Source organism: Nomascus leucogenys, chromosome 18 (assembly GCF_006542625.1).
Source record: "Nomascus leucogenys isolate Asia chromosome 18, Asia_NLE_v1, whole genome shotgun sequence".
Classification (NCBI taxonomy): domain Eukaryota; kingdom Metazoa; phylum Chordata; class Mammalia; order Primates; family Hylobatidae; genus Nomascus; species Nomascus leucogenys.
Window position 1 is genome coordinate 100,889,247 of NC_044398.1, and position 129,051 is coordinate 101,018,297.

Here is a 129,051-nt window from a genome sequence, read left to right on the forward strand (position 1 = left end):
TGCCAAAGACCCTGAACTTTTCCATTCACTTCCAGAAATATTGTGACACTCGGCCCCAGTGGGCCACGGTGGAAGTCACTTCACCAGAGACCCTCAGGTTGGGGCGTCAGGTTGGGGAGCTGACTCCCAGCCCCTCCCCTCCTTCGGCCAGGCTGCCCATACCACTGCTCCCCCTCGGGACACGGGGCCCAAGGCTTCCACAGAGAACTATGAATGCCCAGAACAGTGAAGTCAGGATATTCACAACAGAGAGGCACAGGAAGGGGTCTAGGAAGGGAGAGGCCCAAAGAGAAGGAATGAGGAAGAGGGAGACTCCTCACTTGGCGAGGGCTAGGGGGCCTGTGTGTGCCCAGGAAGGGGTCTGAGGGGTAGTGAGAAAGGTGGGCAGACAGGCTGGGCGGCATGAAATTCCTGAGCAAACGAGCAGCCCCTCACCCCCAAGAGCAGGGTGGGCTCTGCCAGGCCCCTGCCCCTGGACTCCAGACTCAACCCCAGCTGAGCACTCTGGCCTGGCTCAAGACAACCATATCTTGACAGCAGGACCCCAGTGGGGACTAGGAGACGATGGCCTAGCCTCCCTCTCTCCTGCTTCCCCAGTGAACTCCAAAGTCTGTGGTCCACACACCGTTAGAAAGCTCTTTACTGGACCTAGATCGGACCGCCTCTCCAGCGCTTCCTCAACCCCAAGTCATTTGCCAACACAATAACCCCCGCCCCACCCCCGCCATGCAGCCTGTGAACCTGGTCCGGCCTCATCAACTTCACCTCTCCACTTGCCAGTGCTTGCTGGGGTGTGTCAGGCCCCTTCTCACCCCAGGCCTATGTACATCTGGCTCCCTCTGCTTGGAATGCTCCTCCTGCATGTCCTGGGACTGGCTGCTTCTCCATCAGGCCTTTGGCTAACGGTAGCGCCGCCCCTACCCCCGGCAGTACTCACTTTTTCAGCACCCTCTTTCTTTCTTTCACAGCACATACCGCCGCTCCCCATGATTTTAACTATCTATTGTCAATCCCACCACCCCGTCTGTCTAGATCGGGGATGGGGGGGTTGTTCCGCAGGAGATATTTGCCAATGCATGGAGACATTTGTTATCGCAATTGAGGAAGGGGTGGTGTTTACTGGTATCTAGCGGCCAGGAGCCAGGCAGGCTGCTCCACATCCTACAATGTACAGGGGAGCCCCTCGCAGCAAAGAGCGACCCGGGCCGCGTGGTCGATGGTGCGGAGGTTGGGGAACCCTGCAGCAGACGCCGAGCACAGAACTGGGACCGTGTTCTCCGCAGTCTCCCGGCGCCCAGAACAGTGCCTGGCACCCGGGAGTCTCGGGGAATGCAGGAAGAAGGAATGAGTAAATAACGCGCGAGAACACGACGGAGCGAAGGACGCACTACTGACAGGCGGACGGACAGCGACGCGGACCCCGACCCCGACCGTCTCAGCCCCGCGGACCCCGACCCCGACCGTCTCAGCCCCGCCCCCTCCGCCCCGGCCCGACCCCTCGCCTCGCCTCGCCTCGATCGCGACGCGCCCGATCCCGCCCCACCGCGCGGTCCCGAGGCGCGAGCCCCCGGCCGGGCGCGCCGCGGGGACACTCACCCGCCCGCGGCCGCCCGGGAGCGGCAGGGCCGCCAGACCTCTTCATGATGCCCCCTCGGCCGCCGGCCGGGAAAGGGACTAGACGCGCGAGCCGGAAGCGCTAGGCCGCTGCGCCCGCCGGGACGTGTAGTTCCCCGCCTCTCGGGGCCCTGGCGGCTGCCTCACGCGCGGCATTTCCGAAACTACGACTTCCGGCGGCCTCGTCGTCGCGGGGCGGGATTGGCAGCTTCAGAATCACTCTATGTTGCAGATCGAAGTCTGATTGGTTTTGTTCGTCCGTCACTCACCGTTAGGCTTCACGGACTCTGCATAAGGGAGGAGCTTCGGGTCTGGGTCCGAGAGACCGCCTCCAAAAGAAATGCCACGGTACGATTGGTGGAAACAACGCGGCAGGGAGCGGAGCGTACCAGCGGCAAGGGAAGGCGGGCACTTCCGCCAGGATAGCCCAATGACAGAGGTGGGACAGTTTCTATAAAAGCTTGAGCCTCGCCCTCCCCTGTCTCTTTGGGGTCGAGTCCGAAGCGGAAGAGGCTTGTTAGTGCAATTGCCATGTGCTACAATCCTGGGACGAACTGGGCCACGAGCGTGGCTTTGAGGGCGGTCCGAACGCTGCAGGCCGGCCAGGTCCCCGGCCGTCCAGGCCTGGCCTACGCTGCACTTTGTCCCTTAGCGTTTAAACGTTTCTTCCCGAATCTCAGGCCCTCAGCTACCTGCAGGTAAGACTCGGCCGGGCCTGGGTTCCCTTACTCTCCCAGTCTGTGATGAATTGCTTTGACTTCTGACACCTCGTATGAAAACTGCACGTGCAGTCTGATTATTTTGCAAGACTGAGGCTTGACGGTGCGCACTCCTGACGGGAGGCCGAGAGTGGAAACAGGTGTTGCCCGAAACGAAGGAGTGGGGACTTAACGTCTACATTTTGGCGCTGCCTTTCAGGTTTCGTCGCGAGCCGGCTGCAAATTTTGAACCTAAGTAAACCTCAATCCGGAGGGCCTAGCGGTAAGGTGGGCGCTGTGTCTATTGAAGTGCTTAGCAATAAAGCAAAGGTAGTGAGTTGATTCGGTTTACTCTCAAGCGTCTTTATTTTTCTATTCTCCTGGCACCCCAGAGGTCTGGCTGATCCACAGGCAATCTTGGAAAAGGGTAGAGACATGAAAACGGAAGCTCGTTACCAGTGACTTTACATCTCTTGGGATTGCCTTCTCCATTTCTGCCCGTAATTTTTTTTTTTTTTTTTTTTTTCTAGACGGGAGTTTTGCTCGTTTCCCAGGCTGGAGTGCGATGGCACAACCTCCGCCTCAAGCGATTTTCCTGCCTGAGCCTCCCAAGTAGCTGGGATTACAGACGCCCACCACCACGCCCAGCTAATTTTGTATTTTTAGTAGAGACGGGGTTTCTCCGTGTTAGGCTGGTCTCAAACTCCTGACCTCAGGTGATCTGCCCACCTCAGCCTCCCAAAGTGCTGGGATTACAGGTGTGAGCCACCACGCCCAGCCAAATACTGTTTTTCATGCCTTTTAGCCCAGGGTGAGTCCAAAAAGGCCTTTGAGATTTGTGGAGGGAAGTTGACACCACCTAGGGGTCCCATGTGCCTCCCCAGGGAGGCGGCCGAGAAATGGTACCCACACACCTGCTGAGGGTTCTGGGCCTTGCTGAGTCTCAAACTCCAGCATCCTGCTCTAGAAGTGGATTTTTTTCAACAGATGAGACAGACGCTCCAGAAAACAACTTTATTCACTAGGACTGAAAACAAAGGCTTGCAATCGAAAGGCCAAATTGAGTGCAAGGTGGAGCGTGCTCGTAAATCACAGACCTCAGCTGTGGCCAGGCCGGGCTGGCAGTTGTTTCTGGTGTTTCTGTGATTTCCCACATTTTATCACAAGGCCACAGGCATCCTCCAGGGTCACCGAGGAAGACCCTATTGCTGTTTGAGCCAGAGCCTCCTAGAGGGTGGGCCGGGAGCAGGCAGCTCCCAGGACACGCAGATGCACGATGGGCAGGCGTCCTCCCTTAGCTGCCTGAGCAGCATGTGCGGCTGAAGACATGGCTTTTCTAGGGTTAGGCACTGGGCGAGGTGCCAGCCCCAGCGGTCCCTCACCTGGGCGTGCCCAGGAGGGGGCAGCAGAGCACCGTGGCAGTCTGTCCACTTGCCGCTCCCCCTCCCGTGCGGAAGACTGCTTTTCCGCGGCGGCCAGTGTGCGGCCACGGGCTCTCAGAAGCCTGCTTGTTGGGACTGTTGCTGGGAGGAGGAAGGGACAAGGCTTGACCTGGGGCTCCTGAAAACAGACACTCTGGCGTTGGCCACTGGGCAACAAAGTCAGAAGGACCTGGATACCCTCTGTCCAGCCTTCTGGGGGCTGGGCGGCTTCCTCCAGAGGACTGAGCTCAGCCAGGTTCAAGGGCGGCAGCAGGAGGCCCCGCGACCCTCCCTCTTAACGTAATCGTGCAGCCGGAAGCGCGGCTCGCTGGGAGCCTTCATGGAGCGCTGCTTCAACTCCCTGCGGAGTGGGGGTGACAAGGGGACACGATGGCCTGGACTCTAGTAAGAGGGTTCAGGCCCTGGGCTGGGGGAGTCCTGGTGACTGGCAAGACTTACTTTGCTATGGCTGTGAAAGCCAAGTCCACGTTGAGGCCCGTCTTGGCGCTGGTCTCCATGAAGGGCAGTCCATACTCCTGTAAACAGCTGCTGCCAGCCAGGTGGTGGCCTGGCGGGGACAGCCCAGGCTCGCAGCCTCCAGGGGCACCCCCGCACCACCCCCCTGCCCTGACTCACCTTGGCCAGCTTCTCCCCGTCCTCCCTCTTCACCGCACGCTCATGGGCAGAGTCCACCTGGCCCAGGCACAGGGTCTTGGTGACAGCTGGCCCGTGGTTGGCCCCTGCCCCCTTACCTGCCCTGCCCTGTGGCCCAGGTGAGGACAGCCGGGCCTCTCACCTTGTTCCCCAGCAGCATGAGCGCCACGTCGTGCTGGGCGTACTCGTGGATCTCGGTCAGCCACGCCTGTGGGAGGCGGCAGACCAGGCTGGGGCTCCCTGCATGGCTTGCCCCATGCCCCAGAACTTTGGCCCTCCAGGTCACACTGTAGAGGGCACCTGTCTTTATCTTATTTATTTGTTTTTATTTTTTTGAGACAGAGTCTCACCCTGTTTCCCAGGCTGGAGTGCAATGGCTTGATCTCGCCTCACTGCAACCTCCATCTCCTGGGTTCAAGCTATTCTCCTGGGGTTCAGAGAACCTTGGGAGGGTTCAGCCTCCCAAGTAGCTGGGATTACAGGTACACGCCACCACACCCAGCTAATTTTTTGTATCTTTAGTAGAGAGGGTTTCACCATGTTGACCAGGCTGGTCTCCCAACTCCTGACCTCGTGATCCGCCCACATCAGCCTCCCAAGGTTGTGGGATTGCAGGTGTGAGCCACCACGCCCAGCCCATTTTATTTTTTTGAGACAGAGTTTTGCTCTATTGTCCAGGCTGGAGTGCCGTGGCAGTCTTGGCTCACTGCAACCTCAGCCTCCTGAGTAGCTGGGATTACAGGTGTGTGCCACCACGCCTGGCTAATTTTTGTATTTTTAGTAGAGATGGGGTTTCACCATGTTGGCCAGGCTGGTCTCGAACTCCTGACCTCAGGTGAGCCGCCATGCCTGGCCAGGATACCTGTCTTTAGAAGTGATAATCCCCCGTGTACCACATAGGGAAGCCCACCTTACAGGTCCATTACGCAAAGGGTCCTGTTGAGGGAGCTGGAATGGCACTCAGGTCTGCTTGGCCCACCTCCAGCCCAGAAGGCTGTTATTTCCCCCTCCCCGCTCTCAGCGGGGTCCTTTGGAACCCTGATGCCATCTACCAGAAGGAGGTTGGGGTGGGTCAGGCCCTATCAGGGCCCTTTCACCCCACCAGGAAAGCTACTGACCTGGATGTTGTCAAAGGAGGCCTTGTTGGTGACATCGTAGAGCAGCAGCAGAGCTGGGGACAGAGGGCAGTGAGGACATCCACCGTCACCTGCACCCTCAGGTGCTCAGACCCCTGCCCCCCCTCTCCCCCGCCAGCCAGCCCAGGTACCCAGGAGCTCACCATGAGCGTCCCGGTAGTAGGCGTGGGTAACGCTGCGGAACCGCTCCTGACCGGCTGTGTCCCACATCTGCAGCGACAGGCACTGGTCAGGCTTCCAGCCCCTCCCTGGTGTCCCCTGTCCCCCAACTTGCCCTCTGCCAGTCACCTTACCTGCAGCTTCACCTTCACGCCATCCACGTCCAGAACTTTGTTCTGAAACAGACAGAACCAGGCAGCTCTGGCAAGGGCCCAGCCCAGCCTCTGGCCCCACTAGCTTCACTGCCTTCCAGTCTCCTGAGACTCCCAGGTCCAGCCCAGCCCCTGCAGCCTCTGCACTATTCCTGCTTAGGGCCTCTTATGCTGACTTATTTGAACTCATGACCCCACCAGGCCTCTTACTGACACTGCCTCGGTTTCCCCATCTGCAAATGGGTGCAGTAACCAACGAGCTGCAATGCCTCAGCCTCCCCAGTAGCTCTTTTTGCTAATTTGAAAGACTCTCAGGATGGCTTGAACCCAGAAGTTGGAGGTTGCAGTCCACCATGATCACTGCTGCACTCCAGCCTGGGCAACAGAGTGAGACCCTGCCTCAAAAGAATAAAAAAATTAAAGCCACCCCTTGCTGGGATTGTCAGGGCTGGGCCTGGGCCTGTCTGACCCAAGGCAGTAACCACAGATCCCAGAACTGCCTGGCAGCGTCTCCAGCCTGGCCCTCCCAGTTAACAACTAGACATAAGGCAGGGAGTGGTCTAGCCCCAGTCCCATCAGCTGGGGTGGGGGTGGGGGACTTCAGCCGCAGCCTGAGGCCCTGGGCAGCTGGAACCTGTGCCACGTCCCTCAGCCTGAGCTCCTGCTGTCAGAGTGCTTCTGGGTCTCCCGGGAACCAGGCAGGGCCATCTGCTGGGCTGGGGAGGACGCCACCTTCCCTGGCACCCTGAACAAGAGTATGAACCAAATGGCCTCACCTCTTACCGCCCGCCCGAGAGCCAAGAGGGAGGTGGGGAAGTGGGGACCAGACAGGACTGGCCTGCCCCCCTCGGGCACTTCAGTCCTCACTCCATCCCAGAGGACTTGAGGGGACTTGGAACCCCCAGACGGGGTAGAGAACAGCTCCCCAGACTGGAGGGAGCCCCTTTTCCTGTCCCTGGAACAGCCCTTCCTCCATCCTCCCTCTAACTGGCTCTAATTAAAGGGTGAGAAAAATGCAAATTTAAGATTTGCTGAGGACATGCCAGCACCTCAGCATGAGGAATTCCAGCTGGTGGTGGTGGGGTTGTGGGGGCACTCTTCACCCAAGGGCAGGGTCCTCTCCCCTAGGCAAGCCCAGGAAACCCTCGCTCAGGCTGTACAGGGAGCACGTGTTCCTAGGGCCCAGCAAGGCCTCTGTACCAAGGCAGCACTGCTGGCCCCAAGTGGACGTGGCCCTTGACTTCCTCTGACCCACCACCCTGTGGGCAACAGTGTCCGCCTCCCCCAAGGCACAGGATATGGTCCCTGGGTAATGCCAGCCCCTGGCACAGGGCAACTAACTATGCTTGTCGGGTGCAGCCGCCGCCCAGGTGTTGGAAGGTCAAGGCGGGCAGCTTGGTGGCTAAGGCGTTCCACCTGGGGTCCAGGCCTCTTGAACCTGTCGGTACCGTGGGGATCACAGAGAACGTGCTGCTCAGGGGTACTGGCAGGACTCGGTGGGCTGATGTGGGGCCAGGCCCGGGCCTCCACTCACCCGGAAGTCGATGCCTACGGTGGAGATGAAGGTCCCCGCCAGGAAAGCGCCGTCCTTGAATCGCACCAGCAGACAGGTCTTCCCCACGCCCGAGTCCCCCACCAGCATGACCTAGGACAAGCAGGAGGGTGGGGGGAGTCTGGTCTGCCCTGAGCTGGCCTGGTCAGAAGGGGGCTGCAGGTGAGGAGCAGGAGTGGAGGGAGGCAGCCCAAGCCTGCAGGCTCAGCAGGGCCAGGGACCCCGATGGGCTGGACACCCAGCCTCTGCCTCTGAAAGGCTCGGGCCGCTCTGTCCTGCACAGTGGCCATCTTAGTCGGTGGGGAATGAGGGAAGCCACCTCCATCCCAGACCCTCCCTAACGTCCATACCCCCACACGGTGGACAGCATGCTTCCTCTGGGAGGGGAGCAGGTGGGGTGGCAGCTGGGTACCTCATAAGAGACTTGGGGAGGCCTCTGCCCGGGGCTTCTGCACATCCCAGTAGGGACATGACCCCAGCAAGGCTCAAGAGGAATTTGCCCCATTAGGATCAGATCTCCATCTGAGGAGGGACCTGGGCCAAGTCTGACGTTGGGGGGGAGGTGCAGGTGGGGGGCAGTCAGGCCTTCTCCCCGAAACCTGTGCTACCAACCCGAAACCTGTGCTACCAAACCCAAAGATGGTCCTCCCAGCCCCCTGCCAAGTCCACACAGCCTCTGCCTTGGTCTGGAGCCCCAGGGTTCCCCATCCATCTGGCAAACCTCTTCCCCCCAGCAAAAAAAAAAAAAGCCCACAGCCGCTGGGTTGACGGAGGGCAGCATATGGGAGATGGTAAGACCCAGGCGGGGGCCAGGGCATTGGGGTGCGGGACGCAGGCACTGATGGTCGCTGGACCCTTATGCCACCTGGGGGTGGGGGGCAGGCCCTGCCAGCTGTTGGATACCCCACACCTGGGGTGGACAGCTGTGTGTGTGCACGATGCACCGTGCAAGCCCCACGGGGTTCCTCCCGCGTCGGCTCCGCGCCCTGGGGCCGCGGGCCCTGAACCCCCTCTCCGACCCCCCAACCATTGGCTCAGGCCGGGCGCCACCTGCTGCACTGGCCTGGGGGGGCGGGTGCCTGGCTCACCTTGAAGGCGACGTCGTAGAAGTCGCCACCGCCGCCAAGCGAGGGCCGACCGGCCTGCAAGGGCCCGTTGGGCGGCGCGTCGGGGCCAGAACGCGCAGTCCCGGAGCGCGCCGGTCGGGCCCCGTTGGCGGCGGGCAGCGTGGAGGCAGCGGGGGTGCTGGCCCCTTTGCTCTTGGGGGTCTTCTTCCTGGACATGGCGGGCGGGCGCTCAGTGTGCTCCCGCTGCAGCCGCAGTGCCCCGGGCCGTCCCGCTCCCCGCGCCCGCCGAGCCCGACCCAGACCCGAACCCTTTCCCCGGCGGCGGCCGCGGCATCATCCCGGGCGCCCGGCTCGCGCCCCGCCCCCGCCGCTCCACGGGCGCGCAGCCACTCAGGCCCGGCCTCCCGCCGCCGCCGCCAATGCCGTGCGCGGGGCGGGGACATGCAAATACACCCCCGCTCGGGGCGGGGTCAGGAGGTCTGGGGGCCCCGTCCCGCCCACTACCACGACCCCTGCCCGGGACTGCCTCGGGGCCTGGAGCCAGCTGTGGGGTGGCGGGCCTGGGCCAGGAGTCACCCCAGGATCCTGAATCCCCTCTGCTGGCTGCACACCACCCCAGCCTAGTGACCCCCAAACTGGACCGCCAGACCTGGGAGGAGGGAGTGTCCTGAGATGTGGGTGCTGGGGCAGAGGGCCCGCATGGACGGGCACCGCGGGCTTCTGTCTCCTTAGCCCCAGATGCCTAGCGTTTGGCCCGCTGCCCTTCACTGCTCTGTCCCCTCCAGGGTAGGCGGGTCCAGGAAGCTCCAGCCCTGGCTTGGCAAACACACCAGGCTGCTGGGGCAGGCGCCCTGGGCTCAGGTGACAGCTGGTCACCGGGAGGACACAGCGGGCGAGGCCATCTCCCCCACAGCTTCTGCCTGCTGCCCACACCTGGGGATCTGCGGGAAGGAGGAAGTCGTTGTTGCCGCCAGCCCCCGGCCCCCTGAGGGTCCCCTCCTACAGGACTCTGCCCTCAGGGTCTGAAAGGTGGAAGGCAGAGGCCCCTGCCCAGGCTGCGTGGCTGGCCCCTTGTCCTTCCCCTCCAGGTTCGGACCTTCAGGTGGCCAGGGCTGATTCTCCAAATGCTAAGGTGGTCCCTGGCAGACCCACCTCCCCAACCTGGGCTGCACTGGAGCTCTGTCACCCCCTCTCACAGAGAAGATGGGACTGCAGTGGTCAGAGCTGGGGCACAGAGGTGCAGAGGGTTGGTGTCCTTGGCATGTCGGGGCTTCTTGGTGTTTCTCTGGGAGCTGGAGAGATGACCTGGCTGTCCCCGGAGACCTGACAGCTGTCACCAGGACCTTGGGCCCTTCAGAGGCCTGAGCCCTCCCAGCTGGCAGTGCCCAGAGTCCAAACAATTGGCTGCCTCTCGGGTCAGAGGCCTGAGAAAACACAGATGGAGGGGCAGTGCCCAGCAGAGTGATTCCTCGAGAGGGCCTGGCAGAGGCCGTGGAAGCCTGCCCTGCAGCAAGCACTGTTGTGTGCCAGGCACATGACCTCTTCAAAGTTATCCTGCAAGGTGGGTACTGCCCTCAGTGTCCAGATGGGGAAACTGAGGCCCAGAAAGGCAAGGAGGGCTGTGCAAGGTCAGCAGGCTGGGAAGGGCAGAGCTAGGATTTCTTCCTGGGAACTCCAGCTCCAGAGAACATAAACTGTCCCGTGGCAGAAATCCCTGCAGACTTAATCGCCAGGAACCTGGCAGAGCTAGGGGGCAAACCAGGAAGCCCTCTCAGAACCCTTCCTTGTCTCACTCCTCTGGCCCCCCACCTCTTCCAGACCAACCCCCAGTGTGTGTGCACTGGGCCTGGGCAGAGGCATTTAGCTTCTGCAGCTGCAGCCCTGGGGACTCCAGGTGTCCACCCGCTGCAAGGCCTCTTTCAGGATGGCTGGCCTAGGGTCTGAGCTGGGGGCCTCAGCAGCTGCTGTGCACTGGCCCCAGGGTCCTGGGCAGTGGACTCCCAGTCCAGTGGACCCCGTCCTGCCAGCTGCCGCTCAGGTACCCCCAGGGCATCGGCAGCAGGAGGAGTTGGGTGCAAGTAGGGCATCCTGCAGGGGGAGGAGTGCAGATGGGGCCCCCAGCAAGAGAAGGAGGCAGGCATGCCGGAGAAAGTGGGAGGCCAGGCGGGGAGGGGAGCCTTGAGAGAGCAGAGGAAACGGGCTGGCGCTGGCAACCTTTAAAATTAGGAGAGTTTACGTAAAAATGCACGTCTCTGGTTTCTCCTGAAAATGGGGAGCTCTGGGTGCCTGCATCACAGACCCCTCTCTCGGCTTCCAGCAGACCTTGGAATCTTTGATCATGACGTCTCTTGGTTGCTGTGTTTGCCATCTGTTTCACTTTCTGGAGTGTAAGCTCTCTGGGCACAGGAAGCAGCTTGTCTTGGTCACTGCTGTACCCAGCAGCCAGCTCTGGGCCTCCATAAGCAGTTATTAAATTGGTGAAAGAGGCCAGGTGTGGTGGCTCATGCCTGTAATCCCAGCACTTTGGGAGGCTGAACAGGCAGATCACTTGAGGCCAGGAGTTTGAGACCAGCCTGGCCAACATGGTGAAACCCCGTCTCTACTAAAAATACAAAAATTAGCCGGGCATGGTGGCATACGCCTGTAATCCCAGCTACTCAGGAGGCTGAGGCAGGAGAATCGCTTGAACCCAGGAGGAGGAGGTTGCAGTGAGCTGAGATTGTTCTGTTGCATTCCAGCCTGGGTGACAGAGCGAGACTCTGGGGAAAAAAAAAAAGAAGGAAAAGAAAAAGAAATGTGACTTAGAAACACAGGCCTCACTTCAGGAGGACATGTCCTTGCTAACAAAGATTTAAGACAAGTGTGATCCGTAGTGAGGGCAAGGCTTTTGGAGGAGGGAGGGTTTGCACTGGGCTTTGAGGATTGAGCTAGAGTCTGACATAAGAGACAAAGACAGTCGCCAGGTGGAGGGAGTGAACATGCATAGGCTGAGAGCACTAGGAGGTGGGCACTTTGCGCCAAGGTGGCCAAAGTGTGGCCCAGTTCCCTGGAGGAGACGGGAGGTAATCAAGCTGGTAAGGTAGGATGGGGTCAGCTGGGAAGGGAAACCTGAGTGTTATTCCTAGGAGCCTGGAAATGGTACAGCGGGAAGTAGAGAGCTGTGCATGGCTTTTGAGCAGAACAACAGAGGACGCTGTGCTACAGGAATATTGGGGACTGGCAGGAGGGGATGGACGGTGGAGCCTGTAGGCCTGGAGATGAGATTGATGGGGGTTGCAGCCACCCGGGGGAGGGGTAATAGGAACAGAGAGGACCTTCAGAAAAGAAGCTGGAGGCCTGGAGGCAGGGAAGGGAGGGTCAGAGTCCATGCCCATGGGCAGAGACCAGTGGGATACTGCGGTGAATTAAAGATGGATTAAACCCCAGCAATTTGGGAGGCCGAGGCAGGCGGATCACCTGAGGTTGGGAGTTCGAGACCAGCCTGGCCAACATGGAGAAACCCCGTCTCTACTAAAGATACAAAATTAGGCAGGTGTGGTGGCTGGCGCCTGTAGTCCCAGCTACTTGGGAGGCTAAGGCAGGAGAATCGCTTGAACCCAGGAGGCGGAGGTTGTGGTGAGCCAAGATCGCGCCATTGTACTCCAGCCTGGGCAACAAGAGCGAAACTTGGTCTCCAAAAAAAAAAAAAAAAAAATGCCGGGCGCGGTGGCTCATGCCTGTAATCTGAGCACTTTGGGAGGCCGAGGCGGGCAGATCATGAGGTCAGGAGATCGAGACCATCCTGGCTAACATGGTGAAACCCTGTCTCTACTAAAAATAAAAAAAAATTAGCCGGGCATGGTGACGGGCGTCTGTAGTCCCAGCTACTCGGGAGGCTGGGGCAGAAGAATGGTGTGAACCTGGGAGGTGGAACTTGCAGTGAGCTGAGATCGCACCATTGCACTCCAGCCTGGGTGACGGAACAAGACTCCATCTCAAACAACAACAACAACAACAACAAATAAAACTAGAGCAGGCGGCCAGCGAGGGCAAGGCGGGGGCCAACGAAGGCAAGGCGGGGGCCAGCGAGGGCAAGGCGGGGGCCAGCATCGTGGGAAAGTTCAGCAGGGAGGCTTTGGGATGTCCAGATTCTTGGCATCTTCAGACCTGGAGGAGAGAGGAGTCCTGTGGGCCAGGGCAGGTCCCTGAGACAGGGTCCAAGGTTGAGATGGGCCCTGGGAGCTGGGGGTGGAGAGTGAGGCCCGTGTTCCCTTGGGAGGGGTGCTACAGCCCTCCACCCTTCTGGTGCAGAGCTGGCTCTGCCAGGGAGGGGAAGGTCTCCTCGGGTTCCTGTCCTCGAGGGGAGAGAGCGCCCTGGGTCTCCTTGGGGCCTTGCTCTGGGACTTTTTGCTCCTGTTACCCTCTGACGGCCCGGCCTGCTGGCACCCTCACACCGTGCCCTCTAACTCCTGCCAGTTACTTCTGACTGTCCTGGGTGTCTGGAGGGATGTGTGCTGTGAGCCCCCAGCCAGAACAACCCCTGGGACCCATGGATCAGGACAGTCTCTTTCTGGCCCCTATTTTCCAGCCTCTTCCCTACACTCTGCCCCCAGAGTGGGGCCCTCAGGCTGGTCCTTGTGTGCCAGGAGAGGGGGTGCAGGCACGAGTGAGGCTTCCTCAGGCTTCCAGACTCTGCCTGGAGCCCCACCCTCAAGGGAGCCTGCCCTGGCTCCTCCTGCCCCACTTCTGGCTCCCTGGATGCTCTCCAGCCCTTCCCCAGTGGCTGCATGGCCGCTGTACCAGCCTGTGGGCCTCCTGAGGACCGGGACCTGTCCTGCCTACTCCTGTTCCCGCCAGGCACTCCAGGGAGAGCTCTGTGGCTGAGCAGCAGAGAGCTGGGCTGGACTTCAAGGAGCTCTTAGCAAGCCAGGGAGTGGCAAAGCCGCCACAGCCTGTGCCCCCAGGGCACCTCCCAGGACCATCCTCTGGGGCTCAGCGGCCTGTGCCCTCCGCGGGGTCCCCGGCTTGCTATGTGCCCCTGGGCATGTGGCATTCCCTGTCTGGGCCTGCTCCCCTCTGCATGAAATGAGGGGGCAGGAGGAGCCGATCTCTGAGGTCCCTTCCAGCTCAAACACCTTATGTTCTATGAAATCCGTGTGAACGTTGCCATGGAGACGTCGGAGGAACTGCGGCAGCACTGAACGCGACTTCCACCCGAGAGAGGAGCACTGAGTCACCCCAGCACGTGGGTGACATCACAGGTAAGGTCTCCCCGGTGTCCAGGTGTGCAGCAGTCTGGTGTCCTCCTGAGAGGTCACCCCCCTTCAGCCTGCTCACCATGGTGGCCCTGAGGCCCTACCCGACAGGTCGTGACAAACAGGTGTCCATCCCTGCCCAAATGGGGACCCTTTGTCTGTTGCTTGCAGATGTGACCACAGTGATTCAGGTGCTCCCAGACGGGAAGGCGGCAGAGGTGATCTGCCACACAGAAGATGAGCTAACGGGGGAGTCATGTGCACCTCTGTGGCTGTCAGAGCAGTATCCTTGCTCCTACAGAGCCAGTTGCCTGCTCTCAACAGGCTGGATTCCTGTGCCTGAGCTCAGTGAGGGCGTCCGCTTAGCCATTGGAGGAGGCAGCATCAGGGCTCCTGGCTGTAGGCTCTCCCGGCAGCCTCAGAGTGACACACATCGCCTCACAGCAGGTGCAGGGATCCCTGTCGATGAACAAAACAGACCCCTGCGTAACCATAACAATCACTGACTACCCCGCACTGCGCCAAGTGCTTTCCTTGCAATGTTTCTCTCTTTTTTTTTTTTTGAGACGGAGTCTTGCTCTGTCATTCAGGCTGGAGTGCAATGGTGCAATCTCGATCTCGGCTCACTACAACCTCTGCCTACCAGGTTCAAGCAATTCGCCTCAGCCTCCCGAGTAGCTGGGACTACAGGTGCCCGCCACCACACCCAGCTAACGTTTGTTTTTGTATTTTTAGTAGAGACAGGGTTTCACCGTGTTAGCCAGGATGGTCTGGATCTCCTGACCTCGTGATTCACCTGCCTCAGCTTCCCAAAGTGCTGGGATTACAGGCATGAGCCACTGCACCCTGCGTTTTTTTTTTTTTTTTTTTTTTTGAGATAGGGTCTCACTCTGTTACCCAGACTGGAGTGCAGTAGTGCGGTCCGACTCATTGTAGCCTCGAACTCTTGGGTTCAAGCAATCTTCCCACTTTAGTCTCCCAGCAATTTTTTAGTTTTTTTATAGAGATGAGGGACTCACTATTGTCCAGGCTGGTCTTGAACTCCTGGGCTCAAGGGATCCTCCCGCCTTAGCCTCCCAAGATGTTGGGATTACAGGCGTCAGCCACCACGCCCAGCCTTGTTTTCTAAGAGTCTAAATTAAATTACAATTATCAGATTCTTCCACATTTGTTAGAAGTTGTCCACAAAAAATGTGGATTAAGTGTCTTTTCCTGACATGGCTTTTGATATGTTTTCAATGTGTTCTTTTGTTATTGGTCTATTTGGGCTTTTAATTTTTTCTAGAATTGGTTTTTACAGTTTGTAACATATAAGCATCTCATACAGATTTCAAAAATATAGGCAAACAATTGCACATAATTTTCTTTTATAATTTTTTAACTTTTTTCATCTCTGTGAATAAACCTTCATTCTTCATCTGAATGTCCCATATTTTCTTTTTCTCTCTTCTTTTCTCTCTTTCAGTCACACTTACCAGAATTTTTTCCTAGAGAAATCTTAGCAACTATATCTATTAAATAGCTCGATTTTATTCATCAATTCTACTCTTTCTTTTAAAGTAACTAATTTCTGCTCCTTACTTTCTAATTTCCTTCCATCTTTTTTGGGTGGGTTTGTTTTACAGGTGTTTTTCTAGAATGTTGAAATAAATACTTAATTTATATATTGGTTTGATTCTTCATGCTGACTAACAAAAACAAGTGATGTTATCCGTTTCTCTCCGTGTATAACTTTGACTGCATCCCCACAGATTCTCTATGATGTGTGCTCATTACTATTCATTTCCTTTTTTTTTTTTCTTTATTGAGACAGAGTCTCGCTCTGTCGCCCAGGCTGGAGTGCAGTGGTGTGATCTTGGCTCACTGCAACTTCCACCTCAAGGGTTCAAGTAATTCTCCTGCCACAACCTCCCTAGAAGCTGGGATTACAGGCATGTGCCCCCACGCTCTGCTAATTTTTGTATTTTTAGTAGAGACAGGGTCTCACCATGTTGGCCAGGTTGGTCTTGAACTCCTGACCTCTGGTGATCCGCCTGGCTTGGCCTCCCAAAGTGCTAGGATTACAGGCATGAGCCACCCCACCCGGCCTATTCATTTCTATATGCTCTAATTTTTATTTATTTATTTTTTGAGACAGAGTCTCACTCTGTTGCCCAGGTTGGAGTGCAGTGGCGTGATCTCAGCATGCTGCAACCTCCACATCCCGGGTTCACGTGATTGTCCTGCCTTAGCCTCCCAAGTAGCTGGGATTACAGGTGTGTACCCCCACACCCAGCTAATTTTTGTATTTTTAGTAGAGATGGGGTTTTGCGATGTTGGCCAGGCTGGTCTCGAACTCCTTACCTCAAGTGATCCCCCCACCTCGGCCTCCTGCAGTGCTGGGATTACAGGCGTGAGCCACCATACCCAGGCATTTATTTTATTTTTTGAGGGGGTAGACAGGATCTCTCTGTGTCTGTCACCAGGCTGGAGTGAATGGCACATATTTAAAGTCTAGAATTGGGTAAGTATTGACGTATCTCTACATCCATAAAACCACTGTGGGTGTATGTCAATCAAGATAAGGTACACATCATCACTTCCCTTTTTTCGTTTATTTATATATTTTTTGAGACAGTATCTCACCCTGTTCCCCAGGCTGGAGTGCAATGGTGTGATCATGGCTCACTGCAGCCTCAACCTCCTGGGCTCAAGCAGTCCCCACGCCTCAGCCTCCCAAGTAGCTGAGACTACAGGCGCGTGGCACCATGCCCGACTAATTTTTCTGTTTGTTGTACAGATGGCGGTCTCACTATGCTGCCCAGGCTGGTCTCCCAGTCCTGAGTTCAAGTGATCTTCCCACCTGGGCCTCCCAAAGTGCTGGGATTACAGGCATGAGCCACCGCGCCCAGCCATGATTTCCATCTTTACCTTTCAGTGATCTGGGCTGTCAGGGTGTCCAGCTGTCCTGTAACCCTCTGCGGATGGTTCTTCAGGCCTCTACTCAGGTGGGAGTCCCTGAATTAGGGTGTGCTTGTGGGAGCTACAGTTGTGATCTGGTTTCAAGATTTGATGCAGTGAGCAAGTGAAAGTACCCAAGAGAGCCTCTAGGGGGCGGTGGTGTTTAAGGCCACGTTCTTTTTTTTTCTTTTCTTTCTTTCTTTTTCTTTTTCTTTTTTTTTTTTTTGAGATGGAGTCTAGCTTTGTCGCCAGGCTGGAGGGCAGTGGCGCTATCTTGGCTCACTGCAACCTCTGCCTCCTGGGTTCAAGCTGTTCTCCTGCCTCAGCCTCCCGAGTAGCTGGGATTACAGGCACACACCGCCACACTCAGCTAATTTTTGTATTTTTAGTAGAGACGGGGTTTCACCATGTTGGCCAGGCTGGTCTCCTGACGTCATGATCCACTTGCCTCGGCCTCTCAAAGTGCTGGGATTACAGGCATGAGCCACTGCATCCGGCCAAAGGCCACGTTCTTATCTAAGCTTTTCCTCTGACCCTGCCTAACACCTGTAATGCCAAAATAGTTAACAAGCCCTATTTTGTGTACAATACAGCTTATTAACTGTGCTACTCAAAGTCTCTATATCTTTACTGACTTAGAAAAATTGTCTTTTTGGCTGGGCACGGTGGCTCACGCTTGTAATCCCAGCACTTCGGAAGGCCGAGGCAGGTGGATCACTTGAAGCCAGGAGTTAGAGACCAACCTGGCCAGCATGGTGAAATCCTGTCTCTACTAAAATTACAAAAATTAGCCAGGTGTGGTGGTGCATGCCTGTAATCTCAGCTACTCAGGAGGCTGAGGCACAAGAATCACTTGAACCTGGGAGGCAGAGGTTGTGGTGAGCTGAGATCATGCCACTGCACTCCAACATCCTGGGCAACAGAGCGAGACTCCGTTTCAAAAGAAAAAAAAATTGTCTCTCTCTCTCTTTTTTTTTTTTTTAGATAGGATCTCACTCTTGTCATGCAGGCTGGAGTGCAGTGGTGCGATCGTGGCTTACTGCAGCCTTGACCTTCTGGGCTCAAGTGAGCCTCCCACCTCATCCTCCCAAGTAACTGGGACCACAGGCGAGCTCCACTATGCCTGGCTAGTTTTTTGTTTGTATTTTTTGTAGAGATGGGGTCTCTCTCTGTTGTCCAGGCTGGCCTCAGTGAACCTCCTTCCTTGGCCTCCCAAAGTTCTGGGATTACAGGCATGAACCACTGTACCCGGACAAAAATTGATCTGTAAACTTTCTGAGACAGCATCTCACCCTGTTCCCCAGGCTGGAGTGCAGTTAGCTTCGTGGGCTGATGTTCTATTTTGTTTTTGTGTATTTGTTTTTTTTTTTTTTTTGAGACACAGTCTTGCTCTTGTTGCCCAGGCTGGAGTGCAATGGTGTGATCTTGGCTCACTACAACTTCCACCTCCTAGGTTCAAGAGATTCTCCTGCCTCAGCCTTCTGTGTAGCTAGGATTACAGGCGCCACCACCACACCCCGCTAATTTTGTATTTTTAATAGAGATGGGGTTTCTCCATATTGGTCAAGCTGGCCTCAAACTCCTGACCTCAGGTGATCCGCCCGCCTCGGCCTCCCAAAGTGCTGGGATTACGGGCGTGAGTCACTGCACCCAGCCAATGTTCTATTTTTGAGAACACAATGGTTCATAATATATTCTACATAGACTATACCTGTTATGTGTAGAAAAACAGACTTTTTTCCCATTTAACACCTTTTGCCTTAGGTTTATTTTTCTGGTATCAATACTGGCACACTTACTTTGTGTTTGCAGTTTCCTGTCTTTTTTTTTTTTTTTGAGACAGAGTCTCACTCTGGCTGTGAGTGAAGTGGCGGGATCTTGGCTCACTGCAACCTCCACCTCCTGGGTTCATGCGATTCTCCTGCCTCAGCTTCCCGAGTAGCTGAGACCTCAAGTGTGTGCAACCATGCCCAGCCAATTTTTGTAGTTTTAGTAGAGACGGGGTTTCACCATGTTGGTTAGGCTAGTCGCGAACTTCTGACCTCGTGATCCGCCTACCTAAGCCTCCCAAAGTGCTGGGATTACAGGCATGAGCCACCATGCCCGGCCCAATTTTTGTATTTTTGGTAGAGACGGGGTTTCCCCATATTGGCCAGGCTGGTCTCAAACTCCTGACCTTGTGATCTGCCCACCTTGGCCTCCCAAAGTGCTGGGATTACAGGCATGAGCCACCGCACCTGGCCTACATGGTTTTTCAAATAGTTTAGAATTTCATTTCCAGGTAATTAATTTGCTTCTTTAAACATATCTTTTTTATTTAAGAAGTCCTTTCTAAACAATTGCATTTTATTCCACAACCGCCTTCAAACAATCACTGAGACTTGGTTAATCTGTTTCGCTCATTTGGCAGCAGTTTCTTGTGGCTGTTTCTTCCCTCCACTGGAGTCCTTGAATCTTACGTCTGTCATTTGACTGCAATTAAAAGCTGGATTTGGAATACAATTGCAGCCTTACCTCCCACCTGCTGTGTGAGAAAAGAAATTTCTTTTCTTTCTTTTTTTTTTTTTTTTTTTTTTTTGAGATGGAGTCTTGCTCTGTTGCCCAGGCTGGAGTGCAGTGGTGCAACCTCGGCTCACTGCAACCTCTGCCTCCCAGGTTCAAGTGATTCTATTGCCTCAGGCTCCCGAGTAGCTGGGATTACAGGTGCCTGCCACCATGCCCGGCTGATTTTTGTATTTTTAGTAGAGATGGGGTTTCACCATGTTGGCTAGGCTAGTCTCGAACTTCTGATCTTGTGATCCGCCCGCCTCGGCCTCCCAAAGTGCTGAGATTACAGGCATGAGCCACCACTCCCAGCCAGTTATTTTTTTCTTTTTTCCTTTTTTTTTTTTTGAGACAGGGTCTTACTCTGTTGCCCAGGCTGGAGTGCAGTGGCACAATCACGGCTCAGTGCAGCCACTGCCTCCTGGGCTCAGGCGCTCCTCCGGCCTCAGCCTCTCGAGTACCTGGAACTACAAGCATGAGCTAGTCTGGCTAATTTTGGCTAATTTTTGTAGAAACGTGGTCTTGCCATGTTGGCCAGGCTGGTCTCTAACTCCTGGGCGCAAGGGATCCACCTTCCTCGGCCTCTCAAAGTTCTGGGATTACCGGAGTGAGCCACTGTGGCCTGCTGGCAAATTTCTTAAACTGTCTGTGCCTCAGTGACCTCATTTAAGAAAGGGAATAACTGTAGCACCCTTTTCCTAGAGCTGTGAAGATTCAATGGAATAAATAAGGCAATAAATGAATGGATAGGGAATGAAGGATGTGGGTTTCCTCCCTCTTACCTTTCAATAAGCTCTCACCATCAACCTCCCATTGCCTGTTCTCTCTCTTCCCCCTCTCTCCCTCTGTCTCTCTCTTAGCCGGGCAACCTGGGGCAGGGAGGCTTGGAGCCAGCGGGTGCATCGGGAGGCTGTGGGCACTGACTGGGGGACACGCATGGAGATTGAGCCGCGGGAGAAGGATCAGGGTGTGGCCTGTGGCTGCTGCAGGAGGAGGAGGAGCCCGCGGCCCGGCCCACACCACAGAAGGGCGGAGCCAGATGGCGCCCTGCCCACCGCTTCCCGCCCACGCACTTTAGCCTGCAGTGGGGCGGAGCGTGAAAAATACCTCGTGCGCCTCGGCCGACTCTGCAGTGCGACGGGCGGAGCTTCCGGACGCCCCGCCTCCCGCTCCGCCCCACGTCGCATGCGACCCGGGAACGCGTGGGGCGGAGCTTCCGGACGCCCCGCCCTGCTGCCGGCCCTGTGGAGCGGAGGGTGAAGCCTCCGGATGCCCGTCCCCCGTCGCTGGGCCAGTGGCGCTGTGGAGAAGGGGGCGGAGCCTGCACCCGCCCCGCCCCCCTCGCCCCGCCCGCCCCGCGCCGCGCGGGGAGGAGGAGGAGGAGCCGCGGCGCGGCCCGCACTGCAGCGCCAGCGTCCGAGCGGGCGGCCGAGCTCCCGGAGCGGCCTGGCCCCGAGCCCCGAGCGGGCGTCGCTCAGCAGCAGGTCGCGTCCGCAGCCCCATCCAGCCCCGCGCCCGCCATGCCGTCCGCGGGCCCCGCCTGAGCCGCGGCCTCCGCGCGCGGGCGGGCCTGGGGACGGCGGGGCCATGCGCGCGCTGCCCTAACGATGCCGCCCGCCGCGCCCGCCCGCCTGGCGCTGGCCCTGGGCCTGGGCCTGGGCCTGTGGCTCGGGGCGCTGGCGGGGGGCCCCGGGCGCGGCTGCGGGCCCTGCGAGCCCCCTTGCCTCTGCGGCCCTGCGCCCGGCGTCGCCTGCCGCGTCAACTGCTCGGGCCGCGGGCTGCGGACGCTCAGTCCCGCGCTGCGCATCCCCGCGGACGCCACAGCGCTGTGAGTAGCGGGCCCAGCGGGACCCGGGAGAGGCCGCGGGGCGGGCGGGCGTGGGCGCGTTCCCTGGCCCGGGACGGGAAGCAGGACGCGGGCCAGGACGCTCCCAGGGCGAGGCTCCGGCGCGGGACGGCGGCCCTGCTAAATAAGGAACTCCTGGAGCCGCGGTTGGCACGGCCCCGGGGAGCCGAAAAACCCCGGGTCTGGAGACAGGCGTCCCACCCGGGGGCTCTGCAGACGCCAGCGGGGGCGGGGCGCGGAGGCCGCGCTCAGCTGGGAGGACAAACAGTCCCTAATTGGAGAGGAATTGGGATGCGGCCTGTGGCTGCGTGGTACCCAGAGAGGTGGGGATGGCTGTAGGCGGCGGCAGGGAAGAGTTCCAGGAGGTGTCTGGACAAGGATTTGATGGATGTGCAAGAATTGGCCTGAGGCTTAGGAAGGGGCGATGAGGTGGGTCCAGAAGAAGGGGGGTGAACGGTGTGAGCAAAGACCGTGAGGCTGGAGGCTGGCCACGGGAGGTGTGAAGGGTAGGGGCAGGGTGGGAGGTGGGCTCGCGGGTGGGCTGGGGTCATGAAGGGCCTCAGGCGCTCTACTATTGGGTTCCAAGGCTATTCTGAGAACGGGTGAGGGGGGATTGCCGTGGGGGGTTAAAGTCTTGTCATGTTCGCTTTCTGGAGATAAAACAACAGGTGGCCTTTATGGAGACGCTGCCCAGAGCCAGGTCTGTGCCAGGCTCCTGTTGGGGGTCGTCATGCGGAATCCTGACTCTGACCGTCCGAGGCATAGGGACCGTGGACATTTGCATTTCACAGATGAGGAAACAGGTTTGGAGAGGTGACATGACCTGTCCCAGGCATCACAGCCAGGACAGGACCTGTCGCAGGCATCACAGCCGGGGTGTGCATAGCAGGGGTTTGGAATTGTGAGGTGCCCAGGACCCAGGGTTGGATTGAAAAGGGTGCAGGGGACTAAGATAAGCACACAGTTGTCCCCAGCGTTGGGGAGAGTCTCGGGGCCAGTCTGATGCCTTGTATTTCCCAGGCTCCAGGCTCCTCGCCGGGACACTGTGTCTCCTTGGGTGTGTGCTGGATCCCTGGGGAACGTGGCACATCCCCAGGCTTGCTAAACATTGGGTGGGTCCTAGCATTTGGTTTTGTAACGTTTCTGGGTCACTCCCGCCTGTGGCCACCCTTCCTTAGGGGAGCCGTGTGTCCTTGGTGCTTTGCTGGGTGGTCTCAAGGGTGGAAGAAGAATGGGTTCTCCTGGACCAGTGGAGGCCGTGCCCCTCGGGGCCACATTGCTCCTGCGCTCCCTGACTGTGGAAGCGTGTGTCTCGCGGCTGTCTCTGTGGAGATGGCCTCCTCCTGCCTGGCAACAGCGCCCACAGAATTGCATCAGACCTACCCCACCCGTTGTTTCTGATGCTGTAGCTGAGGGCTCCTCTGTCTGCCAGGCCGGTCACTGGGGGCTCTGTCCGGGTCCTGGTGGTTCCTGCTTCCCAGCACCTGATGATGTCCATGCGAGCAGCCCCTCAGGAGCTGTCCAGGAGAGAAGGGCGCTGGTGGCTGCTGAGCGGAGAACAAGGCCCGGGCTCTCCAGGTCCTCGGCACAGCAGTGGAGCCCCTGCCCCTGCCTTGTCCCCTTAGGCTCTGGTCCTGGAGTTTGGAGGAGGGGTACCCTTGGAGTTGGTGGCCTGTCCCAGTGTGAGCTGGCAAGATTCCGAATGCCAGGCCCCTCAAGTGTGCAGCAGGGCACAGGGTGACCTCATGTGGGCAGGTGGGTGCTGTTCTGTACACACCTGGAGCCGCCGCTGGGGGAGTTCTGGAAGGTGGGGTGAGGGGACCCATGGGAAACTAGGGCCTTAGGAAGCATGTTAAGGCCCTGGCTGGCCCCCCAGGCCACCCTCTGTGCTGTGGGGGCTGCCCAGCCATTTTGCTGTCTACCCTGCAAACTTCTCCTTGGGGAGACTGCTGGGTTTTCTCCAGGGAAGAGGGGTCAAGCTGGGAGAGGTGAAGGACACAGATCACAGCTGCTGGCGGGTGTTTAAGGGCCCAGGAGCGTTGCTGTCTGGGTGTCACCAGCAGCCTTCCTGGGACGCTCATGCAGGTGCCCCTCCACTTGTGGCTCCCCGGCTGGTGAGGCTCAGCAGGGACAGCTGTGTCCAGTCCCAGGTGGAGGATGGCCGGGGCTTCTGAGTCCACAGCCTTCCCGGGGTTAATGATGCTGCCTGAGAGGTGGTGGTTTTTGGAAAAGATGGTGTACTGCAAAACGTGCTGCTCCGTGTGGCTCGAAGCTTCGTGGGGAGACGTGGGCAGAGCCGTGGCTGACTCCCAGACCCCCCCACCCCAGAGCCTGCCCTGTCGTCCCTGCCCCGACCCTTCTCCCTCCTGACCCATGTTTTGAACCAAATTTCAGCCACCCTTTTATCTGCAAGCCTTTTGGAGGGCATCGCAATACCGCAGACCCACCTAACACAACAAACAATTCCTTCATGCCGCCGAAGAAGGCCTGGTGTGTTCAGATTTTTGGTTTAATAGTTTGAATTAGGAGCCAAATAAGGTCCACACAGTGCGATTAGTTGATGTCTTTTTTTGTTTTTTTTTTTTTTTTTTTTTTTTGAGACGGAGTCTTGCTCTGTCTCCAGGCCGGAGTGCAGGGGCACGATCTCAGCTCACTGCAACCTCCGACTCCCTGGTTCAAGCGATTCTCCTGCCTCAGCCTCCCAAGTACCTGGTAGCTTGGGATTACAGGCACGCACCACCATGCCCAGCTAATTTTTTTTTGGTAGAGATGGGGTTTTAACATGTTGGCCAGGATGGTCTCGATCTCCTGACCTCATGATCTGCCCACCTCGGCCTCCCAAAGTGCTGGGATTAGAGGTGTGAGCCACCGCACCCGGCCAATGTGTTTTAAAAATATATACATTTTTTTTTTTTTTTTTGAGACGGAGTTTCACTCTTGTTGCCCAGGCTGGAGTTTAATGACACAATCTCAGCTCACAGCAACCTCCGCCTCCCAGGTTCAAGCGATTCTCCTGCCTCAGCCTCTCCAGTAGCTGGGATTACAGGCATGTGCCACCACTCCCGGCTAATTTTGTATTTTTAGTGGAGACGGGGTTCCTCCACGTTGGTCAGGCTGGTCTCAAACTCCTGACCTCAAGTGATCTGCCTGCCTTGGCCTCCCAAAGTGTTGGGATTATAGGTGTGAGCCACTGCGCCCAGTCAAAAATATATATGTGTGTCTTTAAGGCTGGTCAAGCAAAGCAGTGGGACTGGAGAAAGAACGAAGAATTCTACCTGGCTGCGATCAATTCATTGTAAACACCACTGTGCTTGGACCAGCCAGCTGATGTCTTTTGTTTTGTTTTGTTTGAGATGGAGTCTGGCTCTGTCACTCAGGCTGGAGGACAATGGTGTGATCTCGGCTCACTGCAACCTCCACCTCCTGGGTTCAAGCGATTCTCCCGCCTCAGCCTCCTGAGTAGCTGGGATTACAGGTGCCCACCACCACACCTGGCTAATTTTTAAAAATATTTTTAGTAGAGATGGGGTTTCACCATGTTGATCGGGCTGGTCTGGAACTGTTGGCCTTAGGTGATCCGCTTGCCTTGGCCTCCCAAAGTGCTGGGATTACAGGTGTGAGTGATGTCTTTTATTTATTTATATATTTATTTATTTACATATTTATTTATTTATTATTATTATTATTTGAGATGGAGTCTCACTCTGTCGCCCAGGCTGGAGTGCAGCAGTGCCATCTTGGCTCACTGCAAGCTCCGCCTCCCGGGTTCACGCCATTCTCCTGCCTCGGCCTCCCAAGTAGCCTGGACTACAGGCGCCCGCCACCACGCCCGGCTAATGTTTTGTATTTTTAGTAGAGACGGGGTTTCCCCATGTTAGCCAGGATGGTCTGGATCTCCTGACCTCGTGATCCGCCCGCCTCGGCCTCCCAAAGTGCTGGGATGACATGTGTGAGGCACCGCCTGTCTTTTAAATGTCCGATGATGTCTAGGAGCTTCCCTTCCTCTCTTTTTCCTTGTGCGATTTGTTGAAGAAACTGGCTCCTGCAGCCTGGATTTCCCGCTGTGCCTTGGGGATGCCACCTCCGTGGTGCCACCTCCGTGGTGCTGTGAGTATGTCCTTTGTGTTTCTTGTAAATTGGTCATTGGAGCCGACATCCCTTTGTCCCAGAGGTTGTCCTGGCTGGCACTGACCTAGGTGTAGATGTTATCAGCTCAGGGTCCCCTGCTCTAAAGGCCACTTCTGGTGCTGGATGCCACTCGCCCTGGCTGGGGGTCACCTGAGTCTGCTGCCGTCTCGCAAATGCTGGGGGCCAGGACTGGGCATATCGAGGGACTTGGTAGGTGCTTGGTTCACTGATGTAAAATATAGGAGCACCCAGGGCCTTGCCCTTTCCCGCCTGCATCCCTGAATGACAGGAGAGTGTGGGAGAGTGTAGGGGCAGGAGGCGCAGACACCGGGGCCCCTGCCTGGGATTGGCGTCGGGGAAGACAGGCATTCTGGAGTGACTCCTAGGCCTGATGCCTTAGAGCGCAGCTGCCATAGACACAGCTTCCTTGGGGGCTGGGCGGGCCACGGAGGGGCCCCTGGCTCCCATTTCTGGTCCCTGGATCCTGAGAGCGAGGATTAGGGATTGTCACCAAGGCCTCCATGAGCCCTCACCAGAAGGAGGGCCACCCTTGAGGGCTCCGTTATCACTGGAGCCCGCGTTCAACCAACATGCAAATGTTTCTCCAAGGACAGAGATAGATGATGGGGAGGGGGCTGGCCTGGAAGGACCCCCAGTGCAGGTGACACTGAAGCCAGGTTTCAAAGCTCTCACAGGGAGCTGCCCAGAGAGAGTCCCCAAGGGGCAAGGTGACTGGGGGGCAGGGGTGGGGCGTCTGTCAGGAGAGCCTAGGAGAGGCCCGTGTCTTCCAGGAAGAGCCCTGGCAGCCGAGCGGAGGCAGTGGTGAGGACCTGCATCCTGCATGTCCAGCTGGCCTCACCCGGGGTCCCTGAGCCAGGTCTCACGTGGCTCCCGCGCTCAGGCATTCAGAACTTGCATGCGTGAGAAACGGTAGTTTCTTTATTAGACACGGATGCGAACTCGCCAGACTTGTGGACAAAAATGTGGACAAGAAGTCACACACTCACTCCTGTACGCGATTGCCAGCAGGGGTAGGGGAAGAGATGGGGAGGCTTTGGTTGTGTCTGCAGCAGTCGGGAATGTGGGGCACCTGAGCTCTTGCTGCAGAGGTGACTGTGGAGACAGAGAGCACCTGCAGGTCATCCATGCGGTATCGGCTTGCATCCACATCATGCAGGGAACACTATGACTCAACAACAGACAGGGACCCCATTTAAACATGGACAAGGGGTCACTCACACCTGGAATCCCAGCAGTTTGGGAGGCCAGGGTGGGTGGATCGCTTGAGCCCAGGAGTTTGAGACCAGCCTGGGCAATAGGGTGAGACCCCGGTCTCTAAAAAATACAAGAACGTTGGCCAGATGTGGTGGTGCGCGTCTGTGGTTCCAGCTCCTCAGGAGACTGAGGTGGGAGGATCACTTGAGCCGAGGAGGTCAAGGCTGCAATGAGCTGTGATCACACCACTGCACTCCAGGCTGGGTCACAGAGCAGGACCCTGTCTCAAAAAAAAAAAAAAAAAAAAAAAAATGCACAGGATCTGAACAGAGATTTCTCCAAAGAAGACGCACAGATGGCCAGCAGCGCGTGAGAAGATGGTCGGCCTCATTAGTCATGAGGGAAACACAAATCAAAACCACTGGCCGGCTGGGCACGGTGCCTCACGCCTGTAATCCCAGCACTTTAGGAGAGCAGATCGCTTGAGGCCAGGAGTTTGAGGCCAGCCTGGGCAACATAGCGAGACCAACAAATAGATGTTAGTGGTGGCGCCTGTAGTCCCAGCTAGTTGGGAGGCTGACGGGGGAGGATTCCCTGAGTCTATGAGGTTGAGACTGCGGTTAGCTGTGATTGTGCCACTGCACTCCAGCCTGGGTGACTAGGAAACGGTCTTAAAAAAAAAAAAACAAAAAACAGGGTGGGCGCGGTGGCTCACGCCTGTAATCCCAGCACTTTGGGAGGCCAAGGTGGGGGGATCACAAGGTCAGGAGTTCGCGACCAGCCTGACCAACATGGTGAAACCCCGTTCTACTAAAAATACAAAAATTAGCGAGGTGTGGTGGTGGGCACCTGTAATCCCAGCTAACTAGGAGGCTGAGGCAGGAGAATCACTTGAACCCGGGAGGCGGAGCTTGCAGTGAGGCAAGATCGCACCATTGCACTCCAGCCTGGGAGGCAGAGCGTGACTCTGTCTCAAAAAAAAAAAAAAAAAAAAAAAAAATGCTGAGCATGGTGGCGCATGCCTGTAGTCCCAGCTACTTTGGGGGCTGAGACAGGAGAATCGCTTGAACCTGGGAGGCAGAGGTTGCAGTGAGCTGAGATCACGCCACTGCACTTCAGCCTGGGAGACAGAGCGAAATTCTGTCTCAAAAAGAAAAGGTCTGGGAAGAGCCTGCACCCTCTCCCCTGCGGTGGCCACGCTGGGCCCTGCGCAGAGCCCTCTGTGTTCTTGTCTCTCCGTGCCTCATCACAGCGCTTCAGGGTTGCAACCACTCCTGGTCCCATTTTACAGACCAGGAAATTGAGGCTCTGCGAAGCCGTGGTGGAGATGATTTCATCAGCATGCTCTGGGGCAGACACCTAGAGCCACACAGGGGGCCTGGGGCCCACACCAGTGCCCTGATTTATAGACAGACAGAGGTGGCAGTGGCGCTTCCGAGTGGGGCTGGGATGTGCTTGCACTCCCTGAGAGGCTGAGGGGCCGTGCGCCCAGGTGCAGCTGCTTGGGTGCTGCCAGCCCCTCCTACCTCTCCCTCCCTGGCTCATCCCTGCTCTGTCCCTTCCCTCTAGTTTCCTGTTCAGTTTCAGGAAGGAGGCTGGGAACCCAGATGTAGGGAATTTGGGCCCTGGAGTCAGACCTGGGTTCACGTCCCAGCGCTTCCACTTCCGGTGTGACCTTGGTCCAGTCTCTCAGCCTCAGTTTCCTCACCTGTTAAGTGGGCTCCATGATTAGATGCACCCTGCAGGGCAGTGTAGCAGTGACCTGGCTCAGCCACTGGCAGCCCCGACAATCATAACTTGTTAAAGTAGCTCCATCGGTTCCCTCAGGGGTTCCGGGGCCACATTTCCCTGTCCTCCATGCATTGTGAGACCTGCCCTGCCACAGAGCAGAGTGTAACAGCCTGAGGGTGAGAGGCACCCAGAGCCAGGCACTGTGCCTGTGCTTAGACCGGACACTGGACGACGGGAGCCAGAGCAGCCTGGGCGGGCGGACTCCTATGGACCCCTCAGCACCCAGCCTCAGTGCCTTCAGCGCACGGCCCTGTGGGTGTGGGAGCCCACAAGACCCGGCCCACTCCTGCCTGTGCCTGCATCTGGGTGTTTGCGCATTGGTGCCTTTTGACGCGTTCTGGTGTGTGTGAGACATGCGGGGCTGGGAAGTGTTGGCAGAGCCGTGAGTGCCATCCTCACTCCTTTTGTTCTTTTGATGTAAGCTGGCGTGCGGCACTGCCTGAGTTCCGCTCAGTGCCTGCCCTGACATGCGGACCCTGCTGCAGCCTTGCTGTTAGGTGGTGGCGGTGTGCGCTGTCGCTGGTGGGCACCGAGGGCCTTTGGGAGCTTTGGGGAGGTTTTGCCAAGCTTGAGCCTCGACGTCCCCCTTCCCGGCTTTCTGTGGGCTCTTCTGAGGCCAGGGCGTCTCTGTGAGGGCCTCCTGCTGGAGCCGTCTCCGTGGATCTCCTCTGCCATCCTGGCCCACGAGCAGGTGATGCGCTGGCCACCATCTTGTGACAGTGGCTGGGCACCACTGCCAAATGTGGGTCCCGCATCTGCAAGCCCCTCCCTGGGTCCCCTAGGGTATGAGGTGGTTCTGCCACTGCCCTCGCTCCCCCATGGGGTGTGGGGTCCTCTACCCCTGCTTATGGGGGAGACCCTGCCTGGGATCTGCTTTCCAGCGAGGAATACACTTTGGAGGGAGACACACGTGTTCTTTTCTGGAGCTCTGCAATGGCCACGGCAGCCCAGCCCACCAAGCGCCCTGGAATGAAAACATCCCGCTGCCGTCTGGGCCTGGCCTGCACTCTGCTGCCTGCGCTCCAGCTGGCTGAGGCCGGGCACGTCTGCGGGCACAGCGGCGGGGGCGCCGCAGTCTCCCTGCAGAGTGAGCGCAGCTGGAAAATGCAGCTCACGCCCTTTCCCAGAACACCTCGCTCTTCATGGCTTGGCAGCTGTCCGCCTAGGGGCCGGGGTGCCCAGGCACTGGTGGCAGGAGAAGGGCTACATCTGGGGCTGAGGCGGGCTGGGTCCTTTTCTCCCTGCAGCTCCTGAGGCCCAGCCCTGGCCCAGCCTGGTGTTCCTGACCTAGCAGCTCCATGATCCGAAGACAGGCTGGCTCCTGTGAGGCCACCTCGGAAAGGGCTTTGTGCCCAGGCAGGGGCGGAAGCCAGCTCTTCCTTCTGGTTGAGGCAGGAATGAGGCCAGTGCTGGGGCAAGCCCATATCCAGGGAACGTCACAGCTGTGGGAGTACGGGGGCTCCGGGTCCTGAGCCCGTCCACTGTGCATTGTGGCCCTGGCCTCAGGATGGCTCGTGCCGTCATTGGCTGTGCCCACAGCCGAGTGGGTGATGGGATTCTGGCTGCCCGGCCGGATCTGTGCTGCTGCCCTCTCTAGGGCACTGCTGCGCCTGCACAGCCGGGCACATGTGGCCAGTTTGCCTGCCCCTCCCCCCCACCACCCTCTTCCTGCCCTGGCTTCCTCCATTGACACACTGGACCCTGCTGGCTGCCTGGGGAGGTGTTTGGGGGATGGTGTTGGGGGAGGAGGAGGGCCCCTTGAGCCTCAGTGTGCCCATCAGGAGCATAGGGCCAGTGCAGCACCTGCCCACACCGGCTGTGAAGGGTGGGAGTGGAGAGGGATGCAAGGGGGTCGCAGCGCCTGGCTCCATGTTGGCTGCATGCAGGGGCACCAGGAGCCGGCCCTCATTCTCTCCTTGACCTGGAAGAGGGGCCCCAACCCCAGCGGCAGGTGGATGTACGTATGAAGCACCCTCCTTCCTACGCCCCACTGATGGGCTCATCTCCAAATGGCCCTTTTTGAGCTGGCTGTGTCTTTCCATCAGTGTAGGCAAGGGCATTGCAGGCTCCCCTTTCTCATCTCCCTCGTTCAGCCTCCGAGGCCAGAGTCTCCATCCCTGTGCCTGCCCGTGGGTCCCAGGAGGACCTGAGGCTGCCCATGTCACCCCCAGCGTCTCATCCCAGGGACAGTTCAGCCGTGGGAGGGACCTGTAAGGACAGAGTGCCTCTGGGCCTGGGGCTCCCCGGCTAGTCTCACACCCCGGGACCGGGACCCAGAGACCCTTGTGCAGGGCTCTGTTGCCTGGGCCCTGGCAGCCTCGTCCTCTATCAGAGGCTGCAACCCCCACCCCTCGTGGGGCCAGGGTTGTGGCCGGCCTCCCTGGCCCTCCCCATGGAAGTGGTAGGCGGAGCCAGCACCCGTCTGCCCATCCCGGGGCTGCACTGTTTTCCTTCAAATGAGCGCCGTCCCAAACTGCAGCCCGTTAATTTAAACAGGATCATTTCCGGCCCTGGAAGCCGCCTCACTCTCCTTAAATAGAAAGGAGCACAGCGCAGAGGGAAACAGATGAGGTCATGGCTCGGCTGGCCCAGCGAGGAAGGGGCCGCAGTGGGGGTGGCACTGCCGCCTGTCCCCTGTCCTCTCCAGCGCCCACACTGCAGCCCATTTCCTCACCCTGGGCCTGCTCTAGGGAGGGACGGGCCTGGGGGTCCTCTTGCTCGGCTGAGGGGAGCCGTCTCCTCCAGGAGAGGACAGGGCCTAGTAGGGGCCATGGGGCCTCCCCGGGTCTGGCGTCCTGTCCTGCCCCTGCCGAGGGAGGATCGGTTACATAAGCTCCGCAGGCGGCCCCTCCGAGCCGGTCCCCCCAGCCCAGTTTCCAGTGAGGCGGCCAGCGCGGGTGGGGGTGCTGGGCCTGGCGCACGCCCGCCGCTGACCACACGCGTCTGGAATGTGCAGATGTTTCTTTGGGGGCTCCGTCCGGCCCCCAGACCCCACTCAGCATTTGGTCTGGGGAGTGGGCGCCAGGGGCACTCAGCTCTGAGTGTGGGGCTCTGAGGCAGGTCCGGTTTGTCTGGGGCCGTTCCCTCTGCTGTGGATTGGGAGGGTCCTGGGAGCTGCCCCACACCCAGGGAAGTTCTCCTCAGTCCCACTGTTGCACGCCCCGACCCCAGCACCCCCTGCCCAGGAGCGCCTGTGGGGCAGAAGGCCCAGCCCCGAGAGTTCCCGGCCCTGCCAGCCTCAGGCTTCACCCACCCTCTAGCCAACTGTGGGCAGAGCCCAGGAGGAGGGCAGGAGAGCCAGCACCTGGCTGGGAACACCCCTGAGGGACCCAGGCTCCAGGGTGAGGGGGCCCGACCTGGGGTTCACGTGCCCGGGTGGCGGGCAGACCCGCTGCAGCGTGAGACGTGTCAGCTACCTCAGGCCGGCAGGCCGGTCCTGCTGCCCGCAGCTCTGGGATGTGGCCCCACCTGCGACAGGGCTGTGGAGGGGCAGCCTCCAGGCCTGGCCACACCCTCTGCTGTTCCTGCTCCTGCTCCCGGATGGGCAAGGGTGCTGGGAAGGGGTGAAGACCTGCACTGTGGCCGCACACCTGGGACTTCCTTCTCCACCCACTGGTGCCCCAGCAGTCGCTAAAGAGCCCGCTGGGTCCCATGCTAGGATGGTCGTAACTCCTCCTGCCTTCCGGATCGGACGCTCAGCGCTGGGGGCCCCTCGTGTCCCGGGGCTGGGGCACCGTCCTGCCTCCCCAGTGGGGGCGCAGTCCTCCCAATAAGCTTGGCTTCAGCTTCCCTGGGAGCACATCCTGGCCCTCGGGCACCCATCAGGCCGTCCCTGTGCCCCTGGCTCCCACCCTTCCAGCTCATAGCAGGAACTGGGGTGAGGGATGCATGGGGCAGCAAGGCCTGGGGACCCCAGCGGACCCTGCACTCCGCCCTGTGCTCTTGCCTGGGCTTGGGGCCGCTCGGTGGTCCTGCTGCCAGATGCCTGGGCCCTGCTGTGTCCCCCATCCCTGCAGGGAACCAGAACGTTGGGGCAGGGCATCAGACAGCGGCGATGATGTCACCTGGCTGATGCAGAGGAAGCCCGAGGGGCGGGGTGGGGGGGCTGGCGCGAGGCCGCCTGGCTAGGCCTTGGCGTTCCCCCAGAACGGCGATGGCAAAAGCAGATGGAGACGTGGAAAAGTACGGGAGTAAGCGGGGTGAGGACTCCACGGGGACCCCTGTGCTGGTCCCTGTCCCTGAAGCCCACACCTGAGTCTTGCCCAGGGCAGATGCTTCCACACCCAGGGGGCACCTGAGTCCTGCCTAGGGCAGACGCTTCCACACCCTGGGGGCAGGGGGACTGCACCTGGCTCCTGTCTGGGCCCCAGCTTCGTTCCACTGCCCTGGGCACTGGGAGCTCGGCCGAGCGGGGTCCCCAAGACCTTGCTGCATTTCTGGGCCTTGGGCTGGGGTGAGGGCGGGGAGAAGGGGCCAGCCCAGAGCCTGGCATGCGGGGAGTGCATGGCCAGAACTGGTGACAGGTGGGGTTGCCTGCTGGCGTGGAAGAAGTGTCCATGGCACCCCCAGGCCTGGTCCACAGTGGGATGGGCGGGGAGCGGGGGGGCTCTGGGGTCCTTGGCTGACCTGCCCCCACTCCTGCCCTGGCCTGTCAGCTGTCAGCAGCAGCCACTCTTGATGGATTTTCCAGAAAATGAGGTGTGGCCAAACATCTTCAGGCTTTTTCTTCTTTCCTTTCTCCCGTGGCCTGGGTGGGAGCTGCTCCCCATGCCTGGGGGCAGGTGCGAGAGCCTGTGCCCCTCCCGGGGGCAGTTTCACAGCTGTGCCCCTTCCAGGGGGCCTGCCTGTGTTCAACGTGGCCTCTGCAGCGCCTCTCGCCCGCTAGGGCTGCTGCGCCTCAGGTCCCGCTGCCTCATTTCTCCCTGAAGCATTGGTTCTGTTGCCGCCGCAGCTGCTGGAAAGTCCCTCCTCAGGTCTAACTGCAGTTCCTCAAGGCACAGTGTTCCCCCTCGGACATGGTGTTTGGGCAGCGGGTGTCAGTACAGCTGCCTCACCCTGTCTCGAGAATGGCCTCTTGCTGGTCTCCCAGCTGCCAGCCTGTCTCACCCCACGGCAGGGATGGTGTGGATGCCTAGCAGCGCGGCTGTGGGCCCACCCATCCTTATGGGCAGTGGGGAGCGCCTCAGCCCGTGTCCCTACCTTGGTGTAGGGGAGGGGACGGTAGAGAAGCTGGGTTCAGTTAAGGGGGCAGCGGTGGCCCTGCCGTAGGGGCCGTTCCCTGTGTGCCTGGCCCCCAGATCCTCTCCCCTCCTGGAGCCCAGGGCACTGGCACAGGCTCTCTGAGTATCCCACAGCCCCTGGGGGAAGGGAACTGCACCCCCAAGCGTGCCCCCCATCCACAGATGGAATGAGAAGCTCCGGGAGCCAGTGCCCAGTGTCTTGTCTGTCTGGGCGCCCAGCCCAGATGAGGGCCCGGCTCCACCATCAGTGGCTGGTGTTGCTTCCTGGCACGGAGAAGGCCTTGGATGCTCTGTCCCCTCAGCTGGGGTGGCCTCTGGTCCCCTTCTTTGTTGGTTCCCCTCTCAAGCCCTTGTCCTGGCCCCGGGCCCTACCGGGCAGCCTGTGTGTGCGTCTCTCTTGCGCCGGGTAGGCTGCTGCGGGAGAGCGGCTCCGATAGGGGGAGCAGGGCTGGAGGCTGGCAGGGGCTGGGCGGGTGCTCAGGGCTGGAGGCTGCCCCAGCTTGGGCCTGGCTGCCGGGTGGTCATTGCTGGGAAGAGCAAGTCTAGGTGGAGGCACCTGCTGGGTCACGTGTGGGGAGGGTGACACCTGGGGAAGTAGAGGCCCGTGGCAGGAGGCTAGGCCTCCGGGTCCTGGGGAGCAGGGGGGTGGTGTGCAGACCTGCGGAGCCGGGGAGGGAGTCACAGTCCCTGTGCCAGGAGCACTACTGGGAGTGCGTGGGACCAGGAGGGGTGCCCAGGGTGGGCGGCAGGGTGACCCCAGAGGTGCTTGAGGCTGAGGGGACGTGGAGTTCTTGGTTTGCCCCAGCTCTCTGGCTTCTCACCTCCGCATCACCAGCTCCAGGACCTGGTTTGTAACTCGGGCAGCTCTGAAAAGAGAGACATGCTGCCGCCCTGTGGTTTCTGCTTTTTCTTCACTGACTACTGACGTGGGATGTCTTTCCCACGGCTGTGACCAATTGTGCTGCTTTTAATTGCCTGGATTTTCTTTTTTTCTTTCTTTCTTTCTTTTTTTTTTTTTTTTTTTTTTTGAGATGGAGCTTCACTCTTGTTGCTCAGGATGGGGTGCTGCAGTGCAGTGGTGCGATCTCAGCTCACTGCAGCCTCCGCCTCCCGGGTTCAAGTGATTCTTCTGCCTCAGCCTCCTGAGTAGCTGGGATTACAGGTGCTTGCCACCACCCCCGGCTAATTCTGTATTTTTAGTAGAGATGAGGTGTCTCCATGTTGGTCAGTCTGGTCTTGAACTCCTGACCTCAGGTGATCCGCCCGCCTCAGCCTCCCAAAGTGTTGGGATTACAGGCAGGAGCCACAGCACCTGGCCCCTTCCCCTTTTCCTTTTCTTCTCTCTCTCTCCTCCCTTTCTTTCTTTTTTCTTTTCTTTTTTTTTTTGAGACGGAGTCTTGCTCTGTCACCCAGGCTGGAGTGCAGTGGCGCGATCTCGGCGCACTGCAAGCTCCGCCTCCCGGGTTCACGTGATTCTCCTGCCTCAGCCTCCCGAGTGGCTGGGACTACAGGCTCCCGCCACCACGCCCGGCGAATTTTTGCATTTTTAGTAGAGACGGGGTTTTACCCTGTTGGCCAGGATGGTCTTGATCTCTTGATCTCATGATCCACCCACCTCGGCCTCCCAAAGTTCTGGGATTACAGGAGTGAGCCACCGCACTCGGCCATCCTTCTTTTCTTGCTTTCTCTTTCTTTTCTTTTGAGACCAGGTCTTGCTCTGTCGCCCAGGCTGGACTGCAGTGGCACAATCACAGCTCCCTGCAGCCTCGACCTCCCTGGCTCAAGCAATCCTCCCTCCTCAGCCCCCGGAGTAGTTGGAACTATAGCTCCATACCACCATGCCTGGCTGATTTTTTTTTTCCTTGTAGAGATGGGGTCTTGCTATGCTGTCCAGCCTGGTCTCAAACTCCTGGCCTCAAGCAGTCCTCCCTGCTCTGCCTCCCAAAGCACGGGGATTACAGGCATAAGCTACCACACCCAGATTCCTTTTTTTCTTTTTAACTGTAATGGTTGACTTTTTCTTTATTAGCTGTGTGTCGGGAGGGTATTTTTGGCCTTTAGCATGTCATCTAAGTTGCTAGTGCTTTTCTCAGATTGTAGTTTGTTTTGTAATTTTATTTATATTTTGTGTAGAAGTTGTGTATTTTAGATGGAGTTAGGTCTGCTGGTCTTTGATGTTTTATTTATTTATTATGTGTGTATTTATTTATTTCTGAGGTAGAGTCTCGCCCTTTCACCCAGGCTGGAGTACAGTGATGCAGCTCACCGTAGCCTTGACCTCTCTGGGCTCAAGTGATTTTTCTCTCCTCTACCTCCCGAGTACTTGGGACCCCAGGCGCATGCCATCATGCCTGGCTAATGTATATTTTTTGTAGATACGGGGTCTCCCTGTGTTGCCCAGGGTGGTTTCGAAGTCCTGGGCTCAGGCCATCCTTCCGTCTCAGCTCCCATGGTGCTGGGTTCCCGGCTGCGCCCCGGTGTCTGGCCGTCTCGGAGGTCTTGTTTTTCTGGATTTGTGCCTCAAGGTGGTGTCTGCTCCCCTCTGCTCCCTGGTAGTCTGGTAGTGAGCCTGCTTCTCACACAGTCATACCTGGTTGTGGTCCCACAGTGGGACCACCCTGTGGGTTCAGAACAGGAGATGGGGGGCCCTCGAGCCTGTGTGGGGGCTGTGGACGGGATGGGGGCCCTTGGCTCTGTGGTGGGATGGGTTGGGGGTCCATACCCATCCTGGCCCTGGGTGGACTGGTCCGTGTGACGCTTGGCATAGGGCTGAGATGGGTGCAGAGGGCTGGGGCCCCCAGGCCTCTCCTGGCTTGGTTTCCTCAGATGAGTGTTCATTTGGGTCTTCCATCAGAAAGGCCCCTCCTGACCTCTGGGAGTGGGGAGCTCAACGGTGGGAGGCCATAGCTTGGGGGTACTGAAAATGTATGGGGTGGGCCCAGGGATGGCCTCCTGGCCTACTAGGGGCTCTGGCCCTGACCCACGGCCACTCACTCCTCAGAGACATCTCCCACAACCTGCTCCGGGCACTGGACGTCGGGCTCCTGGCGAACCTCTCGGCGCTGGCAGAGCTGTGAGTGTCCCCCAGCCATGCCAGCATGCGGGGTTCGCTCTGGGTGGGCCGGCGGCGCCGCCTCTTGCTGCTCAGCTGTGGGGGCTTCCGTCAGCTTTGCCGAATCCCCCCTCTCTTCCAGGGATATAAGCAACAACAAGATTTCTACGTTAGAAGAAGGAATATTTGCTAATTTATTTAACTTAAGTGAAATGTAAGTTGTGGTTCTTTGGGTGGGTGTCCTGGCTGGACCCCAGGCCCCCAGCATCCCTTTTGCCCTCCCAGTTGGTCCGTGTCCCCTTCCAGGCTTGAGACCAGATCCTGGGGGCAGTTCACTGCCTGCTTGGAGCACCCCGGTGCCGGCTTGGTTGGGGCAGGGGAGGCGGTGCTGTCAGGGTGGCTCCAGGGCCTGGTTGCCGGTGGGGGGCTGGCATAGACCCTTCCCACCAGACCTGGTCCCCAACACCTGCCCCTGCCCCGCAGAAACCTGAGTGGGAACCCGTTTGAGTGTGACTGTGGCCTGGCGTGGCTGCCGCGATGGGTGGAGGAGCAGCAGGTGCGGGTGGTGCAGCCCGAGGCAGCCACGTGTGCTGGGCCTGGCTTCTTGGCTGGCCAGCCTCTACTTGGCATCCCCTTGCTGGACAGTGGCTGTGGTGAGTGCCGGTGGGTGGGGCCAGCTCTGTCCTTCCCAGCCAGGTGGGACCTGGGCCCTGCAGACGCTGGGCAGGGCTCAGGAAGGCCTCCCTAGGGAGGGCCTCCGGGCCACGGGAGCAGCATGGGAGCCTGTGAGTGCAGTGGGCAGATGGGGGGGCGTGGGGTGGAGCCAGGAGGAGCAGAACCCGGGGTCCAGCAGCTGCTTCTTCTAGGTGAGGAGTATGTCGCCTGCCTCCCTGACAACAGCTCAGGCACCGTGGCAGCAGTGTCCTTTTCAGCTGCCCATGAAGGCCTGCTTCAGCCAGAGGCCTGCAGCGCCTTCTGCTTCTCCACCGGCCAGGGCCTTGCGGCCCTCTCGGAGCAGGGCTGGTGCCTGTGTGGGGCAGCCCAGCCCTCCAGTGCCTCCTTCGCCTGCCTGTCCCTCTGCTCCGGCCTCCCGCCGCCTCCTGCCCCAACCTGTGGGGGCCCCACCCTCCTCCAGCACGTCTTCCCTGCCTCCCCAGGGGCCGCCCTGGTGGGGCCCCATGGACCCCTGGCCTCTGGCCAGCTAGCAGCCTTCCACATCGCTGCCCCGCTCCCTGTCACTGCCACACACTGGGACTTCGGAGACGGCTCCCCCGAGGTGGATGCCGCTGGCCCGGCCACCTCGCACCGCTATGTGCTGCCTGGCCGCTATCACGTGACGGCTGTGCTGGCCCTGGGGGCCGGCTCAGCCCTGCTGGGGACAGACGTGCAGGTGGAAGCGGCACCTGCCGCCCTGGAGCTTGTGTGCCCGTCCTTGGTGCAGAGTGACGAGAGCCTCGAACTCAGCATCCAGAACCGTGGTGGTTCAGGCCTGGAGGCCGCCTACAGCATCGTGGCCCTGGGCGAGGAGCCGGCCCGAGGTGAGTGCCTGCTGCCCACTCCCCTTCCTCCCCAGGGCTGTCCGGGTGGGGCAGAGCCTGGTACCCCCATCTTAGGCCCACACTGACTGTTGACACCCTCGTTCCCACCGGTCTCCAGTGGTGCACCCGCTCTGCCCCTCGGACACGGAGATCTTCCCTGGCAACGGGCACTGCTACCGCCTGGTGGTAGAGAAGGCGGCCTGGCTGCAGGCGCAGGAGCAGTGCCGGGCCTGGGCCGGGGCCGCCCTGGCAATGGTGGACAATCCCGCCGTGCAGCGCTTCTTGGTCTCCCGGGTCACCAGGTGCCTGCCCCCACCCCCCGAGGGGCCATAGGTTGGGAGGTCTCCGAAGCACTGGGGCAGAGCCTGCGGCTGGGGAGGCTCAGGAGGCGGGAGGCGGGAGGCGGGAGCTGGGCCGGCCCTGGTGAGTGGGTGGCACCGGCCGGTGGGGCCGTTCCTGTCAGCTCTGCAGATGCAGAGGCAGACGCGAGCTGGGGGCAGCCTCTGGACACTCCTGGGCATGCCATACGGGAGGTGGCCTGCACAGGGATCCCTACCGGTGCCCACAGACTCCGTGGGTGGGTGCTGCTGTGAGCCTGGGCTGGTGGGCCCTGCCCTCCGGGCTCTGAGCCTCAGTTTTCCCATCTGGAAAGGGGGACAGTGATGGGGCTCCCGACGGGCTACTGTGAGGGTGGGAGGATGGAGGAGTGCCCTGAGCCCCCTGCCATCCCACACCCGCCCACAGGAGCCTGGACGTGTGGATCGGCTTCTCGACTGTGCAGGGGGCGGAGGTGGGCCCAGCCCCGCAGGGCGAGGCCTTCAGCCTGGAGAGCTGCCAGAACTGGCTGCCCGGGGAGCCACACCCAGCCACAGCCGAGCACTGCGTCCGGCTCGGGCCCACTGGGTGGTGCAACACGGACCTGTGCTCGGCACCGCACAGCTATGTCTGCGAGCTGCGGCCCGGAGGTGCGCGGGGGGCCAGGCAGGGGGCCTCAGACGCTGGCTGTGGTTAGGGGCCTGCCGAGCCCCCGCGGTGGAGCCTGGGCTGAGGCCGAGGGGCTGGTTGGGGGGTTCTCGGGCAGCTCGGTCCCCAGTCTGTTCATCCTGGTGTCCTGGGCCCTGGCCTGGCGCCTCACTGCGCACTCGCCACCCCAGGCCCAGTGCAGGATGCCGAGAACCTCCTCGTGGGCGCGCCCAGTGGGGACCTGCAGGGACCGCTGACGCCTCTGGCACAGCAGGACAGCCTCTCAGCCCCTCACGAGCCCGTGGAGGTAGTCGGCCCCCCTGCGTTCTAGAACCCGCTCTCCTGCCTGCCCTGCCCACTGTGGGTCTCGCTAAAAAACTTGGGGGCCTTAACGTTGCTTGTGCCCAGTGAAGATGGTTGGGAAAATCCAGAGTGCAGAGAGGAAAGCGTTGACTCACATTACCCCCAGGCCTTTTCTCTGAGTGTGTGTGAGTTATTCCTGAAAGGCAGGTCAGGGGTCCTGCTGCCCATGGACAGTTTCCATCAGAGTCTTCCTCTCGAAAGACAGGAGCCAGGCCTGTTGGGGTCTGATGGCTCGCTCTCCTTCCCTCCCCTCTTCCTGGGGAAGTTTGGGTGGGGGGAGTCTGGGCTTCAGGCTGGGGTGGGGTCTGTGGAGCTGAGGCAGCCCCCTGTCCGCCAGGTCATGGTATTCCCGGGGCTGAGTCTGAGCCACGAAGCCTTCCTCACCACAGCTGAATTTGGGACCCAGGAGCTCCGGCGGCCCGCCCAGCTGCGGCTGCAGGTGTACCGGCTCCTCAGCACAGCAGGTGGGACTCTGGGGAGGTGGGCGCCGCAGGACTCGGGGTGGCCTCTCTGAGCTCTCACGTCTGCTGGTCCCGTGGCCACCAGAGCGGTCCCCAATCTTAGGTGGACAGAGCAGGGGTTCCAGAGACACCAGCTCGTTCCAGGTGTCCTGGGGATGGAGTGGGTGGGGCCTGCCTGGGAGCCGGCCTTGGTCAGTCGGCTGGTCAGAGACAGGGACGCAGCTCTGGGCTGGGAGTGCTGCCTGGGTGGGGAGACCTGTCCTCACAGCAAGGCCAGGCTTGCCGGTGCAGGCAGGTGGGCATCCCTGACGGTGGCCTGTGGGCGAATCAGGGCCCCAACACCCTCCCCTCCTCGCAGGATCCCTGGAGAACGGCAGCGAGCCCGAGAGCAGGTCCCTGGACAACAGGGCCCAGCTGGCCCCCGCGTGCATGCCAGGGGGACGCTGGTGCCCTGGAGCCAACGTCTGCTTGCCGCTGGATGCCTCCTGCCACCCCCAGGCCTGCGCCAATGGCTGCACGTCAGGGCCGGGGCTACCCGGGGCCCCCTATGCGCTATGGAGAGAGTTCCTCTTCTCTGTCCCCGCAGGGCCCCCTGCGCACTACTCGGTGTGTGGCCGTGACCCGGGTCTGTTCCCTGCATCTTCTCAGGCCACCTTCCTGTCTGCTGCCCAAGGTCTGGGTCTGCTCACCAGACACACCCAGCCTGCAGGCCACTCCCACGTCCCTGCCACCTCTGACCTCCAACCTCTGACCTCTGCAGTGCTCTTGCCCCTCTCCCAGTGGGAGAAGCTCTCGCCTGGGCCCTTGGCACGAGCTGTGCCTCCTCTTCCTCTCTCCCGGCACAGCCGCTCCTTCTTGTCTGCCAAGTCTTGGCCTGTGTTCTCTCCCTGTGTGTCCCCCTGTCTGCAACTGTCCTGCCTGTCCCTGTCACCAGCACTGTGGGGAGGCTCCCTGAGGTGTGGCTGACAAAGCGGGGAGCCCTGCCTGTCCACCCTCGTCCCTTGTGCAGGGTCCACAGGCCGTGACCGTGAGGATGTGATGCAGCCCTGCTCCCTCTCCACAGGTCACCCTCCACGGCCAGGATGTCCTCATGCTCCCTGGTGACCTCGTTGGCTTGCAGCACGACGCTGGCCCTGGCGCCCTCCTGCACTGCTCGCCAGCTCCCGGCCACCCTGGCCCCAAGGCCCCGTACCTCTCTGCCAACGCCTCCTCATGGCTGCCCCACTTGCCAGCCCAGCTGGAGGGCACTCGGGCCTGCCCTGCCTGTGCCCTGCGGCTGCTTGCAGCCACGGAACAGCTCACCGTGCTGCTGGGCCTGAGGCCTAACCCTGGGCTGCGGCTGCCTGGGCGCTATGAGGTCCGGGCAGAGGTGGGCAATGGCGTGTCCAGGCACAACCTGTCCTGCAGCTTTGACGTGGTCTCCCCAGTGGCTGGGCTGCGGGTCATCTACCCTGCCCCCCGCGACGGCCGCCTCTACGTGCCCACCAATGGCTCAGCCTTGGTGCTCCAGGTGGACTCTGGTGCCAACGCCACGGCCACGGCTCGCTGGCCTGGGGGCAATGTCAGCGCCCGCTTTGAGGCTGCATGCCCTGCCCTGGTGGCCACCTTCGTGCCCGGCTGCCCCTGGGAGACCAACAATACCCTGTTCTCAGTGGTGGCACTGCCGTGGCTCAGTGAGGGGGAGCACGTGGTGGACGTTGTGGCAGAAAACAGCGCCAGCCGGGCCAACCTCAGCCTGCGGGTGACGGTGGAGGAGCCCATTTGTGGCCTCCGCGCCACGCCCAGCCCCGAGGCCCGTGTACTGCAGGGAGTCCTAGTGGTGAGTATGGCCGAGGCTCCCCCACCACCCCTCAGGCAGGTGCCTGCAGACAGGGTGCCCATGCAGGAGCGCGCGAAGCCTGGCTTCCCAGTGAGGGCACAGCCCAGTTACTGGGGACATCGGCCCCGGGCAGGTCCTGCTGGCTCCTCAGGCTACCTGGCGGACTTTAAATTCCTGGAAAGTCACAGCTCTGACAGCGGCTCCGCTAACGCATTCCACTGTCTCATTTCACGAAATGAATTTAAAACTCTGCCCCCCGACCTCACGTGAGCCCCCATGAGTGTCTCACGCCCTCTGCTGTGTTCTCGTCTGGCTAAAGCGAGTGGCTTTTGAGGTGGAGTCTGAACCTCTGATGGGAAACTGGGGGCTGCCCGTGGTGCCACCATGCTGGGTACATGAGGGACAGGGCTGTCTCCGTCTTGCGGGTACCTGCCCCTGCACCAGGGCCTTGGGAGGGGCTGTTTCTGATGGCCCTAGTGTGACCTGTGCAGCCTGTCCTGGGTTTTGTAAGCCAGTGTGAGGCCCATGTGTCTCCCCTCACTGCTCTGAGCTCTCTGGCTGAGGAGCTGGGGCAGGAGCCCCGGGAAGGTCTGAGAGGACTCAGAGGTGGGCTCTTTGTAGCTGGTACTAGGTTTCCTTTACAGATGGGGAGACTGAGGCACAGAGAGGTAGAGGCAGTAGTAGTACTACATGGCTGGCTGGAGAGCCGGACAGTGTCCCAGCCCGGTCTTGGCTCCTGTGGCACGCAGAGCCCCGGGCACCTCCTCTCCTCTGTGCCCCGCGTGGGACTCTCCAGCCCGATGGGAGGTGTGTCCAGGAGGCGACAGGCTAAGGGCAGAGTCCTCCACAGAGCCCAGGCTGACACCAGTCACCCCGCAGAGGTACAGCCCCGTGGTGGAGGCCGGCTCGGACATGGTCTTCCGGTGGACCATCAACGACAAGCAGTCCCTGACCTTCCAGAACGTGGTCTTCAATGTCATTTATCAGAGCGCAGCGGTCTTCAAGCTCTCAGTAGGTGGGCGGGGGGTGGGGAGGGGAGGGGAGGGGATGAGAGGGGATGGGGTGGGGCGGCGTGGAGGCGGGCTCCACCTTCACCTCTGCCTTCTGCTCTGCTTCATGCTGCCCGAGGACGCTGCCATGGCCGTGGGTGAGTGGAGGGAGGGACGCCAAGCAGGGCCAGGCGTCTCACCTGCCACCTGGGCCCACTGACGCCTGTCCCTGCAGCTGACGGCCTCCAACCACGTGAGCAACGTCACCGTGAACTACAACGTCACCGTGGAGCGGATGAACAGGATGCAGGGCCTGCGGGTCTCCACAGTGCCAGCCGTGCTGTCCCCCAATGCCACGCTGGCACTGACAGCGGGCGTGCTGGTGGACTCGGCCGTGGAGGTGGCCTTCCTGTGAGTGACTCGGGGGCCGGTTGGGGGTGGGCACCAGGCTCTTGTCCCAGCCCCAGCCTCAGCCGAGGGACCCCACACCGGGGGGCCGCTTTTCTGAGCCTCGGTTTCCCTGTCTGTTGGGAGGTACTGGGTGCACAGGAGCCCTGAGGCTGCACAGGAGCCGGGAGAGGCCTCAGCACAGCCGAGTGGGCCTTGAACGGAGGCCCAGGGCGTGACTGCAGAGTGGAGCCTCTGCTGGGTCCCAAGCATCCCCTGCCCCGCCACCGCGCACCCCTGTCTTGGTCCACTCACTGCCTCCCACCGCCCCGGCAGGTGGACCTTTGGGGATGGGGAGCAGGCCCTCCACCAGTTCCAGCCTCCGTACGACGAGTCCTTCCTGGTTCCAGACCCCTCGGTGGCCCAGGTGCTGGTGGAGCACAATGTCACGCACATCTACGCTGCCCCAGGTGAGGGATGAGGGGGTGAGGGGGCCACTGCCTTTCAGGCCCTGAGCACGGGGCCCTCCCGATCCCCTAGTCAGCCTGCCCCCCTTCCTCCCCAACAGCCCTCACTGTGACCCCACCTGGGCTGATGGCTTAGGCTCCTACTGGGGTGAGGGAGGGGCCAGGCATGGGGGGAGTGGACAGGGAAGCTGGGCCCCCTGAACTGCCCCCCGGCCTGGCTCTTGCTGCTCTGCTGCCCCGAGTGCAGCTGTACTTGGAGGTGGTGCCGTCCTCACCAGGCGGCCCTCAGTGCTGCTGCACCTGTGCTCTCTCCCGCATGTGGCTTGGAAGCCTGGGACCCTTAGGGGTGGGCTGCAGGTGCGGCCGTTCACCCCGGGCTCCTCAGGCGGGGGCTTCTGCTGAGCGGGTGGGGAGCAGGTGGGGGTGCCGCGGCCGCCCCACTTGGGCCTGTCCCCACAGGTGAGTACATGCTGACTGTGCTGGCATCCAATGCCTTCGAGAACCTGACGCAGCAGGTGCCTGTGAGTGTGCGCGCCGCCCTGCCCTCCGTGGCTGTGGGTGTGAGCGACGGCGTCCTCGTGGCCGGCCGGCCCGTCACCTTCTACCCGCACCCGTTGCCCTCGCCCGGGGGTGTTCTTTACACGTGGGACTTTGGGGATGGCTCTCCCGTCCTGACCCAAAGCCAGCCGGCTGCCAACCACACCTACGCCTCGAGGGGCACCTACCACGTGCGCCTGGAGGTCAACAACACGGTGAGCGGTGCGGCGGCCCAGGCAGACGTGCGCGTCTTCGAGGAGCTCCGCGGGCTCAGCGTGGACATGAGCCTGTCCGTGGAGCAGGGCGCCCCCGTGGTGATCAGTGCCGCGGTGCAGACGGGCGACAACATCACGTGGACCTTCGACATGGGGGACGGCACCGTGCTGTCAGGCCCAGAGGCCACAGTGGAGCATGTGTACCTGCGGGCGCAGAACTGCACAGTGACTGTGTGTGCTGCCAGCCCCGCCGGCCGCCTGTCCCGGAGCCTGGACGTGCTGGTCTTCGTCCTGGAGGTGCTGCGCATCGAGCCCGCCGCCTGCATCCCCATGCAGCCTGATGCGCGGCTCACAGCCTACGTCACCGGGAACCCGGCCCACTACCTCTTCGACTGGACCTTTGGGGACGGCTCCTCCAACACGACCGTGCGGGGGTGCCCGATGGTGACACACAACTTCACGCAGAGCGGCACGTTCCCCCTGGCGCTAGTGCTGTCGAGCCAGGTGAACAAGGCACATTACTTCACCAGCATCTGCGTGGAGCCAGAGGTGGGCAATGTCACCCTGCAGCCTGAGAGGCAGTTTGTGCAGCTCGGGGACGAGGCCCGGCTGGTGGCATGTGCCTGGCCCCCGTTCACCTACCGCTACGCCTGGGACTTTGGCACCGAGGAAGCCGCCCCCGCCCGTGCTGGGGGCCCTGAGGTGACGTTCCTCTACCGAGACACAGGCTCCTATCTTGTGACAGTCACCGCATCCAACAACGTCTCTGCTGCCAATGACTCAGCCCTGGTGGAGGTGCAGGAGCCTGTGGTGGTCACGGACATCAAGGTCAATGGCTCCCTTGTGCTGGAGCTGCAGCAGCCGTACCTGTTCTCTGCTGTGGGCTGTGGGCGCCCCGCCAGCTACTTGTGGGATCTGGGGGACGGTGGGCGGTTCGAGGGTCCGGAGGTCACCTACGCTTACAACAGCACAGGCAACTTCACCGTTAGGGTGGCCGGCTGGAATGAGGTGAGCCGCAGCGAGGCCTGGCTCAATGTGACGGTCAAGCGGCGCGTGCGGGGGCTCGTCGTCAACGCCAGCCGCACGGTGGTGCCCCTGAATGGGAGTGTGAGCTTCAGCACCTCGCTGGAGGCTGGCAGTGATGTGCGCTATTCCTGGGTGCTCTGTGATCGCTGCACACCCATCCCTGGGGGTCCTACCATCTCTTACACCTTCCGCTCCGTGGGCACCTTCAATATCATCGTCACAGCTGAGAACGAGGTGGGCTCTGCCCAGGACAGCATCTTCGTCTACGTCCTGCAGCTCATAGAGGGGCTGCATGTGGTGGGCGGTGGCCGCTACTTCCCCACCAACCACACGGTACAGCTGCAGGCCGTGCTCAGGGATGGCACCAACATCTCCTACAGCTGGACTGCCTGGCGGGACACGGGCCCGGCCCTGGCCGGCAGCGGCAAAGGCTTCTCGCTCACCGCGCCCGAGGCTGGCACCTACCATGTGCAGCTGCGGGCCACCAACATGCTGGGCAGCGCCTGGGCCGAGTGCACCGTGGAGTTCGTGGAGCCTGTGGGGTGGCTGATGGTGGCCGCGTCCCCGAACCCAGCTGCCGTCAACACAAGTGTTACCCTCAGTGCCGAGCTGGCTGGTGGCAGTGGTGTCGTATACACTTGGTCCTTGGAGGAGGGGCTGAGCTGGGACACCCCCGAGTCATTTACCACCCACAGCTTCCCCATGCCCGGCCTGCACTTGGTCACCGTCACGGCAGGGAACCCGCTGGGCTCGGCCAACGCCACCGTGGAAGTGGACGTGCAGGTGCCTGTGAGTGGCCTCAGCATCAGGGCCAGCGAGCCGGGAGGCAGCTTTGTGGCGGCTGGGTCCTCTGTGCCCTTCTGGGGGCAGCTGGCCACGGGCACCAATGTGAGCTGGTGCTGGGCTGTGCCCGGTGGCAGCAGCAAGCGTGGCCCTCATGTCACCATGGTCTTCCCGGATGCTGGCACCTTCTCCATCCGGCTCAATGCCTCCAACGCAGTCAGCTGGGTCTCAGCCACGCACAACCTCACGGTGGAGGAGCCCATCGTGGGCCTGGTGCTGTGGGCCAGCAGCAAGGTGGTGGCGCCCGGGCAGCTTGTCCATTTTCAGATCCTGCTGGCTGCCGGCTCAGCCGTCACCTTCTGCCTACAGGTCGGCGGGGCCAGCCCCGAGGTGCTCCCCGGGCCCCGTTTCTCCCACAGCTTCTCCCGTGTCGGAGACCATGTGGTGAGCGTGCAGGGCAAAAACCACGTGAGCTGGGCCCAGGCGCAGGTGCGCATCGTGGTGCTGGAGGCCGTGAGCGGGCTGCAGGTGCCCAACTGCTGTGAGCCTGGCATCGCCACGGGCACTGAGAGGAACTTCACAGCCCGCGTGCAGCGCGGCTCTCGGGTCGCCTACGCCTGGTACTTCTCGCTGCAAAAGGTCCAGGGCGACTCGCTGGTCATCCTGTCGGGCCGCGACGTCACCTACACGCCCGTGGCTGCGGGGCTGCTGGAGATCCAGGTGCGCGCCTTCAACGCCCTGGGCAGCGAGAACCGCACACTGGTGCTGGAGGTCCAGGACGCCGTCCAGTATGTGGCCCTGCGGAGCGGCCCCTGCTTCACCAACCGCTCGGCGCAGTTTGAGGCCGCCACCAGCCCCAGCCCCCGGCGTGTGGCCTACCACTGGGACTTTGGGGACGGGTCCCCAGGGCAGGACACAGATGAGCCCAGGGCCGAGCACTCCTACCTGAGTCCTGGGGACTACCGCGTGCAGGTGAACGCTTCCAACCTGGTGAGCTTCTTTGTGGCGCAGGCCACGGTGACCGTCCAGGTGCTGGCCTGCCGGGAGCCGGAGGTGGACGTGGTCCTGCCCCTGCAGGTGCTGATGCGGCGCTCCCAGCGCAACTACCTGGAGGCCCACGTTGACCTGCGCGACTGCGTCACCTACCAGACTGAGTACCGCTGGGAGGTGTACCGCACTGCCAGCTGCCAGCGGCCGGGGCGCCCGGCGCGTGTGGCCCTGCCCGGCGTGGACGTGAGCCGGCCTCAGCTGGTGCTGCCGCGGCTGGCGCTGCCTGTGGGGCATTACTGCTTTGTGTTTGTCGTGTCATTTGGGGACACGCCACTGGCACGGAGCATCCAGGCCAACGTGACGGTGGCCCCCGAGCGCCTGGTGCCCATCATTGAGGGTGGCTCATACCGCGTGTGGTCGGACACACAGGACCTGGTGCTGGATGGGAGTGAGTCCTACGACCCCAATTTGGAGGACGGCGACCAGACGCCACTCGGTTTCCACTGGGCCTGTGTGGCTTCGACACAGGTCAGCGCGTGGCAGGGCCGTCCTCCCTGCCCCTCACCCGTCCGCACCCATGAGCCCAGAGAACACCCAGCATGCCTCCAGGGCTGGCCCGTCCTCAGTGCCTGGTGTGCCCCGTCCCAGCATGGGGAGGGGGTCCCCCGCGCCGTTTCCTGGGCCAGGCTCTGCTTTGAAACTGGGTGGGGCTCTCACGCCACGTCGCCCCTTGTTCTCGGCCTGCAGAGGGAGGCTGGCGGGTGTGCGCTGAACTTTGGGCCCCGCGGGAGCAGCGTGGTCACCATTCCGCGGGAGCGGCTGGCGGCCGGCGTGGAGTACACCTTCAGCCTCACCGTGTGGAAGGTCGGCCGCAAGGAGGAGGCCACCAACCAGACGGTGGGTGCCGCCCGCCCCTCGGCCACATGCCTCGGACAGCCCAGCGTCCCCGCTCATCTACGGTTTTCTGTATTTTAGTGCTCGTGGAGGCCGTACGCTCTCCCCTTTCTATTTTTGATGCAAATTTTATTTAACACAACAGCCTGCTTCAGCTTTGCTTCTTTCCGAACCTGTCACAGTTCCATGTACAGTCTTCAAGCCACATATGCTCTAGTGATTGATAAAAGCTACACAGTCCCCCAACAACACCAACAGTGAGGAAGAGCCCCTTCCCACCCCGGAGGCAGCCGCTATCCCCAGCCCATGTCCCTGTTGCTAGATGCGGTGGGCCGGTTCTCATCCTCACGCTCTCCTCTCTGGACCGGCCAGGAGGCTCGGTGACCCTGAGCCCGTGGTGGCTGCTCCTGCTGCTGTCAGGCGGGACCTGCTTTTGCCCCCGAGCGGGTGTCTGTTCCCCAGTCCCTGCTTTCCTCAGCTGGCCTGATTGGGGGTCGTCTGAGGGGAGGGTGTGGGAGCAGGTTCCCTCCCGGCTCAGCCTCCTGACCCAGGCCCCCGCCCAGGGCTGCAGGAGTCTGTGAGTCAGGTCTGCATGGCAACTGCGGTCCTCACGCCCACACATATGTCCGTTCCCACATGCACTCCCGCAAGGACCCTCAGTGAGCATTGCCTGCCTCCTGCCAGGCTCCAGCTGGGTCCAGTGCACCAGAACACACACCCCAGTGTTCTCTGCCCTGTGTATGCCCTTCTGCCGCCCAGGTTGGGAGGTGGAAAACCAGATGCGTATCCTGCGAGGGGCTGAGCTCACCGGCGGTGGCCAGGCCCCTGGGAAACCTGGAGTTTGGGAGCAGCCTCCTCCACGGGTCCCCCAGACCTTCCAGCAGGCCAAGTGGACCTGTGTTGGAGGTAACCCCAGTCCCACACCAGGTGCTGATCCGGAGTGGCCGGGTGCCCATTGTGTCCCTGGAGTGCGTGTCCTGCAAGGCACAGGCTGTGTACGAAGTGAGCCGCAGCTCCTACGTGTACCTGGAGGGCCGCTGCCTCAATTGTAGCAGTGGCTCCAAGCGAGGGGTGAGTGTTGCGTGGGGCGTGGGCGGGGTGGGGGTGGGTCCCATGGCCGAGGGGACGGGGCCTGCAGGCAGAAGTGGGGCTGACAGGGCAGAGGGTTGCGCCCCCTCACCACCCCTTCTGCCTGCAGCGGTGGGCTGCACGGACCTTCAGCAACAAGACGCTGGTGCTGGATGAGACCACCACATCCACAGGCAGCGCAGGCATGCGACTGGTGCTGCGGCGGGGCGTGCTGCGGGACGGCGAGGGATACACCTTCACGCTCACGGTGCTGGGCCACTCTGGCGAGGAGGAGGGCTGCGCCTCCATCCGCCTGTCCCCCAACCGCCCACCGCTGGGGGGCTCTTGCCGCCTCTTCCCACTGGGCGCTGTGCACGCCCTCACCACCAAGGTGCACTTTGAATGCACGGGTGAGTGCAGGCCTGCGTGGGGGGTGCAGTGGGATCCCCCGACTCCGTGACGTCGCGGAGCCCTCCTGTGATGCCGTGGGGACCGTCCCTCAGGCTGGCATGACGCGGAGGACGCTGGCGCCCCGCTGGTGTACGCCCTGCTGCTACGGCGCTGTCGCCAGGGCCACTGCGAGGAGTTCTGTGTCTACAAGGGCAGCCTCTCCAGCTACGGAGCCGTGCTGCCCCCGGGTTTCAGGCCACACTTCGAGGTGGGCCTGGCCGTGGTGGTGCAGGACCAGCTGGGAGCCGCTGTGGTCGCCCTCAACAGGTGAGTCAGGCTGTGGGAGGGCACCCCCAAGACTGCCACCTGCTCACCACCCCCCTCCACTCGTAGGTCTCTGGCCATCACCCTCCCAGAGCCCAATGGCAGTGCAACAGGGCTCACGGTCTGGCTGCACGGGCTCACCGCCAGTGTGCTCCCGGGGCTGCTGCGGCAGGCCGACCCCCAGCACGTCATCGAGTACTCACTGGCCCTGGTCACCGTGCTGAACGAGGTGAGTGCAGGCTGGGAGGGGACCTCACATCTGCATGCGTGCTGGGGACCAAGACCTGTACCCTGCCTGGAGGTTTGCAGAGGGCTCATCGTGGGCCCCAGAGACAAATCCCAGTGACCCTGAAGCAGCACCCCGACCCTCCGCTCCCAGCAGCCACATCCACCGGGCCCTCTGTGGCATCTGATTTCCACAAGGCAGCCCCCATCCCGGAGGGCCCCTGTGCTTACCCTGTTTTGCCCATGAAGAAACAGCTTGGCCGGGCGTGGTGGCTCACGCTTGTAATCCCAGCAGTTTGGGAGGCCCAGGCGGGCGGATCATGAGGTCAGGAGATCGAGACCACGGTGAAACCCTGTCTCTATAAAAATACAAAAAAATCAGCCGGGCGTGGTGGCGGGCGCCTGTAGCCCCAGCTACTCGGAGAGGCTGAGGCAGGAGAATGGCGTGAAGCCGGGAGGCGGAGCTTGCAGTGAGCCGAGATTGCGCCACTGCACTCCAGCCTGGGTGACAGAGCGAGACTCTGTCTCAAAAAAAAAAAAAAAAAAAGAGCTCAGTGTTGCAGGTCAGTGCCCACATCACGCAGCATCTAGCACGTAACTGCACTCCGGGAGTCATGGGCACCTGTTGGCCTCCTGCCGGCCTCCTGCCCTGCTGACAGCTTGCTGTGCCCGCTGCCTGCCCCAGTACGAGCAGGCCCTGGACATGGCGGCAGAGCCCAAGCACGAGCGGCAGCGCCGAGCCCAGATACGCAAGAACATCACGGAGACCCTGGTGTCCCTGCGGGTCCACACTGTGGATGACATCCAGCAGATCGCTGCTGCGCTGGCCCAGTGTATGGTAGGGTGGCCCCACATGCTCGCCCCACCCTGCATGCCTGCCAGGGCACTGGGTTCAGCCCGCCAGGGCAGTGGGTTCAGCCCCCCAGGGCAGACAGGCAGCTTGGCCGAGGAGCTGAGCCTCCAGCCTAGGCTCCTTCCTGCCATGGTGTTCCTCGGTCTCTGACCTGCCTCAGTAGCCTCAGCCATTCTGCAGTCCTGTGTGAACCCAGGGTGCCTCTCGGGGACCAGTGCTCTCGGGGGACCCAGGGTGTAAAGAGGGGCCCAGATGTGGGGAGGGAAAGAGAAGATGCTGCTGTGTGCCCTCCACTCTCCCTCCCCTCCCCCCGCCTTTTCTCCCCATCCTCCCTCCCCTCCCCCTCCCTTCTCCCCCACCCTCCCCTCCTCCCCAGCCCTCCCTCCTCCCCCCAGCCCCTCCCCTCCTCCCCCAGCCCCTCCCTCCTTCTCCCCCCAGCCCCTCCCCTCCTTCTCCCCGCAGCCCCTCCTCTCCTCCTCCCCCAGCCCCTCTCCTCCTCCCCAGCTCCTCCCCACTCCAGCCCTCCTCCTCCCCTCCCTCTCTCCTCTCCTCCCTCTCTCCTCTCCTCCCTCTCTCCTCTCCTCCCATGCCCTCCTCTCCTCCCATGCCCTCCTCTCCTCCATGCTCCCTCTCCTCCCATGCTCTCCTCTCCTCGTCCGATGCTCTCCTCTCCTCCTCCCATGCCCTCCTCTCCTCCTCCCATGCCCTCCTCTCTTCCTCCCATGTCCTCCTCTCTTCCTCCCATGCCCTCCTCTCCTCCTCCCATGCCCTCCTCTCTTCCTCCCATGCCCTCCTCTCTTCCTCCCATGTCCTCCTCTCTTCCTCCATGCCCTCCTCTCTTCCTCCCATGCCCTCCTCTCCTCCCCTACCACTTCTCCTCCTCCCTCCCTCCTCCTACCTCCTGCCATTCTCCCTTCCCTCCTCCTGTCCACATTCCCTCTTCCTGTTGCCCTCCCTCTGTCCCCTTCCCCTTTCCCTGTCCCTCTCCCCCTCCCCTCCTGCCACCTCCCTCCTCCCCTCCGACTCCCTCCCCCTGCCTCCTCCCGTCCCCCTGCCCTCCCCCTCCGTCCCCCTCCCCCTGCCCTCCCCCCCTCCCCGCCATCCTCCCCCTCCCCGCCATCCTCCCCCTCCCCCGCATCCTCCCCTCCCCCCGCGATCCTCCCCCTCCCCCGCCATCCTCCCCTTCCCCCTGCCATCCTCCCCCTTCTCTTCTCCCCCCCTTCTCCCAGCTTCTCCCTCCCCTTCTCCCCTCCCCCGTCCTCCCTCCCCTTCTCCCCTCCCCCCTCCCTCCCTCCTCCCTCCCCTCCCCTCCCTCCTCCCTCCCCCTCCCCCTCCTCCCTCCCCTTCTCCCCTCCTCCCTCCCCTTCTCCCCCCTCCTCCCTCCCCTTCTCCCCCTCCCTCCCCTCCCCCTCCTCCCTCCCCTTCTCCCCTCTCCTCCCTCCCCTTCTCCCCCTCTCCTCCCTCCCCTTCTCCCCCCTCCTCCCTCCCCTTCTCCCCCTCTCCTCCTCCCCTTCTCCCCCCTCCTCCCTCCCCTTCTCCCCCCTCTCCTCCCTCCCCTTCTCCCCCTCTCCTCCTCCCCTTCTCCCCCCTCTCCTCCCTCCCCTTCTCCCCCTCTCCTCCCTCCCCTTCTCCCCCTCTCCTCCCTCCCCTTCTCCCCCTCTCCTCCCTCCCCTCCCCTCCCTCCCTCCTCCTCCCTCCCCCCTCCCCTCCCCACCTCCTCTCCTCCCATCCCCCTCCTCTCCTCTCGTCCTCCCTCCTCCCATTCCCCTCCTCCCTTCCCCTTCCTCCTTTTCCACCTCCTCTCTTCTCATTCCCCTCCTCTCCTCTCTCTCATCCCCCTCCTCTCCTCCTGTTCTCCCTCCTCCCATCCCCTTCCTCCTTCCCCTTCCTCCCTTCCCCTTCCTCCCTTCCCCCTTTCTCCCTTCTCACCTCCTCTCTTCTCATTCCCCCTCCTCTCCTCTTCTTTCATCCCCCTCCTCTCCTCCCATTCTCTCACCTCCCATCCCCCCTCCTCCCTTCTCCCTTCATCCCTTCCCACCTCTTCTCCTCTCATCCCCCTCCTCTCCTCTTCTCTTATCCCCCTCCTCTCCTCCTCTTCCCCCCTACTCTTCTCTTCTCCCCTACTCTCCTCTTCCCCCCTACTCTCCTCTTCCCCCCTACTCTCCTCCTCTTCCTCCTCTCTCCCCCCTACCCCCTCCTCTCCAACCTCCCCTCTCCCACCCTCCTCCCCCCCCTCCCCTCCCCCTCCCCCACATCCCCCTCCCCTCCCACATCCCCTCCCCTCCCACATCCCCTCCCCCTCCCCTCCCACATCCCCCTCCCCCTCCCCTCCCACATCCCCCTCTCCCTCCCCTCCCACATCCCCCTCCCCCTCCCCTCCCCACATCCCCCCTCCCCCTCCCCTCCCCCTCCCACATCCCCCCTCACCTCCCCTAACATCCCCCCTCCCCTCACCTCCCACCTCCCCCTCTCCCCCTTTTTCTCTCCTCCCCCCTCCTCTCTCCTCCCCTCTCCTCTCCCCCCTCCTCTCCCCCTTCTCTCTCCTCCCCTCTCCTCTCCCCCTTCTCTCTCTTCCCCTCCCCTCTCCCCTCTTCTCTCTCCTCCCCTCCCCTCTCCTCTCCCCCCTTTTCTCCTCTCTCCCCTTTTCTCTCCTCCCTCTCCTCTCCCCTTTTCTCTCCTCCCCTCTCCTCTCTCCCCTTTTCTCTCTCCTCCCCTCTCCTCTCTCCCCCTTTTCTCTCTTCCCCTCTCCCTCTCTCCCCTTTTCTCTCCTCCCCTCTTCTCTCTCCCCTTTTCTCTCCTCCCCTCTCCTCTCTCCCCCTTTTCTCTCCTCCCCTCTCCTCTCTCCCCTTTTCTCTCCTCCCTCTCCTCCTCCTCCCCTCTCCTCTCTCCCCCTTCTCTTTTCCCCCTCTCCTCTCTCCCCTTCTCTCTTCTCCTCCTCTTTCCCATTCTCTCTCCTCCCCCTCTCCCTCCTCCCCCCTTCTCTCTCCTCCTCTCCCCCCCTTTTCTCTTCTCCTCTCCCCCTTTTCCTCTCCTCCCCCTCTCCTCTCTCCCCTTTTCTCTCCTCCCCTCTCCCCTCCTCTCCCCTTTCTCTCTCCCTCCCCCTCCTCCTCTCTCCCCTTTTCTCTCTTCCCCTCTCCTCTCTCCCCCTTTTCTCCTCCCTCCCCTCCCCTCTTCTCTCTCCCCCTTTTCTCTCCCTCCCCCCTCTCCTCTCTCCCCTTTTCTCTCCTCCCCTCTCCTCTCCCCTTTTCTCTCCTGCCCTCTCCTCTCCTCCCTCTCCTCTCTCCCCTTCTCTTTTCCCCTCTCCTCTCTCCCCTTCTCTCTTCTCCTCTCTTTCCCATTCTCTCTCCTCCCCTCTCCTCTCCCCCCTTCTCTCTCCTCCTCCTCTCCCCATTCTCTCTCCTCCCCTCTCCTCTCCCCCATTCTCTCTCCTCCCCTCTCCTCCCCCATTCTCTCTCCTCCCCTCTCCTCTCCCCCATTCTCTCTCCTCCCCTCTCCTCTCCCCTTTCTCTCTCCTCCCCTCTCCTCCCTCTCCTCTCCCCCTTTCTCTCTCCTCCCCTCTCTCTCTCCCTTTCTCTCTCCTCCCCTCTCCTCTCCCCTCGCCTCTCCTCTCCCCTCGCCTCTTCTCTCCCCTCGCCTCTCCTCTCCCCTCCCCTCTCCTCTCCCCTTGCCTCTCCTCTCCCCTCCCCTCTCCTCTCCCACCTTCTCTCTCCTCCCCTCTCCTCTCTCTCTTTCTCTCTCCTCCCCTCTCCTCTCCCACCTTCTCTCTCCTCCCTCTCCTCTCCCTCTTTCTCTCTCCTCCCCTCTCCTCTCCCCCCTTCTCTTTTCTCTCCCCCCTCCCCCTTCTCTCTCATGTGAAGAGGTGGCTTGTGTGGCTGGTGGGCTACATCACGTGGTCCCCAGGTGGAGGCTCTGGGTCAGGCAGAGCCACAGAAAACGCTTAGTGGGGAGGCTGTGGGGGTCCAGTGAAGTGGGTTCTCCAGCTGCGGGCCAGGGTTGGGAGCCAGGTGAAGACCCGTGTAGAGAGGAGGGCGTGTGCAAGGAGTGGGGTGGGGAGCGGGGCTGGACACTGCTGGCTCCACACAGGGGCCCAGCAGGGAGCTCGTATGCCGCTCGTGCCTGAAGCAGACGCTGCACAAGCTGGAGGCCATGATGCGCATCCTGCAGGCAGAGACCACTGCCGGCACCGTGACGCCCACCGCCATCGGAGACAGCATCCTCAACATCACAGGTGCCGTGGCCTGTGCCCCATGCCGCCCGTCCGCCCCACGCTGCCCTTTCCTCTGCTTCCTTCATCCCCCCAACCACCTTGTCTTTGCCCCATCCCATCTTCGTCCCCCTCCCCTTCCCCCAATTCCCATCCTCATCCCCCTCCCCCAATTCCCATCCTCATCCTCATCCCCCTCCCCCAATTCCCACCCTCATCCCCCTCCCTCTCCCCCTTCCCTATTCCCCTTCCCTATTCCCATCCCTCTTCTCCATCTCTCTCCCCTTTTCCATTCCCCCCCATCCTCCCCGTCCCTTTGTCCATTCCCTTTATCTCTCATCCGCCTTAACCCCCTTCCCCCCCTTCCCCCTTCCCCCCTTTGCCTCCCTTTCTCCCTGCTCCTCTTCCTCTCCCCTTTCTTCTTCCTCTACCCTTTTCCTTCCTTTTTCCTTTCTCTCCCCATCATCCTCCTCATCTTCATCCTCATCCCCATCCCTTTTCCCTCCCTCTCCCCCACTCTCTCTCCAGCTTCCCCCTTCTGCCTGCACCTCCCTCTGTGCCCCTCAGGTTCCCCCTTTCTCCCAGCCCCCACCCTCCGGCTCCCCCTTTTTGCCTGCCCCCACCCTCCCTCTGCCTCCCTCTCCCTGCACTGACCTCACGCTTGTCTGCAGGCGACCTCATCCACCTGGCCAGCTCCGACGTGCGGGCACCACAGCCCTCAGAGCTGGGAGCCGAGTCACCATCGCGGATGGTGGCGTCCCAGGCCTACAACCTGACCTCTGCCCTCATGCGCATCCTCATGCGCTCCCGCGTGCTCAACGAGGAGCCCCTGACGCTGGCGGGCGAGGAGATCGTGGCCCAGGGCAAGCGCTCGGACCCACGCAGCTTGCTGTGCTATGGCGGTGCCCCAAGGCCTGGCTGCCACTTCTCCATCCCCGAGGCCTTCAGCGGGGCCCTGGCCAACCTCAGTGACGTGGTGCAGCTCATCTTTCTGGTAGACTCCAATCCCTTTCCCTTCGGCTATATCAGCAACTACACCGTCTCCACCAAGGTGGCCTCGATGGCGTTCCAGACACAGGCCGGCGCCCAGATCCCCATTGAGCGGCTGGCCTCAGAGCGCGCCATCACCGTGAAAGTGCCCAACAACTCGGACTGGGCTGCCCAGGGCCACCGCAGCTCCGCCAACTCTGTTGTGGTCCAGCCCCAGGCCTCCGTCGGTGCTGTGGTCACCCTGGACAGCAGCAACCCTGCGGCCGGGCTGCACCTGCAGCTCAACTATACGCTGCTGGACGGTGCGTGCAGCGGGCGGGGCACACGTGGCTCCCTGGCCTCGTTCTTGGGGGGAAGGCGTTTCTCACAGGGCTTCCGTGGGTGTCTCTGGTGAAATTTGCTTTCTGTTTCATGGGCTGCTGGGGGCGTGGCTGGAGAGGAGCTGGGGGCCTGGCTGGAGAGGAGCTGGGGGCCATGGAGAAGCAGGTGCCAGCTCTGGCACAGAGGCTCCTAGGGCCTTCCAGGCCCGTGGCAGAGGGTGGACTCAGGAGGGCCATCGTGGGTGTCCCCCGGGTGGTTGAGCTTCCCGGCGGGCGTGTTATCTGCGCCTGCTGCCCCCAGGCCGCTACCTGTCTGAGGAACCGGAGCCCTACCTGGCAGTCTACCTGCACTCGGAGCCCCGGCCCAACGAGCACAACTGCTCGGCCAGCAGGAGGATCCACCCAGAGTCACTCCAGGGGGCCGACCACCGGCCCTACACCTTCTTCATTTCCCCGGGGTGAGCTCTGCGGGGCGGACTGGCAGGGCATGGCAGGGCATCATGGGTCAGCATTGCCCGGGTTACTGGCCCTATGGGGACAGCAGGCAGCGAGGGGACTGGACCGGGTATGGGCTCTGGGACCCTGACATCCAACCTGGCGGAGCCTGGGCTCACGTCCACTGCCCCTTCCCTGCCCAGGACCAGAGACCCAGCGGGGAGTTACCATCTGAACCTCTCCAGCCACTTCCGCTGGTCGGCGCTGGAGGTGTCCGTGGGCTTGTACACGTCCCTGTGCCAGTACTTCAGCGAGGAGGACATGGTGTGGAGGACAGAGGGGCTGCTGCCCCTGGAGGAGACCTCGCCCCGCCAGGCCGTCTGCCTCACCCGCCACCTCACCGCCTTCGGCGCCAGCCTCTTCGTGCCCCCAAGCCATGTCCGCTTTGTCTTTCCCGTGAGTGACCCTGTGCTCCTGGGAGCCTCTGCAGAGTTGAGGAGGGCCTGGGTGGGCTCGGCTCCATCCTGAGAAGCACAGCTTGCACTGACCTCCTGGGCCTGGCGGCTGTGTCCTCACAGGAGCTGACGGCGGATGTGAACTACATCGTCATGCTGACATGCGCTGTGTGCCTGGTGACCTACGTGGTCATGGCCGCCATCCTGCACAAGCTGGACCAGCTGGATGCCAGCCGGGGCCGCGCCATCCCCTTCTGTGGACAGCGGGGCCGCTTCAAGTACGAGATCCTCGTCAAGACAGGCTGGGGCCGGGGCTCAGGTGAGGGGCGTGGCAGGGTGGCAGGGCCTCCCCTGCTCTCTGTGGCTGTGCGGGTTGCACCCTCTGGGAGTGAGTCTCGTCGTAGGCGTCAGAACAAGGCAGTTTTTGCAGTGCTGTGTGAAGGGCTCGTGTGTTAATCCTGGGAATGGGCCGGGCGCGGTGGCTCATGCTTGTAATCCCAGCACTTTGGGAGGCTGAGGTGGGCGGATCACGCGGTCAGGAGATCGAGACCACGGTGAAACCCCGTCTCTACTAAAAAATACAAAAAATTAGCCGGGCGTGGTGGCGGGCGCCTGTAGTCCCAGCTACTCGGAGAGACTGAGGCTGGAGAATGGCGTGAACCTGGGAGGCGGAGCTTGCAGTGAGCCGAGATGGCGCCACTGCACTCCAGCCTGGGCGACGGAGCGAGACTCCGTCTCAAAAAAAAAAAAAAAAATCCTGGGAATGACCTCGTGGGCACTCACTGTCCCTGAGGACCAGGACAGCTTCTAGCTGGAAGTAGATGCCAGTCAGTCGGGGGGGCAGCCCACGTTTTGCACAGTATTGTGGCCCCACAAGTGATGTGAGCTCAGCCTACCACTGCGGGACCCTGACTGCATAGCTTGTCTCTCAGACGGAGGCGCCAGCACCCTCCCCGTGGCTGTTTCTTCAGTAACCATTTTCCTTTCATTGGAACTGCCCTTCCGGCGTTCCCTTTTTGTTTTTGTTTTTCTTTTTTTGGAGACGGAGTCTCGCTCTGCTGCCCAGGCTGGAGTGCAATGGCGTGATCTTGGCTCACAGCAACCTCCAGCTCCCTGGTTTAAGGGATTCCCCTACCTCAGCCTCCTGAGTAGCTGGGAGTACAGGTGCGCGCCACCACACCCAGTTAATTTTTCACCATGTTGGCCAGGCGAACTGACCTCAGGTGATCTGCCTGCCTCGGCCTGCCAAAGTGCTGGGATGACAGGTGTGAGCCACCACGCCCGCCCGTGTTCCCATTTTTTATCTCCGTGCTGTGCTTTCACCTTCATTGGCCAGTTCTTTCTTTCGATTACCTACTTTTAAAAACTGTCGGCCGGGCGCGGTGGCTCACGCCTGTAATCCAAGCACTTTGGGAGGCCAAGGCGGGCAAATCACGAGGTCAGGAGATCGAGACCATCCTGGCTAACACGGTGAAACCCTGTCTCTACTAAAAAATACAAAAAATTAGCTGGGTGTGGTGGCGGGCGCCTGTAGTCTCAGCTCCTCGGGAGACTGAGGCAGGAGAATGGCAGGAACCCGGGAGGCGGAGCTTGCAGTGAGCTGAGATCACGCCACTGCACTGCAGCCTGGGCAACAGAGTGAGACTGTCTCAAAAAAAAAAAAAACAAAAAAAAAAACCATCACCTGGGTGTGTCACTGGGAGAAAAGGAGGTGACACAGCTTCACGCTTTGCAGTCTGTGCATGAACTGAGGGACAGGTCTGTGGTGTGGGTCACCGGTTGTGGCATGACTGAGGCGTGGACGGGTGTGCAGTGCGGGTCACTGGTTGCGGTGTGGACTGAGGCGTGTGCAGCCATGTTTGCATGTCACAAGTTACAGTTCTTTCCGTGTAACTTAATCACGTCCTCGCGGCCTTGCTGTTTATTGGACAAATTGCAGTAACTGCAGCCCCTCGTGTATGGCAGAGCCGTGCAAAGCCAGGACTGCCCGTGTGGCTCCTTGAGTGCAGAGGCCAAAGCTGAGATGACTTGCCTGGGATGCCACACGTGTTGGGCAGCAGACCGAGCCTCTCACCCCTCCCTCTTGCCCCCCAGGTACCACGGCCCACGTGGGCATCATGCTGTATGGGGTGGACAGCCGGAGCGGCCACCGGCACCTGGACGGCGACAGAGCCTTCCACCGCAACAGCCTGGACATCTTCCGGATCGCCACCCCACACAGCCTGGGTAGCGTGTGGAAGATCCGAGTGTGGCACGACAACAAAGGTCTGTGCGGACCCTGCCAAGCTCTGCCCCTCTGCCCCCGCATTGGGGCGCCCTGCGAGCCTGACCTCCCTCCCGCGCCTCTGCAGGGCTCAGCCCTGCCTGGTTCCTGCAGCACGTCATCGTCAGGGACCTGCAGACGGCACGTAGCACCTTCTTCCTGGTCAATGACTGGCTGTCAGTGGAGACAGAGGCCAACGGGGGCCTGGTGGAGAAGGAGGTGCTGGCCGCGAGTAAGGCCTCTTTCCATGTTCCCACTCTGTGGGAGGTTGGGCAGGGTGGTCCTGCCCCGTGGCCTCCTGCAGTACGGCCCTCCCTGCCTCCTAGGCGACGCAGCCCTGTTACGCTTCCGGCGCCTGCTGGTGGCTGAGCTGCAGCGCGGCTTCTTTGACAAGCACATCTGGCTCTCCATATGGGACCGGCCGCCTCGTAGCCATTTCACTCGCATCCAGAGGGCCACCTGCTGCGTTCTCCTCATCTGCCTCTTCCTGGGCGCCAACGCCGTGTGGTACGGGGCTGTTGGAGATTCTGCCTACAGGTGGGTGCCGTAGGGGTCGGGACAGCCTCTTCCTGCCCAGCCCTTCCTGCCCCTCACCCTCACCTGCGTGACCTCCTCTCCTCCACACAGCACCAGGCGTGTGTCCAGGCTGAGCCCGCTGAGCGTTGACACAGTCGCTGTTGGCCTGGTGTCCAGCGTGGTTGTCTATCCCGTCTACCTGGCCATCCTCTTTCTCTTCCGGATGTCCCGGAGCAAGGTGGGCTGGGGCTGGGGACCCGGGAGTACTGGGAATGGAGCCTGGGCTTCGGCTGCATGCCCAGGGCCACCTATCTCCAGTGCTGCAGCCAGAGGGAAAGGCGCCCACCAAAGTCTGGCTCTCGGGAAGGGTCAGCACACTTGAGCAGCCTTAGCTAGACTGACCAGGGAGAAAGAGAAGACTCAGATGCCAGAATTGTGAAAGAACGAGGGCACTTCGCTGCCAATCGTGCAGACATGAACAGAACCTAAGCAGATGCCACGGACAACTGCACAGCAGCACGCCACATAACTCAGAAGAAGCAAGCACGCAGCTGTGACTGCTTCTGAAATGCACTCCAGAAGAAAATCTCAGTATATGTATAGCAAGTGAAGAGACCGAGTTAGTCCGTTAGAAACCTCCCAGTGGCCTGGCCGGGTGTGGTGGCTCATGCCTGTACTCCCAACACTTCAGGAGGCTGAGGTGGGCGGATCTGAGTCCAGGAGTTTGAGACCAGCCTGGGCAACATGGCAAGACCCCATCTATATAAAACATTAAAACGTGCCAGGCGCAGTGGCTCACGTCTGTAATCCCAGCACTTTGGGAGGCCGAGGCGGGCAGATCACTTGAGGTCAGGAGTTCGAGACCATCTTGGCCAACACGATGAAACCCCATCTCTACTACAAATACAAAAAATTAGCTGGGCGTGGTGGCGGGCGCCTGTAGTCCCAGCTACTCGAGAGGCTGAGGCAGGAGAATGGCATGAACCCGGGAGGCAGAGCTTGCAGTGAGCCGAGATTGCGCCACTGCACTCCAGCCTGGGTGACAGAGCAAGATTCCGTCTAAAAAAAAAAAAAAAAAAAAAACCCACAAAGAAAAGCCCAGGCTCAGAACCTTCACGATAGAATTTTTCTAAGTAGTTAAGGAGGAATTAACACCAATCCTTCACAGACCTTCCAAGAATACAGCAGGTGGGAGCTCTTCCCATTCATATGGAAACAGTAGGCTGCACCCTTTAGGAATACACACATGGGGTCTTCAGCAGGTTACATGCAAACCAACCCTGGCAGCACACAGAGAAGGCGCATGTGCCGCGACCAGGAGGGGTTGCTCCCGAGTCCATGGCAGGAACCAGAGGCCACATGTGGCTGCTCATATTTAAGTTAAATAAAATGAAATAATGGCTGGGCGCGGTGGCTCACACCTGTAATCCCAGCACTTCAGGAGGCCGAGGCGGGCAGATCACTTGAGGTCAGGAGTTCCAAGACCAGCCTGGCCAACACAGTGAAACCCTGAATCTACTAAAAATAGAAAAAATAAGCTGGGCATCGTGGCAGGCACCTGTAATCCCAGCTACTCAGGAGGCTGAGGCAGGACAATCGGCTGAACGCGGGAGGTGGAGGTTGCAGTGAGCTGAGATTGCGCCAGTGTACTCCAGCCTGGGTGACAGAGCAAGACTCCGTCTAAAAAAAAAATAATGAAGTTTAAAACTCTGTCCGTTAGCTACACCAGTCTCCTGTCAAGTGCTCAGTGGCACACACTGCGAGGGGCTGCCATCAAGGACAGTGCAGATGTCCCATATATCCACCATTCTAGAACATTCTGCCGGATGGCACCGGGCTCTGCCCTGTCTGCTGAGGAGGTGGCTTCTCATCCCTGTCCTGGGCAGGTCTGAGCTGCCACCCTCATCCTGCAGGTGGCCGGGAACCCGAGCCCCACGCCCGCCGGGCAGCAGGTGCTGGACATCGACAGCTGCCTGGACTCATCCGTGCTGGACAGCTCCTTCCTCACGTTCTCAGGCCTCCATGCTGAGGTGAGGGCTCTACTGGGGGTCCTGGGCTGGGTTGGGGGTCCTGCCGCCTTGGGGCAGCTTGGACTGAAGACGCTGTGCACCTCTTAGCAGGCCTTTGCTGGACAGATGAAGAGCGATTTATTTCTGGATGATTCTAAGAGGTGGGTTCCCTAGAGAAACCTCAAGCCCTGGTGCAGATTACTGTGTCTCGAGTGCCGGGGGTGTGCAGGCTGTGTGTCCTCGCTGGGTGTCTGTGGCTCCACGTGGTCACACCACCTAGGAGCAGGTTCGCTCGGAAGCCCAGTGTGTCCGTGCGTGACTGGACGGGGGTGGGGTGTGTGTGTGACACATCCCCTGGTACCTTGCTGACCCACACCACCTGCAGCTTGGTGTGCTGGCCCTCCAGCGAGGGAACGCTCAGTTGGCCGGACCTGCTTAGTGACCCGTCCATTGTGGGTAGCAATCTGCGGCAGCTGGCACGGGGCCAGGCGGGCCATGGGCTGGGTCCAGAGGAGGACAGCTTCTCCCTGGCTAGCCCCTACTCGCCTGCCAAATCCTTCTCAGCATCAGGTGAGCTGGGGTGAGAGGAGGGGGCTCTGAAGCTCACCCACGCAGCTGGGCCCACCCTATGCCTCCTGTACCTCTAGATGAAGACCTGATCCAGCAGGTCCTTGCCGAAGGGGTCAGCAGCCCGGCCCCTACCCAGGACACCCACATGGAAACGGACCTGCTCACCAGCCTGTGAGTGTCCGGCTCTCGGGGGAAGGGGGATGCTGGAGGAGGGGCTGGGACTCGGGCCAGACAGCCGTGGTCCCTGCCTGGAGTGGGGTGGGGTGGGGTGCCAGGGCGGGGCTGTGGCTGCACCACTTCCCTTCTCTGAGCCTCCGTTGTCTGTGGAAAGAGCCTCATGGGGTCCCTAGGGCCCCAGAACCTTCCCTCTAGGGAGGGAGCAGGCGCATGGGGCTTTGGAGGAGCAGAAAGGCTCCCGTGTGAGGCTGGCCGGGGCCACGTTTTTATCTTGGTCTCAGAGCAGTGAGAAATTATGGGTGGGTTTTTAAATACCCCATTTTTGGCCGGGCACGGTGGCTCACGCCTGTAATCCCAGCACTCTGGGAGGCCGAGACAGGCAGATCACGAGGTCATGAGATCGAGACCATCCTGGCTAACACGGTGAAACCCCGTCTCTACTAAAAATACAAAAAAATTAGCCAGGTGTGGTGGCGGGCGCCTGTAGTCCCAGCCACTTGGGAGGCTGAGGCGGGGGAATTTCTTGAACCTGGGAAGCAGAGGTTACAGTGAGCTGAGATCACACCACCGCACTCCAGACTGGGCTACAGATGAGACTCCTTCTCAAAAAAAAAAAAAAAAAAAAGAAAGAAAAAATACCCCATTTTTTTTTTTTTTTTGAGACCATTTTTGAGTATTTGTATTTTAAAGAATTTCTTGGTTGGGTGCGGTGGCTCATGCTTGTAATCCCAGCACTTTGGGAGGCCGAGGTGGGCAGATCACCTGAGGTCAGCAGTTCGAGACCAGCCTGGCCAATATGGCGAAACCCTGTCTCTACTAAAAATACAAAAAAATAGCCAGGCATGGTGGCAGGCGCCTGTAGTCCCAGTTACTGGGGAGACTGAGGCAGGAGAATCGCTCGAACCTGGGAGGTGAAGGTTGTAGTGAGCCGAGATTGCGCCACTGCACTCCAGCCTGGGCGACAGAGTGTGACTGTGTGTCAGAAAAACAAAGGCTGGGCATGCTGGCTCAGCCTGTCATCCCAGCACTTTGGGAGGCCAAGGTGGGCAGATCACCTGAGGTCAGGAGTTCGAGACCAGCCTGGCCAACATGGCAAATCCCCATCTCTACTAAAAATACAAAATATTAGCCAAGCGTGGTGGCGGGCGCCTATAATCCCAGCTACTCGGGAGGCTGAGGCAGGAGAATGGATTGAACCCGGGAGGTGGAGGTTGCAGTGAGCTGAGATTGTGCCACTGCATTCCAGCCTGGGCAACAAAAGCGAAACTCCGTCTCAAAAAAAAAAAAATTCCTCAACTTCTTGGTTGTTTTGTAACTTATCAACAAAGGGTCATACGGAGTTATCTTGTATGTAGTCACGCACATGGCAGCTGGCGGCAGAGCGCTCCCACGGCGTGTTCCTATGCGTGTGACCCCAGGCTCTGGCATGCCTGCCTATGCTCAAGTGCGCTGAGGTGCACACGGCCCTGCCGTTGCGCTGCAGCCTGCCTGCAAGATTCAGTGCAGTGGCATGTGGTGCAGGTGCAGCGCCCCAGAGCCACAGGCCACAGCACAGGGCCTGCATGCACAGGGGCTGCGGTGTCTGGGTTTGGGTAACTACACCCTGTGACATTTGCAGAGCGACAGAATTACCGAATGGTGCATTTCTCAGAACATCTTCTCAGCACTAAGTGGTGCAAGACTGCTGGTTTTCCATCCACATCTAGTTTGATTTCTGTGTTATTCCTTTGAGTGCTTCTCATTGTTAAACAAGCAGGAGCTAAAGAAGTATGAACTTCCCCTGGACTCAAACAAAAAGGAAAACTTCCTGATTTACAAAAGGCAGATAACCATGACATGAGGGCATCTTTATGAATAAATTGCCAGTCGGTTTTAAAAATACGGAGTATGAGCAGATCCGGGGGTAGTCACTACACGCTGACCAGCCCAGGTATCTCCCGCCCAAAGCTCTGTGAAATCCAGATTCAGTGCTTCCGCAGGGATTTCTGGCGGCAGCTCAGACTCCGCAGCCACACAGAGTGCGTGGCCCTCGCCCTCCCGGCTTCCTCAACCCTTGGCCGTCCCTTGCTCAGACAGTGCTTCGGGCTGACCAGGTCGGAGGCTTGGGTTTGTCCTGGACCCCTCTGCATCCTTCCTCACTCCAGCCTCCAGCACATCCCGTGGCTCCTTTCCCAACAGAGCATGGCCTTCCCTACATCTGAGCCTGCACGCTCCGTCCTGGCGGCACCTCTGCCCTGGCATTCCCTGCCACTCCATGCCTCCCTGTTGGCCATTCTCCGTCTCTGCCAGCGAGAGCCCGCTCCCTGAATCAGACCCTGAGTCATTTGTGTTGCTATAAAGGAATAGTTGAGGCTGGGTTATTTGTTATTTTTATTAATTTTTTTTTTTTGAGATGGAGTCTCACTCTGTTGCCCAGACTGGAGTGCAGTGGCACGATCTCGGCTGACTGCAAACTCTGCCTCTCAGGTTCAAGCAGTTCTCTGCCTCAGCCTCCCAAGTAGCGAAGATTACAGGCGCCTGCCACCACAGCCGGCTAATCTTTAGTGTGTGTTTTTAGCAGAGATGAGGTTTCACCATCTTAGCCAGGCTGGTCTTGAACTCCTGACCTCGTGATCCACCCACCTTGGCCTCCCAAAATGCTGGGATTACAGGTGTGAGCCACCGCCCTGACCAAGTTGAGGCTAGGTCATTTTTTAATTTTTTTGTAAAGACAGGGTCTCACTGTCTCCAACTCCTGAGCTCAGGTGATCCTCCTGCCTCAGCCTCCTGAAGTGCTGGGATTACAGGCTTGAGCCACGGCGCCCAGCCAAGAGTGTCTTTTATCCTCCGAGAGACAGCAAAACAGGAAGCATTCAGTGCAGTGTGGCCCCGGGTCAGGCCGTTCTTTCGGTGATGGGCTGACGAGGGCGCAGGTACAGGAGAACGCCCCGAGAGCCCGGGACTCGGCATGTCGCAGTTGGTCTCATCCTCCCCCTCACGCGTCTTCGCTGCCTCTGTACCTCTTCTGTAGCAGCTCTGGGACTGGGCACATCAGCATGGTGCCCTGATGCAGTGGCACGGCCTCGATGGTCATTGGCTCCTGGAGACACAAGCAGATCTCTGGCCTCAGGGAGCCCTACACACTGTTGGGATTTGAAAGGCATTTCTATGTTTCCTTGTCCAAAAGTTAATTTTAGGCCGTAAAACTGCATGGGACAGACACACTGGCCTCTCTAGATTGTGGAGATGCTTGTTGGATGGTTGAGACCCAATCACAATTTGCAGCGTTGAGGGAGGTTAGTTGCACCCCGAGAGACTGTGCACCGCTGTAGGGGCGGCTGGTCAGGCTGTGGGCGATGGGTTTATCAGCAGAAAGTGAGCAGGAGAGGAACGCAGGTGCACACCTGACTTCAGTGCCTGGAGTAGCTCTTGGTTCCCTGGCTCCCAGCACCACTCCCACTCTCGTTTGCGGTAGGGTCTTCCGGCTCTTTGTAGGGGGGACCCTATGACCCGAGAGGCTCAAGAAACTGCCCACCCAGATTAACATGGGCTTGGCTGCCACTGCCTCCTGGAGGCCGGGATGAATTCACAGCCTACCGTGTCCCTCAGGTCCAGCACTCCTGGGGAGAAGACAGAGACGCTGGCGCTGCAGAGGCTGGGGGAGCTGGGGCCACCCAGCCCGGGCCTGACCTGGGAACGGCCCCAGGCAGCGAGGCTTTCCAGGACAGGTGCGCTTGTGTAGCCCCGGGATGCCCCCAGCCCCTCCCTGTGAGCTGCCTCTCACAGGTCTGTCTCTGCTTCCCCAGGACTGGTGGAGGGTCTGCGGAAGCGCCTGCTGCCGGCCTGGTGTGCCTCCCTGGCCCACGGGCTCAGCCTGCTCCTGGTGGCTGTGGCTGTGGCTGTCTCAGGGTGGGTGGGTGCCGGCTTCCCCCCAGGCGTGAGTGTTGCGTGGCTCCTGTCCAGCAGCGCCAGCTTCCTGGCCTCATTCCTCGGCTGGGAGCCGCTGAAGGTGAGGGGGCTGCCACGGGTAGGCTGCAGACCTCCATCACGGGGGACCCCTCTGAAGCCACCCCTTTCCCAGGTCTTGCTGGAAGCCCTGTACTTCTCACTGGTGGCCAAGCGGTTGCACCCTGATGAAGATGACACCCTGGTGGAGAGCCCGGCTGTGACGCCCGTGAGCGCACGTGTGCCCCGCGTACGGCCCCCCCACGGCTTTGCACTCTTCCTGGCCAAGGAGGAAGCCCGCAAGGTCAAGAGGCTACATGGCATGCTGCGGGTGAGCCCGGGTGCGCCCTGTGCGCCTGCCACCTCGGTCTCTTGTCTCCCACCTCCCACCCATGCACGCAGGACACTCCCGTCCCCCTTTCCTCACCTCAGACGGCTCTTAGGGGTTCAATGCTCTGCAGCCTTTGCCCGGTCTCCCTCCTACCCCACGCCCCCCACCTGCTGCCCTAGTCCCTGCCAGGGCCTAGCTCCAATGCCCACTCCTGCCTGGCCCTGAAGTCCCCTAAGTGCCGCTGCAGTGGCCTGTGTGTCTTGCCCCAGGGTGGGGTTCCAGGCAGGGTGTGTGCTGCCATTACCGTGGCCAGGTGGAGTCTTGGGGCGCCCGCTGCCAGCTCACCTTCCTGCAGCCACACCTGCCGTAGCCATGGGGGCCCCAGCCGTTGCCAAAGCCCTGCGATCACTGTGGGCTGGGGCCAGGCTGACCACAGGGCCCCCCGTCCACCAGAGCCTCCTGGTGTACATGCTTTTTCTGCTGGTGACCCTGCTGGCCAGCTATGGGGATGCCTCATGCCATGGGCATGCCTACCGTCTGCAGAGCGCCATCAAGCAGGAGCTGCACAGCCGGGCCTTCCTGGCCATCACGCGGTACGAGCATCCGGTGCACTCGTCTGTCTTCTGGGCTTTGGTTTTGCCTTTAGTCCAGCCAGACCCTAGGGGACATGTGGAAATGTGTAGGTACCTTTGTGGCTGCCAGAACTGGAGGCAGGTGTTGCTGGCATCAGTGGGCAGAGGCGAGGGGCACAGCTCCGCGTCTTGCAGTGCACAGGACGGGCCCATGACAGACAACTGTCTGCCCCAGAACGTCCCCAGGATAAGGCTGAGAAGCCCAGGTCTAGCCGTGGCCAGCAGGGCAGTGGGAGCCATGTTCCCTGGGTCTCTGGCGGCCGCTCACTGCAGGCGGGCGTGGGGTAGTAGGCGCTGGAGCGTGTGACTGTGTCTGATGCTGTGGCAGGTCTGAGGAGCTCTGGCCATGGATGGCCCATGTGCTGCTGCCCTATGTCCACGGGAACCAGTCCAGCCCAGAGCTGGGGCCCCCACGGCTGCGGCAGGTGCGGCTGCAGGAAGGTGAGCTGGCAGGGCGTGCCCGAGACTTAAATTATTCCTCTTGTTTGGAGAGCAGCCTTCAGCGGAGCTCTGGCATCAGCCCTGCTCCCTAGCTGTGTGACCTTTGCCCTCTTAACACCACAGTTTCCTTCTCTGTATATAAGAGATGGTAACGTTGTCTAATTGATGGCTGCTGGGAGGGTTCCCTGGGGTGGCGCCGAACCAGCGCTCAGGCGAGCTGGCCAGCAGGAAACACTCCCATTGGGTTTTGATGATGCCCTGGCCCCGGCCTGGGGCTCTGTTTCAGCACTGTGTCCAGACCCTCCCGGCCCCAGGGTCCACACGTGCTCGGCCGCGGGAGGCTTCAGCACCAGCGATTACGACGTTGGCTGGGAGAGTCCTCACAATGGCTCGGGGACATGGGCCTATTCTGCGCCGGATCTGCTGGGGTGAGCAGAGCGAGGGCCCCAGGCGTCTGTGCCAAGGGCAAGGGAGTAGTTCTCCAGGAGTGCCCTGACCTCCTGACTAGCCTGGCTCCGGCGTGTGGGAAGGGCTGGGGTGCAGCACCAACGCCACCCCTCTCCTGCAGGGCGTGGTCCTGGGGCTCCTGTGCCGTGTATGATAGTGGGGGCTACGTGCAGGAGCTGGGCCTGAGCCTGGAGGAGAGCCGCGACCGGCTGCGCTTCCTGCAGCTTCACAACTGGCTGGACAACAGGTGGGAGCTCCCCCCCTGCCTTCTCCGGGGTGGCTGCAGTTACCAGCCAAGAGCCCACCCTCACTCCTCCGGCCTCCGCTGGCCTAGGCGGCTTCCACAGCCCCTCAACCACGCCTGCACTGCGCGGTCGCCGCAGCTCCCGCCCTGCCACCCACTCCCACTGACCCGCACCCTCTGCGCAGGAGCCGCGCTGTGTTTGTGGAGCTCACTCGCTACAGCCCGGCCGTGGGGCTGCATGCCGCCGTCACGCTGCGCCTCGAGTTCCCAGCGGCCGGCCGTGCCCTGGCCGCCCTCAGCGTGCGCCCCTTTGCAATGCGCCGCCTCAGCGCGGGCCTCTCGCTGCCACTACTCACCTCGGTACGCGTCCCCGGCCAGACCCCGCTTCTCCCACCCGCAGCGTCCCACCCCCTCGCGGCGTCCCACCCCGCCGCAGGGCCCCCGCCCCAGCAGTGTCCCACCCCCCCCCCCCCCCCCGCAGGGCCCCGCCCCCCGCAGGGTCCTACCCCCCGCAGGGTCCTACCCCCCCCCCCCCGCAGGGTCCCGTCTTCGCAGCGCCCCGCCCGCCCTCCTGACCCCGACCCCCACAGGTGTGCCTGCTGCTATTCGCGCTGCACTTCGCCGTGGCCGAGGCCCGTACTTGGCACAGGGAAGGGCGCTGGCGCGTGCTGCAGCCCAAAGCCTGGGCACGGTGGCTGCTGGTGGCGCTGACGGCGGCCACGGCACTGGTACGCCTCGCCCAGCTGGGTGCCGCCGACCGCCAGTGGACCCGCTTCGTGCGCGGCCGCCCGCGCCGGTTCACTAGCTTCGACCAGGTGGCGCAGCTGAGCTCTGCAGCCCGTGGCCTGGCGGCCTCGCTGCTCTTCCTGCTTTTGGTCAAGGTGAGGGCTGGGCCGGTGGGCGCGGGGCTGGGCGCAGACCCCAGGGCTGCAAGCGGACAGATTTCTCGTCCGCAGGCTGCCCAGCAGCTACGCTTCGTGCGCCAGTGGTCCGTCTTTGGCAAGACATTATGCCGAGCTCTGCCAGAGCTCCTGGGGGTCACCTTGGGCCTGGTGGTGCTCGGGGTAGCCTACGCCCAGCTGGCCGTCCTGGTAGGTGACTGCGCGGCCGGGGAGGGCGTCTTAGCTCAGCTCAGCTGCACGTCCTCACTGGTGCCACCTTCCCCGCAGCTCGTGTCCTCCTGTGTGGACTCCCTCTGGAGCGTGGCCCAGGCCCTGTTGGTGCTGTGCCCTGGGTCCGGGCTCTCTCCCCTGTGTCCTGCCGAGTCCTGGGACCTGTCACCCTTGCTGTGTGTGGGGCTCTGGGCGCTGCGGCTGTGGGGCGCCCTACGGCTGGGGGCTGTTATTCTCCGCTGGCGCTACCACGCCCTGCGTGGAGAGCTGTACCGGCCGGCCTGGGAGCCCCAGGACTACGAGATGGTGGAGTTGTTCCTGCGCAGGCTGCGCCTCTGGATGGGCCTCAGCAAGGTCAAGGAGGTGGGTACGGCCCAGTGGGGGGGAGAGGGACACGCCCTGGGCTCTGCCCAGGGTGCAGCCGGACTGACTGAGCCCCTGTGCCGCCCCCAGTTCCGCCACAAAGTCCGCTTTGAAGGGATGGAGCCGCTGCCCTCTCGCTCCTCCAGGGGCTCCAAGGTATCCCCGGATGTGCCCCCACCCAGCGCTGGCTCCGATGCCTCACACCCCTCCACCTCCTCCAGCCAGCTGGATGGGCTGAGCGTGAGCCTGGGCCGGCTGGGGACAAGGAGTGAGCCCGAGCCCTCGCGCCTCCAAGCCGTGTTCGAGGCCCTGCTCACCCAGTTTGACCGACTCAACCAGGCCACAGAGGACGTCTACCAGCTGGAGCAGCAGCTGCACAGCCTGCAAGGCCGCAGGAGCAGCCGGGCCCCCGCTGGACCTTCCCGTGGCCCGTCCCTGGGCCTGCGGCCAGCCCTGCCCAGCCGCCTTGCCCGGGCCAGTTGGGGTGTGGACCTGGCCACTGGCCCCAGCAGGACACCCCTGGGGCCAAGAACAAGGTCCACCCCAGCAGCACTTAGGCCCCCTCCCTGGCGGGGGTGGGCTGTGGAGTCAGAGTGGACACCGCTCAGTATTACCTTCTGCCACCTTCAAGGCCTCTGGCCAGGCAGAATGGCTGCACGCAGGTTCCCCAGAGAGCAGGCAGGGGCGTCTTGTCTGCCTGTGGGCTTCAGCACTTTAAAGAGGCTGTGTGGCCAACCAGGACCCAGGGTCCCCTCCCCGGCTCCCTTGGGGAGGACACAGCAGTATTGGACGGTTTCCAGCCTCTGAGATGCTAATTTATTTCCCCGAGTCCTCAGGTACAGCGGGCTGTGCCCGGCCCCACCCCCTGGGCAGATGTCCCCCATTGCTAAGGCTGCTGGCTTCAGGGAGGGTTAGCCTGCACTGCCGCCACCCTGCCCCTAAGTTATTACCTCTCCCGTTCCTACCGTACTCCCTGCACCGTCTCACTGTGTGTGTTGTGTCAGTAATTTATATGGTGTTAAAATGTATATATTTTTGTATGTCACTATTTTCACTAGGGCTGAGGGGCCTGCGCCCAGAGCTGGCCTCCCCCAACACCTGTCTGCGCTTGGTAGGTGTGGCGGGGTTACGGCAGCCTGGCTGCTGCTTGGATGCGAGCATGGCCCTGGGCCGGTGCTGGGGGCACAGCTCTCTGTCTGACAGGCACTCTCATCACCCCAGAGGCCTTGTCATCCTCCCTTGCCCCAGGCCAGGTAGCAAGAGAGCAGCACCCAGGCCTGCTGGCATCGGGTCTGGGTGAGGAGCAGGACTAGGCATGTCAGAGGACCCCAGGGTGGTTAGAGGAAAAGACTCCTCCTGGGGGCTGGCTCCCAGGGTGGAGGAAGGTGAGCGTGTGTGCGTGTGCGTGTGTGTGTGCGTGTGGCCCAGGCAGCCCCAAGGCCCTCGGAGCTGGCTGCGCCTGCTTCTGTGTACCACTTCTGTGGGCACGGCCGCTGCTAGAGCCTCGACACCCCCCCCCACCCCCGCACCAAGCAGACAAAGTCAATAAAAGAGCTGTCTGACTGCAGTCTCGCCTGTCTGTGCACTGGGGCCAGGACTTTATTTCACTGACACGCAGTACCGTCCAAGGCCAGCGCAGCAGGGAGGGCCCTGGCCTCACACAAACTCGGTGAAGTCCTCCACGGAGGAGATGAGGCGCTTCCGCTGGCCCATCTCATAGCCAGGTGTGGGCTCGGCTGGAGTCTGTGCAGGGGCTTTGGTGTGGGACGGGGGGTGCACCAGAGGCAGGCTGGGGTTGGAGTAGGCGGCTTCCTCGCAGATCTGAAGGTAGAGGCAGCTTGGGCAGCAAGTCTGGGAGGCGTGGCAACTGCTCTGCCCACACACCCGCCCCACGGCCTGGGCAGCCAGCACACCCCGCGGAGGGAGCCCCATCTTCCCTACCCGCTGGCGGAGCCTCTTAATGTGGCGGAGCCGGGCAATCCACTTGGAGGGGTAGATGTCGGTGGGGTTAGAGCGGCTATGGTGTACCTGTGAGGCCATCTGGGGACGTAGGCAGGGGGTGAACTCACTATCAGGTGGCACCTTGGCCTGTCCCACCAGCTCACGCCTGGACCCATCCCCACTCACATTTGCGTGCAGGGCCATCTGGCGGGCCACGAAGGGCAGGTTGCGGTCAGACACGATCTTGGCCACGCTGGTGTCCACAAGGCCCTCCATGTCTGGGGAGACTTGGTGGTCATGCCAGGCCCAGGGCCCTTGGCGCCACGCTGCCGGGCTCCACCCAGCCCTACGTTTCCTGCACTGCAGGGCCCCACCCGGCCCTACCTTTCCACGCTGCCATGCCCCACCTGGCCCTACCTTTCCTGCACTGCAGGGACACCAGGTTGCACTCGTAGTCCAGCGGGGTGACGATCACGTGGACAAAGTTGAACTGGCCCTGCCCAGACAAGAGAAGGGGTCGTCCCCGCACACAGCATGTGCTAAAGGCTACGCTCGGCCACTGCCTGGTTGCACTGCTAGACGCCTGTCAGCGCCATGGGCGGCATCTGCCCCTGAACTTTCCCCTCCAGCAGCGGGGCTGTGTTTGTCTGGCCTCCCCCAGGCCAAGCCCCCTGCACATCTGGGCCCAGCACCCGCATATGCTGCAGCCACAGCCCAGGACACCTCCACTCACTGGGCCCCCCAGGGTGTCTGCAGCCACACATCCAAATCTGTCCACCCAGCCATGAAGTGTGCCGTGCACCCCATCTCAGCACCACCACACCCTCCTCAGCCTCCCAGGTGGCCCCCAACTGGTCGTCTTGGCATCTGGCAGAGCCCACCTCCCTATGCTCCTGCCCCTCCTGGACTCTGACTGGCAGCCCTGGGGTTTTGGTTCAGTGGCTGCCTCAGCATCCTGGGGCCCTTGGAGTGAGGCCTCCAGCCCACCTGCCCTGCCTGGGCCATGCCAGCTCTCCCCGCCATGCTGGGGCTCACCCGAACCACACTGTGTGACACTGGCCGACCCAGCCCACCTCCAGGAAGAGGGTGACACTGGTTGCTGCCTAGTGGTGCATGGCAATAACCAAGCGAGCAGCCTGACAGCTGCCACTGGGGAGATTGTGGGGGCCCAAGGGCCGTGCCAGGCAGGAAGCAGCAACTACACTGCCCACCCAGCACACCCAGTCTGCACTTGCCAGTTACTCCTGAGAAAAACTCAGCAGCAGGGGCCACAGGCTCCATGGCACAGATGATGAAACTCAGGCTCGGGTTGAAGCTCGTGCCCATGGGGCCCTGAGCAATGCGGCCTTCTCCTCATGTTCCTCGTGACCGAAGCTCAGGGAGAAGGACCTGCCACCAACCCAGGACACAGCAGTGGGCACCTGCCTGGGGCCCAGCCTCACTGACAGCCCCTCACTCACCTTGATGGTGCCGAGCTTAAAGTCCTCGCCGGAGTCATTGTAGACAATGGACACAAAATCGTTGCCCAGGTGGCGCTTCTTGTCGCAGCGGTGCTTGTCCACGTCCTTGGTGGGCATCAGGGTGGCGATGTGGAAGATGGCTGAGGGTGAGCAGGGCCAGATGGGTTTGTCGGGCCAGTGCTGAGGCCCTCTGTGCCTTGCACTGGGGCACCTCCTGATTCCTCCAGGGGCTGTGGGTGCCTGCGGAGGCCACGTCCTCTGGTGTCTGGCCAGGGGCCCTCGGCTCTCCCCAGGCACAGGGCTTCGGGACTCAAAGCCACCAGCCCCATCACTGCCTCCATGCCCATGCTGTTAAGCTTAGAACCTGAGACATGGGGAGCTGGAGCAGGTGGTGCCGGGGCCATGCCCCAGGGCGTGGGGTAGCAGGACTGGATGGGAGCTGTGCCCTGAGGCCTGGGGCAGCAGGAGCAGGTGGGGGCCAGGCCATACCTTGCATGATGTCATCGTGCCAGCAGTAGGTGAACTGGCCGTCCTCACCACACACATCCAGGCCTCCCAGGTACACCTTGTCCGGCTGGCAGTCCTTCAGCTCGATGAGCCGGCCCAGGCCCGTCAGGAACTCCGTGTACCTGTAGGAGCCATGCTCGTTGGACAGGATGGCGAGCTCGCTGTTGCTCTGTGGGGAGAGGGGAGAGGCAGGGTGGCATCACTCCCTGGCTGGGCCCTGCCCTGCAGAGGGTGGGGGTGCCCAGCAGGCTCTGCCAGGAGCCCCACTCTGATCCCTGAGGCAGACAGGACCATCCATTCCAGCAGCCACCCAGGCCAGACACCGGGTGTCATCCTTGACTCCCTCTCTTCCCTCAGCCCCGTGTGCGCCCGGCCAGCAAAATCGGGGAGCTCCACACTCAAAGCACACCCGGGGCCCTGGGCCCTCAGCAGCCTGTCCCCAGGGGCCTACCCCACTCCCACAGGAACCATCACCACCCACCTCCATGAGCCACACAGCAGGAGGGACTCACTGACTCGGCTGAGTCAGGCCATATGCCCTCTGCTCAGAAGCAGCCCAGGCCCTGCCCTTTCCCTTGGGATGAAGGCTGCTGAGGCTGCCTACCCTGTCGGCTCCCGTGGTCGCCCAGCACCAGCGCTCAAGCTGGGTAGGGTGGCCCCAGCCTCTGCACCTGCTGCGGGTGTGCGGGATGCCCCCACCCCTTATGCAGGCTCCCCCGCCCGCTCCCTCACTGCTCAGCTGTCAGCTCACTGACCAACAGTGCCCTCCCCAGCCCTGCGACCAGTGCCACCCACCCGGTCCTTCCCACTCCTTGGTGTGCCGGGTGCTCACACGCTGACCTGTCACTCGTGCCTGGGTCCCCAGCACTCAGAACAGCACCTGGCATGGAGCTCAATGAGCACTTCATGCTCTAGGGGACCCAGCAATGTGGAGCTCTGTGGGACGTGGGGGTCCCAGACTCCCACCCCCTGCAGGCTGAGGCCCAGCTGGCCCTGTCCAGGCACCTAGGCCAGCCCCGCAGCCTCACCTGGCCTTCTCCAACATATAGGACGGCGATCTTGTGGGTGTCGTATGATGGGATCTGGTCGAGGAGCTGCACCGACCGCTCGAAGGACTGTGACTGTGGCACACAGAACCCTGCCTGAGCCCCAGATGCCCGTCCACGGGAGGCCACCCCACCCAGGCCGGCCACAGCAGGCTGCCACAGGGAGCTGAGGCCAGAGCCCTCTGCAAGCCTGAGCTCTGCGCAGCAGAGCTGGGCCCCCACCATTCACGCGAGCCACACAGCCCCAGCAGACTGCAGGAGAGGGAGGCCACGCCTACCTCACTGGGCAGCAGGATTGGCTTGTTTGACTCGTCGCCGAAGAAGGGGGAATGGTAGAGCTGCAGGAACACGAAACTGCACAGGGAGGGGACGGTGGGCACCCAGGTGAGGGCCTGGCCAGGGCAGCCACAGCCCACAGGGAGGAACACAGAGCCAGGCCATCTCCCACTCCACTGCCCTCCCACGGGCTCCGGCCAGCCTTAGGGCATAGGCCACAAGGACCCTACCCCAGCCTGCTCAGCCTGGGGCAACTGAGGCACCAGGTTCCCGCAGGACGGGTGTCAGGAGCCCCGCCCGGAAGCAAAAGGCCCACCTGGGGTTGATGCCCGGCACTTTCTCTGCATTGGAGGCTGTGGCTCTGCTCTTAAAGGCATCCTTCTCTACCCTCTTGCCCCTGCGTGATGGGGCCGAGTCGGAGATGGTGTAACCTCGGGGCCGGAGGCCACTGGGCGAGCGGGGGGAGCTGGAAGGCAAGGGACCCTCGGGCTGGCCCCGACTGTCTTCGCCTGAGGCTGACCAGGCAGCACTTTCCCCGTCCAGGGTCCCTGACTGTGACCGGGCCTTAACCTCAGGGCTCAGTCGGCCCACGTCGGCCTTGTCCCCAGGGTCCCCGAGGATGTCCTGCAGGCTCTGCAGCTCGGGAGAGGAGCTGGACTTGCTCAGGGGCTGCGAGGGCTGGAAGGAGAGGTCCACAGAGGGCCGGCCACCCTCCGAGGAGACGGCTCGCTCAATGGGGATGCCCCTGGCAACCAGCTCCTCCGCGTGGAGTGACTTCTCCTCCTGGCTGGAGACTGAGGATGACTAGAAAGGAGCATCCCGAAGAGAACCCCCATCAGGTGGCGCCCTCGAGCCCACCTGGGGTTGACCTGGAGGCAGCGAGGCCCTCTCTGTCCTCTGTCTCAGGGCCACAGACCAGCCCGAGCACCAAGCTATGGCCCCCGCCCGTGACGCAGCAGCACTGCCACCAGCTGTGCCCCACACTGCGTGAGCAAAGGTATCAGCATCCCCTGAGACCACGGGCTGCCCAGCAGCCAGGGCCAGCCCAGGTGGAAGGCTGGGAAGTGCAGACCGTCTGTGCACGAGGGATGTGGAAGAACATCTCACCCAAGTTAACAGAGCCAGTTCCCCGGGTGCAGGCACAAGCACGCAGAGCCCTGCCTCCCCGAAGGAACCCCCCGAGCTCAGGAGGGTCCAGGTTCTGAGCCACACTCACCCTGCTGTAGGCATCCATGCGCCTGTTCATGCCTAGCGCTGCCTCAAAGTCCTCCAACCCCGGGGACTCCACTGGCACAGGAACCTCGCCAGGACTTCCCTCCTCCATGACCACGGCGGAGTCTGGGAGGACACAGACGGGGCTGCTGGATGTGGGGCTGGGCCAGGCCCTGGCGCTGACGTGGCCTCCGAGAACCAGCCTTCTCCTGAGCAGAGGGACAGCAGCCCTGCGGAGCCTCCCCAGGGCTCTGCTTACTGCTGCCATCCACCGAGCGGGCAGGGAGGACGCTGGGAGGGCCTGGGCGTGACCCTGACACAGGCCTCTCCTGCATGAGCTCCCGGGGGTTGGGCAGGCAATCGGCTCTGCCCACCCTAGTGTCCACCAGCAGCCACCCGTGCCTCCAGGTAGGCAGAGGCAAGACACTCTCCGCCTGACGGGCCTCAGCTCTGCAAGAGCGGGAGCCTGAAACCAGCCCTCTGTAACCGAGGAAAGCGGTGGAGACTCCGTGACGTGGGGGAAGTCCCTGTTTGCAAACAGACTTAGGAGCCTGCTCCAAAGAGCAGAGGCTCACCCTCCAACTCCAAGCCAGACTCACAGCTGGGGACACTAAAGAGAGATGGTGGGAGGCCCCAAAGCAGCATTTCCTGTGCCAACGTCAGGGCAGGGGGAGAGGAAGTAGAAGCAGCAACAGAGGGGACCATCACAGCCCCCGGGGCACCCACACAGCCCTGCACACGCGCAGTCAGCTGCCCCAGGGCCCGTCCCACGCAGCCCTTCCAAACCAGCTCCTGTCTGCACGTGCAGACCTGGCGGGGGAGCACCATGCAGGTCACAGCACTCCCCACCAGCGCTTGGGGGCAACAGGCAGAGGTCGGTCTGCAGGGCCCTTGGTCAACCTGGGACATGAGGCAGCCCCATCTGTGGGTTCCAGAGGCCAGGGGAGCCACCATGGGCCAGCGCAAGGCCAGCTCGGCAGAGGCCCAGGGGCGGGCTTCCCCCTCGACAGCTGCCACCCGTCAGAGTCTGCAGCTCAGCTGATGTCACCATGGAGACTTAGGCCACCCGCACCCCGCAGGCCTGAAGCTGGGCCGGGAGTGCTCGCACAGCGCGGGGACAGGGCTCAGCCACAAAGGGACCAAGTCAAGGGGATCCCGCTGGCCAAGCCAAGGCGTCCCGCACAGACGTCCTCATGCGAGTCGGGACCTGCTCCCCAGGGCAATGGAGGCAGACAGACCATGGGGGTGGGCGGATGAGGCGATGAGCACAGCATCTATGAGGCAGAGTGGCGCTCTGCAGCGAACCGCTTCCCTTTGAGAGGCGCGCCAATACCTGCCCAGGAAACGCTCCTGTGCAGCTGTCCTTGGCAGCTGGACTGGTACAGGGAGGAGAAAGAGGCCACTGCAAGGGAAGCCCGTGTGCGGCCACGTCAGCAGGAGGAGGGGCTACACACAGGTCGAGCAGAGAGCACAGGCCCCGTGCCTGCAGAGGAGAGAGGGCAGGGCCAGCGGCCAGCAGGGGCACGCACGGGGCCCAGCACTACAAGCTGCTCGGGCAGACCTGAGGAGGGCACTGCCTCCCTCCTCCCGTGAATAGACGTCCTAGGCCGCTAAGTGCATCTGCAGCCACAGGGAAGGGCCAGAGGGTCTGGTGAGAAGCATAGTGCTGAGTGGGATGGGGGCCGAGAGTGCGCAGGCGGGCTCAGGGGTCCAACCCCGGGCCCAGGCAGGGAGGGAGGCTGCCGCAGAGCCACCTGGAGCCCGCAGTGCTGGACCCCCACGGAGGGTGCTGGGCAGAGGCTCCACAGGGCCCCCTACTGCTTCTGACGCTGCCAGCTCCAACTTCCTGAGCAGGGCAGGCACCTCCCAGGGGGCAGGCACCTCCCAGGGGTCAGCCTCCTCCCAAACGCCGGAGGACGATGGTGCTGAGGCAGGCCAGGAACCACTCTCAGCCATGTGCGCGCCCTCAGCAGAGAAGAGCCACATCGCCACCACCAGGAGCACCAGGCCAGTGGGAGCAGAGCCCGTGCCAAGGTCTGCCATGCGACTCACCTGTGTTGGAGCGAGGCAGAGGAGGGGGTTTGGCAGTGCTGGCCGCCGGCACCGACAGTGACTTGTACAGAGCTGTGTCCCGGTGCTCCTTGAAGCGCTCAGCCGCCATGAGGGCGTTGGACAGTTCCTGCAGGGGCATGTTGTTGATGTCCGAGGAGAAAGGGCTGAGCGGGTTCTCCAGGCTCATCAGCCAGCTGGTGTTCCCTGCGGAGGCGGCAGCACCTTTGGCCTGAGGCCAGCGCCTCCGCTTACCCATCCCTGGCCCCCCGGGAGGCCTCCTGGCCTGGGCCCTGGCTTTGCCGATGCTCCCTCCCACAATCCTCAGGACCACGATGTCGGAGCCAGCGCTGCTCTGGCGGCCACCCACCCTGCTGCCCCGATCAGCCCCTGCCCCGAAACCAGGCTCGGCCAGGCACCTCGGAGCGGCAGCCTCCAGCCCACAGCCTCACAGTCTGGACCCAAGGCCTCCACGAGGGCTGGAAACCCTACTCCTCGAACCCCTCAGCCACAGCACACCCAGGCGCCCCGGGCTCTGGGCCTCTGTGGAGGCTCCCTCTGCCCCTGGGAACAGGCTGAGCTGTGCCCCCATGTTGGTGTGCTTTAGTCCCAACCCCAGAAACTCAGAACAGGACTGTCTCCAGAGACTGGGTTTCAGAAAGGTAATTAAGGCTAGCAAGGCACCAGAGTGGACCCTAAGCCACGACTGGTTTCCTCCTAAGAGGAGATTAACACGCAGACACCCAGGAAAGACCCTGTGAGGATATGGGGAAAAAACCGTCTGCATGCCAAGGACTGAGGCCTCTGAGGAGCACGTCCTGCCGAGGAGCACCTTGATCTCAGACTTCCAGCCTCCAGGCGGGGAGGGCAACTCTGCCGTGGAAGCCACTTGGTTCGCCACAGGCCCCTGCCCCATCTCGGCCACCTGGATCGCCCCTCACAGCTCACCTCTGGAGACTTAAAAGTTACCCCCAAATGGCCCAGCGCGGTGGCTCACGCCTGTAATCCCAGCACTTTGGGAGGCCGAGGCAGGCGGATCACGAGGTCAGGAGATCAAGACCATCCTGGCTAACACGGTGAAACCCCATCTCTACTAGAAATACAAAAAAACTGGCCGGGCGCGGTGGCGGGTGCCTGTGGTCCCAGCTACTCGGGAGGCTGAGGCAGGAGAATGGCGTGAACCCGGGAGGTGGAACTCGCAGTGAGCAGAGATCGCGCCACTGCACTCCAGCCTGGGCAACAGAGCGAGACTCTGTCTCAAAAAAAAAAAAAAAAAAGAAAGAAAAAAAAAAGTTACCCCAAAATGCCCCAAGAGGGCCAAGTCTGCAATCGCCCGAGTGTGCACAGCTCTGTGGGTGACTGGCAGAGGGGTGGGGCTCACGCCAGCCCCATCCAGTACCTGTGGGCCTCCGGACCAGAATCTCCGCCCAGCCCTGGGTCAGCAGGGGCACACAGGCCGCCAGGTTCGTCTTCTCCTGCACAGGAACCCGGGTGCCAGCTGAGGTCTTCTCAGGCTTCGCGGCTGGCACAGTCCGTGGTCCTGAAGAGGTGGCACTGCCCAGGAGCTGGGAGGCCGGCACGTCCAGGGCACCAACTCGAAGACCATGGCCCCCTGAAGAGGAGGCAGAGGACGGGTGACCACCAGCTACCTGATGCAAACCACCAGATAAAGCTAAATGCTGCCCCCGGCCTGGAAGGCTAGTGCCACAGGGAGCCAGAGAGGGTGCAGCTCTGCCCTCGGGGCACAGCCCACCACAGCGCTGGCCTCAGTGGACCCAGGGCCACAGGGAGGGACCCAGAACCTGTCCTGCAGTCAGACCACAGCTCGCTGGAGCAGAGAGGGGCTCCAGGACGGAGCCGGGCTGAAAACCCGCAGAAAACAGCAGCTCCCAGAGCAGGCCCCTCTGCAGCAAGCGGGCCACACTCCACCACTCCACGGCTGTGGGGTGAGCTGTGGAAGCCTCACTGCAGGGTCAGGCCGTGGGCCGGGCCTGAAGCCAGCCACCCCGGCCCCTGGGCTCAGGGCCTTCCTGAACACTGGGACCAGCAGCAGCAACTGAGGGAGCCCTGGTGCCTGTGTGGAGGTGGCTGGGGCCAAGGCTCACCCGACATGGAACGGACCCGGTCCCGGGCCCCGCGGGACACCTGCTGCCCAGCCTGGGACTCCAGCTTGGCCGGCGCCTCCTTTGTCTGTCTCACATGCACGCCGGGGCTGGAGCTGAGAAGAGAATCCCACGCACAGGGTGGACTCAGTCCCCAGGGTGCCACGTGGGCCTGGGCTCGGGACATCCGGTGTTGAGGCTGGCAGGCGCGGAGGGAAGGAAGGTGCAGTCACCTCGACTCCGGGCCGGACTGCAGCTCCCCCGAGTCCAGGCCTAGTAACGACCGGGTCCCGGTTCCCACGCTTGTCGTCACAGTGACAAGCTTGTTCCCAACCAGCCAGGTTTTGGTCCTGCCACCCGCCAGGAGGAACTCGCCCACAGGAGACCTAGAAGACAGGGAGCATGAAACCCAGCTCGCCCGTGGAGCTCCCGGACGCCTCGGCTCCCGAAGGCCCGCCCAGCCCGGGAGTGCCGCCTGGACCTCTTCGGGACAGCCGTGAAGTTGGAGAAGACGTATCGAGCCATCATGTCCAGACAGGTTTCCGTGAGCTCCAGGTGGAGGGTTTTCAGGCTATCATCAGCCTGGGCCACGGAGTTCTCATCTGCAGACCCCAAGCTGGCACTGGTGAGGGACGTCTGTATCCTGCTGGAGGGAGAGGCCATGACCAGGGTCAGGGTGCCAGGCAGGGCGGGCCGAGCCACCTATCACCAAGGGGCCAAAGCTCAACGCATGCACGGCCGAGGACCTCGCTCGGAAAGACCCCAACAGGGCGTGGGCGGCCCAGCGAGCCTCAGCTTGAGAATCACGTGGACCACATCGTCCCAGAGAACGGGGAGACGTTGGGTGGGGAAGACCAGGCCTATTGGTTGGAGCAGACTCAGGAGGCTAGAGAGACCGACATCCCCCTCACCGAAGCCCACGGGAGCACTAGGTTATGGCCTCGTGGCGAAACAGTGTAGTCATGCAGAGAGGCGGAGGCCACACAGACAGGCCCAGATTGCATTCTGCCCGCAGGCTGCCTCCGGCAAGCACACAGAGGTCTGGGATCCCCGCGTGGCCTTTCACCCTCACCCTCAGGCAGGCGAGCAGCTGCCTGAGTTCCACACCCAGTGACAGGGAAGAGGCTTATACGGGGTTCAGTCTGATACAAATTTCATAGCCCCTAGGCAGTATTTTGCTCATGATACAGAATGTGCTAGAAAATGGCTTTAAGCCTTGTCAAGCACCCCTACCACCCCAATCCCTGGCCAAGTCCCGCCCAGCAGAGGCCGGCCTGACGTGAGAAGGTGGATGGACTCAGGGCCGCGGGACCCCTTGGCCTGCAAGAGGCTTCCAGGAGGAGACAGGTATCCCCTCTGCCAGTGCCAGCAGCGATGACCCACAGGCAGGTGACAGCCGAGAGCCCGAGAGCCCACATTTGCACCCGGACACTGCAGGGAGAACCAACTAAGGCCACACCCTGGAGGATCCTGGCCCCCACCCTGGCCCTCCCAGGCTGCCCCACCCCAGCACCCTCCACAAATGCCCCTTCTTCCCTTTCAGCTACAACAAAAAATAAACCTTGGTGAGAGGAAAGCCCAAGGAAAAACGTCCGTCCTAGAGAATATGAAAAGGCCAAAACCAGGAGCAGTGTCTCCCCCAACCCGCACTGCGGCCCTTGGGGACAGCCTGGGGAGGCTGCTGCCCGGCACGCCTGACTCTCTCGGAGCGGCAACCCGAGGGGGCCTGGGGATGCGTGCAGCCAGCCCGTGCTCATACAGGGCCTGGGGACAGAATGCAACCTTTCCACCCCTCGTCACCGGCTCCCCCTGGGATGGCCAGAGAGGACACGGGCAGACGATGAGGTCATGCAAGCAGCCCCATGCACTGCCACCCAGGTGCTCACGGGGCCAAGCTCCAGGGTCCGTGCCCCCCACCCGACAGTCCCGCTACCTGCGGACCACATGTTCAGACACACTGATGCTGCGGCACCGGAAGGCCTCGGCTGCAGAGCTCTCCTTGAATTCTTTCACGGGTGGAGAGTTATTCAAGCCTTGTTTGGGGGGTCTGGCTATCCTCAGACTATCGGGTGAGGAAGGAGCCCCAACGCCCCAGAGAGCCCAGCTCCCGGGAAGGGGAGAACAAGCCAGTGGAGGGGTGAGGAGGAAAGGTCCCAGGCCACAGGGTCAGGATGGAGAGATCCCGCGGGTGAGATGAGCAAAAGAGCCATGCCAAAGGGCAGTTAGCGGGGAAGAGACAGAAAACAAAAATGCATGATAATACGTCTGGTAAACATGACTGAGAACAAGGCTTCACGCATGACACCAAAACAAACAACGTCAGTGCAAATTAAACGTGTGTGGGTCACCCCCACGGCAGATTCCAGGCTGTGCTGGCCAGGCAATCCCACCCGCCCGCGGAAGGCAGGCACCGCCCAGCTCTGACCGAGGAGGCACTGAGGCCTCAGTGGCCAGGCCCTGAAAGTTGCTAGGAAAAGAGACCAAGACCCCAGAAAGGAGTCTCTGGCCGTAATGGCCGAGCTTGGCCCCCGGCCCCCAGGGGCTGGAGAGAACAGCTTCCAAGTTGAGGTCCCGCTGGAAAATGCCGTATTCCCATCTAGGGAAAGCCAAAATAGCTTGGGCAGGAAGGTGGGGGACAGGAGGAGAAAGCCGTTCAAATGAAATGCAAACAAGGACACAGAGGCCAGCTCAGCTCTTTGCGATCTGGCAAGGCGGCGGCGATGAAGCAGAGTCCCCAGCTAGCAGCAGGCTGGGGGCTGCAGAGGAAGGGGCAGCCCCAGACAAGGCCGGCTCCTTCGAGGGGCTCAGGTGCCTACAGCTTGCACCCCAATCCCCAATTCCACAAGTAGGTGCTTGCGGCACAAGCGGCCAGGACCCAGGCCACGGTGCTACTGCGCTGCAGGCCACCACGGCCAACCTGCTGAGGGGCTGAGGGGTGTTAGCGGCCCCTCCAGGTCCTACCCTGCCTCACATACTCCAGGGCACCTCGGCCCCCAGCCACAGGACCCACTTCCACTCACTGACTTGGAGGCACCGTCTGCCAGGCCACAACCCCATGTCCCTCCCCACCCCGCCCCGACGCCAGGCACACCCCGCAGGCCGCACCTCTTGGGTCTCTCGTTGAGACTAGTACTCCGGGCCCTGAAGCTGTCCTTCTCGGGGGTGTCATCAAAAGACAAGAGGACATTAGACCGCAGGCCCTGGCAGAGTGAACAGGCCCAGACAGTGAGGGGTGGCAATGGGGGGTGGAGGCCCTCAAAAGGCCTGCCGGGTGCCCCCTGGCCCGGGACAAGCTGCAGGCTAGGGGCAAGGCGGCAGCACCCAGCTCCCACTTCTCAACGCCCGGCGTGCATCAAACCCCTGCAGGCTGCCCAGCAGAGCGCCCAGCGCCACAGGCACAGCCCCAAACACCTTCCCACTGCCCTCTGCTTGCCTGTCACTCTGCCCTACCATGGACAGCCAAGGGCAAAGCAAGCCCTGGCCCACCAAGAGACACTGCCTGCGCCGGCCCTGGGCCCACCTTAGTGATGAAAGGCACGAAATCCTTCCGGAAGGGCAGGCGGCACCTGATGAACCACATGGCTATGACGTGATGGGCCAGACACACGATGTACTGATTAAACCTGAGATGAGAAGGGGGCTGGCACTCCATCCTGGCAGCAGGGAAACATCCCCAGGGCAGGAAGTGCATAAAACCGAGGCGCTCAGGCCTTGGGTACAAAGGCTGCCAGGCCTTTCTGCTGCAAGGCCTGGCCGGAGCCACGGCTGGGAGGCACAGGGCCTGGGGCGACCACTCACTTGGAGGGGTTGGTGTACGGCAGGGAGATGGCGAACACACTGGCATACTGCTCCGCAGCGAAGTTCCTGTAGAGGTGCGGCAGCCTGGCCAGAGCTGCAGTAACAGAGACAGTGGTCAGGGGAGCCGCGGACCCGTGCAGCGCCTCTAAAGGCCAACACGGCCGCTCTGCCCACAACAGCGATGGGGTGCTGCAGAGGAGGGAAGGCCACAGCCACACGGACATCGCTTTCCCGACCCTGGCCTCAGCTCTCCGTCCCACGGCCAGCTAACCACAGCTCCCAGGCCAATTTGAGCTGTGGCCTACCATTTGTGTGACCCGTGAGGAAAGGCTTCCACACCTCTTTTTTTTTTTCTTGAGATGAGTCTCGCTCTGTTGCCCAGGCTGGAGTGCAGTGGCGCAATCTCGACTCACTGCAAGATCCACCCCCTGGGTTCACGCCATTCTCCTGCCTCAGCCTCCCGAGTAGCTGGGACTACAGGTGCCCGCCACCACGTCCAGCTAATTTTTTGTGTTTTTAGTAGAGATGGGGTTTCACCGTGTTCGCCAGATGGTCTCGATCTCCTGACCTCATAATCTGCCCGCCTCGGCCTCCCAAAGTGCTGGGATTACAGGCGTGAGCCACTGCACCCGGCCTCACTTTTTTTTTTTTGAGACGGTGTCTCGCTCTGTCGCCCAGGCTGGAGTGCAGTGGCGTGATCTCGGCTCCCTACAAGCTCCGCCTCCTGGGTTCATGAGATTCTCCTGCCTTAGCCTCCTGAGTAGCTGGGACTACAGGCACCCGCCACCATGCCCGGCCAATTTTTGTATTTTTAGTATAGACAGGGTTTCGACAGGTTGGCCAGGCTGGTCTCGAACTCCTGACCTCAGGTGATCCACCCACCTCGGCCTTCTAAAGTGCTAGGATTACAGGCCTGAGCCACCACGCCCAGCCAGGCTTCTATGCTTCTAAAGGGTTATAAACAAAACAGAAAGACTGACAGGACCCATATGTGGCCCACAAAGTACACACGATCTTCCCTCCAGCCTCTACACCAAGTGCTGGCCCAGCGGTGCCCTTCTGCCATCTAAACATCGAGGGCCTGCCCAGATGCGCACTAGGCAGGGAGGGGAAGGGGCAGGCACCTGCGCTCCTGAAGTCACAGTCTCGGGGAAGCGAACAAAGCCCCCCTGAAGTGGCGTGTGCTGGGATGGACAGAGAGGAGGCCTACCAGAACCAGGGGAGGGCCACTGCTCGGTGGGGAAGAGGCTTCTTCAAGGAGGGGTGTTCACCTGGAAACTAGAGGGGTGAGAGGAGCCGCCCCTCAAGGCCAGAAGGGAGAGCACTCATGGCAGCCGGGCACAGACGCTCAGGCCCTGAGGCAGCACAAGGCGAGACACCCAGGTTCCCCAAGGAGTCCTGAGAGAGGGCACCAGAGAAGCCCGCACAGGTGACACAGCCCGAACCTCAAGGGTGCATGCGCAGGCAGGGCGGGGACTCACTGGACAGGAACTCCAGCAGTGGGACGGCCATGCTGGCTGTGGCCGAGATGTGGGTGAGCTTCACCACCAGGACGGGCAGTGCCTTAATGATGATGTCAGGCATCTCCACGCTGCAGATGGACAAGGCCACGACGCACTGGCTGGCACAGCGGTGGATGAGGCCCTGCTCCAGGCAGTAGACCATCTCGCGCTGCAGGAGATAGGACACCTCAGGCCCCACCCGCTCGCAGCAGAGGCAGCCTCGCCTCCCCCTCACCAACCTCGAGTGCTCCACCGGGAGAACAGCTGAGGCTTAGGAAGTCCCAGAATGCCTGTGGGGCAGAGCCAGCAGCGCTGAGCTACCCGAGCAGACTCTGCACAGCAGACTGCTCCGGTCAGTTGCATTCTGACACGATCCCACAGGCCAACAGAACCCACACACGCTGGGCTCTCATCCCCTGGTTCTGGGCCCTTAACAGCCTGGCTCTGTTGCAAGGGCCAGTGCTGCCTGAAGCGGCAAAGCCGCCAGATCCCACACCAACCCTGGGCAGTCTCTTCCATGAGGACAGAGAAGATGAGCGGCGCTCAGGCAGAGCCTGGGGCCAGATGGCCTGCTGGGCAGTGCCCCGGGAACAGCTTCCATTTCCCAAAGCCGGCCTCACCCCTCGGATACACTGTGGGCCAGTAAGGCTTCAGAACCTGCAGCCCAGCAAGGCTGGCTATGCCCTGGGGCAAGACCCATGAGGACCCAGTGAGCCTCTCAGAGGGTCTGAAGGGGCCCAACAGGGTGGGGCTGAGCCTGAGGGATGGGAACCCAACATCAGCTCCCTACAGGGCCACCATCAGAAGCTGAGGCCCGGGGCACAGATGGGCCGAGCCTCAGAGTCAGCATCTCCTGGCAGGCATGGCCCTGAGCGGAGGCCAGACTCTCTAGGACAACAGCTCCTCGTCCCAGAGGGCCATGTCAAAGAGAGGTGTGGAGGAATACGACTGGGACAGGGGGCGTGAGGCAGGTCGCAGGTGAAGGGACAGTTTCCGGCACGTGACGGTGGGCGTGGAGGGAGGCAGAAGCCAGAGCCCCTGGCCTGCCCGCCCTGCGCCTCAGAACCAGCCCAGCTCCACCAACTGGCATGGCCACCTGCCCCATGGGACGGCAGGGACAAACCAGGCAACGCTCTACAGAGAGGAGACGCTGTCCGGGGTGGACAGGGAACACTGGACGGCTCCCAGGCCCCAGAGAGAGCTAGAAGCACCAGGGAATCGGACGCCTCCGCTCTGGGCATCTGGCAGCCACCCAGGGAAGCAGAGCCAACTCACTCATTCCTGGCCTGGCAGAAACTTGTTTATGAGAAAAATGTTGGGCCTACCTGGGCCAGGCCCTCAAATCCCAGGCCCCATCAAGCTCGCCTGTCCTGCTCTGACCTCCTACCTGTTTGGTTTTGTCCAGGTAGTTATGGTAAGAGATTAATGCTGTCAGCACTGGAACCACGGCCAGGTGCAGGTCAGTTCTGGAGAAGCCTTCTGGGGTGCCTCGGAGCCGCTCTAGTGTCTTTGGGCCTGAAAGCTGATGACCAAATCCAGGCATGAAACCCCTCCCCAGCGGCCGGGTCATGGGGTAGCCAGAGGGGCTGGGAGGCCCTGGGAACGCAGGCCCAGGAAAGGGGGCCAAGGGGCTGGGGAGCCTTCTTGCCTCCGTCCCAGGAAGGGCCTCCCTTTCAGAGCGGCGGGAGTGCCTGCCAAGTAACACACCAGGAATGTGATGTGAATGGCACGGGAGCCCCACTTAGGAAAAGGACAGATGGGAGATGTCCACACTCAGTGACATGCCCTTGGCTGGGGACCTCTGACGTCAGTCCCAAAAGCTGCGAGTGGGGGCAGGGACCCCTCCACCCTGCCGGAGGCACAATCTACGCTCCAGAGTGCAGCTGAGTCTGAGGGAAATGGAGCCCCAGCCTGAAGGGTCTCACTCACTCTGCCCAGAGGCTCGCACGCGGTCTTTTGGGGAAGAACCCTACTGGGTCCCCCACCCCAACCCCAGGCCGGCCACGCTACCATGGAGCAGAGAGCAGAGCACAGCTGGTCCACGCTGCAAGGGGAGGTAAAGATGAGCACTTTGTAGCGAAGGGACTCAGGCAGCCTGCCCAGAACCAGCTTCAGCACCTTCCAGTCAGACTCCTGTGAGGAGACGAGGCGTCAGGACAGGGCCTTCTGGACCCTGGTGACAGAGGCGGAAGCTCAGCATCTGAGGCTCTGCTTGTGGCTGGACAGCGGCAAGGGCCACGGAGTCCCGTTCTCAGCCAGGGGGAGCCTGCCCAGCACAGGCCTCTGTCCCTGCAGCTGCTCAGGAAAGGGGGAAGGCTCAGCTCTGAGGGAGGGCTGCCCTCCACAGGCCAGACAGGGAGGGAGGCCCAGTAGGCAGGTGGCGGCTCCCTGTCCTCCTGGCCCAACGTGGGACGAATGGTCCCTGCCCAGCCCCATTCACCTGCTTCAAGCACTGCAGCAGGACGCGGAAGAGCAGGGAGTAGGGAAGGGAGCCCAGCCGCACAGCCGGGCCTGCAGGCGCCGGGCCAGGCGGCCCTGTCGGAGGAGAAAGGGGGCCGCTGGTCTTCTTCTCAGAGCCTCTCTCTGGCTCCCTGCAGAAGCAAGAGAAGCAGCTGAGGCCAAGTCCGCGCAGTAGGAACAGAACAGACTTGGTTCCTCCCGACCCTGGGACATCCCCCAGACTTGCAACCAGCGCCACCACGGCCCCAGAGCCTCTGACGCCCTGAGCCTCATGGGCCATGGGGCAGTCCCACGTACATGTAGTCGCACACGCAGTAGGGGCTGAACCGCACGACTCCATCCTTGTTGGGCAGGCCGAGGCGGTGCAGTGAGTCGGCCCGCAGCAGCAACAGGAAGTCAAAGGCCTGTCAGGGAGAGGACAGTGAAACCCAGAGCCAGGCTCGTGCAGGCCCAGGACAGGCGGCGTCCCACCTGATCGGACCCGCGTCCAGCATCACGGGCACTCAGAAAAGGCCACCTGCTGATGTGCACACACCCACGTCCCAACACAAGACACAGGCTCTGTCCTGGTGACATCGGAGGCCCAGCACCCACAGCCTCCTCCCTCCCTTGCCTCGGAGCTCGCAGAGCCTGACGTCCACCACCACAGCTGGGCCTGCCTGGGATGGAGGGGATGGGCGCCTCGCTCCTCTGGCAGCACCACACACCCCCAACTGCCAGAAAGCGGAGCTCAGCTCCCAGCCCTGCCACTTCTTCCATCGACAGGCTGAACAGGATTCTGAGGCCACAGGGGTGGCCCCAGAGAGCACCTGCTCTAGGAGGGAGGGCTCCCATCCCAGTCACCTCTGCTCAGCCTGATGCCGACATCCACAGCACAAACTCAGTGCAGCTCCTCCAGCCCTGTTCTGCCCAGCCCTGCCCTCTCCAGCCCTGCCCTGCCCTCTCAACTCTGCCCTGTGCTGCCCACCTGCCCAGCCCTCTGCTGCAGGTCCTTCACAGATTGTGCAGCACCAGGAGCATCAGGGCCACACACTGACCCGGAAGTCACCATGCTTCCTTTTCTCTGCCCCAACCTATGCCACTGTGCAGCTTAGAGCGACAAGCCACAGATGCGTGCTGCAGGCAGAGGGAAGGACACCAGGACTGGGGAGGCTGCGGCCACAGTGGGTGCAGAGGAGGGACGGTCAGCTGAGGCCCCATCCTGGGGCCGTCTCTGCAGCTTCCGGGAACTGCACCTGCCGAGCTGAGGATACCTGGCTGGGCCCCCAGGAACTGGCTGCCCACCCCCAGCCACCGTACCTGCAGCCGGATGCTGCTCGCGATTGGCAGGGTGTAGCTGTGCTTGTAGTGTAGCTGAATGTGGCTGACCAGCATCTCATACACGCGCGTAGCGTGGCTTGCAGGCAGGGTGTACAGCTTGGTCTGCAAAGAGAAGACGCAGCTCACCACGGCGCAGGAGGTGAAAACGCAGCCCTCAGACAGCACCCTTGTCCCGGAGCAGGGGCCGGGACGGCTTCTCTAGAGTGCGTGCTTCAAAACACACGACCTTCAAACCCAGGACCACCAGGGCCCTCTCTCCACAGCAGCAAAAAGTAAAACCCAACCTCGTGCCCATCTCATCATCAGGGCAGCGATCAACAGGTGAGGAAGAGTCCATTCAATGCAGAAGCTCCAGCTGCGTGGCAGACAGGGCAGAATGGGGCAGGGAGTGTGAGCTGCAGGGCGATCCCAAGTGTAGGTAGCCCCTCCCGAAAGGTCAACGGCACCTCCCTGACAGGTGAGACAAGGTGTGAAGAGCATCCGGTGCCTCTAGCAACCCTGGGGACGGGGCCAGCAGGAGCTGGCCTGAGGGACCCTTCGCGGCACTCGGGAGGTAAGTCGTTACACTGTTATTCTTTTAAAGAAATGATTAACACCTTTAAATGATTAAAGAATCATTTAAAGAAATGACTGAGGCCAGGTGTGGTGGCTCACGCCTATAATCCCAGCATTTTGGGAAGCCGAGGCGGGCGGATTATGAGGTCAGGAGATCAAGACCATCCTGGCTAACATGGTGAAACCCTGTCTCTACTAAAAACACAAAAAAATTAGCTGGGCATGGTGGCGGGCACCTGTAGTCCCAGCTACTTGGGAGGCTGAGGCAGGAGAATGGTGTGAACCCGGGAGGCGGAGCTTGCAGTGAGCCGAGATCACACCACTGCACTCCAGCCTGAGTGGCAGAGGAAGACTCTGTCTCAAAAAAAAAAAAAAAAAAAAAAAAATTAGTCAGGTGTGGTGGTGCATGCCTGTAAATCCTAGCTACTCGGGAGGCTGAGGCAGGACAATCACTTGAAACCAGGAGGCGGAGGTTGCAGTGAACCAAGATCGTGCCACTGCACTCCAGCTGGGGTGACACAGAGAGACTCCATCTCAAAAAAAAAGATGATTAAATGATTAACAGTTTCTCCTCGTCTCAAAATATTATGACATAAAAGCAATATCCCTTCCTTGGACAAAAAAGAGGTGGAGGTGGGGGTTCACACAGTGCCTAGCACCCCCCACTCCAGGAAGGCCACATGGGACCAGCAGAAGCTGCCGCCCTGCCAGGTCCACTGGGCAGGCAGGAAAGGAGGAATCAAACTTGTCACCGTGTCCATTATGCAAACTCTCTGACCCTTGAACAGCACGAGGCTGGCCTTCATGGGTCACTTATATGCCAATTTTCTTCCACCTCTCCCACCCGAGAGAGCAAGACCATGTGTCTCCTCTCCTTCCTCCTCAGTCCCCTCAACATGAGGATGACAAGAAAGAAGACCTTGGTGATGAGCTACTTCCACTTAAGGAATAGGAAATGTATTTTCTCTTCCTTACGATTTTTTTTTTTTTTTTTTTTTTGAGACAGAGTCTTGCTCTGTCTCCCAGCCTGGAGTGCCGTGGTGCAATCTCAGGTCACTGCAACCTCCACCTCCCAGGTTCAAGTGATTCTCCGGCCTCAGCCTCCCGAGTAGCTGGGATTACAGGTGTGCGCCACCACATCCAGCTAATTTTTGTATTTTTAGTAGAGACGGGGTTTCACCATGTTGGCCAGGCTGGTCTCGAACTCCTGGCCTCATGATCCGCCCACGTCAGCCTCCCAAAGTGCCAGGATTACAGGTGTGAGCCACCATGCCTAGCATCTTAATAGCATTTGCTTTTCTCTAGCTTACTTCACTGTAAAAACACAGAATACATAAAACACACGAGCTGTACGTTAATCGACTGTTTGTTATCGGCAAGGCTTCTAGTCAACAGAGGGCTGTTGGTAAAGTTTCTGGGGAGTTAAAAGTTAGATGAGGATTTTCACCTGCACAGGGGCTGGCGCTCCCAGCCCCATACTGTTCAAGAGTCAACTATGTTACTTTTCAATTATAACAAAAGAAATGAACACAGGCCAGGCACGATGGCTGACGCCTGTAATCCCAACACTTTGGGAGTCTGGGGGGGGTGGATCACTTGAGGTCAGGAGATCAAGACCAGCCTGGCCAACATGGTGAAACCATGTCGCTACTAAAAATACAAAAATTAGCCAGGTGTGGTGGCGCGCATCTGTAGTCCCAGCTACTCAGGAGGCTGAGGCAGGAGAATCGCTTGAACCTGGGAGGCGGAGGTTGCAGTGAGGTGAGATCGTGCTGCTGCACTCCAGCCTGGGTGACATACTGGTGAGACTCTGTCTCAAAAAAATAAAGAAATGAAAACAGCCAGAACCAGGACTCTGCCTCAACTAGGAAATATCTCAGTTCTGCAGCCCAAAGCCTCAAGCCTCCAGGGCTGGAGTTCCAAGTAAGGGCAACAGAACCTCTTTCCTTCCCTCTGCAGAAGCGGGAAGGTTCTCAGTTCTTCCAGGCCATAGGCCCCCACAGCCCAGCACACCCCTTCCCAGTCAGTCAGTAAACAGCATGGTGCTCGTGTGGATGAGACACCAAGGAGGTGATGCCTGTTTTTGTTTTGTTTTGTTTTTGAGACATTGTTTCATTCTTGTTGCCTAGGCTGGAGTGCAATGGCGTGATCTGGGCTCACTGCAACCTCTGCCTCATGGGTTCAAGTGATTCTCCTGCCTCAGCCTCCCGAGTAGCTGGGATGACAGGCATGCACCACCACGCCTGGCTAATTTTGTATTTTTAGTAAAGATGGGGTTTCTCTATGTTGGTCAGGCTGGTCTTGAACTCCCAACCTCAGGTGATCCACCCACCTCAGCCTCCCAAAGTGCTAGGATTACGGGCATGAGCCACCACACCTGGCTGATGCCTGGTTTTTAATCAAACACCACAGCCAGGTGTGGTGCCTCATGCCTGTAATCCCAGCACTTTGGGAGGCTATGGTGGGAGAACTGCTTGAGGCCAGGAGGTTGATGCCAGCCTGGGCAACATAGCAAGACCCCGTATCTACAAAAAATGAAAAAATCAGCCAGGTGTGGTGACGTGTGCCTATGGTCCCAGCTACTTGGGAAGCCGAGGCAGGACGATCACTTGATCACAGGAGTTCGAGGCTGCATTGAGCTATGATCACAGCACTGCACCCCAGCCTGGGCGACAGAGTGGGATCTTGTCTCAAAAAATTAATAATAAAAAAAATCAATCATCACTTTAAACTTCCATGGCAAGAAATAAAAACCCATGACATATAAACATGACACGAAATTGTTCTACCATCCAACATCTTAAGGACGAGCTTTTGAGCAAACTGATTCACACATTATATTTTACATGATACTGACACTGACAGTCACACATAAGTGATGCTGTGAGGCTTTGAAAACTAGAGGCAGGCCGGACGCGGTGGCTCACACCTGTAATCCCAGTACTTAGGAAGGCCAAGGCAGGAGGATCACCTGAGGTCAGGAGTTTAAGACTAGCCTGGCCAACATGGTGAAACCCAGTTTCTACTAATAATGCAAAAAATTAGCCGAGCATGTTGGCAGGTGCCTGTAATCCCAGATACTCAGGAGGCTGAGGTAGGAGAATCGCCTGAACCCATGAAGCGAAGGTTGGAGTGAGCCAAGATCACACCACTGCACTCCACTCCAGCCTGGGTGACTGAGTGAGACTGTATAAAAAAAAAAAAAAGGTAAATCAGAACCCTTACATGCTGCTCGAGTGGATGGAAAATGGCACAGCACCAGCGGAAAACAGCCTGGTATCGCCTCGAAACATCTAATGCAGACTAAACCTAGGGCCCAGCAATCCACTCCTAGGTGCAGACCAGAAGTGAAAATGCAGACCCCGCGAAGCCCTCGTAGAAGGTTCACAGCAGCACCACTCACCGCAGCCGCAAGGCGGACACAGACCAGAGGTCCACCAATGGAGGAGCAGATAGACAAAATGTGCTCCTTCCAGATGAGGGAATACTACTCAGCCATGAAAAGCAGGGGAGCACCAACAGCTGACACAACCTGGATGGGCCTGGACGCATGGCACTGGCTGGAACAATCCAGTCATGAGACAGGAAACTGTTCTACCATCCAGCATCTTATGGATGAATTTTGTGTGACTCCACTTCCATGAAATGTTGAGAGTAGGCAAATCCACAGACACAGGAAGCAGCTTGATGGTACCCGGGCTAAAGGGCAACGGGGGGTGGGAGCGTGTGCTACTGGCATGCTCAGGAGGATCTCAAGCTCACTGTGGGGATGGCTGCAGAGCTCTGTGAATTTACTGAAAACCACTGAACTGTTCACTGTGAATGGGTAAATTGCATGATATGTGAATTAAATCTCAACAAAACAGCTGCAAATATTAAATGGACTGCAGGGCGGGAATGGAGGGCCACCTTTACTTCCCAGGTGCTGTGCTGGGCGCCGAGGGCAAGTGCCATGCTGAGGATGGTACATGGTTCCAGCCCTGACTCAGGACCACAGAGACAGGCTCTGGTCAGGGCATAGAACAGGGCCTCTCACATCCCTGCTGTGACCAGGAGAGGCAAGCAATGGAACCTCCTTCCATCCCTCCACAAGAGCAGGAGGAAGGTTCCGCTGCCTGCTGGGACCACTGCACCCTCAGCAAATCCAGGGAGGGTGCAGGTCCCGCTGGGGAACAGACTCCAACACAGCGCAGATGCAGCTGGTGGACGCTCGCCATGCGCGCCCCGGGAGCAGAGCCCTCATGCAGAACACCCACCTGAAGGATGACCAGAAGCCCCAGGACGGCTGTCTTCACATCCTCCAAGGAGGCCGAGTACGCAGCCACATCCCTTTCTTCTAGCTCTGGGGGTGCGGAGAGGGAGCGAGCCATCACCTTTGAAGAGAAGGCCAGGACTTACACACAGGCTCATGGTTCTCTGAGGCAGTAGCCGTGAGAACACTTTCTACCACAAACACCTTTTTTTTTTTGAAACCGAGTCTTGCTCTGTCGCCCAGGCTGGAGTGCAGTGGCACGATCCCAGCTCACTGCAAACTCTGCCTCCCGGGCTCACGCCATTCTCCTGCCTCAGCCTCCCCAGTAGCTGGGACTATAGGCGCCCACCACCGCACCCGGCTAATTTTTTGTATTTTTAGTAGAGACGGGGTTTCACCGTGTTAGCCAGGATGGTCTTGATCTCCTGACCTCATGATCCGCCCGCCTCAGCCTCCCAAAGTGCTGGGATTACAGGCATGAGCCACCGTGCCCGGCACTTTTTTTTTTCTTTTTGAGACAGAGTCTTGCTCTGTCGTCCAGGCTGTAGTGCAGTGGCAGAATCTTGGCTCACTGCAACCTTCACCTCCTAGGTTCAAGCGATTGTCCTGCCTCAGCCTCCCGAGCAGCTGGGATTGCAGGCACCTGCCACCACGTGTGGCTAATTTTTATATTTTTAGTTACAGTCAGGATTTCACCATGTTGGCCAGGCTGGTCTAGAACTCCTGAGCTCAAGCAATCCACCCACCTCAGCCTCCCAGAAGGCTGGGATTACAGGCATGAGCCACTGTGCCCGGCCTTCATCTTTATTTCTCAAAAGCAAAGATGTCTTTTATACCCGACTGACTGTGCAGAAACCAAAATGCATCTGAAAATCAAGAGCAAGCTGTTGGCTGGGCAGGGAGGACAGCAGGCCAAAGCCCCGGCCCCAGGTCTGGGCTCCAGCGTCGGTCATGGAGGCCCAGCCCAGCTGCTCCAGAGTGTGACGGGACACCCATGTCTAGGACTTTCAGTCAGGACACAAACCCAGCAGTGGCAGGCCCTGCACAGGCCTCGGGACACCCATCCTGCAGGGAGGGGAGCCTCACCTACAGACACAGCCATCTGGTCACTCGAAGAAGAGGACAGAGGGCCCAGAGGCCATTTCTGCCCATGGAGCTCTGGCACCCTAGCACCCGGCCCTGGGTGCAACGGCTCTCACCTTCTCGATGATGTCCAGCAGGCTGTTGAAGTAGTGTGTGTGGCAGCCCTCTGCCAGGTCCACCAGCAACTGGGTAGCCAGCTTTCGGACCTGGTGGTCTTTATCCTCGGGGATGTGGGAGAGCTGTGAGATGACCACTGAGTTAATCAGCTCCTCCTGCACAGGCACAAGGGAGGCCAATGAGCACCACATCTCATGACACTTCCAATTCCTCAGGAACCGACCCAGAAGCAGCGGACATGTCCCTCCAGACTTCAGCACAGCTGGGCAGGGAGCACAAGCACCCGCTGAGCGCGACTCAGAGACCCCGGGGCCCTTTCCCAGGAATCCTGTCCAGTTCCTCGTTCAGAAGGCTGGTGAGCACCGCAGGGCGGCCCAGCACAGGCACGGGGCCCACGACTCACAAGGAGCAGCCAAGGTGAGGCCCTGTCCTTCACTGTCACAGCCGAGAACCCCTCCCACATGGTGCTGTGCGTGTGTGCGTGAGGGTGCGTGTGGCTGTGTACACGCGTGGGCATGTGCACGTGTGTGCCTGTGCATGCATGAGTATGCGTGTGTGTGCGTGCTGTGCTGGGAACAGCGTGAGTTTTCACAGAAGCAGATAAAAAGTTCCACAGGAAGAGACCAGGACAAGACCAGCCCTGATGAGAGAAGCCAGAGGACCCAGAGGAACTTCCAGGAGGACCTTAGCTCCCTCAGACAGAAAGCGGGACTGCAATGCCCAGCAAAGGGCAATTCAAGGAGAGTGGACGCTGGGGAGAGGAGCAGAGTGGGCAGCTCTCAGGAGGGCAGGACTGCGAGGCTGCAGGGAGGGGTGCGGTGGGAAGGGACAGCCTCAGAGCCTAAGCTGCACCTCCTGGGAAAGGGGTGTGACTAGCAGGCACACAGGTATCTCTCAAGGAAGGTGGGCCTGGGGCCACAGAGCTCCCAGAGGAGGGAGTGGAGAGGGAGAGTGCGCAGAGGAGAGAGCACGCAGGGCTGGCGATCAGGCAGGTGCACAGGCTGAACGTCATGACAGAAACGGAAGACAGCGCCCCCACGCAAGACTGGTCTAAACGAACTCGAACATAATTTTCTTTTCTTTTTTTTCTTTTTTTTTTTTTTGAGAGGGAGTCTCGCTCTGTCGCCCAGGCTGGAGTGCAGTGGCGCCATCTCGGCTCACTGCAAGCTCCGCCTCCCAGGTTCACGCCATTCTCCAGCCTCAGCCTCTCCCAGTAGCTGGGACTACAGGCGCCCGCCACCACGCCCGGCTAATTTTTTGTATTTTTAGTAGAGACGGGGTTTCACCGTGGTCTGGATCTCCTGACCTCATGATCCGCCCGCCTCGGCCTCCCAAAGTGCTGGGATTACAAGCCTGAGCCACCGCGCCCGGCCTCGAACAGAATTCTTTTTTTTTTTTTTGAGACGGAGTCTTTTCTGTTCCCCAGGCTGGAGTGCAGTGGCACGATCTTGGCTCACCACAATCTCCGCCTCCCGGGTTCACGCCATTCTCCTGCCTCAGCCTCCCGAGTAGCTGGGACTACAGGCGCCCGCCAATACGCCCGGCTAATTTTTTGTATTTTTAGTAGAGACAGGGTTTCACCGTGTTAGCCAGGATGGTCTCGAGCTCCTGACCTCGTGATCCGCCCGCCTCGGCCTCCCAAAGTGCTGGGATTACAGGCTTGAGCCACCGCGCTCGGCGAACAGAATTCTTAAGAGGATCCTGTGCTCGGTGACAACCCAGCCGGAGCTCCCTGAGGGCAGGCACTGTGCCTTCCTTGCTACTTGGCCACATGTCAAGGCCTGGCAGAGGCACCCAGGACGAGCAAGCCAGTGAATGAACAGGGGTAAACAGACCACGCTCGGGGCTGCAGAGGGTCCGGCCAAGATCGAAGTCCCAGGCAGAGCCCGGCTCTGCGGGAGCATGTGCACAGCGGAGACAGCCCGCCCCACGGAGAAACAGTCCTGGGCCCCCAGCTGCAGCCGCCCTGGACACGCACCTCATAGAACTGCCTGTTGATGAGCAGCACGAACGACAGCACGTCCAGCACCTTGATGCGCACGGCGCCTCGGGACTCGCTCCTGCGGGACAGCAGCCTGCTGGGGCGGGTGGGGAGTGCCTGGCCACAGCCCCACACCAGCCTGTCTGCCTGGCGCAGGCCAGCCCGACTCTGGGTCCTCCTGCAGCCAGGCACACAGGGCACAGAGCTCTGCCTCCCAGGGAGCGTCTCCCCAAAAACAGGGAGCCCAGTGGCGTTATGAGAGGACCCGTCGTGCTGGACTGGAAAGCAAGCTATAACCTGCTCACCCAGAGCCAGGGCTCTCCAGAGGCAGAGAGCAGGGCCCTGCTCATCGGGCATCCTGAGACCCAGCCCGGGTGGGCCCCAGACAGAGACAGGGCCAGGCTCCGCGTGCCAGGCAAGGCTACAGAGGACCCCCCACCTGAAGAATCTCTCCATCAGCGCCTGCAGGTTCTGAATCCAGCCGTCCTTGGCCGGGTGGATGGACTGCGCTCTGTAGGAGATCAGGTTCAGGAGGGAGGACTCCTGTCAAAAGAAGAGCCAGTGTTGCCCCTCTGCCCCTCTGGCGCTCTCCTTCTCCACACTGGGCTGCTGATCGAGAGGCTGGTTTGCTGTCAGAGCCCAGCCGCCTCACAGCCTGCAGCCCACAGCCCAGACACAAAGGCACTCCTGGCAGCGGGCGAGACTTGTGTCCAAACCACTGGGCCCTAAGCTAAGCGTTCCTGGCAAAATGACTGAGGCCGCCTGGGAGCCACAGGACTCCATGGAGTCGGATGGAAGCTTCCTCCACACAGGTGGGAGGAAACTGACGCGTGGGCTAGCACCGAGCTTGTTAGCAAACACGCGCTCTGCCCACCAGCGCCCTGGCAGCCTTCCCTGCCCGAGTGCAGAAACCTGGAAAGCAGGTGCCCACCTGGCCCTTAGCTTCTGAGGCTCAGAAAGCTGCACTTCACCCAGCACCCAGCCCCTCCCCACCAGCCAAACCCAAAGGCCCCACGCAGGAGGGGGTCTCACAGGCCTCTGGTCCGCACATCTCTCCACCAGTTCAAAGTATCTCTCCTGAGACCCGTGGAACTCGTTCTGGTCACACAGCTCCTCCACTGTGGTCAACAGGTCATGGACGATGGTCCTGAGTTCCGGGCTGTCCAAGGTCTGCAGTACCAGGCACCATGACACAGGCTGACTTCCACTCCCCACATGGACTCGACACCAGAGGCCTCGCTACACACCCACCTCATGGAGACACCCCCAGCCCTCTCAGGCCACTCTGGGCTACATGGGTTGAGACACCCCCCAGATCCTCTCCAGGGGCCACCCTGGCCCACGTGGCCCAGGACACCCCCCAGATCCTCTCAAGGGGCCACAGTCGCTGTGACGGCAGCTGCTGTTCCTGCCCGTACCCCACCCCCAGGGAATCTTGGCTGTGCCCATGCAGCTGGGCCAAGAAGGAAGCTCGGGCAGGAGGGCCAAGAGTAGCCACAACTACAAGCCTTTCTTGCCTCTCCCAGGTCCAGCCTCTTTTAGAAGCCCCAGGCCATGGCCTCTGCCATTGCCACCAGCGGTCAGGGGCAATGCCCTGGCCCAGCGAGAGGCTCTGAGAGGACTTCAGTCCCTGCTAAGTCCCAGCTAACTCCCGGCCTCCCTTCTGCTGCCTGGCCTCCCGTACATCGCCCGCCCCAGGCTCCAGGAAAAGGCGCAGCCCTCAGGCTGCTGGATACTAGCCTCGCCTCCCCAGGGCCCCTGTGCTGATGAGCCTGTGTGGCCGTGGAGTCCTCCTTAAAGCTGTGGCTAACAGACTCGACTAATGTGGTCCTCAAAAGTCATGCCAAAGCCACACTGGCATCCCTCTGGGAACTGTGCCAGGGCCCACTCAGGCCATGAAGGTGGCCTGCAGGTCACTCTGCGGACTGTGGGCAACACTGGCCCAGCCCCGGTTCACCTACTGCGTATTCCTGTCTGGGGCCAAAATGACGCACCACATCTGGAAAAATCAGACCTGTCTCCAGTGGAATGTGGATGAGCACCACTGTGAATCACCAGAGAACACGGTTCCGGCAGTCTCTGCGGGACCCCCAGAGATGGGGCCCAAGGTACTATCTTCCGAGTGGGCCGAGACTGCCTGTCTGGGGTCCTGGTGCTCCCTGGAGCTCCTGCCCCCACCCCACCTGGAGCTGCTGAAGGAGCCGTTCGATGATGTTCAGCAGAATGTCCCACGTCACCACCTGGAGCTCCTTCCTGTACTTCTTGATGAGCCTGGTGATGGACAGGACGATCTCATAGGACACCTCCTCGTTCGGACATGCCATGGCCTGCAACACGAGCCCGGCCAGCACACAGCGTCAGAGTTGCTTGCTCGCTGTGGGACGCCCTCCCAGTCACCCTTGGGACCAGGAGTAGCACGCATGAGCCCGCAGTGCCCACCACACGTGCATCAGGGGCCGCAGAAACAGCACGTGGGGCACCCAGGAGGGGTTTCTACACGCTCCAGCACGGTCAGGACCCAGATGGGCCCCACCCCCACGCCTGCCTGCAAAGTCCCTGACTCGGACAGACCAGCAACTGAATCCTGGGCACCCGGTGGGCCAGCCCAGCAGCACCTGAAAGCTGCCCCGAGTTCTGTTACAAGCTGTGCACAAAGACAACACCACCCCACTGCCCCTACGGGGAGGGGTGTAGCAGGAAGAGCAGAGGATCAGGACAGCCCTGTGACCCGCACCGCAGCTCCTCACTATAAAACCAGGACGATGCGATCGCCCCACCCTCCAGGGAGCTGTGAGCACAGAACGAGGACGGACACGAAAAGCGCTCTGTCATCACGGGGCACTGTGGAAACTGAAGCTGTACCACCGGCATCTGTGCCACGGCGTCATTGCAGAGACAGGGCAAGATCAGCACTTGACAAAACAGCGTTCACCCCTCCACTGCCAACTCCAGAAGGTGAAACTCGCAAGATGTAAGGTTTGCTTGAGAATAAAGCCTTTGGACCAGGCGCCTATAATCTCAGCACTTTGGGAGACCAAGGCGGGTGGATCACCTGACGTCAGGAGTTCAAGACCAGCCTGACCAACATGGTGAAACCACATCTCTACTAAAAATACAAAACATTGGCCTTGGCCGGGCACGGTGACTCATACCTATAATTCCAGCACTCTGGGAGGCCGAGGCTGGCGGATCACCTGAGGTCGGGAGTTTGAGACCAGCCTGACCAATGTGGAGAAACCCCGTCTCTACTAAAAATACAAAACTAGCTGTGCGTAGTGGCCCATGCCTGTCATCCCAGCTACTCAGGAGGCTGAGGCAGGAGAATGGCTTGAACCTGGGAGGCGGAGGTTGCGCTGAGCCAAGATCGCGCCACTGCACTCCAGCCTGGGCAGTAGAGTCAAACTCCATCTCAAAAAAAAAAAACAAAAAAAACCAGTAGCCAGGCATTGTGGCAGGCACCTGTAATCCCAGCTACTCAGGAGGCTGAGGCAGAATGGCTTGAACCGGAGAGGCAGAGGTTGCAGTGAGCCGAGATCGCGCCATTGCACTCCAGCCTGGGCAACAAGAGTAAAACTCTGTCTCAAAAAAAAAAAAGAGAGAGAATAAAGCCTTTGGCTAGGCATGGTGCCGGGAGTCTGAGGTGGGTGGATCACTTGAGGTCAGGAATTCGAGACCAGCCTGGCCAACAGGGCGAAACCCCATCTCTACTAACAACACAAAATTGGCCAGGCATGGTAGCAGGCACCTGTAATCCCAGCTACTCAGGAGGCTGAGGCAATAGAATCACTTGAACCCGGGAGGCGAAGATTGCAGTCAGCCAAGCAGAAAGAGCAGAACTCCTTCTCAAAAAAAAAAAAAAAAAAAGACTAAAGCCTTCACAGGGCCCCAAACCTCACCCCCAGTTGCAAAGCAACTGCCTGGAAAGGCCTAGAAAAGCCCCCGCAGCCCCCACAGCGGGACCCCCAGGGGGGTGGGTGGGCAGGCGTGAGGGGAGCTCTCCCGTTCCTGCCAGCTCACTGCATACAGAAACCACCTCACCTGGTAAAACGATGGCAGCACGGATGTCGGCGAGTTCCTGAGAGAATAGAGCCGGTGGGCTCCCCAGAGAGCCATGCCCACAAAAAACACAGCTCCTCTCAGCAGGGGCGCGTCCTCCATGTAGGCTCTGGAAGTGTTCCCCAGAGAGACAAAATGTGAGCAGGGCCCTGGCCCAGGGTCCGCCATGGATGTGTGAGGTTGCCGAGGCTCCTGCAGCAGCCCCAGAGGTCCCTGTGCTCGGGGGGCAGGAGCACCGCTGGGGAAGGGCAGAGAACAGGCCAGCAGTAACGCTCTTGTTCACTCTCGCACACAGGCGGCAGCTCATCACTGCTGACCACGCTGTGAGCTACAGGTCATGCCAGGGACAGGAAGCAGACAAGAGGGATGGCCCACAGCCTCACAGTCTGGGGGAGACAGGCACCAGCCACACAATCTCACAGGTAAATGCAAAATCTCTTCCTCCAATCACAGCCAAGAAGGAAAGCCACGGCAAAAACTACTCAGTGAGGTGGGGGAGTTAGTGACCACGCTAAGCCCTCAGTAAACAGAGTAACTTGGCAAAGGTGGAAGAACCTGCTGGCAAGAAGAATCGGCATGCACGAGCCCTTGGGGGACAGGAGAAGGCAAGATAGAGGGAAGGAGAGATGCAGGGGCGGGGGCAGGGCTGGGAGAGATGCAGGGCTGAGGCAGGGCTGGGCCCCAGGGCCTGGTTCCACGGATGAGGGGAAGGAGAGATGCAGGGGCTGGGGCAGGGCTCGGAGAGATGCAGGGCTGAGGCAGGGCTGGCCTCCAGGCCCTGGTTCTACGAGAGGAAGGAGGGAGAGATGCAGGGGCTGGGGCAGGGCTGGGAGAGATGCAGGGCTGAGGCAGGGCTGGTCCCCAGGCCCTGGTTCTACGGGAGGAAGGAGAGAGAGATGCAGGGCTGAGGCAGAGCTGGGCCCCAGGGCCTGGTTCCATGGGAGGAGCCTACATCCCAAGGGCACTGGGAACCACCTGGCTTCCGGCAAAGGGTGACACGGACATATCTGCATCAGAAAAAGGCCACCGGGGTGCTGCATAGAGTGGGCTTCAGGAGGCACGGATGGATACAGGAGAGCAGGAGAAGGGGAGCTGGCAGCATGGGTGGGAGGCCAGGGTGTGGGCAGAGGTGAGCCATCTCTAAGGGCTAAAGCAACAGAAGTGGCCACAGCCTGGCTGTGGGGGTGAGGGCAAGGGCAGCATCAAGGCCAAGACCTCGAGCCTCGCCTTGTAACAGGCTAAGCAGAGGACGTCCGAGCAGGCACTGAGCTGGGTGTGGATATTCTGTTTAACTGACAGAGGAAGGAGAGGACAGAGACTGGCTCCTAGAAGTCATGGGCCTCGCTCTAGTGGCAGCCTCTGGAACAGCTGCCCGAAAGGACAAGGACTCTCTAAGCCAGTGTGTGCTCGGCAGGGGACACTGGGGCTGCACCGAGGGCTGTGCTGGCCTCCGCTGCCCTGCACCCCGCCCACCACACTCACCTGTCCTCCATGAGGTGGCACATGTTGTAGATGGCACTGTGGCCCAGGTGGGTGCCAAGGAGGTTCCGCATCAGCTGCGAGACACGATGAGTGTCAGGGGCTGGCAGGCACAAGCCCTGCCCCCAGCCCCAGTCCCTCTGCTGGCCCCGCCTGGCTGCTGCCCTATAGCCACCCAAGGTCCAGCCAGCTCGTCACCATCTCCTCCCAAATACAGAGGCAGCAGGGTTCTCAAAATGCCACCAAAAAGCTGACCTCAGCTCAACTGCCTTGGAAAATGACACTGGCCGTCCCTCAACAGGCCATTGTCTGGCCACCCCAAGAATCAGACAGCCATTCATGGGAGACAAGATCGCCCTTGTCCCATCCATGTGCCCTGAGGAACCTTCCAGAGCAGTTTCAGAGACCCCACCTTCCAGCAAGGCTCGCAGAGCTCCTTGACGTTGATGGTGCGACAGAGAGTGATGATGAACAGCGGGAGGCTCTCAGCCGGCAGGCAGTTGTAGCAGACCACGGCATCCAGCACCTGCAGGGAGACCTGGTGGAGAGGGAGACGGCTCACGCCGGTCCTGCCCCAGCTCCTCCACACAGGAGAGGACACCCAGGCCTCCTTCCCACCTCCTTCAGCCTGCGCTGCCACCTCTCCCCACTGCCACGGCAGCCTCTCTCCAAGCCACAGGGCAAGCGGGCATGTGGGAAGCACCTGACGTCCCTGTCGCTGTGGGTCATTGATGCTGTCACCCACCCTGAGCTACATCTCCACATGGAGGCGCCCGGCTATCCTGACTTTCATGGGGGACTCCTGAGGCTGAGAGACCGAGCAGCTTGCCCAGGGCTACACAGCCAGCAGGTGGCACACAGGGCTCAACCCCCAAGCCCCAGCCTCCCAGAAACCAGGGTGAAATGGGCCGGCCCTGGGGAGGGGAGGCACTGACCTCTATGTCCACAGAGGACGCGGTCCGGACGCACAGCAGACAGATCATCCTGCAGGGAGCACCGAGCTCAGTCCCGGCAGCACTGCCTGGACGGCCGAGCCACCACGGGCTGTGGTCTAGGCACTCTGTGACGTCAATAACAGGCACGGCTCATCCTCCCTGGGGGTCCCACCCACCCAACAAGCACTCAGGTGCCTGCTGTGCGCCAGCCACTGCTCTTGGTGCTGGGTGTTCAGCATGAGTGAGACAGAGCTCATGCAACGTTCTGAACAAACAACAAGAACATGACCGAGACATCAGATGAGAGCTAAAGAGAAGATAGCTAGGTACTTCTTTTTTTTTTTTTTTTGAGACGGAGTTTCACTCTTTCACCCAGGCTGGAGTGCAGTGACATGATCTCCGCTCACTGCAACGTCTGCCTTCCGGTTTCAAGCAATTCTCCTGCCTCAGCCTTCCGAGTAGCTGGGATTACAGGCTCCCACCACCATGCCCGGCTAATTTTTGTATTTTTAGTAGAGACAGGGTTTCACCATGTTGGCCAGGCTGGTCTCGAACTCCTGACCTCGTGATCCGCCTGCCTCAGCCTCCCAAAGTGCTGAGATTATAGGCGTGAGCCACTGTGCCCAGCCCAACCTCTATTTTTTTGGTGGTTTCAACTTTATTCACTGCGGAGCCGAACTTAGGACCATTATCAGAACAGGATCTCAATTCTTTTCTTACTGAACCATCCTTGCGATGTACTCGTCGAGGTAACAGCTGTTGAATTTGACCAAGTTCACCAGCACCAGAAGGAATTCCGAGGACAAGCCAACATCCATCCACTGCAGCACAAAGTCAGCTGCGGGAGAAGCGGCGGCAGTTTGCGAGGACGCCAAATCTGCATCTCCCACTCACCTCCCCCTCCCCACGCAGGGCAGTGTGTCCAAACCCGTCACTGCCAGAAACCACATCATCAGTCCCCCAGCAGCAACAGACAGACCACGCACTGGGCCCGAAGAGGCTCAGGGGAGCCCAGGCAGGCCGGCTACACACAGACACTAGGATCTACGACCCCTGGGGCTGCACAGAGGGTCTGCGCTGAGGCGGCAGCAGAAGTGTGTATGCCGTACGCTCAGGGCCCAACCCGAGGCTGGGAGACGCCGACATCATCAGACTCCTGGGCGTTCCCCACCCCCACCAGGGAGCGGCTCGGAGGAGACGTGTGCACACTTGGCGGCCGGCCACGTCACCTCAAACAGGAAACCTGATGGTAGGCACCTAGCCGGCAGCTGTCCTGCAGGCAGCCCAGCCACTGAGGCCCTTTTCTGGGCGACAGAACAGCAGAGCCAGAGTCAGACGGATCTCTTCCTCCTCTTTATCTACTTCTCAGAATCATGACACAGAGACCCAAGACTAATAGAAACCTCCCACCGCAGGATGGCAGCAGGAAGGTCCCCAAAGTGGAGAAAGTAGGAGGAGGAAGACGGGACCAGTGCGCTCCGATGAGACCAGGTCAGCAGCACCACCTCCCAGTGACAGAACTCGCCCAGCTCCTGTCGCTGCAGGGGTGTTCGTAAGCCCCAAGCCCTAGAGACTCACAGTCAGCAGGTCTGGGGTGAAGGCCAGGACTCTGCATTTTTAACACGTGCCTCGGGGGCACTCTGGCCACGCAGGTGAGCCCAGGTGCATGGAGCAGCGTGGGCATACCCGCTGCAGGCCATCCCTGAGAACTGCAGCCCCTCCCCAGCCCCAGGTTCTTCCCATCCCAGGTTCTACTTGATCGTCAAGGCCAGAGAAACCTCAAACCCAATATGGCACCCACCCAGCTCTTCCTCCAAGTAGGTGATGTGTCTCCCATTGTCTGTGAGGGCCTTGAAAACTTCCAGCCTTTCGTGAAGGTCTTCGTTAGAAGGGTAATCCTTGATGACCCTAAAGAAGAGGGCTCTGAGGACCCCCAAACGTTCGCCCTAAAGACAAAAGCCACAGGATCAGCAGAGCCTGGCAGCGTCGCCCACACAGCTGCCAAGAAGTCCCTGAAGTGCAGGGGCGCCTGGACTCCAGCCCTGGACCCCTCTCCTTCCCACAGAGGCACCCTGCAAGGGACAGGTCTGCAGCATCAGTGGTGTACAGGGCAGGGGGCCGGATGCACCCCCCAACCGCAGAGTGGCTTATGGGGAACAACTGCTGTGTGTCGGGACCTGGCACAGCAGGTGGCACAGAGCAGGGGACGACACAGCTCCTGCCCGACCCCTGCTCTCGGTGCAGGGCAGACAGCCTTGTGCTCAGAGACTGAGGACAAAGCCTGAGTGGGGGAAGCCCAGGAGAGCCTGTGAGAGTGGATGGCCCTTCTGAGCAGCTGGGACATGAAGGAGTAGAAGTGGCCAACTAGGGGAGGCAGGAACACCAAGAGGCCTGGGTGTTCAGGGTCAGCCAAGACCAGCACAGCTGGAACGCAGTGAGCAGGGGAGCCGCCCCGGAAGGGTGCAAGGGCAAAACAACACCGTAGCCCACCAGCTGCCAAGTACGGTCTCAGCACTCTGCGAGAACTGCCTCATATGATCCCCAGAACATCCCATAAGAGAAAGGTGCAATGACTATCTGTTTACAGGCGAGGAGGCAGTGCCCACGGTCACACAGACCTCATGACACCAGGAGACCCCATAGGGCGTCCAGCTCCAGAGCCCATCAGCCCCTAGACCCTGTGCCCAGCAACTCACCGAGGCAGGAGTCCAAACACGGCCCAGCAGGGACAGGACAGTCAGTGGGTGGCCTGACATCACCCATCCCAGCATCGCCTCGGGCCTTACCTGCCCCTGCACAATGGCCTTCAGCAGAGCCAGCACCGCGTGCCGGGCCTCCAGCGGCCGCTCCGGCTGCAACAGATCCGCGACCGCCTTCCAGAGTGCTTCCACTGCGTGCTGTCACCAGCAGAGGGGCCAGTGGTGAGGATGTGCTCTCCAAGAACCCTGGCCCCAGCAACTGGAACAGTGCCGTGAGCAGAGGGCGGGGTGGAACAACGGGGGCTTGTGACTGAGAACCCCACCTCTAAAGCTCTTATCTCCTGTGTCTCCTGCAGCCTGAGATGACCACAGGCTTCATATGGTGCCTCAAACCCCAGCAGGTCCCTTTAACCCCCACCAGGCGACAGACTGGGGGCTGAGAAGACAGCAGCAGGCCAGGGCAGCGATGCTGGCCTCACCTGGACCAGCAGGGATTCCCACTAGAGCTAACGGAACATTGGCAAGAAGTCATGGGACAGTCTCAGAACCACAAGCACACACTAAGCCCTAGGCCTGCACCTGACCCAGAATCCCTGCTTGTGGCTTTCCTCTAGTGAACACACCAGCATAGGACCCTCGACCCCACGCCCCTGCCAGGCCTCTGCTGCCTGCCTGACCTGCTGAGAAAGAGCGCTGCGTGGCCTTCTGAAATCTGCCTCCTCTAACTGCCATCCAGCCTGTGGGGTGCTCATCCCTGCTCCCTAAAGCTGCCAGAATCAGTCTCACTCGGCAGGGGTTTGGGCTGGCTCTCACCACCTTCCCTTCTCCACATTAACCAACAGCCACGGCTTTCAGACCACAGGCTCATTCCTGGCCTTACTCTAAGGAGGGGGACTAAAATGGCCGTGTTCTGGCCAAGTGCGGTGGCTCACACCTGTAATCTCAGCACTTCGGGTGGCAGAGGGGAGAGGGTCGCGTCAGCCCAGGAGTTTCAGACCAGCCTGGGCAACACAGTGAGACCCTGTCACGACAAAAAATACAAAACTTAGCCAGGCGTGGTGCTGCACGCCCGCATTCCCAGCTACTTGAGAGGCTAAAGTAGGAGGATCACGTGAGCCTGGCAGGTTGAGGCTGTAGAGAGCCATGACTGTGCCACTACACGCCGGCCTGGGTGACAGAGTGAGATGTTGTCTCTAACCAAATAATAACAAAATGGCCGTGTTCTTTTAGATGTCATCTGACCAACATCCCAACCGATTCAGACAACTGGCACTCTCACCTCTTTTGTCTCATTGACAATACTCTTACCGTTGCAACCTGAGCTGCAAAGATGCGTGGACACAGGGCCCAGGACCATCCCAGTCTCGGAGGCCTATTCATCTACTCACAGGCTGCCCCGTACCCACACAAACAACTTTCAGAACAGGACGCAGGACGCTTATTCTTTTTTTTGTTTTCTGAGACAGTCTCGTTCTGTTGCCCAGGCTGCAGTACAATGGCACAATCTCAGCTCACCACTCTGCCTCCTGAGTTTAAGCGATTCTCCTCCCTCAGCCTCCCAAGTAGCTGGGATTACAGGTGCTGCCCAACACCATGCCCAGCTAATTTTTGTATCTTTAGTAGAAACGGGGTTTTGCCACATTGGCCAGGCTGGTCTCGAACTCCTGACCTCAGGTGATCCATCCACTTTGGCCTCCCAAAGTGCTGGGATTACAGGCGTGAGCCACTGTGCCCGGCCAAGGACGCCTGTTCTTTACACTTATCTCTGGTAGCGTGCAGCCAGCATGTTTCAGATGAGCTGCTGCAGAGGTAGCAATCACTCTCCTCTTAGCAGATCTGAGCATGAGAGGTCCAGGTCTCACTACTCTCCCACACACAAATGCTGGGCAAGGCAAGGGCAGAGTCCTCAGGTGCTCCACCAGCAACCTGCACTCCCAAAATGACCACTTTCTGTCCTGTCCACAGGTCATCAGGAAAGTCTGGCAATGTTTGCCCAAAATAAATATTTCTATGTCCGTGAGGTCGCCCAATACTACTGACCAGTCACCCTCCCAAAATGGCACCAAGACCAGCGTGCCTAGGATTGCTCTCTGTGGAACAAACCCTTCCTTCATTTTTCTTGGCCTGAACTTATAATAGGAGAGAGCGAGTGAGCATGCGTTTCTATCAGCCACTACAAACTCTTTTTTTTTTTTTTTTTTGAGACAAGAGTCTTGCTCTGTCACCCACACTGGAGTACAGTGGGACGATCTCGGCTCACTGCAACCTGTGCCTCCCGGGTTCAAGTGATTCTCCTGCCTCAGCCTCCCAAGTAGCTGGGATTACAGGCATGCACCACCACACCCAGCTAATTTTTGTATTTTTAGTAGAGACGGGGTTTCCCCACGTTGGCCAGGCTGGTCTCGAACTCCTGACCTTGTGAACCATCCGCCTCGGCCTCCCAAAATGCTGGGATTACAGGTGTGAGCCACTGCGCCCGGCCTTTTTTTTTTTTTTTTTTTTTTTTGAGACAGAGTCTCACTCTGTTGCCCAGGCTACAGTGCAGTGGCGCGATCTCAGTTCACTACAACCTCCACCTCCCAGGTTCAAGCGATTCTCCTGCCTCAGCCTCCCAAGTAGCTGGGATTACAGGCATGTGCCACCACACCCGGCTCATTTTTTAGTACAGATGGGGTTTCACCATGTTGGCCAGGCTGGTCTTGAACTCCTGACCTCATGATCCACCCACCCTGGCCTCCCAAAGTGCTAGGATTACAGGCATAACCCCTTGCACCCCCGCTCGGCGGACAAATCCTTTCTGGTGTTGCTAGAAAAGCCTAATCCCTTTGCTCCCCATTTCCACGCTTGACTGGTCCCTCAAGGTTGTATTCAGGGCATTTCCAGTAGCTTCCCCATCACTACGATGAAAGCTAAATTTCCCTAAAACAGTGCAAACTGGCCGGGCGCGGTGGCTCACACCTGTAATCCCAGCACTTTGGGAGGCTGAGGCAGATGGTTCACGAGGTCAGGAGTTCGAGACCAGCCTGGCCAACATGGCGAAACCCTGTCTCTACTAAAAATACAAAAATTAGCCGAGTGTGGTGGCAGGTGCCTGAAATCCCAGCTACGAGGGAGGCTGAGGCAGGAGAATTGCTTGAACCCGGGAGGTAGAGGCTGCAGTGAGCCAAGATTGTGCCAGCCTGGGTGACAGAGCAAGACTCCATCTCAAAAAAAAAAAAAAAACAGTGCAAACCAGATCATCGGCAGTGAGCTGTCAACCATGCTCCTAAAAAAAGCAAACTCAGGCTCTGAATAGTCTACGTGCCTCTCTCTAGTAGCTCAACTGGATAAACCTACCTCTTCAAATTTCTTGGTTTTTGCGACTTCACAAATCTGCCCTATCATCCGGATGCGATTGTTGAGGCCACATTCCACACTCAGTTCCTAGAGAGACATGAAAGAAGAAAAAGGGGCCAGCGCTCAGGCCACGGTCTCCTTAACTACAAGTCACAAACCACCTAAAGACTCCCACTGCATTTTCCAGAAAAACAGATCTTTATGAAATCAAGATTCACTTGACCAGCCGCAGTGGCTCACGCCTGTAATCTCTGCACTTTGGGAGGCCAAGGCAGGTGGATCACCAGAGGTCAGGAGTTTGAGACCAGCCTGGCCAACATGATAAAACCCCGTCTCTACTAAAAATACAAAAAATTTGCTGGGCGTTGTGGGGTGCGCCTGTAATCCCAGCTACTCGGGAGGGTGAGGGAGGAGAATCCCTTGAACCCAGGAGGCGGAGGTTGCAGTGAGCCGAGATCGCGCCCCTGCACTCCAGCCTGGGTGACAAGAGCGAAACTTGGTCTTAAAAAAAAAAAAAAAAGATTAAAAGATTTACTGAGGGGCTTTACTGCTCCATCCCGAGGAGGTGAGAATGTGCAATTTTTTTTCACAACTGCAAATGTTGTAATGAGATAAAACATAACATGAAATACAATTTCGCCAGGCACGGTGGCTCATGCTTGTAATCCCAGCACTTTGGGAGGCCGAGGCAGGCGGACCACGAGGTCAGGAGATCGAGACCACGGTGAAACCCCGTCTCTACTAAAACTACAAAAAAATTAGCCGGGCGTAGTGGCGGGCGCCTGTAGTCCCAGCTACTCGGAGAGGCTGAGGCAGGAGAATGGCGTGAACCCAGGAGGCGGAGCTTGCAGTGAGCCGAGATTGCGCCACTGCACTCCAGCCTGGGCTACAGAGCGAGACTCCGTCTCAAAAAAAAAAAAAGAAATACAATTTCAAACTGTACAATTTTTTTTGAGACGGAGTTTCGCTCTTCTTCCTCAGGCTGGAGTGCAGTGGCGTGATCACGGCTCACTGAAACCTCCGCCTCCCGGGTTCAAGCAATTCTCGTCTCAGCCCCCACGAGTAGCTGGAATTACAGGTGCCCACCACTACGCCCAGCTAATTTTTGGTATTTTTAGTAGAGACGGGGTTTCGCCATGTTGGCCAGGCTGGTCTCAAACTCCTGACCTCAGGTGATCCACCCGCCTCGGCCTCCCAAAGTGCTGGGATGACAGGTGTGAGCCACTGCGCCCAGCCCAGATGGACTATATTTTATTCATCAGTTGATGAACGTTTTAGTTGTTTCTAAGTAAAAAACTTTACAAATGCAAAAATTCAGCATTTACTCATGGGCAAAACACAATGCCAGGCATGTGTGACAAAGACACAAACACACATAAAAGATAAGGACCTAGCCCAGGCGCGATGGCTCATGCCTGTAATCTCAGCACTTTGGGAGGCCAAGGCAGGCAGATCACCTGAGGTCAGGAGTTCGAGACCAGCCTGGCCAAGATAGTGAAACCTCGTCTCTACTAAAAATACAAAAATTAAATGGATGTGGTGGCACGTGCCTGCAGTCCCAGCTACTCTGGAGGCTGAGGCAGGAGAACCACTTGAAACCGGGAGGCGGAGGTAGCAGCGAGCAGAGATTGTGCCACTACACTCCAGCCTGGGCAACAGTGCAAGACTCGTCTCAAAAAAAAAAAAAAAAAATTAGCCGAGGCTGGTGGCAGGTGCCTGTAGTCCCAACTACTCAGGAGGCTGCATTAGGAGAACTGCTTGAACCCAGGAGGAGGAGGCTGCAGTGAGCACAGATCATGCCACTGCACTCCAGCCTAGGCAACAGAGCAAGATTCAGTCTCAAAAAAAAATAAAATAAAGAAGCTACTTCTCCCAGGAACTCACATGTTATCATGTAACACCTGGCCATATCCTTACCTGTGGAGATGATGATACTCAGGCCTCATCTATAAAATGGGCTTTCTTTCATCAACATCTGGATAGTAACTCAAGTGTGCCTGAACCAGGTCACCAAGATCCTGACTTTTGAAGCCTCCTGAGGAAGGACATGTCGACCTCCAAGTACTGGAGACAGCATTCCTGTGCAGACAGTCGCCAACAACCCATCTCCCACAGAACCTGGTGCAAGACCAAACCCAGCCTTCTCTACACTTCCCTCTAGCCTAGCAAAGACACAGGCAGCTCACTCACTCTCAGGATTTCCGCGGTGATGATAAACTCCGTTTGTTTGCCCTCTGCAGACTTGGGATTTGGCCTCGGTGTTCCCAGTCCCAACAGAATCTTAAACTTCTCCTTTAAGCCTGAATCTTTGCTTGTTGGTTTGGCCATGGTGGACCAGGACGCACCAGAAAACCCCTTTGTGCAAACGAAACAGGAATGGGAACATCTGAGCAACACCTCTGCCCACCTTCCCCACTGCGGACCTCCAGCCGCCAGGACCCTGGGTCTCTGGTGGGCATAACCCTTCCTCCCACAGTCCCTGGGAGAACTCAGCTACAGCCCAGCTGACCACGTCGCAAATAGGCACCTAGGAAAGCCCGGGAGACACCAGGCCTGGTCTAGGGAGCTCTCTGCTCAGACGCTGCGGCCTGCCCCCCCCGACTCAGTGCACGGGTTAGGACTGCCGCCGCGAAGTCCTGGGAGCCCCGACGTTTGCCGTCTCTCCTCTCCCCATGTGGAGCAGGAGCTGTCACGGAGCCGCCTGCAGCAGAGACCCGCTCGCGCCCGCCATGACTTAAAACTAAGGGATGCTCGGAGCTCCGGAGTCGGGTTGCAGTGGGCGCGGGTGAGGGCCCGGGACCCGGACACTGCGGGGTCCGTCTCTCTAGGCCGCTGCCCCACTGCCCCGTGGGGACCGGGCCACACTGTGACCCAGGCCACTCACCCCGCGCCGCGCCACCGCGCGCCGGGCCACCCCGACGCGGAGAAAGGGGTACTCCCCGGCCCCGGGACGCCTCCGGAAGTGCGACCAGCACTTCCGGCAGCGCCATTGCGCGGAGGGCCGCCGTGGGGCTTACTGGGAATTGTAGTTCTGGGCCGCCTTCTGGCGGAAAGGTCGGCGATCCTTGCGTTACGTGACGGGGCTGCGTGGGCCGCCGGGATGTGTAGTCCGCAGGAGTCCGGCATGACCGCCTTGAGCGCGAGGATGCTGACCCGGAGCCGAAGCCTGAGACCCGGGGCTAGGCCGCGGGGGTGTGGGGAGGAGCCCGCGCCTCTCCGGAGGGGAGAGGCTGCAGCAGGTAGCGCCGCGCCGTGGCTGGAGCGTGGGAGGAGGTGGGATAGGGGCTGCAGGCTGGAGTCCCGGACCGCCTCCTATGGCTCCCAGCTGCGCGGGCAGGGGCTGCAGACCCGGCAGCCGCGAACGGTTCCCACGTGCGGCCCTGCGTTCCCACCTTGCGCCTTTTTCCCAAAGATTGCGGTCCGTAGGGGCTGGGTTTTGGGCGCTCCGCTCGGCTGCCCCCTTTCGCCCCAAGCAAGAAAACGCTTCATTTCCCACCACTCTGTCCGGGACTCTCCACTCCAGGCTCTGTGGGTCCCATCCCCGCCCTCCTGCAGTGAACTTGCTTCCCTCAGAGAGGCTGGGTGCCAAGGACACACCAAGCCAGAAGCCTGCTCCCCCAGCTCGAGGGTGCCTCTGAGGGAAAACAGGAAAGGGCACGGCACTCATTAATATAATATTTATCTTGCAGCCGTTGAGGACCTGCTGGGGGCCAAGCGCTGCAGTGAGCAGTGAGGGACACGGACAGGGCCCCTGCGCTAGTCCCGCCGGGACTTCTGCAGAATTGGCCAGAGCGGGATTCCCATAGGCACTCAGGGACCCCAGGGCTCCAGACCATGGCGGGAGGAACTGGTGCAGCTGGGAGCAGGCAGGCGGTGACGCCAGCCAGGGTGGCAGGAGCTTTGATGCCGGGACAGAGTTTGGAGTTTATTATGACAGCAAATGGAAGTCAGTTAGGAGGTTTTGTTTGTTTTGAGACAGAGTCTCGCTTTGTCACCCAGGCTGGAGTGCAGTGGCGTGATCTCAGCTCACTGCAACCTTCGCCTCCCCAGTTCAAGCAGTTCTCCTGCCTCAGCCTCCCAAGTAGCTGAGACTATAGGCCCCTGCCACCACACCCGGCTAACTTTTGTATTTTTAGAAGAGATGGCGTTTCGCCGTATTGGCCAGGCTGGTCTTGAACTCCTGACCTCAAGTGATCCGCCCACCTCGGCCTCCCGAAGTGCTGGGATTACAGGCTTGATCCACCGCCCCGGGCCGGCCAGGAAGTTTTAAAAGGGAGTGACACAACCTGATGTGGGTGTTAGCAGATTGTCTCTGGTGCAGTATAGGGGATGTATTGGGGGCACCGTGGTACAGGCTGTTGCTAGAGTCCTCATGAGCTAACATGGACCTTGTCAGGGTCGCTGGCATAAGGAGGGCCCAAATACCCCAGACTGCAGAGGGCAGAGCACCCGAAGTGTATTAGGTGATGGACAGTTGTGGCATGAACGAGTGAGGGGTAAGCTAGCAGGCGGGATGGCACCCCTACCCTACCTTCACCTGTGGCCCCACCAGAGGGACTGCGTGGTGCTTTTTGCAGAAGCGAGGAAAAGCCACAGTCCTGTGAAGCGTGCGCGGAAAGCACAGAGACTGCATGTGTCCTATGAGGGCTCGGACAGTGAGAAAGGTGAGGGGGCTGAGCCCCTCAAGGTGCCAGTCTGGGAGCCCCAGGACTGGCAGCAGCAGCTGGTCAACATCCGTGCCATGCGGAACAAAAAGGACGCACCTGTGGACCATCTAGGGGTTGAGCACTGCTATGACTCCAGTGCCCCCCCAAAGGTAGGCAGGGGCCCCATCTGCCCAGATGACCCCCCCTCTTAGCAAGGTACTTGTTTTCTCTCTACCCGGTGGCTCTTGGCTGGCACCCTCCCCTGCAGACAGCACCTTGGGAGGATGGACACCCGGTGCCCCAGAGCACTGGGCAGTATCGCCTGCATCACTGTAGCTACTCAGCAGGTCAGGAGACCAGTGGCTTAGGGCCTCGTGCTCGAACTTCTGCCCAGTGCAGGTGTGACCTGGGCTTTGTGTGATATCAGGGAGGAAGAGTTCCTTTTGCTTCACGGTCCCAGGGCCTGGAACCTTAGACCAAGCTGAGTTCTAATCCCTATTCTGCTACCAGGTGGCTTGGATACAGGCCGCTCTGAGCCTCAGTTTGCTTTTCTGTAAAATGGGAAGTATGGGCCAGGCGCGGTGGTTCAGGCCTGTAATCCCAGCACTTCGGGAGGCCAAGGCGGGTGAATCACCTGAGGTCAGGAGTTCGAGACCAGCCTGGACAATGTGGCGAAACCCCGTCTCTACTAAAAATACAAAAATTAGCTGGGTGTGGTAGCAGGCACCTGTAATCCCAGCTACTTAGGAGTCTGAGGCAGGAGAATCGCTTGAACCCTGGGGGCGGAAGTTGCAGTGAGCCGAGATTGCACCGCTTCACTCCAACCTGGGTGAAAGAGTGAGACTCCGTCTCAAAAAAAAAAAATTTTTTTTTAAATGGGTAGTGTGATCATTCACGAAGCAACCATAACAGTAGTGGCCAATGGCTGTTCAGTAGTGATGGGCCAGATACAGTTGTTCTGGGTTTTTTTTTTGAGACCAAGTTTTGCTCTCGTTGCCCAGGCTGGAGTGCAATGGTGCAATCTCGGCTCACTGCAACCTTCGCCTCTGAAGTTCAAATGATTCTCCTGCCTCGGCCTCCCAAGTAGCTGGGATTACAGGCATGCACCACCACACCCAGCTAATTTTTGTATTTTTAGTAGAGACGGGGTTTCACCATGTTGATCAGGCTCGTCTCAAACTCCTGACTTCAGGTGATCTGCCTGCCTTGGCCTCCCGAAGTGTTGGGATGACGGGCGCGAGCCACCGCACCCGGCCACGTACGATTCTAAGCACTGAGATAATTCATTTAAGCTTCACATTGCTCCAGGGAGTCGGGCACTATTATTGTCCCCGTGTTGTAGGTGACCAAACACCCTCAAACCAGACCTCCCCACCCCATAGGGGGAGGCTGATGCCTCAAATGTGGTCCAGGGTAACAAACGAGGGTGTGTCGAGGGCAGGGGGCGGAGCTTGTCCCAGGGAATCACCCAGGACCCGCCGCCACCCTGGTCCCTGTCACTGCACAAGCAGGTACGCAGGTACCAGGTGCTGCTGTCACTGATGCTCTCCAGCCAAACCAAAGACCAGGTGACGGCGGGCGCCATGCAGCGACTGCGGGCGCGGGGCCTGACGGTGGACAGCATCCTGCAGACAGATGACGCCACGCTGGGCAAGCTCATCTACCCCGTCGGTTTTTGGAGGGTGAGCCCTGCCTGTGGCAACCGGGGCCGGGTGGCAGTGGCCTGAGAGAGACCTCGCAAGGCTGACGGGGTGGTGACGGTGCAGGAGGTGAGGGTCAGGCATCTCAGGCTCGGGGGTCCCCCTGAAGCCCCCATCCCAGGCCGTGGGGCCCTGGGGCCTGACGCCCAGTCCCAGCAGCTCCTTGGCCTTCCTGTTCGAATCCTCCCTTCCTTCCTCTGCCTCCCCGCCTCGCCGCCTGCCCACCCTTCCTCACCGCCAAGGCTGCCTGCCCGCCCGCCTTTCCCTTTGTTTACTGCTAGCCTCTCCTGGTGTGTCACCCCCTCCTGTCCAGAGCCCCTCACCCTCCGGGAGCCCTGGGGAGGCTGCTCCCCAACCCCGCCGGGCACTGGATGGTGGTGGGCGGATCTGTTGAAAGCAGCTTGGTGGGTGGGGCTGCTTCCCCTTGGCACCCGCGTGGGCCGCAGTTTCTCAGATGGTTTTAAATAGCCCTCTCCACTCAGGCTCAGGATGGGAACCACCCGGCAGGCCTGGCAGCTGGTGGGGAAGCCCCAGCTCCAGCCCTCCTTCCTGAAGGCACAGGTGCAGCCAAGCCCCACTCCTGGGAGCGGCTGGCCTGCTTGGAAGGTGCTGGCAGGGAATGACAGGCAGGGGAACCCAAGCCAGACCCTACACACGCGTCATTGGCCCGCGCGGGTGGGAGGCGGGGGTCAGGCCTACCTTGGACCTCCCTGCTGCCCTCCACTTGTTCCCGCCTCCTGGGGGGTGGGGGGGGCTGAGCTTGCACATGTCTCAGCAGGTGCAGGTAGCTCTGGCCACCTGTGGGTCTTCTGGGGGCTGCGTCCTCCCAGGTTGGGCTGTGCCCCTGCCTCCAAGGCGAACCCACCTGTCTTTCAGATCAAGGTGAAATACATCAAGCAGACCAGCGCCATCCTGCAGCAGCGCTATGGTGGGGACATCCCAGCCTCCGTGGCCGAGCTGGTGGCGCTGCCGGGCGTTGGGCCCAAGATGGCACACCTGGCTATGGCTGTGGCCTGGGGCAGTGTGTCCGGCATTGGTGAGTGGCGAACACCCCCAGGAGGGCGGGGCTGGCTCCAGCCCACTGGCTGCTCTTGGGATTCCCCACATCCTGTGACCTGTGACTCCACTTCCAGCATCCTGATCCTCCACCCAGCCCATAGAGTCAGAAAGGTGCTCCCTGGGCTGAGCCAGGTTAGCCCCACTCAGAGAGAAGTGCTGGGGCAGGAGCTCACATGGGCTGAGCACCTGCCCTGTGCGGGGCTCTGAGAGGGGCCCCGGAGCTGGACTCCATCTGCCTTGTATTCGGGAGAAGTGTGGAGCGAGGAATTCCCCACTCGTGGGGTGGAAACACTGATGGTTGTGCAGGGTGCTGCTGGGGCCTGGCCTGGGCCCAGGGCCTCTGGGAAGGCCCCCAAGGTCATCCTTCAGTTGAGAGCTTCAGGGCAAGGTGGGGTGAGCCAGGCCAAGGGGAGGAAGTGTGTTCCCAGCAGAAAGAACAGCATCTGCAAAACCATGATGCGAGAGAGAGGGTCAGGAGCAGGAAGTTCTGGAATGAGATGAGGGCAGAGTGGGGAGGTAAGGGCTGAGGAGGGAGGAGGAAGAGTGTCCCCTCAGCAGGTGGGGTGGGGAGGGAGGTGCTGGGGGATGGGGGGAGGGTGGGGAGGGAGGCTCTGGGGGGACAGGAGGGGAACGGTGGGGAGGGAGGCGCTGGGGGAATGGGGGGAGGGTGGGCAGGGAGGTGCTGGGGGGATGGGGGGAGGGAGGCTCTGGGGGGACAGGAGGGGAACGGTGGGGAGGGAGAAGAGGGAAGGGTGGGGAGGGAGGCGCTGGGGGGATGGCCCTCCTTGAATCCTTTTCCCAGGTCCTGGTGTCTCTTCCTAGCAGCAGAGGCTTCTTGGCAGTTGGGTGAAGACAGACCCTGGTTTGGGGTGGGGCTGCCTCCTCCTTGGCTTTGTCCAGACAATTTGGGGCTCCTAAGGCCACACGCAGCCAGCCGGGCCCAGCCAGTCCAGAAACCAGGGCTTGGCCCTGCTCTCTGTGTGCCCCCATCCCAGGCCCCTTTGGGACTCCTGCAGGGGGCCTGTGCTGGGGGTTGGCCTTCTAGCACTTTCTGGTGGGCAAGAGGGCCACCAGGGGCTGAGGGCCTCTGTTCTGAGCAGGGGGCCACCTGGCGAGGCTGAACAGCCGCAGCAGCCCCAAAGAGCCAGAGCCAGGCCAGGTGCGCCAGAGCAGGGCCTCCTGCCCACGAGACTCCCAGCATCACCACCCGCCAGCCTCTCAGTGGACACTTGAGCTTATCTGGGCGGCTGTCCTCAGCTGCCCGTGTCCCTGGGGTGCTGCATCGTGGTTGGGCAGGGCTGTGGGGGAAGGTCCCTGGCACAGCCAGGCAGGGAACGGGCTTTGGGAGCAGTGAGCACAAGAGACAGGCATGCGGGAATACCTCCCTCTCCGGGTGTCTGGGGGCCTGACCACCTGCAAGGAGACCCAGGGCTGCCTCCTGGGGGTTCCCCGAAAGAGAAACACTCTCAGTTAAAACGTCAGAGCTGGCTGGGTACAAGGGCTCAAGCCTGTAATCGCAGCACTTTGGAAGGCCGAGGTGGGTGGATCACCTGAGGTCAGGAGTTCAAGATCAGCCTGGCCAACATGGTGAAACCTCGTCTCTAATAAAAATACAAAAATTAGCCGGCTATGGCCAGGCACGGTGGCTCACACCTGTAATCCCAGCACTTTGGGAGGCCGAGGCAGGCAGATCACGAGGTCAGGAGATCAAGACCATCCTGGCTAACATGGTGAAACCCCGTCTCTATTAAGAAACACAAAAAATTAGCCGGGCGTTGTGTCTGGTGCCTGTAGTCCCAGCTACTCGGGAGGCTGAGGCAGGAGAATAGAGGCAGGGCTTGCAGTGAGCCGAGATCGTGCCAGTGTACTCCAGCCTGGGCAACAGAGTGTGACTCCGTCTCACAAAACAAAACAAACAAACAAAAAAATTTAGCCTGGCATGGTGGCAAGAGCCTGTAATTCCAGCTCCTCGGGAGGCTGAGGCAGGAGAATCGCTTGAAACCCAGAGGCGAAAGTTGTAGTGAGGCGAGATCGTGCCATTGTCTGCATCCAGCCTGGGTGACAAAGCAAGACTCCGTTTAAAAAAAAAAAAAAAAAAGCCACAGCCATAGATTGCTGGCTCCAGTCCCAGCTCTGCACCTCCTGGCTGGGTGACTGTGGGCCAGGCCCTTGGCTTCTCTAAGCTCTGGCCACAAAGTGGGTGAAGCAGTCCCCCTCATTCACCATCCAGGTGGGCAGGAGGCTCACACAGCGTGACGTGGCCTGACTCAGCCTTGAAGCATGTCCACTTACGCGTTACAGAGGAGGAAACTGAGGCTCAGAACCCCAGGGATGTGACCCCTCAGGCCTTGTGGTCTCCCCACACCCTCGGATACCTTTTTCCAGGCAGCAGCGAAGGAGCTGGTGCAGGGCTCAGCTTTCTCTTTGGGAAACACTGGAGGAGGAGGCAGGGCTGGGGCTGCAGCTGGTCAGGGCCCACTGGGTGGGAGAAAGGAGCCCCAATGAGCAGGTGCCTGGGGTGGCCAGCTGAGGGGAGCAGGAGCCAGAAGCCAGGTGGACAGCAGCTGTGGCCGGGCGGGCCATGCTCCCGCTCTGTCCCTGACCGCTGCAGTGGCAGGTGCTGGGTCTGCAGGCAGTGACCTCATGCCAGCCCGCTGGGTAGAGCTGTTGCCACCCAGCCTGGTGCCCAGAGCCAGTGCTTATGCCGAGAGGAGCCTCAGGCCACAGGAGACAGAGGGAAGCCTGGATGGACCCTTCCCAGGACAGGGTCGCGTTCCTGGGGAGGCTGAGGGCTGAGAGGTGCTTCGGAGTCGGGATCCTGCCAGGCCTCGGTTTCAGCATCCATAGGACCTTGTGAGGGCTCACTGAGCTGGCCAATCTCTCTGGCAGGATCTGGCCCCCAGCAAGTGCTTGTCCAAGCGAGCTGTCGCTGTTATTGTGGGGAATAGAGCTCCAAGCAGAGCCGAGTCATCACCCCCACGCCCTGCCCAGAGCAGAGACCCCACCACCCCCACACCCATCTGGCACCAGTGTTGGCAGGAGTGGGCAGCCCAGAACAGAGCCCCCCCCAGGCTGGCTCAGGTGATGGGAGGGCGGCCTGCCCCCCAACAGAGGGCTCAGCCCCTGCCCCAGCCCCTCAGGGGCAGCCGAGGTGGTCACATGTAGGCTTGCAGCCAGGGCTTTGCGGTTCCAGTCTGTAACTGGAAGGCCACTGGGGTGGTGGCAGACTCGCCTCTGGGCAGGGAGGGCAGGGGCACAGGCTGGGCTGGTGGAGTGTGCCCCTGTTCACCCCCTGGCCTCCCAGCAGCAGTGGACACGCACGTGCACAGAATCGCCAACCGGCTGAGGTGGACCAAGAAGGCAACCAAGTCCCCAGAGGAGACCCGAGTGGCCCTGGAGGAGTGGCTGCCCAGGTATGAGTATGTAGGGGGCTTCCTTGGGGAGAAGAGCTCACCCCGCCCTCCCTCTGTCAGCACTGACCCGGCCCCACCCCCACAGGGAGCTGTGGCACGAGATCAACGGACTCTTGGTGGGTTTTGGCCAGCAGACCTGTCTGCCTGTGCGCCCTCGCTGCCAGGCCTGCCTCAACCAAGCCCTCTGCCCGGCCGCCCAGGGGCTCTGATGGCCGCATGGCTCCGGCCGAGGTGCCACTGTGGCCACCGTCTGTGAAGTGCCTTTACACTTCAGGAAGCCACGCCTGTTGAATAAAGCTTCGGTGTGTTTGCAGATGGGATCTGGCTGATGTCTGTCCCTGAGGGGACAGAGAGCCTGGGAATCGCATACAAGGGCGTGTGCGTACACACACCCGTGCTCGCGTGTCTGGAGCAGGGCTGCCTGGGAGGCCGGCTGGGGACGTGACAATCTTTGCTGTGTACTCAGGGAGGGGGAGAGGGTGTGCATGAACCTGGGAGGGAGGAAGTGGGAAGAGCCAGCTGCAGCCAGCTGTTGGACATCCACTGGGGAAGCAAGCAGCCCCGGGCAGCTGGCTGAGGACCCTGGCCCTCATGCTATCCATCGCCGGCCCCCCAGCGTCCCAGCCCGGACACCGCCAGCTCCTGAACTTCCATGCCCTCAAAGCCCAGCCTCTGCCAGGGTCCCACCCCTGCTTACAGAGCTACCCGGCCTTGAAAGGGACACTGGGGACCCAGGCAGGGCACCACAGGGTACAAAGCTTGACCTGTGACTGCTAGAGGTCGCAGGGTGAATTGGGCAAAAGGTGGCCTGTGTGGGTGCTGTGTGGAGCCAGATGGCTTCACAGGGAAGGTGAAGGTGGGAGGCTGAGTCTGCCAAATAGAGATGGGCATGGGCCCAGGATGTGCCACACAGCAAGGGGTCCCATGGGGGCCGGCGGGGGAGATGGAGCAGAGCTGGGAGCAGATGGATGCAGGCCAGGGGTTCAGGAACGAGACCGTTTCCAGCTGCTGAGACTCGGGGAGGGGGCTCCCTGGAACAGCCTCATCCCTCCACTCCTCTCACCCCTCGGGGAGGAGGCTCAGAAAAAGACGGAGGCGTGTGGGTCCCAGGCAGGGCCTGTTTATTCTGAGCGCGCGCATGCGCTATGGCTTACGAGGCAGCAGCGGTGCCGGTCGATCCGTGGTCGGTTCAGGGATGCGGGGCCCGGGAGGGAAGTGCAAAGTCAACAGGTGTCCATGGGGGAGCCCGCCAGGGAGGGCTGAGCCAGAGGCCAGGAGTCCTTCCCGGGTGCCGCTCTCACACACGTACGTTCCCCAGGCCTGGGAGCTGCCGTGCGGAATGAGGGGCCTGTCCAGAGGCCGCCCTCCTTGGGGACGGGGGGGCCTCCATCCTCACGCCCCTCGGAGAGCCCAGGCCCTGCGCTTCAGACTCCCAGCAGGGCACAGGCACACAGGGTAGCTGGGTGGGGAGGGGCAGCTCTTATGGCCACATCAGGCCTCCCTGGCCTTACCCGAGGTCCCCACGAACAGGCTGGGGGCCCCAGCTTGGCCATTGGGAAGTCCCAGGGACTCCCACTCAGGACAGCCGCTGCTGAGGGGAGGGGGCGGGGAGGAAATGGTTTGCAGAGAAAGGTTTGTTTTATTGCAATTATTTTAGAGCGCGTCCCAAGGGGGAGGGGAAGTGGGGGGGGGGTGGGGGGGGCTCTGGTATTAAGTGGAAACATGTGTGGAGCTGGAGATCTTTTTGGAAAAAAAAGCAAAAAACACAAATTCCTTTCAGTCAGCAGGCCCCAGCAGAGCAGCAAAGGCCCTCACCCCGCAGCCGTCGCTCCATCTCTCTCTCTCTCTCTCTGTGTCTGCCTCTCTCTCTCACATCTCTGGGTCTCTCTCCCCCCATCTTGCTGCCACAGGCCCCCAGTACCTGGCGGGCAGGGGCAGGATGGGGGCTCACGGGGGCTGGGGCTGATTTCTGGGCAATGGCAGGACCACCCTCCAGTCCACTGAGGCTGGGGGAGCTCGAGGCAGGCTGAGGCCCAAGATCCGTGCGGGAGGGGTCCCAGGGCCCCAAGACAGGCAGGAGGGGCTCAGAAGTTGCTGAAGATCTCGCGCTTCCTGTTCCAGTCCATCTGCGGTGCGCGCTTGTTGACTCGTGTGGCCCGAGCCTTCTCCTTGGCCTCGGCCGCCGTGGGGCTCAGGTGGAGGCCGCTCTCCTGGAAGGGATCTCGCTTCCAGGCACTGCCATCCTGGGGTGAGCACGGTGGGTGAGGTGTCTGGAGTGAGCCCTAGTCCCACACTCCAGACGGGTGGCCCCTCCCAGGGAGCAACCAACAGAGGCTGCCTGCTGGGGCTGGGGCTGGGGCAGTGGGCTCACGAGGGCTTCCTGAGCAGAGACCCCACTGCCCGGGCTGACATCTCCACAGATGCCCACCCCAAGGCCTCTGGCAGCCCCACGTGTGAGCTCAGGAGTGGAGGAGGACAACCATACCTCAGTGTCCTTGTCGGAACCAGGCAGGTCACTTCGGGACGAGCACGCAGAGCCACCATTGAGCTGGGAAACCAAGGGCAGGTTGTAGCTTCACAGATACAACACCTGCACACGCACACATGTGCACAGATGCACACGCCCCCACCAGTGTGTGCTCCTCCACTTGGCAGGGGGCCTCGGGCCTTTGGTGGACTCCAGATGCGGCGGGGCAGGCACCGGGCACCTGGCAGTGACAGGCAGGTGGCCTGGCCAGCTCATGGTGCAGAGGGGGTTCGGGTGCAGGAATGGCCGGCCTGAGCAACACCTGGGGTGAGGCCACCGCCAGCTCCCTGAGGGGGCAGAGACTAGACGGCAGCTCCTTACCAGGTGGTGCCCAGGAGAGGATGGAAGGCAGTGGCCCCGACCCCAGGCGCCCCATGTGGCTTGTGGGGGGCCCAGACCCAGAACGAGACCCACAGGGGCATTAAAGGGAGGTGACAGGGCCAGAATCAGGAGTCACTAGCACACCTCGAGGACGGATCTCCAGGGAGAAGGGGGCCTCTGTCGGGCCTGGGTACCCCCAGAGGCACCCTGTGTCTCATGGGCACCCCACCCTCTCACCTGGGCAGGGCTGGTTCCATTGGTGACGGGTGACGGCAGAGGACCTGTGGGGACAGCATGTCAGTGGCTGCTCAGCCACCACACCGCACCCACCCTGTGCCCTGGGCCGTGGCCCACCTTCCACGTGCTCCTCGGTGGGTGTGACCCGAAGCCGCTTGAAGTGCTCATCTGTCTCAGGGTCCACCACCAGCAGCCGGGCCTCGTCCTCCCGTGCCTTGATGCTGGCCACCACCTCAGCGTGGCGCAGTCCCTCCACATTCTGCCCGTTCACCTGCCGCCACCAGCACGCATCAGCCCCGCTGTGGGCCCAGACAGCCCCCAACAGCGCGTGGCCAGGTGTGGCATCAAATATTCATCACAGCCACTGCCCACCGAGGCAGCAGGAGGCGCACCAGCTCAGGTTCCCAGTGTCTCCCTCCTCCCTGCAAGGACCCAGGGCCCCAGTGTGGACAGACGCGGGGCACCCAGCACCCTGCAGCCCTGGTGGGCTGGTACCTCAATGAGCCGGTCCTGGGCGCGGAGGCCAGAGCGGGCGGCAGGTGAGCCCGGGTCCACGGAGCGGATGTACTGGCCGGGCCGGGACTTGTCGCTATGGCAGGTTGAACCCATAGCCCTGAGGTCCCTTTCGCAGGTGGCAGAGCCGAGGGCGCAGCTCCCTCAGGGGCCCCCTGACATCCTGCAGGCCCGATGGACAGGGTCAGTCTGGCTCCAGCCTCCCGCCTCCAGAGGCCACACCCCGGTGGTGCCACCGCTGCCCAAACTCGGTACCATGCCCCCCACGGGCAGGCCCAGGTCTCAGTGGCAAACAGTCCGGGCACCCAGGCTGCCTGTGACAGAGCTTTAGCTGTGGGAACTTGGGCAAAGCCTGTTTTCAAACCCAGAAGCCTCCCCGATGGGTCCAGCCGCCTTCCCGGGTTGCTGGGAGAATTCCTTTGGCTCGAGGCCAGCGTGGCGCACAGGCAGGGTGGGAGAAAGCACCAGGTGGGATGAACTGTCGCTGTCGGCCTCCTGGGGTGGTTGTCCCTGAGGGCTCTGCCTGTGCGTGCCCCTGCCCGGGCTCTCCTCCAGAGCGTGGGGCAGGCGCTCCTAGGCCAGCAGTTCTGTTTTCTCTCCAGAGGCCTCTGTGAGGCTGGCTGCGGTGGCGGCTCTGTTTGCTTTCACATTCCGGGAAAATGAGCTGCCCCACCCCCGTGGGCCCAGCAAGCAGGGGCTGGGGCAGGATCTTAGAGTGGACAGGGCACAGAGGGCCTCCTGGTGCCCGGAAGGACCCCCCACTACCATCCCAGGCCCTGCCCCATGTTACCTCTGGCATCCTGCAGTAGGGCTCTGGGCCAGGGGACCATGCAGGCAGGGCCAGGCCCAATGACCACCTCCCAGCCAGGGGATGGGCCAGGGTGCGGCGGCGGTGGCCAGCGGCTGCCCGTGCTCAGTTAAACATGGCGGTGGCCAGAGCAGGCGGGAGGCAGCTCAGGTTTCCAGGGAGCGCCAGGCTTGAGGGCGTGTGCAGGGGAGAGTATGCAGGCGGGGTGGGGGGCTGCCAGGGCCCTCCCTCACCTCCTACCTCCCTGTGTGTCCCTGAGGGACCACAGGCCAGGCCAGGGCCGGGGCGGCATGGCAAGAGGGGCGCTCAGCCCTCAGGAGGGCAGGTCTCCAGGCCTCAGAAACCCCCAACCCCTCCAGCCACCCACTTTCAGGCTCACTCCAAACCCCAATGGACCGGAAACGGCCATGTCAGTGGCGGGGGGGGGGGCTGCCCCGCCAAGGGAGCAAGGGGGTCCTTCTCCACACGGCTAGTGCCCTGTCCCTGGGCTCAGGACCTGCCCTGGGTCTGGAACACCCTTCTCCTGTCCAGCCTGCCAGATGCCTCATCTGGAGCCTCGTGCCCACCCTCTGAACCCTCTCTGCATGGCCACCACCCAGCCCATCACACCAGAAACTCCAGGGACAAGGCTGTAGCTCCTTGGCCCTGCAGGGGCTTAGCTGGGCCACATGTGCTGAATTGGAAGGTGCAAGACCCCCAAAATCTCCAGGGCCCCACCACATAGAGCCACTCCTCCCCCAGACACACCTGGTGGCACAGGCGTGGGGCTTCGAGGCTGACCCTGACACCTGCCCACCGAAGTGCCCCTCAGGGATGCAGTCAGAACATAGCCCCAGGCTGGCCTGGGACGCAGGGAAGGCGTGGGGACAGGAGTTCAGTTCGGGAGGGGAGGTGGAGCACAGCCCCCAGGGTGGCCTGGGACGGAGGGAAGGCGTGCGGACAGGAGTTCAGTTCGGGAGGGGAGGTGGAGCACATCCCCCAGGCTGGCCTGGGACGGAGGGAAGGCGTGGGGACAGGAGTCCAGTTCGGGAGGGGAGGTGGAGCACATCCCCCAGGCTGGCCTGGGACGGAGGGAAGGCGTGGGGACAGGAGTCCAGTTCGGGAGGGGAGGTGGAGCACAGTGCTGAGGCTAGCCTGGGACGGAGGGAATGCGTGGAGACAGGAGCCCAGTTCCCCAGTTCGGGAGGGGAGGTGGAGCACAGCCCCCAGGCTGGCCTGGGACAGAGGGAAGGTGTGGGGACAGGAGCCCAATTCAGTGGGGGACGTGGGAGCGTGACATGGGCCCAGGCCGCAAAGACACATCACACAGTCACAGACACAAGATGTCCAAACACACCTGCAAACACGCACAGCCGCCCACACATGCGGCCAGCCCCACAGTGCTGGCCCGGCAGCCCTTCCCACGCCTGCAAGGCGGCCTGCAGGGCAGGGTTTCTCAGGGCACCAGACAGGAAGCAGGATCTGGTGGGGGTCTGGGGCCCTGAGGCCAGGCCAAGGACCCCCCAGTGTTCTCAGGGTCATTCTGGCCACCCCTCTGCCTCTGTCCAGAAGCAGCCATCTTTCACTCTGCAAGGCAAGAAGTTTTGCCTATCATCAAGCCTAAAGCCCTTCATTGTCAGCAGGGTCCGGTGGCGCCAGGCACGGCACTAAGCCCTCAGGTGGAGGGGCCGCAATGGAGGGGCCGGGGTGGGCTGCTGGCAGCACATGGGCTCATGGGAAAGGGGGGCCCAGAGAGCTGAGGAGCTCGGGCGGGGTTCATAGCTCACATTCCTCCTCCCTGCCCTGGCTCAGCACACACTTCCTGCCGCCTCCCGCCAGGCCTCTGGCTCCCACAGGCTCCAGGCTCCCTCCCCACCGGCGGCCAGCACAGAGCTGGACCATCCCTAGTCCCGCAGCCATGCCTGTGTCCGGACAAAGAGGCTGGCATGGGGGTACCCTGGGCACCCCCCCAGATGGTGACGCACCAGCCCTGGCAGAGAAAGGCCTTCATTGTTGCTCAGGGACCAGCCTGCTTACATCAGGGTCCCGGAGTCCCCCCCTTCCATCCGGGGAGGCTGAGCGGCTGCTGATTCCTCCTAGCCCTCCCTTCCTCCCACCCCACCTGACCTGTATCAGCCTCTGGGGTGGGCTCCGTGGAGGGGCTCCCGGAGCCCTGGCAGGTGGCATGGCACTCCCGGAGCGCTGCCATGACAGCGGCACAGCGGCAGTGAGTGGCAGGCGTCCGGCTGGGGTGGCCTGAACTCTCTGGCCAACCCAGGCTGCCACCCCACTTATCTACCTCCTCTGCGGCCCTGGCTCCCCGGGGATGGGTGGGGACGTGGGGCCTGAGTCACTCTGGGGAGCAGGGTGATGACTGAGCCCATTCCCTGCGAAGGCTCCAGCCCGGCGCCCCCCACCCAGCTAGGTTTCCGTCCAAGAAAGGAAGGAAGGAAGCTGCTGGAAGGCCCTGCCCTGCCCCAGGACCCAGGGCTGAGGGGACAGGGAGGAGTCCCGGCCCCAGAACACAGGACAGTCCTGCTGAGGCTCCAGAGGAGCAAGAGCCAGGGGAGCCCGGAAGCCCCCGCAGGCACCGCGCCCCAACCACACAGCCGCCTCCCGCAGAACTGTCACCCCTCACCTGCTCTTAGCCCCCAAGGCCCTCCAGACCTTGGGGGTGGAGACATGGGCTAGGGCAGGGGGCAGAGGGCTCAGGGTCTGCCACCACCTCCAGGGCCTGGCACCGCTGACCACCCCGTCTCTGTTTGGGGGCTATCCCCTGTCGTCACTACTAGGATCAGCTGTGCTGCAGCTGCGGCCACCCCCAGCCTGGTGTGGCCCAGGGGTGAGTCATCACTAACTGGGCCTTCACAGCCCCCAAAAGGAGGGGCCAACCACATCAGTGTCCTCCCCTGCCCACCTCCCCCATCCCCAGCCAGGACAGAGGACACCGAGAACCACCCTTAGCTCCCAGGGGGCACCCAAAGTTGGGCCCTCTCCATCCTTCACCAAAGACAAACTACACACATCCCTCCAAGGGCTCTGCCTCTCTGCCACCAGCACCCCCACTGCAGCCATCCCTGCAAGGTAAGCTTTGCCCTCCTGGGCTCCCTGACCATCTGAGGCATGCCCTGAACCCAGGCTGAGAAGGGCAGGATCTGAGCCTGCTCTGTGGAGGTCAGGTGAGGCCCAACTCTTCCTGCCCATGCTGGGAGCTCAGGTGAAGAAACCTCAGGTCTCGAGCCAGGCGCAGGGGCTCACGCCTGTAATCCCAGCACTTTGGGAGGCTGAGGCAGGCAGATCACTTGAGCCCAAGAGTTCGAGGCCAGCCTGGCCAACATGGCGAAACCCTGTCTCTACTAAAAACACAAAAATTAGCCAGGCGTGGTGGCGCACCCCTGTAATCCCAGCTACTCGGGAGGCTGAGGCATAAGAATTGCTTGAACCCAGGAGGAGATTTCAGTGAGCCGAGATCGCACCACAGCACTCCAGCCTGGGCGACAGAGTGAAACTCCAT

General features: G+C 60.7%; 6 protein-coding genes, 1 long non-coding RNA gene and 1 other non-coding gene across 22 annotated transcripts in view; 4 read left to right on the top strand and 4 right to left on the bottom strand.

Moving 5' to 3' along the window:
• Positions 1-1,688, bottom strand: part of TRAF7 (TNF receptor associated factor 7) — a 21,541-nt gene extending 19,853 nt beyond the window's left edge. The window contains exon 1 of the mRNA XM_003269161.3: positions 1,597-1,688. The gene's annotated coding sequence lies outside the window, so the exon portion shown is untranslated. The remainder of the gene's footprint in view (positions 1-1,596) is intronic.
• Positions 1,689-2,080: 392 nt separating this feature from the next.
• LOC100590305 lies at positions 2,081-2,654 on the top strand. The gene is made up of 2 exons (XR_179825.3): positions 2,081-2,312; positions 2,533-2,654. It is a non-coding gene; the product is annotated as an uncharacterized LOC100590305 (long non-coding RNA).
• Positions 2,350-2,432, top strand: LOC115831356. The gene has a single exon (XR_004026872.1). It is a non-coding gene; the product is annotated as a small nucleolar RNA SNORD60 (small nucleolar RNA).
• Positions 2,655-3,312: 658 nt separating the features above from the next.
• On the bottom strand, positions 3,313-9,277 carry RAB26 (RAB26, member RAS oncogene family). Of its 5 annotated transcripts, none has more exons than XM_030798659.1 (9): positions 9,103-9,277; positions 8,475-8,661; positions 7,369-7,479; positions 5,817-5,858; positions 5,667-5,733; positions 5,506-5,558; positions 4,530-4,595; positions 4,193-4,426; positions 3,313-4,094 (listed from the first exon to the last, which is right to left on the bottom strand). In XM_030798659.1, exons 3-9 carry the CDS (start codon positions 7,474-7,476, stop codon positions 4,029-4,031), a joined length of 636 nt encoding a protein of 211 aa, XP_030654519.1. In that variant the 5' UTR covers positions 7,477-7,479; positions 8,475-8,661; positions 9,103-9,277; the 3' UTR covers positions 3,313-4,028. The 5 variants fall into 5 exon arrangements, with proteins under 5 accessions (XP_030654519.1, XP_030654517.1, XP_030654516.1 ...); XM_030798657.1 differs by lacking the exon at positions 9,103-9,277 and having other exon boundaries at positions 4,193-4,269; positions 4,370-4,426; positions 8,475-9,042; XM_030798656.1 differs by lacking the exon at positions 9,103-9,277 and having other exon boundaries at positions 8,475-9,042.
• An 11,501-nt stretch (positions 9,278-20,778) lies between these two features.
• Positions 20,779-70,822, top strand: PKD1 (polycystin 1, transient receptor potential channel interacting). The gene is given in 47 exon segments (XM_030798934.1): positions 20,779-20,999; positions 36,393-36,464; positions 36,586-36,657; positions 36,927-37,096; positions 37,310-37,981; positions 38,100-38,283; positions 38,726-38,946; positions 39,136-39,251; positions 39,645-39,771; positions 40,127-40,374; positions 40,832-41,587; positions 42,467-42,598; positions 42,812-42,987; positions 43,300-43,433; positions 43,890-47,509; positions 47,729-47,878; positions 48,803-48,946; positions 49,074-49,353; positions 49,447-49,660; positions 49,727-49,886; positions 50,568-50,720; positions 54,819-54,963; positions 55,611-56,231; positions 56,551-56,707; positions 56,888-57,140; positions 57,263-57,458; positions 59,234-59,404; positions 59,491-59,634; positions 59,729-59,939; positions 60,030-60,156; positions 61,832-61,948; positions 62,036-62,088; positions 62,313-62,497; positions 62,575-62,668; positions 66,263-66,381; positions 66,460-66,662; positions 66,735-66,929; positions 67,383-67,522; positions 67,890-68,002; positions 68,289-68,430; positions 68,571-68,696; positions 68,879-69,053; positions 69,284-69,574; positions 69,650-69,784; positions 69,863-70,168; positions 70,259-70,688; positions 70,691-70,822. Coding segments are annotated over 47 exon segments (12,906 nt in total). The 3' UTR covers positions 70,726-70,822.
• A 905-nt stretch (positions 70,823-71,727) lies between these two features.
• On the bottom strand, positions 71,728-113,253 carry LOC100604902 (TSC complex subunit 2). 10 transcript variants are annotated; one of them, XM_030798937.1, is made up of 42 exons: positions 113,219-113,253; positions 112,525-112,689; positions 110,335-110,421; positions 107,086-107,196; positions 106,101-106,245; positions 105,020-105,137; positions 104,300-104,348; positions 103,777-103,902; positions 103,368-103,441; positions 101,868-101,994; positions 100,013-100,156; positions 98,862-98,999; positions 98,269-98,372; positions 97,827-97,908; positions 95,848-96,003; positions 94,653-94,769; positions 89,821-89,943; positions 88,819-88,925; positions 88,502-88,652; positions 88,072-88,194; positions 87,449-87,583; positions 86,041-86,230; positions 84,560-84,653; positions 84,282-84,384; positions 83,867-83,961; positions 82,695-82,823; positions 81,243-81,404; positions 80,995-81,147; positions 80,765-80,877; positions 80,059-80,271; positions 78,663-78,866; positions 77,944-78,012; positions 76,615-76,736; positions 75,715-76,202; positions 75,401-75,476; positions 75,105-75,197; positions 74,059-74,245; positions 73,570-73,709; positions 72,527-72,605; positions 72,296-72,387; positions 72,110-72,208; positions 71,728-71,989 (listed from the first exon to the last, which is right to left on the bottom strand). In XM_030798937.1, exons 2-42 carry the CDS (start codon positions 112,660-112,662, stop codon positions 71,825-71,827), a joined length of 5,421 nt encoding a protein of 1,806 aa, XP_030654797.1. In that variant the 5' UTR covers positions 112,663-112,689; positions 113,219-113,253; the 3' UTR covers positions 71,728-71,824. The 10 variants fall into 10 exon arrangements, 9 of the variants coding, with proteins under 9 accessions (XP_030654797.1, XP_030654795.1, XP_030654796.1 ...); XM_030798935.1 differs by having other exon boundaries at positions 81,243-81,407; XM_030798936.1 differs by lacking the exon at positions 113,219-113,253 and adding an exon at positions 112,862-113,196 and having other exon boundaries at positions 81,243-81,407.
• Positions 113,254-113,418: 165 nt separating this feature from the next.
• Positions 113,419-121,470, top strand: LOC115830396 (endonuclease III-like protein 1). Of its 2 annotated transcripts, none has more exons than XM_030798958.1 (6): positions 113,419-113,573; positions 114,912-115,150; positions 116,489-116,662; positions 117,557-117,716; positions 121,047-121,152; positions 121,238-121,470. In XM_030798958.1, the coding sequence occupies exons 1-6, from the start codon at positions 113,435-113,437 to the stop codon at positions 121,359-121,361; spliced, it is 942 nt and encodes a 313-aa protein (XP_030654818.1). In that variant the 5' UTR covers positions 113,419-113,434; the 3' UTR covers positions 121,362-121,470. The 2 variants fall into 2 exon arrangements, with proteins under 2 accessions (XP_030654818.1, XP_030654819.1); XM_030798959.1 differs by having other exon boundaries at positions 116,492-116,662.
• A 1,515-nt stretch (positions 121,471-122,985) lies between these two features.
• On the bottom strand, positions 122,986-127,734 carry LOC100589631 (Na(+)/H(+) exchange regulatory cofactor NHE-RF2). Its single transcript, XM_012497301.2, is given in 7 exon segments — positions 122,986-123,395; positions 123,638-123,700; positions 124,238-124,281; positions 124,355-124,508; positions 124,733-124,831; positions 124,833-124,913; positions 127,665-127,734. Coding segments are annotated over 7 exon segments (660 nt in total). The 5' UTR covers positions 127,725-127,734; the 3' UTR covers positions 122,986-123,236.
• Between the last annotated feature and the right edge of the window lie 1,317 nt (positions 127,735-129,051).

Coding starts and splice junctions, on each gene's coding strand:
- RAB26 (XM_030798656.1), bottom strand. CDS start 8,669: ATGTCCAGGAAGAAGACCCCCAAGAGCAAAGGGGCCAGCACCCCCGCT. Junction 5,734..5,816: donor GCGTGAAGGTGAAGCTGCAG/GTAAGGTGACTG, acceptor CTGTCGCTGCAG/ATGTGGGACACAGCCGGTCA. Junction 4,596..5,505: donor CCTCCTTTGACAACATCCAG/GTCAGTAGCTTT, acceptor CGCCTCCCACAG/GCGTGGCTGACCGAGATCCA.
- LOC100604902 (XM_030798935.1), bottom strand. CDS start 112,662: ATGGCCAAACCAACAAGCAAAGATTCAGGCTTAAAGGAGAAGTTTAAG. Junction 74,246..75,104: donor TATATGTTGGAGAAGGCCAG/GTGAGGCTGCGG, acceptor CTCTCCCCACAG/AGCAACAGCGAGCTCGCCAT. Junction 72,209..72,295: donor AGATGGCCCTGCACGCAAAT/GTGAGTGGGGAT, acceptor CTACGTCCCCAG/ATGGCCTCACAGGTACACCA.
- LOC115830396 (XM_030798958.1), top strand. CDS start 113,435: ATGTGTAGTCCGCAGGAGTCCGGCATGACCGCCTTGAGCGCGAGGATG. Junction 116,663..117,556: donor ACCCCGTCGGTTTTTGGAGG/GTGAGCCCTGCC, acceptor CCTGTCTTTCAG/ATCAAGGTGAAATACATCAA. Junction 117,717..121,046: donor GGGCAGTGTGTCCGGCATTG/GTGAGTGGCGAA, acceptor GCCTCCCAGCAG/CAGTGGACACGCACGTGCAC.